The sequence below is a fragment of the Triticum urartu genome, chromosome 7A, assembly GCF_056163025.1.
Source record: "Triticum urartu cultivar PI428250 chromosome 7A, HENAU_Tu73, whole genome shotgun sequence".
In the NCBI taxonomy this organism is placed as follows: domain Eukaryota; kingdom Viridiplantae; phylum Streptophyta; class Magnoliopsida; order Poales; family Poaceae; genus Triticum; species Triticum urartu.
In genome coordinates, this window is record NC_141879.1 from 135,552,346 (window position 1) to 135,695,056 (window position 142,711).

General features: G+C 45.6%; 8 protein-coding genes, 2 long non-coding RNA genes and 4 pseudogenes across 17 annotated transcripts; 7 read left to right on the forward strand and 7 right to left on the reverse strand.

The window, feature by feature from the left end:
• Positions 1-7,493: 7,493 nt before the first annotated feature.
• On the reverse strand, positions 7,494-12,043 carry LOC125520856 (cysteine-rich receptor-like protein kinase 6). 2 transcript variants are annotated; one of them, XM_048685891.2, is made up of 7 exons: positions 11,129-12,038; positions 10,041-10,169; positions 9,644-9,774; positions 9,323-9,533; positions 8,974-9,211; positions 8,745-8,895; positions 7,494-8,472 (listed from the first exon to the last, which is right to left on the reverse strand). In XM_048685891.2, exons 1-7 carry the CDS (start codon positions 11,919-11,921, stop codon positions 8,128-8,130), a joined length of 1,998 nt encoding a protein of 665 aa, XP_048541848.1. In that variant the 5' UTR covers positions 11,922-12,038; the 3' UTR covers positions 7,494-8,127. The 2 variants fall into 2 exon arrangements, with proteins under 2 accessions (XP_048541848.1, XP_087392869.1); XM_087536743.1 differs by having other exon boundaries at positions 8,974-9,533; positions 11,129-12,043.
• Positions 12,044-18,447: 6,404 nt separating this feature from the next.
• On the forward strand, positions 18,448-20,969 carry LOC147958553 (uncharacterized; annotated as a pseudogene).
• Positions 20,970-22,386: 1,417 nt separating this feature from the next.
• LOC125520857 (cysteine-rich receptor-like protein kinase 6) lies at positions 22,387-26,935 on the forward strand. Its single transcript, XM_048685892.2, has 7 exons — positions 22,387-23,314; positions 25,067-25,192; positions 25,302-25,426; positions 25,618-25,828; positions 25,968-26,205; positions 26,290-26,440; positions 26,526-26,935. The coding sequence occupies exons 1-7, from the start codon at positions 22,510-22,512 to the stop codon at positions 26,835-26,837; spliced, it is 1,968 nt and encodes a 655-aa protein (XP_048541849.1). The 5' UTR covers positions 22,387-22,509; the 3' UTR covers positions 26,838-26,935.
• A 984-nt stretch (positions 26,936-27,919) lies between these two features.
• Positions 27,920-34,520, forward strand: LOC125518505 (disease resistance protein RGA4-like; annotated as a pseudogene). Its single transcript, XR_015609790.1, has 6 exons — positions 27,920-27,947; positions 28,079-29,579; positions 29,702-29,917; positions 30,894-31,084; positions 33,949-34,102; positions 34,231-34,520. The product of XR_015609790.1 is annotated as a disease resistance protein RGA4-like (transcript).
• Positions 34,521-37,659: 3,139 nt separating this feature from the next.
• On the reverse strand, positions 37,660-47,126 carry LOC125520956 (disease resistance protein Pikm1-TS). Its single transcript, XM_048685994.2, has 4 exons — positions 46,477-47,126; positions 45,593-46,042; positions 38,069-40,625; positions 37,660-37,989 (listed from the first exon to the last, which is right to left on the reverse strand). Exons 2-3 carry the CDS (start codon positions 45,595-45,597, stop codon positions 38,096-38,098), a joined length of 2,535 nt encoding a protein of 844 aa, XP_048541951.2. The 5' UTR covers positions 45,598-46,042; positions 46,477-47,126; the 3' UTR covers positions 37,660-37,989; positions 38,069-38,095.
• On the forward strand, positions 41,146-44,799 carry LOC125520954 (disease resistance protein Pik-2-like). Its single transcript, XM_048685993.2, has 2 exons — positions 41,146-42,158; positions 42,655-44,799. The coding sequence occupies exons 1-2, from the start codon at positions 41,161-41,163 to the stop codon at positions 44,774-44,776; spliced, it is 3,120 nt and encodes a 1,039-aa protein (XP_048541950.2). The 5' UTR covers positions 41,146-41,160; the 3' UTR covers positions 44,777-44,799.
• A 10,422-nt stretch (positions 47,127-57,548) lies between the features above and the next one.
• On the reverse strand, positions 57,549-58,048 carry LOC147958554 (phosphoenolpyruvate carboxylase kinase 2 pseudogene; annotated as a pseudogene).
• A 2,485-nt stretch (positions 58,049-60,533) lies between these two features.
• On the forward strand, positions 60,534-65,072 carry LOC147958555 (uncharacterized). The gene is made up of 3 exons (XM_087532190.1): positions 60,534-62,731; positions 63,614-64,567; positions 64,647-65,072. The coding sequence occupies exons 1-3, from the start codon at positions 60,851-60,853 to the stop codon at positions 65,070-65,072; spliced, it is 3,261 nt and encodes a 1,086-aa protein (XP_087388316.1). The 5' UTR covers positions 60,534-60,850.
• Positions 65,073-65,825: 753 nt separating this feature from the next.
• On the reverse strand, positions 65,826-67,028 carry LOC147958556 (uncharacterized). The gene is made up of 3 exons (XM_087537672.1): positions 66,966-67,028; positions 66,700-66,846; positions 65,826-66,350 (listed from the first exon to the last, which is right to left on the reverse strand). The coding sequence occupies exons 1-3, from the start codon at positions 67,026-67,028 to the stop codon at positions 65,826-65,828; spliced, it is 735 nt and encodes a 244-aa protein (XP_087393798.1).
• An 8,625-nt stretch (positions 67,029-75,653) lies between these two features.
• Positions 75,654-92,315, reverse strand: LOC125520957 (uncharacterized). Of its 3 annotated transcripts, none has more exons than XM_087537671.1 (5): positions 91,854-92,315; positions 91,473-91,761; positions 91,255-91,373; positions 91,060-91,159; positions 75,654-78,277 (listed from the first exon to the last, which is right to left on the reverse strand). In XM_087537671.1, the coding sequence occupies exon 5, from the start codon at positions 78,267-78,269 to the stop codon at positions 76,620-76,622; it is 1,650 nt and encodes a 549-aa protein (XP_087393797.1). In that variant the 5' UTR covers positions 78,270-78,277; positions 91,060-91,159; positions 91,255-91,373; positions 91,473-91,761; positions 91,854-92,315; the 3' UTR covers positions 75,654-76,619. The 3 variants fall into 3 exon arrangements, with proteins under 3 accessions (XP_087393797.1, XP_087393796.1, XP_048541952.2); XM_087537670.1 differs by having other exon boundaries at positions 91,255-91,379; XM_048685995.2 differs by lacking the exons at positions 91,060-91,159; positions 91,255-91,373; positions 91,473-91,761; positions 91,854-92,315 and adding an exon at positions 78,724-79,095 and having other exon boundaries at positions 75,656-78,277.
• Positions 87,681-89,559, forward strand: LOC147958557 (disease resistance protein RGA5-like; annotated as a pseudogene).
• Positions 92,316-114,748: 22,433 nt separating the features above from the next.
• LOC125523124 (uncharacterized) lies at positions 114,749-116,245 on the forward strand. 2 transcript variants are annotated; one of them, XR_015612198.1, is made up of 3 exons: positions 114,749-115,206; positions 115,327-115,517; positions 115,633-116,245. It is a non-coding gene; the product is annotated as an uncharacterized LOC125523124 (long non-coding RNA). The 2 variants fall into 2 exon arrangements; XR_015612197.1 differs by lacking the exon at positions 115,633-116,245 and having other exon boundaries at positions 115,327-115,551.
• Positions 116,246-116,384: 139 nt separating this feature from the next.
• LOC125528625 (disease resistance protein Pik-2) lies at positions 116,385-122,282 on the reverse strand. 3 transcript variants are annotated; one of them, XM_087537667.1, is made up of 4 exons: positions 122,158-122,282; positions 121,308-121,587; positions 119,830-120,910; positions 116,385-118,782 (listed from the first exon to the last, which is right to left on the reverse strand). In XM_087537667.1, the coding sequence occupies exons 3-4, from the start codon at positions 120,822-120,824 to the stop codon at positions 116,628-116,630; spliced, it is 3,150 nt and encodes a 1,049-aa protein (XP_087393793.1). In that variant the 5' UTR covers positions 120,825-120,910; positions 121,308-121,587; positions 122,158-122,282; the 3' UTR covers positions 116,385-116,627. The 3 variants fall into 3 exon arrangements, with proteins under 3 accessions (XP_087393793.1, XP_087393795.1, XP_087393794.1); XM_087537669.1 differs by having other exon boundaries at positions 121,308-121,519; positions 122,158-122,278; XM_087537668.1 differs by lacking the exon at positions 122,158-122,282 and having other exon boundaries at positions 121,269-121,812.
• A 13,563-nt stretch (positions 122,283-135,845) lies between these two features.
• LOC125520869 (uncharacterized) lies at positions 135,846-137,791 on the reverse strand. The gene is made up of 2 exons (XR_007288892.2): positions 136,881-137,791; positions 135,846-136,300 (listed from the first exon to the last, which is right to left on the reverse strand). It is a non-coding gene; the product is annotated as an uncharacterized LOC125520869 (long non-coding RNA).
• Between the last annotated feature and the right edge of the window lie 4,920 nt (positions 137,792-142,711).

The window sequence follows — 142,711 nt, forward strand, 5'->3', positions numbered from 1 at the left end:
GAGCACTCCCCGATGAGGGAGGCTGCAACAGGGCAATGTCCTCGAGGCAAGGCTTGTGCAGCCCAGGGTCTTACTGCGTGGAGACGAAAGAGCGGCTCAGTTGCCTGTGCCCCAGAGGGGACACCTATGTCGACGTGCAGCACAGGACAGCGGCTGCCGGAGTTCGACCCACGTAGCTGCTGCGGTGAGAACAGTGACTCCAACGAGTTCTCGCTCGCCGAGATGCCTAACACCACCTGGGAGATCTCGGTGTACCACAAGAAGTACCAGTTGGTCACGGAGGAGCAGTGCATGAACTACTACCTCAACCACTGCTACTGCGCGGCCGCGTGCGCCGAGGTGGGGGCGCTCACATACGGTCGGCAGGCGGACGATGTCGCTGTTAGAATTTATCTCTACTTTGTAATCTCAACTAACATATCTTTCTCTCTCTCGTAGCTATCGAGGATACCTCTTGTAACGATCATATCTTTCTCTCTCTCTCGTAGCTATCGAGGATGCCTCTTGTAACGATCTGAATCCAAAGCGATTGGTCTCTCCAACTTGTAAGCCAAGGCACGGCTGTCTTGCTTCATATCAATATAAACCAAACGCGGCTCCTCATCGAGGAGTAGGAACGCTTCCGATTCTTACATGGTATCAAAGCTACCTCTTTCTATACATCTACCACACAACAAAACCCTAAAACCACATCAACACCGCCTCCATGTCTTCATCTACGGCTGTCGCCCTCAACCTTGGTGCGCCACCATCCGAGAAGCTTGCACGGGGAAACTACATCCTCCGGAAGGCGCAGGTGCTTCCGGCTCTGTGAGGTGCGCAGGTGACCGGGCTCCTGGACAACACCGACGCCGCTCCACCCAAGACCGTGGAGATCACACAGGCAGATAAAACTACTGCCGCGGCGCCAAATCCCCTATATGGACCCTGGATCGCCAAAGATCAACGGGTTCTGTCATACTTACTAAACTCTATGTCTCCAGAAATCCTTGCATAGGTTGTGGGGAAGGAGTCCACCTTCGAGCTGTGGACTATGGTGACAATGCTCTTCGCCTCCCAATCGCAGTCCCGGATTACTAATCTGAGGATCGCGATCACCAACACCAAGAAGGGCAGCATGTCAAGCACTGCCTACATGGCGAAGATGAAAAGTCTTGGAGACGAACTAGCAGCTGCTGGTCGTCCGGTGTCAGACACTAAGATGGTAGATTACATCCTTGCGGGACTTGACCGTGACTATGATTCTGTAGTTGCAGCCATCGGCGCCGTCAAGAACATGATCACACCCGACGACCTCTTCGCCCAAATTTCTGCCTTTAACCAAAGGATAGAGATGTTGGGGGATTCTTCTTCAAGTGGCTTCCATACATCAGCAAACGCGGCCTACAGAGGTCGCCCTCAAGCTCGCGGGAAATCGTATCACGGGCGAGGTGGAAGGGGCCGTGGCCATGGAGATCGCCCCTCCTCTCCTGCTGGTGGTGGCGGTAGCTACAGAGGACGCCCTCGTCATCAACAACAGCAGCAACAGCGTGACCAGCAGCCGCGGCGTGATTACCCCGAGTGCCAGATTTGTCTCAAACATTATCCACGGGCGCGCGAGTATGCTGGTGGCGCTATGAAGATGGTGATCAGGAAGAAAAAGGAGCACATGCAGCAACCTATGGTGTGGATACCAATTGGTATGCTGACACCGGTGCCACAAATCATATCACCAGTGAGCTCGACAAGCCGACAATGCAAGAGAAGTACAATGGAGGCGACCAAATTCACACGGCAAGCGGATCTGGTATGGCAATTGCACATGTTGGTAGTTCAATCGTTAAAAACCCCATTAGAGATTTGCATCTGAAAAATATATTACATGTCCCTGAATCATCCATAAATCTTCTTTCCGTTCACCGATTCACTCTCGACAACCATGTTCTCATAGAGTTCTATCCTTATTTTTTCTTGGTTAAGGACTTGGCCACGAGGAGAATCATTCTTAGAGGACGGTGTGAGGAAGGTCTCTACCCACTCATATCATCATCACTGTCATCATGGTCCAATAAACAAGCACATGCTGTCACCAAGCCATCCTCAACAAAGTGGCATAGTCGCTTGGGTCATCCATCGTCTGTCATAGTTAGATATGTGCTCAGCAAGAATAAGCTCTCATATGAGCCTAGTGTTGAGTCGGTTTGTGATCCATGTCAATAAGCCAAAAGTCATCAATTGCCGTACCCTATCTCTACTAGTGTATCCACTGCACTAGCTCCCACATCAGTTGGCAGATTTTCTTACTATGTTAGCTTCATTGATGATTACAGTAAATTTACTTAGATTTACTTTCTAAAGAAAAGATCCGATGTATTCCAAGTTTTTATCAATTTCCAAAATCTTGTTGAACACAAACTTAGCTCCAAAATCATTGCTATGCAAACAGATTGGGGTGGTGAGTATGAGAAGCTCAATTTTTTCTTCCAAAAACATGGTATCTCTCATCATGTTTCTTGTCCCCATGCTCATAAGCAAAACGGATCTGCTGAAAGGAAGCATCGACACATTGTTGATGTAGGCCTTGCTTTGCTAGCAAATGCATCTATGTCACTCAAGTTCTGGGATGAAGCCTTCTTAACTGCCACCTATCTCATCAACTTGCTTCCTAGTAAGGTCATCAAGTTTGAAACACCCATCACACGTCTTCTTGGCATTATACCAAATTATACGTCTCTTCGTATCTTTGGTTGTGCTTGTTGGCCAAATCTCAGGCCTTATAACACGCTAAACTTGCGTTTCGTTTAAAGAGATGTGTGTTCTTAGGATATAGTCCAATGCATAGAGTAAAATGTTTAGATGTTCCTACGGGAAGAGTTTACATATCCAGGGATGTCGTTTTTGATGAGTCCATTTTCCCATTTGCATATCTTCATCCTAATGCCGGTGCCCTTCTTCGAAAGGAGATTCTTCTCCTTCCTCAAAATCTTAGGAGTTTTGATCATGGGGGCGACAATTGTACTAACCAAAATGCTGATAATTCTGCTGGTGCCAGCTCTGCTTTTATGCCTGTGCAGGTCGGTGAAAACGGTGAAGAAAATGGTGGACAAAATGATCAAAACCATGTGGTATTTCATGCACCGCAAGAGGACAAACTTGGCGCGGAAAACGGAGGCGATCTGGCGGCGCCCACAACTCCTGTGCGCCAATCAGCCTCGGATCGCAGGGCGAGATCCGCCTCGGATCATGTTCTGGACAGACGCGGGCGGGAGTCCTGCCCGATCCAGCCGCGCGTCGCCACGTCGCCATCAAGCGGGCCCGAATCTGCCTCGCGGTCCACCCGCATGCAGGTTACAGTGGATGTGGGATCGCCTGCAACTGCAGATTCTGTGGCCACCAATGCAACCTCCGCAGGATCGGCCACACAGGATTCTGCAGGATCATCTGCGCCGGCGCATGCAGCAGATCCATCTGGATCTTCTGTGAACAGCTCTCCTGTCTTCAGGCATACACAACCAACAACATCTACACGAGTGATGACACGGTTGCAAAAGGTATAAAGAATCCAAAAATCCATACTGATGGCACTATACGATATGGAATGTTGTGTATTCTAGGTGAACCGAGAACACTGAATGATGCACTAGATGATCCGAGGTGGAAGAAGGCAATGGATGAGGAATATTTTGCACTTATGAAGAACAAGACTTGGCATCTTGTGCCTGGTCAGAGAGGTAAAAACATTATTGATTGTAAATGGGTGTATAGAATAAAAAACAAGGCAGATGGATCTATTGACAGGTACAAGGCATGTCTAGTTGCAAGGGGCTTCAAACAACGCTATGGTATAGATTATGAAGATACCTTTAGCCCTGTTGTGAAAGCTGCAACTATAAGACTTGTTTTAGCTATTGTTGTATTCAGGGGCTGGAGTTTGAGACAGCTAGATGTACAGAATGTGTTCTTGCATGGCGTTCTGGAAGAGGAGGTCTACATGAGACAGCCACTAGGGTATGTAGACAAGAAAACTTCACATTATGTGTGCAAACTTGACAAGGCATTATATGGGTTGAAACAAGCACCTAGAGCATGGTATGCTAGGCTGAGTTCTCAGTTAAAGTGTCTTGGCTTCATTGCATCAAAGGCTGATACATCTTTGTTTATTTATAACAAGGCAAAGGTACTCATTTTTGTGCTCATATATGTTGGTGACATTATTGTTGCAAGCTCCTCACAGAATGCTACTAATGCACTTATGCATGACCTGAGCTCAGAATTTGCCTTGAAGAATCTAGGAGATTTGAATTTCTTCTTAGGCATTGAGGTCAAGAAAACTCAAGATGGCATAGTGTTGAATGAGGAAAAATATGCAAATGAACTTCTTGCTCGTATGGGAATGAAAAACTGCAAGCCTGCCTCCACACCGTTATCTTCCCCAGAAAAACTCTCAGCATATGAAGGAGAGCCTCTTCAGGAGGAAGAAAATACAATTTACAGAATTGTTGTGGGAGCACTGCAATATCTAACACTCACACGTCTAGATATATCCTTGCTGTTAACAAAGTTTGTCAGTATTTGCATGCTCTTACTACTGCTCATGGGACAACTGTCAAGAGGATTGTGAGATATGTAAAGCATACATTGGGATTGGGACTTAATTTCAGGTGTTCTAATTCTACACTTGTTAGTGCATTTTCGGATGCTGACTAGGCAGATTGCAGTGATGACAGGAAATCAAATGGAGGCTTTGCAGTATTTTTTGGTTCCAATCTTATTTCCTGTAGTGCAAGGAAACAAGCTACTATGTCCAGATCAAGCACAGAAGTTGAATATAAATCTCTAGCAAATGCTACTGCAGAAATCATTTGGTTAGAGTCACTACTTGAGGAATTGGGAATCAAACTAAATCGTATCTCATGCCTATGGTGTGATAACTTGAGAGCCACATATTTATCTGCAAATCCAGTCTTCTATGCAAGGACTAAACATATTGAAATTGATTTTCATTTTGTGCGAGAAAGGGTTGCAAAGAAGAAACTTGAGGTATGGTTCATCCCTTCGAAAGATCAAGTAGCAGATGGCTTCACCAAGGCATTACCAGCAAAACCATTTGAAGAGTTCAAGAGTAAACTAAACTTAGGATAGTTGAGATTAAGGGAATGTGTTAGAATTTATCTCTACTTTGTAATCTCAACCAACATATCTTTCTCTCTCGCTCTCTCTCTCTCGTAGCTATCCAGGATACCTCTTGTAACGACCTGAATCCAAAGTGATCGGTCTCTCCAACTTGTAAGCCAAGGCACGGCTGTTCTGCCTCATATCAATATAAACCAAACGCGGCTCCTCATCGAGGAGTAGGAACGCTTCCGATTCTTACCATCACGACGAAGACACTGATCAAAGTGCGGAATACTTCTTACACAGAAGACGGACCGTCGGTGAGAAGGAGAAAGACACTAAGTCCCTACAAGATCGTCACGGTTTGCATGTCCTGTCTCCTTTTGATCACCACCGGCGGCCTCGTGGCACAACATTACCTCGTCAGGAACAGTGGTAGCCAGCGGCTGTTGAACTCCGGTGTGAGAGTATTCAGCTGGAAGGAGCTCTACCAAGCCACCAATGGCTTCGAGAGTCTGCTGGGCAAAGGGAGCTTCGGGGAGGTCTACAAAGGGACCATAAGATTGCCGCAGCCGCATCTCATCACGGTGAAGAAGCTCACCGACTCCAATGGGTACAGCGAGCAGGAGTTCACAAACGAGGTGCAGTCCATCGGGCAGATCCACCACCGGAACCTGGTCCGTATGATCGGCTACTGCAAAGAGGGCAGACACCGAATGTTGGTCTTCGAGTTCATGACGGGCGGGTCGCTCCCAGAATTTCGAATTTCGTTTTGCAAAATTTACCGGGCCTGGGTGAAATGGGCGAAATTCGGTTTTTCGGATTTATCTCGGAAAATTCCGGACGAAAATGCCAAATCAAAATTTAAAATTTAAACAAAAATTGATAGAATTATGGCCAGATTTAAAATAAACCAGTGGAAAAACCATACAATCCACGCATCAAAACATTATAGACCAGATTTGAACAAGCTCTACGCCTAAGTGCATCCTCCATCTCATGTGGCCGGCCTCCATGGTGTTTCTGCCGTCAACAGCGTCGCCCCATCACAGTTGCGACATTGTGCCTCCATGGGAAAGAAGAACGGGGAGGAGAGCTTGAGGAGGAGCAGCGTTGGAGGAGGAGGCTATGCAGAGGTGGTTCGCCGGAGGAGAAGTAGGGTGGCCCGTGGTTGAGCGCTGGAGGAGGAGGATGCCGCCGCCGCAAAGTGGAGTCGAGGTGGGGAAAAGAACGAAGGTTAGGGTTAGGAGACGCTCGGTTGCAGCGTTTATACGGTTGGGGGGGGGGGGGGGGTATTTCCGGGCTATTTTGGACCATGGGCTGGCCCGAACATTCAAATGAGGCCGAATTTTCTGACCGGTTTGTACTCATACCGGGCCCAAACGAAACGGGCGAATTTTGGACGAAATTTCTTTTTATCGGACGAAATCCAAATCTCTGCTCGCTCCACACAGCGTTCTCTTCGCCGAGCAAGCGAAGCGGCCCCCGTGGTTCTGGCGTGTTGAGGCCGCCCTCGCCATCGCTTGGGTGCCGGCTCGAGTACCTCCACGACGGCTGCAGCACCCCTATCATCCACTGCGACATCAAGCCCGACAACATCCTGCTGGACGACCGTGGCATCCTGAGGATCACCGACTTCGGTATCTCCAAGCTGTTGGGGAGCCAGCAAGTGCACACCACGGTGACCAACGTCAGGAGCACCAGAGGGTACATCACGCCCGAGTGGCTCCGCAGCGATGCGCGTGTGGACACCAAGGCGGGCGTATACAGCTTCGGCGTCATGCTACTAGAGATGATTTGCTGCTGGAGGTGCCAGGAGCGGGTGGTGCATGACAGGTTGTCGGCAGGCGCGGGAGATGACGACGAGACAGTCATGCTGTTCGGTTGGGCGGCGCAGCTGGTGGTAGCACGGAGGACGGAGCTGATGTTGGATGGTGACCTGGACGTTGAGACCATGGTGGACAAGCAGAGGATGGAGCAGTTTGCGCGCGGCGCTCTGGTGCATGGAGCCGAACCCGCTGCTGCGGCCAACCATGCACCAAGTGGTGCAAATGCTGGAGACCAGGAATCGGACTCAGGTTCAGGCACTTCCTGACCCTCCGGACTGTTACATAGAGTCCTCACATTTGATTCCTCAGCTCAAGATTGAATGAGATGTGGATCAGAGTCCTTGCTAGTATTTTGATTGAACAATTTAGATTGATCTAAATTATGTTTCCACGTTGGATAGTAGTCATTGATCTAATTTTGTGTTCCCCACAAAAAAAAAGATCTATTTTTGTGTTACATGTGGATCGTGTATCCAAAGATGGCCAATTAATCCGAATAAGCTATCAGCACGTATGACAAACGAATCGGATAGCATCACAGCCAGTCACATGTATTTTTAAGCATATATCTGAAACAACACATGAATAGCTATTTTCCATTTCTCTTATTCTCTTTTGAACGAGTATTTGACAAAAAACTACCACATATTTAAGTTGTTGTTCCACTGAACTACAACTTTTTAAAAAATGACCAAAAACTACCACCTTTTCTAATACCCCGCACCACCCCTCAAGCGGCGGCAAAGGGAAGGGATAGATGTGCAGCGGCGACCTTGGTGGCTAGGGCTGGGTTCCGCCCCAGTCGTTCGAGTGGGTGAGCGACGTAGTGGCAGGCTGTTTGATGTTGGTCAGTCTCCCAGATATAGGATGCCATGTGGAATATGTACTTCTAACTTTCTGATCCAATGTGATGAAGGTGCGTGCACATGCAACTCTGCTAAACTCACTGACATACATATCTTATTTTTTATCACAGCTGACCAGCAGTATGAACTCTATGTTTGTTACTGAATTATTACCATACAATGCCCCTCTGGGCAGTCGAGAAGAGTGATCCATCTTACGGCTTGTACAAGTACATAAATAAGTTCAACCATACCAAATGCATACACAGAAATACCATTGTCTAACTCAATAGACGATGAAGATTTTTGTTTCCCTACAACAACAATAGGAAACTTGTTCTTGTTCATTATTTTGAAACTTATCTTGGTTCTGGATCTGTTATCGACATCTCATTCGGTGACATTGCATTCGACTTGGATGTTGAATCATTGACACCTCCTGGGTATGATCGGGAATACATGTCTGAGACAATGTCGCCACCCATCTCTACGTAGAATGCCGGCTTCAATGGAGGTTGAGATGGGACCGTGTTGCTATCCAGCATGATATTGATTGTTGATATAGTTGGCCTGTAAGCAGGGTCTTCCTGAACGCATGATAGTCCAATGTGAACACATCTCAAAATCTCGTCCTGCGAGGAATCGCCACTCATGTATGGGTCCATCATCTCCATAACTGATTTCATTGTCCAGTGTTCCCATATCTGCATCCATAAGAGTACTAGTTAATATCCTCCTGCATCTGATTGATATCGCTATAGTTTATAACTTTCCCTACTCATGTTAGCAAAATTGCTTATATTAATGGTGCAAAATTGGCACAATTCTTAGTGGTGTTTTGAAAACATATTTTGTACTACCATATTCACTGGAAAACTGTCAAAGTTAAATGGGATAAATTATTGAGCGTAAGGAGTATCGTTTACAGATTATCAACAGATTGGTCAGATATTCTATAAACTGTCTAAGCACTCACGAGACTCGGCAGATCAACAGATTGGTCAGAATTGTAGGAGTCACTATTTTTCCTTCCTGTGAGGATCTCCAACATCAACACACCAAAGCTATATATGTCCGACTTTATAGAATACTGCCCACGTAGAGCATATTCTGGTGCCATGTATCCACTGAAATATCATGGACAACTTTATAAGAATTGATGATGTTTCATGCAAAATCATACAATGAATATTAACAGTACTTACTATGTTCCAACAACTCGATTTGTGGTGTCTTGTGATTGATCCCCTCCAAAAAGCCTTGCCAAGCCAAAGTCCGAAATCTTTGGATTCATGTCTGCATCCAAGAGGATGTTACTTGCCTTTAGATCCCGGTGAACTATCTTCAACAGGGAATCTTCATGCAGATATTGCAATCCACGAGCAATTCCATTTATTATCGTGAATCTCTTCCCCCAATGTAACTCTTTGCGTTTCTCGGAATCTGTTTGTCCAGTGAGATAAAAAAAATTAGAGTTATGACCTTCGGATGGATACCATGATTTTTTCCCGCAAATATAGGAATATGGTCGAGTAATTGTATTTTGCACTGTACCGAAAAGAAAGGTGTCCAGACTTCTGTTCGGCATGCATTCATAGACAAGAAGCTTCTCGTCCTCCTGCAAGCAGACGCCAATAAGCCTCACGAGGTTTTTATGCTGAAGATTGGCAATTAAGACTAGCTCATTTTTTAGTTCCCCTATTCCCTGCCGAGAACTCTGAGAGAGGCGTTTCACTGCTATATCTTGACCATTAGGAAGGGAGCCCTGTGGAGTTTAACATGTCGGTAAATAAGTTAAAAAATGTTGGTAATTAAATTTAGTAATCGACAAAACAAGACATAGGAATCTGGATGGTACCACAAAAGTGTCAATACCTTGTAAACTGCACCAAATCCTCCTTCACCAAGCTTACGATTTTCGTGAAAGTTATCTGTGGCAGTTCGTATTGTTGGTAGATCAATAATAAGTGATTCAATACTATCAATGCCCTCCACATGAGATCCATCTGCCACAGAAGAGAAAACATTTCAACATGTCTGAACTACGAGTATGTACGTGAGGTATAAAACAACTGAAATTACTGTGGCTGTAATTAAGCAATGACAAGTAACTATAGGTACGCTGTAGTAAACGGTGGTGGTGCAGTGTCATTAATCACAACTGGGTGCACACAGGTGAAAAGTACTAATCAATCTCATATAGTCCATCCAGTGCCACAAATGACCTATGACAATATTTCAATCAGTGATTTAAGTCTTTTGGAGGACTTACATGCCAGTAAGTTTTTACTTTTTGTCCTCCTCCTCCAGCAACAAAAGCACGCCACAATGCTCACAAGTAGAGCTGCCACTGAAGGTAGCACAATTGCAAGAATTTTACCGGTTTCATTACTCTTCTTACCTGCAAATAGAAGCAAAATTCTCCTCATATCTGAGAGTCTCTGAAAATGTTACTTAATTACAAGCAAGCTAATAAAAATTGGAACCATTGCTTGTGAACATATTAACTTTTGTTCTCAAATGAAATAATATGTTAAAAGAGCGTCTTCTTGTAGATAAGGGTCATGAACATTTTTATGTCAAGGGTGGTTGCAATCAAGTTAAGGATATTGAGGTATGTATAATTATTGTATATTTATAGTTACCATTTTTTCGCACATGCAAATGTACACTTCTCAGCATGTTCTATCTTCTAACGCATTACCTTTACAGGACAAACTTCCCTTTTGACAAGCTTGTGGTTGGGAGAAAGAAAAACAAACAAGACTAGTTACTTAGGAAAACTACCATGAATTTCCCATGTCATCCATAAGAAACTGAATAGGCACATAATTTTGGTAATTTTTTGGGATAATTCCATGTAGTGAGCAGTTCAAGAGTAAGTTATATTAGAGTATTAGACACACGTATATCAATCAACAAAAATAGCCACTGACATGTTTTGTTCACAATTACTCAATATTAATACTTTTTTAAGGTATTCTTCCTAATTTCTCAATGAACCACTAAAAATATAATGAGAATAAATCAGGGGAATTGTTCACAGCAAACAGGTTTGTCTGTACTGAGCAATCATACAGTGCTACATTTCTCCGATAGTGACAACAATTTATGACACGAAAAATATTCATCTTCAGTAATTGATTCCATGGAAAATGTTGCATGTGCAAACAGAAGAGTTCTACTAAAAGCTACTACTAAGAAGTGAAAGTTATTCGTAGTGCAGCAAGAGAAAGATAAATGGTCACCCGCAAAAAAAAAAGATATATGGTCGACAACCAGTTATTTGTGCAAGTGGAGTATACATATTGCAAGTACAAAAAAGAAAAGGGAAATGCAAGATTGAGTGAGTTAACACACCAGCCGAGGTGCCCGGCAGCTGCAGCATGATGGCGCCGTTGTAGAACGGGTATACCTCATACCGCACGCTGCATCGCAGGCCGGTGATCCTGGCGCCCCGCGTATTCGGGATGAAGACGCGCGGCATCTCGGCAATGGTGGCGGCAAGGCAAGCGCGGCACTGCCCAGGCGTCAGGTCAGGCGTGCACCACACCATGCTGTAGATATTGGGGTAGGTATCGTCGAAGCCGATGGTCCCGGTGGCGAACTTCCTCGCCGAGTTTATGGTTTCGACGTACTCGGCCATGGAGCCGAGGAGCTTGTAGACGGTTGCGTTGAACTGGCTGACGTCGGAGGTGACGTTCTGGGCGTTGTAGAGCTGCACCTCCTGGTCGTCGGAGTTGGTGCGCGCGACGAGCAGGTCCCTGTCGGAGAAGCCGACGAGGCAGATGTCGTAGAAGATGGCGGCGCCCCTGTTGTAGGGGCAGAGCTTCTGCGCGTCCCTGAAGGTGGCGGCGATGCAGTCTTGGCAGGCGGAGGCGTTCTGATCGCCGCGGCATACCCCGATGGCGTACACCTTGTCCGGCGCGTCGCCGTTCACGGCGGTGGCGAAGAGGGCAGGGGACGTGGAGACGTTGGTGGGTAGGGCCGCGGCCACCAGGCCGAGGTTGTGCTGGTATCTGCTGTTGGCCGTGTAGTTAGCAGTTGCGTTGCCGCATGCCTCCCACGGTATGCCAGCCGCGAGCTCGAGGGTCGTCAGCAGGCCGGCAACCGCCAAGGCGACGGCGACGACATGGCCGCGCATGCACATCATCGTGCTCGCGCGCACGGCGCGCTAAGCTATGGGTACGGGCGGCAGTGCAGTAGGTACAGTTGAAGCGACGAAGCAGGAAGAAATGGGCGCGCGTGCTTGGACGAGGATGAGGTAGGGTATACTTGTATGGTGGTGGTGGGGAAGCAAGCCATGGGGATAGGGCGCCCCCTGCTTGAGGTAGGAGTAGGACGTGCATTGACTTGACTTGCTGGCTGGACAGCTGGTGGCTTAGCGGTCCTGTTGGGTTGAGTGAGAAAAAGGCAGCCTTCGCTGTTGTGGGCCATGGTATTGGAATCAACCGACCGGCTTCATGTGGACAGACAGCTCCATGGATGGCAACGTCCTATGACTGAGTCAGTGTAGTACAATGCAATTTATCTCAACAACACTGTAATTATTATTATTTCCAAGTTCTTCGTGGTACCATATATGACAGTAGATACTACGCTTGATCATACAGTTCGCAATATAAAAGAAGCCAGTTTAGCAATTTTGTGAGTTACTATGCATAATACTAAGATGGCAAGGGGATGGTTTAGCGAATAAAAGCAAGACAATTGAGCTCTAAAATAAATACCAATAACTTTTCATAGGCCTAACTAATGACTTATGGTAGCTTGTCAAAGTTTCAGAATGTTCCCCCGCAAAAAAGTACTCATCAGGTTTTTTGGTGCATCTGGAAGGAACGGAACACCTGCATCTTCAGGGATACGGAGCTACAAGTGGAGCAGGTTCTTGATCTATTGATCGATGAACCTAGGCAATGGGCGCTGGCCGGCGGCCGGCACCTTAACTGGGAGGAGTAGCATTTCGGCTCCCTTTTTCTTTTCTTCTTCTTTTGATCGCTGCTATGTTGCTTGCGGTCATCCCTGTACAGTTGGCTTCCAGCCGCCCTTCCGCTTAATGGAATCACAGTTCTCCTGTGCTCTTTCAAAAAAAGTACTCACCAGAGGTTTCGGAATGGTAGCTGGAGCAATATCCAAAAGTACTCGCCAGAGGTTTGCCAATTTGCACATGATGAAGCATTTAGCAAAAGCTTAAATTCTTAGCTATTTTTAAAACCATGTGATTATGCAACATGCCTTCAGCTGAAGACGAGCATGTCTAAACCATACTTAGGTGTTCCTCACAACAACAACAGCAACAACAACAACAACAACAACAACAACAACAACAACAACAACAACAACAACAACAACAACAACAACAACAACAACCAAAAACTAAGGTGTTTGTGTCACTACAATGAAGCCCACAGGTAGGCATGGCTGCATGGACAAGTAGCGCAAAGAATCGAAATCTTCTCATATGATATGAGTCAGTCCACATACAATGGAATGGCACCTTAACTTTCAAAAGTTTGGGCCACTTCCGTCATATCATCAGTTTAGTCATATTCTAGAACCGAAGAGAAACTATGCCCCTCCAATTGGTTGCTTTTTTGCACTCTTGCTCCCCTTTCACACCAGCCTTGTGCCTTGTGTCTGAGGTAATCTTACCACTGAAGCTAGTATTTGCACTTACCTTCTTTTCAAAAGATATTACTAACCAATATCATCGCAAATAATAAAAAAACCCAACATGTAGAAAAATGTGTTTAGTGCTGAGAGATCTCCGACACATATAACAACCTATAGGATCGGGCGCGAGCAATTCAACATGTGGACCCCGCTATGTCAAATCAACAAGGCTGGTCATAGTGGGAGTAATATAGGTAGTAACATAAATGCCACATAAGCAAAAATGATGAGGTGGCAAGCAGTTAATGAGGAGAGATGTAAATAAAGTAACATAATATGTTACCATCACATAGCGATTCCCAATGCAAAATGAGTCCACAAAATAATAAATAAAAACATCTATGTTACCACATATATGACACTACCCACTATGAAAGTAGTACCAAAAACTAGTAACATATGCATGTTACTAGTCTAAGTTACTCTCCACTATGACTAGCCTAACAGTCTAGTCCACCAAAATTGTAGGAAAAATCGTCGTGCGTACAATTGGCAGACTAATGCAGGGAAACGGCAAACGATGGTCACCACCAGGGAATAGTCTTTAGGGTGAACAGTGAACAATGGACTCATAAATACAAGAGGGACTAATAAGAAGTAGAAAATATATGCTCCATTGTCATGTCAGCTATCACCTGGTCAACAATTTTGACGGACTACCGGAAGATAATTGACATGCTGGCCAATGGCTGCTGCGTACTGTTTAGAAGCAGTCAAGGAAGGTTAATTACCGTGGGGCCACAATGTCGACAAAACCCATATTGACGGCCACATGCCCACATCGAGCTCCACGTGAACAGAAAAGTCTTTATTTATTTGGCTAAAGTCGACGCGTGCCCACATCGAGCTCCACGTGAACAGAAAGGATGTTCTAACTTAGTGAAAATTCTTAGCTAAATTACCAATATTTTTGTTATAGAGAAGTAAAGTTACAAAGTAACATGCACAAACTTACTAAAGGAGTAAGGCGTTTCGGTGCCCAGGCTCATCTGCACCTGGTTAGAAAAAAAAGTAAAAAAATTCAAAACAAATTCAAAAAATTACAATTTTTTTTGTGTGGTAGACAATTTGATGCGTGAGACCCACTCCAAATTTCATGTCATTTGGACATCTGAGCAGCTCTTAGCAAAAAAGACAAATCGGGTCAAAACAATACATGAACAGTAAACATTTTTACATAACCCCAATTTGTCTTTTTTGTTGAGAGCTGCTCAGGTGTCCAAATGACTTGATATTTGGAGCGGGTATCACGCATCAAATTGTCTACCATACAAAATAAATTTGGAATTTTTTGATTTTTTTCTAGTATTTGTTTTGATTTTTTTTGTCAGCACGGGTGCAGATGAGCTCGGGTGCAGAGATGGATTTTCGGTATTTTACGTCAAAAAGTAAACTTTTTAAGGCGATATATCTAAGGGAAAATACAACTCTCACCTTAACGGTACATTAGTCATCTTAGATTGTGCACCGCGACCAAAGTGGAGGAGAAAACTAGAAACTTAATTTTTATTTGTTAATTAATAGTATTGCATGCAATAAACTGACCGCTGCATGCCGTGCTAGATAGTCTCAAGTCATTGAAAGCTTGCACGCCACACATCTCTTATTGGTTTATTTTTTTATTCATGTCAAGAAACAAGAAACGAGGTGTGAATTAATGCACCGTGCCTAAGCGTTTTGTGAAATTTGGTGTTTATAATGTGCCTAAGGCTGGTCACAATGGGCAGGAACATAAGCTAGTAACCTACATAGTTTCCTAGACTATGTTACTACCTCCATAGTGGGTAGGAACATGTATATAATGTCATGCAGCGATGTATTTATTAGGATATAGACTCATTGTTTTTTGAGTGTGTGATGTTCCGGTAACTTAACTAGTTACCACAATCACCTCTCTCTTCATTAAATATGTGCCACATAAGCAAACTTGTATTGGAGTGTGTGATGTTATTCCTAAGTTCCTACCCATTGTGACCAGCGTACGAAGGGAGTATAATTGAACAGTTCATCAGCATTAATATTGGGAAATGGCTACACATACTCGAACAAAGAGAACCACAATAAATGCATGAGTAAGAATTAAGTACCTCTCTCCCTCTCTCTCTCTCTTTCTCTCTCCCTTCTTTTCCATGTGAGCTTCAATCGACGAATCATGCAACCCTAGTTCCCTTTACACCCACACTTTAATTAATCTTTCTATGGCAACAGGTGTGATAGGCTATCACTTGATCAACTATTTTCTTTAATCTTGCAATCTAGAGAACGCTGAATTACAAAAAAAACACCAATATTTATGTTGGAAAATAATGTTACTAGACAAATAGATTCCTAGCCCATTCTCAAATTCTTTGCTTGTTCTGCGGGCATCGGAAAATTGAAGGGGGTTCTTGCAGGATGTTTCCCACAAAATATTGTTAGTCATTGGGGCTTGAATGCATAGGCTGTGGCCAATCTCGGTTTGGATGAGTCTGTTCGAATGTGTGGTGGTCAGATAGGTTGATCATGATCTTCGTCTCATTGGCTTTGGCTTGGCACTCTTGTGCAAGCTCAGATGAGGTTCCTTGATGTCATGTTCCTCTGGTCACTATCCCCAAGTTCTAGTGTCTTCTTCGTTTTTGGCTTTTGTTCTTTGGGTTTCTCTTGATTTTTTATCGGGGTTTGTGGTTTTCAGCCGAGTTTTCTTATAAACTGGGCCACTCTATATTTCTTCCTTTTCTAACTTAATGAAACCGACAAAGCTCCTACCTTGCATTGTCTAGTAGTATCGTTTAGAAGGAAAACATGCAGGGTTAATTACATTGAGGGTACAATAATGACAAGATCAATATGGGCGGCCGCAGGACCATAGTGAGCTTCGCAATTGGAAGTCTTTGCCAAGACAATGCTTCATGGGGCCACTTGCAATATGGCTGCATAAGAGCATAGCTAATAATACCCAACTGTTGGCTCTGTCTCATGTCTATAGCCTATTTTAGAGCTACTTTCATCAAATCGTCAATCTTATCATATTCTACAATGATGAAGTGGTATGCTCATCCAATTCCTGACTTTTGGATTCCTACTTTCCTTCCCATAAGCCTTATCTCTTCAGAGGTACTGTTGCGATATATTCAAGTTTGCATCCCACTTACTCTATTTTATTCTTCTTTGGATCCAATTACTAAAATATGCCTGAAAACATGCCACTAGCCCGTAAGTAAACTGTAAGCTAAACAGCTGGAGATTTAGAGGGCAGATAATGATACTTACGCCGACTTACTAAGAGTATAAATCTAAAAACATGACTACACTTCTTGAATTTAACAATGTCTATTATTAAAATTATCGACAGGAATATATCTGTGTTGCTTGTTTTCAAGTGTCCATTATCATGTTTTCTATCAGTCGCTAAGAATTTTTGCCGAGAACTAATTTTTGCAGTCTAGAAAGAGTTGGGTTCTTTCTAACATCGACAAGAGAGAGATACAAAATAGTAATGTAATCATTGCTATTTTACAAATTACATTTGGAGAAAATTGACTTGAGTTGTTGGCTAGTGACTACGGCATTACTAGTGTACTATTTGGAAGGGAATCAAGCAAGGGTTAATTTCCATGTGGGGTCACAGAATCGACAAGCTATAGAGACAGCTAGGGACCATGGTATCTGTGAAAAAAATATCTTGGCCAAGTCAATGTCTCACATGCAAATTCTATGGTTCTTCCTGATCATGTCCTTTTTGAAGGCGGTGTTTTGGTGTATGTGGCCACATCTTATCCCGGTGTCGGGTAGATGGTTCGCTTGACGTAGGAAAAGTTTTTTGCTAGCTTGCGCGTGGTGGTTTGATTTGTCGGAGCTAGCCAAAGCTTTACATATTGTTTGCCGTTTTTATTTTATTCTTCGTAAACTGATGATGATTAGACTCAATTCCCTGGAACCCACTACTGAGTTCTATACTTCTTTAAGTGCCAGAAACACTTGACTTATGCCAAAAACAATCAACAAAGGTTTCGATGTGTGTTGTACTGGACAAACCATCATTTCGAGCTTTCCCAAAGTGTTTTTCTACACACTTGACAACGAGTATGTCGTATGTTTTTCCGGGCACTCAACACCGTTTGAGTTATATTATGGTGGATGTGTGCTGGTGGACAAAAATACCGTACCATTAAAAAAACATGGTTCATCAAGAAAATTATAAGAACCAATGTTTAAAGTGATGACCATTTTATTTAAGTTTTATTATTTTGCATATGTGACCTTAGGGCATCTCCATTGGCAACCCGTAAATTTTCTCCCGCATCCGGCCGTGGCTCGGGGTGGGGGGGGAGGGGGGGACCAGTCCGCCGACACAGATGCGAGGGGCCGCAATCCAACCGTGCCGCATACATCTCAAACTCTTTTTCAACAAACCGGATGAAATTCATGCGAAGACGGTCGGATTTCATATAAACATGACGGATTTCATATAAACATGACATATTTCATATAACTGGACGAAAATGTTAACATTTTGGACACATTTTTAACTAAAAACGATACCAGACTAAAGAATAAACTAGTCTACGGCCGTGCCGGCGGATATCCATTCCGAAGACATGGATACCCTTACTAGTCTACTGTCGGTCGCGGCGGGTCTCCATTGTCGTCCCCATGTGCGGCAGCTGTGAGCCCCGGAGGTATATGCTTCAGTGCAAAGGACGGCTTGCTTCTCCACTGCTCATCAGAGTGGAACCGCCGGCTGATACTTCAGCCGGAGGGGAAGGGTCCCCAAGCTGCATGGATGAAAGTTGGTTTTTGAGTTAGGGGACGGCGGTTGACTGCGAGAGGGCAAGACACCGTCTGTGTACGCCAGTGTCGCCTCAGCGGTGGCCTTCATGGGACCCAAGCGGCAGCGGCCTCCCGTGTTCTACTTCTCCTCGATGATAGCGGCGGGCGTGGACGCGTTGGCCGCAGACTCTTCGATCTTCGTGCAACGAACTTCTTTCTCTGCCGGCATGGCGCAGCTACACGAGCGTTGACGGCGGATGGCGCGGTCGCAGGCACGGTATGACACGGCGTCGCCCACGACAGCAACGATGCCCGTGCCGGCCTGGAGCAACTCGCCACTCCTCCGTGAGCTGGCTTGGAGCGGCGAGTTGCTGAACCACGCGCCGGCTTGGGGCGGCAACTTGCTCCGCCGGACTAGGCGAGGGAGACGGAGCGCCGAGCTGCCTCATTCGTATCCGGCGGGCCACCCAGCCGGCTTTTATGTCGAAGAACAGCTCTTTCTGCTTGTTGGATGCCATCGAAAGGGCGGATAAAATGGTGGAATGAGGAGATGGGGAGCGGTGGAGTGGTGCGATTCTTGCTGGGCGTCTGGCCTCCTTTAAATAGCGGGCGGACGGGAGGAGCTTGCCCGGTGTTGTGTTCAATGCCACCCGCTCATGAACAAAAGTGTGGCCGGAGTAGGTTTCTCGGCTTCCACGTGGCTTTAATGGAGGTGTCTGAAACACGGCGAGGAGGCGTGTTTAGCCGGGCGTATAGCGGTTGGCGCCCTCGGCCGATGCAACGTTTCAATGGCGGAGGTAGTGAGAGGTCGTGTCCGCTCTGAGTCGTCTTCAATGTGCACCGGCGCGCTCTGCAGCGGCATGAATGCGGGCAGCTGGCGCAGGGCGGGAACGCGCACGACCTAGGGAGAGGGGTTTTGGGTGGGCCAGTGTGATCAGAAGCGGGCTTGGGAGCGGTCCGGACGCCCGTAAAGTTTCCCACGTTTGTCTCTGGTTTGCGGGAGAAAACACGTCTAGAAGTGCTGCTGACCGATACGGGCCCGCGTTGGATGGCTTGCGTCGTCCGGACAGCGCGATCCGGACGTATGCGGGCGGTTTGCGGGTCGCCATTGGAAATGCCCTAAATTGGTGCCCACTAGCTGATTTTTCCACTACTTTCTTTTTGCAAAAAGAACAAATGCCATATATTAAGTAGCATAAACCTTTAAAAAACACCTTTACAGAATATTGAAAAATACATCCAATTTTGACTATGCTCAGTTATGCCCATAAACAGGTGCGGTACATGTCATGTCACTTGCAGGCGGGATCCATGACATGTCATGTCATTAAACCAAATTTGAGGTTTAATAATCGTTTTATCCTCAGATCGTTGAATCTTCTCCGCCACAAAGCCATATACTCAGTTCCCCGCAAAAAAAAAGGTTAACTTTTTAGTTGCATAGTATGCAATGACTGAGACAGCTAAAGTGGTAGGGTTTAGCCTACGGACCCAGGAACCATTGTGTATTTCGCTTAGCGGAGGGGAACATTTGGTTCCTGGGTATATATGTACCTTATATGCAAAAAGAAATAGTAATTCAGTAAAAAGTCAAAATTTCTAAAAATATTTTAGATAAAAGCTTGACTTTCTATTGTACTAGTTAGAAAAGTTAAAAAACATAAAATTCCTCTTTGACTTCTTTTAGAAAAAACAAAAATTTTCCTCAATATAGCGTGAATAGTGACCTATAATAGTAAATAAATTTTGTTTTTTTCACTATGAAGTCAACGTAGTTCTTTTTTATGAAAATTTATATACTAGTGTGCAAGTAAGTCAAGTTTATTTTAAAAATAGTTTGTTAACTATTTTGACTTTTTGTTTAACTATTAAAAGCAAATCCCCATATAGGGTACATATGTACTCAGAAACCATTGGATATTTTCCTTAGCCTACGGCCTATGTACACTTCCAAAGCTCCTTCGTCCGCTTACGTTTGACCGTCTTATGAATAGTATTGCCACAAAAAGCACCATGTAGGACTACGCTTCAGTCAATAGTTGCTCCATGCTTAGGGCATCTCAAACGTCATGCATCAAAACGTACGCTTCAAACGTCCGCGCATAGCGGGTAGGGGAGCGGCCATCCAACCATGTGCTTAAAATATCCATCCATATCCTCCTCCTTCAAGAAAGAAAGTTAGGGTTTCTGCCTCTCGCCGGCGCCGCCGCAGGTCCGCCTCGTCTCCGGTGGTCCTAGGGCCATGGGGGCGCGGTGGATCCTGCCAAGGGCCGGTGGGAGGGCTCGGAGGGCTCCGTTTCCAGTCGTTTTTTTCTGTCTTGTTAGCGTTTGTGTCATGCTCAGGAAGGCGAGACGGCGGTGGCTCCCTGAAGATGGAATAAAGGTCTCCCCGTCTAGCCCCCGTTCCGGCGGTGCATCTAGCATCGTTGGTGGGCGTGTGGAGGTGTGTCTCCGGCGGATCTATCTTTGGTGGATTTGCTCGGATCTCGTCGTTGTTCGTCTACGTTCGTGTGTCTTCGAGTTGAATCCTTCCGACCTACGTTATTCTTCATCGGCGGCGGTTGCTGTTCTGGTGCGCTGGTCCTATGGGGCCTTAACACGACGACTTCCCGACTGTCTACTACAACAAGTTGTGCCCAACTCCGGCGATGGAGGGGTGATGACGGCGGCGCGCCTTCGGCTCGCTTCAGTGCTTGTAGTCATCGCTAGGTGGTCTACGGATCTGGATGTAATTTTTATTTCTGGTGTTCGTTGTACTGCCATGATTGAAGATGAATAGATTGGAAGTTTTTTCGCAAAAAAATATCCATCCATATTTTAAATGGATATTTCACAAACAAACCAAATTTATGCAAACATGATTAAACTTAAGCAAGTTTCATATAGTACATGCAAATCAGACGCTATCTAACAAGTTCAACTAAAATTAAAAAACTAAATTAAATTACGCGAGTTACCTAGTGGTGACCTCGTAGGCATGGCCTGCGAGGCCGCTGGCACCTCCGTTGTCGTCGTCGATGTCGTTGCCGTCCTTCCAGCGTCGGATGGCCTCACAGGGTCGCGGCAGCCCTGATCGACCGCCGCTGTGTGCTCGTGGTGAAGCCTATCATAACCCTTGGATCAGATATTTTGAAACAAGATAAATGGATTTAGGTAGGACTCAATAATTTCTGAACAACTAAGCACCAAGAACTACTTTACAATAGATCAAGCACAAACGCATGTGTAGAACCAGATGAACCCCATGTTATGTGAGAACATGTTTCCTTTTTCCTAATTTGGTTTCAAGGAACTAGTCCCTCCATTCATAAATTTAAGTCTTTTTTAAAAATTCCAATAAAAGACTACATATAGAGCAAAATGAGTGAATCTACACTCTAAAATATGTCTATATACATCCGTATGTAGTTTGTATTGAAATCTCTAAAATGACTTATATTTCGAAAACGAAGGGAGTATTTGTTTTATTGTGTTCTAGATCGATCTATTATAAAAGTTAATCAAGAGTACACAACACCTCCCACGTAATAAAAGTTACATCGAGGGTTTTAGACCACCGAATGACCACTACGGCCGCCAAAACGAGCCGCTTCGTGCACGCGTCCGCAAGGACACGTGCCCTGGAGCTACAGACATTGTCATTCATTCCATGAATAGATATGAAGCAACCGATATGTCGCAGCACCTCTGAGGACTAAAACCCTAACATAAACTACTAGCCGAAGCAAAGGTACCGGGATCCCCTCCCCGCCATTGGCAGCCGGAGCGGCCGACAAAGGGGAGGTGAATCCATGGGCTCGCCAGCGAGGCTTGGATGGGAGAGTTTGCCCTAGCCACTGAGGGGTAGGGGAGAAAACGCTTGGAGAAAAAGTTCCAAGCAACAACTGTTTGAGCTTGCACTGTTATAAATACTCCCTCCATTGAAAAATAATTGTAGTTCTAGCTTTGATTTGGAATAAGTCAAACTTGTCTAAGTTTATGTTGTAAATTTTCCGCAAAAAAGGTTTATGTTTAGATGTTGATTTATTTATATATATAAATTTGGCCATATACATAGATTAAGATAAGAGCAAATAGGTCATCATCTGAGGTAGGAAAACCTCTTGTATCATGGGATATTTTTCCCCGGTGTCGCCTTCAAATGTCCTTCCAATGCGCGCACCCTCCACACACACAAGTCCACAAAACTTAATTGGCAGCTCTACAAATCGCCACCACCTCCTTCATTGCACAGACACCCGCCACTCCATACCTATCCGTCCACCTCTTCTTTGCCATCCCTTCGCTAGCTTCCCCGACTTAGATAGCACACGCCGACCATGCACGGCGGCGGCCGGACACTCGTTACCGTCCTGATCCTCGCCTTGTTCGCGCCACCGGCCGATGCCAGCCCTTGGCAGGTCTGCGGGAACAGCGGCACCTACACGACCGATAGCGCATACCAAGCCAGCCTCAACCGAATGGCCGACACTCTCCCGGACAACGCCTCCTCCTTGCCCACCCTCTTCGCCACCGGCGCCATGGGCGCCGGCCCCAACCAAACGGTGTACGCCCTCGCGCTCTGCCGCGGCGACTTTGACGCCAGCTTTGGCTGTCTCGTATGCCTCAAGTCGGGCTTCAAGGACGGGCAGGTGCTCTGTGATTCCGACATGGACGTCACCATGTTCTACGACAACTGCCACGTCCGTTATTCCAACCGGAACTTCCTCGCGTCCACCAACAACTCGCAGCAGCATGCCTTCTTCAGTAGCTCCCCCTCCCTTGCCTCCTCAGTCGCCGCCCGCTTCAAGACTTTCGTCACCAAGCTCCTCAACGCCACCGCTGATTACGCAGTGGTGGCCAACTCGACCAGAAAGTTCGCCACCGGTGAGATGGACGTTGACAGGGACTACTTCGGCGGACAATTCGACAAGATCTCTTCGTTGGCACAGTGCACGCCGGACCTGACGTCGGCGCAGTGCCGTGCATGCCTGGCGGCGGCCATGTCGGGGATGCCCCGGCTGGTATTCCCTTCCAACCGCACGGGAGCGAGGGTGGTTGGCGAGCGCTGCGGCTTGCGTTTCGACGTATTTCCCTTCTATGACGGCAAACCCATGGTGCGGTTGCAAGTTGGGGGACCAGGAGGTGAGTTGCACGTGCAACACTCATGTCTTGTTGTACCCATTTGTTGACTAATTTCGGTAAACGAAAAATTGGCTTTTCACTTGTTCGTAGATACACTTTTTTTTGGTTCGTAGATACACCGACATTCTAGAAAGTGTAAGTAGTACTCCCTCCATTCTAAAATAAAATAAGTATCGTGGTTTTAGTGGAGTATATACATATTTGAAGTGAATACTCTGTCACACCATTTTTTTTATGAATAATTAATGTTTTTCATGAAATATTTTCGAATTTTAGCATAATTTATATATACATGTGAAAGTAGGGCCTTGTCTAAAACACTATATGTATATGTGCACAGGTAGCTTTCTAGTTTTACTACTCCCTCCTTCCTAAAATATAAGGCGCGATTGACTTTTTACGGTCTTTGATGCATGACTTTGACCACTAATATATATCAAAGTATATGGATTGAACATGTATAAATGGCATCGTCGTATTTGTCTTGCAAAACAATTTTATTTCATATGTATGTATGTATACTATTTTATAGACATACAATATACATGAAAATCATAGTCAAAGTTGTGCAATGAAGACCCGAAAAGTCAAAGCACGCCTTATATTTTGGGAAGGAGGGAGTAGTAATCATGTAAGTGGGAAGTAGGTATGGTGCGCTTATTATAAATATATTTTTTATAATTATCATTTTTATAAAAATAACTCTACTGATATATAAACAAAGTACTGTGTGATTGCTATTTTAATTTCGTAAATGACATCTATATATGAAAGGAGGTGGCATAGAACATCTCACTTTTTTTTATTAGTATTCATGTACGCTGCACAAATTAAGGTCACAAGAAACGACTATAAATTCTCAAGAGAGAACTATATTGTATAAAAACAAATGAGATTCATCGTCAAATTTAGTACTCCCTCCGCTTGTGTTTATAAGACGGGCACTAGTATTTAGGTCTTTGGTTTAACTAGGGAAACATGTATTATGTATTTTATAAAAACAAATGAGATTCATCGTCAAATTTAGTTTCTAACAATAAATTTCTTGTGGCATATTATACATATTTTATTAGTCAAATAGAAGAACTTAAAATGGGTGCTTTATATATACTCCTGCTGTCCCTCAACTAATTATGTCCATTTACAACTAAAAAAATGTCCATTTACAAAACCTGTACCTAGGTTAAATTAATAGAAGCAGTAGCATAACTGCATGCCCTTTCACCGAAACTCAAAATGGTACCAAACCTGATACAAAAAATAGCAATCTTTAGGTTTACAAGCCTGATTGGTTTCTTCCAATATTTTCCATCCCAAAATTTCGACAGCCAAATAAAGTTGAGGCATGCGGAAGTACAGCCCCCTCCCCACTTCCACAAATTAAAAAGGGCAATTTTGTCTTTTACTCACAAATTTGACCATCATACCCTCCCAGTTGAAGGGGTACGTTTAATCTTCATCCTTGATTCACTTAGGGGGGTGTCGTGAAGCAGAAGTGAATAAAGTTCAGCATTCGACTGACTTATTCTTTAAATTTTGGTATTCCTACACTTCTGCTTGGAAATGAAATTGGGAGAAACTTTTAGTCACGAACCAAACAGTATCCAAAGTTCCTAGCCAAAATTACTTATTTTTTGCGGGAACCTAACCAAAATTACTGCCTGCACTGAATTTGGTGATACAAAGGCAAAGAACCAAACACGCACTATTTAGCGCATTATATTTACTTGGATCTCTTTTAATAAATTTCAGGAAAAACGAAGGCCACTCTAGCTGTCGTAATTGTACTTGCAATATTGGGTGGACTAGTCGTAGTCACACTAATTGGCCTTTTTTTCTGGCGGAAGAAGAGGTCACAAAGAAAAGCATCACTCTTTGGTAAGCCCATATGATGTAGCGACAATACAACCATAAATGTCTTATACTTATTATCATATCCTTTAAAAAAAATCTACTTGTGGTACTTATTGTTCTCTGATGGCTGCAGTAAATGTAGATGACATGGAAAGTTTTGAGTCCATCTTTATTAGTCTGTCCACACTACAATCGGCAACAAGCAACTTTGATGAAAAGAACAAACTTGGTGAAGGAGGATTTGGTGCTGTTTATAAGGTATAGTGTTCTTGTTTTTGAAAATTTTATAGGTTGTTCTGCTTGTATATATCTAACCAAACACGTGTTGAGATTGGAATTTTAATTTTAAAACTACAATCAAATATTGAACTTAATAAGCGGGGCAGCACTTGTGGTTGCTGGCCAAGTACAATGATCTTCTTGAGAACAGATTTTTGTTGCTTGCTCAGGGTGCCCTCCCAAATGGACAAGAAGTGGCAGTGAAGAAGCTTTGTCAGATCTCAAAACAAGGTGTAGGACAAATGAAGAATGAGCTAGCTTTAATAGCTAAGCTGCAGCACAAGAATCTAGTTAGGCTTGTCGGTGTATGCTTGGAAGGAGGAGAACATTTGCTTGTGTACGAGTACATGCCAAACAGAAGCCTAGATATCTTTTTGTTCGGTACTTCTCATCCTCTGCTTCGTTAGATATCAGAGTTAATTCTTGGGGCACAGCATAATTTACTTCCTGGAAAGTGAGTGGAGGGGAAGTCATTTAGAACTTCTTCTTAACTAAAATAAGTGTCCTTTTTTCATGCTAGATCCTGAAAGTGGCAAACAACTTGACTGGGGAGCACGATGCAGAATACTGAATGGTATTGCCAGAGGCCTGCAGTATCTCCATGAGCATTCCCAACTGAAGATAGTTCACCGGGATTTGAAAGCCAGCAACATTTTACTTGACGCAGATATGAAACCTAAGATCTCAGATTTTGGTTTGGCCAAGATCTTTACTGACGATGAAACTAGAAAAGTCACAAGCCGTGCCATCGGAACACTGTAAGATCCGAATATGCAAATTTAATATGTGCTACTATTATTATCGACGTGCCAAATGACTGAAAAATAATCTTGTCTCTGCAGTGGCTACATGTCTCCAGAGTATGCCATGCGCGGGCACTACTCTACCAAGCTAGATGTATTTAGCTTCGGCGTTCTAGTTCTGGAGATGGTAACGGGGCAAAGGAACAACTTCGCCGTCAACTCTGAGCGTTTTCAAGACCTCTTCTGTCTTGTAAGTACAATTAGCTTCGACAAGTTTCTTTTTCATCTTTTAGCTAGACTAGCTCATGCTGATGAGCGATATGAATTGCATGCAGGTTTGGAAGCACTGGGTGGAGGGAACTATCGCAGAAATAGCAGACCCCAGTTTAGGCAGGCACTACCCCAGGGGTGAGGTTCTGAAATGCATCAACATTGGGCTGCTGTGTGTCCAGCAGAAACCCACTGACCGGCCATCCATGTCATCGATCGTCGTCATGCTCGGCAGCGACACCGTCTCTCTAGAAGCTCCCTACAGGCCAGCCTATGTCTTGGATAGAAGCAGGAGCTACTCAGAGACTACTGAGCTAATCATTGAGCAGATGTCTTCGGAGACTCATTCCTCCATCACAGAGCTCGCACCAAGGTAGACATAAAGACTCGTGCGACTAGTTCACCTTGTAAAGAAACTATCTGCAAAGTACAGGCAGTCCAATAGGAACGAGTATAATACCAAATAATTACATCATATGCACAAGTGTACACCTTTCGCAGAAACAATCCTAGACCTACCACTATATTTGCTAAGTTTTGAGGGAACGCGGCAGAGCCCAGAATCAACTCGGCGATATGTTCGCCGAGTTATGTTCTCGGCTAACAGGACTCGGCTGGACACGGATCGCCAATCATTAAAACTGTTGACATCTTATTATCAGGAACTTGACGAACATTTAAGTACGTACTGCCAAGTTTTGACAGAAAGAGAACTCGGCAAACAACACCGTCAGACGAAACAGTCAGTTAACAAAGATACCACATGGCACATGGCTCTGCCGAGTTTTGGCTGATAAACTCAACAGGCGACGAATAAGACCTTGCCGCATGGCACTTCGTATTGCCAAGTCCCTTTTGTCGGCACTCGGCAAACCATTTGCCTAGTTAGAAACTTGGCAGAGTCCTATCGAATGGGAGACCGATGAGTGGCTCTACTGGTTGCCCACTTCCTACTGTCTGCCTACTTCGCGGATGCAGGTGTCCTTCGCTCAAAAGAAAAAAGAAGAATGGAGCGAACGTCTTGCGTCCTTCACTCGGGGCCGGGGGGTGCATGGAGCGAACGGTGCACCCATGGGGACTGCCTCGATGTCACTACGCTGAGATTCGAGCAAGGGATCAAACACATTACATGGTGTTCACGGTGTAAAAGTTGGTTGAAGCGTATGCTTTCGTAGGGACGCGTTGCGTGTATATATAGGGGAATAGATTACAAGGGAGGTAGTTTAGGTTGTTACCGGATTGATCCTCAAGCTAACGATCTATACAGATAAGGATCGATCTCAACAAACCGTAAACCACCTAGAGTACAACGCACACAACGCTAACCCAATCTATATGTGTACACAGTTTATACTTGCACCACGTACACGTTACATTGTCTAACACTCCCCCTCAATCATAACTCATCAAGTTGAGATTGCTCTTGAAGTCTTCCAATTTGCGCCATGATAAGTCCGCCATGCTTGAGTTGCCCTTCTTCCGATTATGTAGCGCAATTCGAGTATTGATCGATTGGGCTTGGGTTTGAGCGGTGAACGTGGATGGCCGCCCAGACCTCAGCTGGCTTCTGGAGGGTGACAACCTGAGCGAGGACTTCTCGGGAGAGGGACCCCATGAGATACCCTTGCAACTGTTGTTACCTTATTGTACGATGATGTTCCTCTACCCAGTAAAGTCCGTTGGCTCTCTCTACATAACAGAAGTGCTGCAAGCTTCAGAATTAACCCAAATGATATACCATTGACCGTTTTCTGACAATCTTCGGCAAGGCACACAAATCTGTCTTGAATTTTTCCAAGTATAAGTTGATGAGAGTTTTGAATCTAGAAGAGTGACATGAACACTTGGAGGACAAGCACCTCAAGGAGATATGCAGCAACCTGTTGCTACTCAGGTATCTAAGCCTCCAGGGTGCTTCTAAAATTACAGTTCTCCCTAAAGAGGTCAAGAAGCTTCAACTTTTGGTGACATTGGATGTAAGAGGAACGAATATAGAGATTCTGCCCACAAGAGTTATGCAGCTACCATGTTTACTTCATCTGTTTGGAAAGTTCAAGCTCCCACAAGGTGTCGGAGGCCAGAAAATGCGTAAGCTACAAGCTTGGTTGGAAGATGAACAGACCAGTAAACTACAAACGGCAGCAGGATTTGTTGTGGACCACAAGAGCCAAGGATTTGCACAGCTAATGGGTGAAATGAATAAACTGACAAAGGTAAAAATATGGTGCGAGTCTACCAGCAATGCCAGCAGCTACTTAAGTCGTGTCACAAAGACCATCAAGGGGTTCATCAGGAGGGGCGCCGATTCTTCTGAAAACATATGTTATCTCTCAGAGGCCATCAAGGAGTTCATCGAGAGATGCACCAATGAGAATAAAGCTCGTTCACTCTCACTGAATATGAATGACGCATGGTCTCAAGAGATCCTGAATTTCGACCTGGAAAATGCTTCATCCTGCTATCTTAGCTCGCTCAAGCTGCAAGGGAACAACATATCCAGCCTACCTCTCTTTGTCACCAAGATAGGTGGTCTCACTAAGCTTTGTCTTTCATTCTCTCATCTTCAGCTGAGCAGTGGCATTCTTGAAGCCCTGAACAGCGTGAGCGGCCTGAAGTACCTCAAGCTGAATGCAACTCGACTGGACAATCTCGTCATCGAAGAGGATGCACTCGGAAGCTTGAAACGCCTATGCATAGTGGTGGAACTCATCACTGGGCTGGTAATGAAGAGGGGGCTCTGCCGGACCTCGAGTCCCTCCAGCTTCTATGCAAGGATCTGGATGGCTTTAGCAGCACGAGGATCCAGTCCCTGCCACGTCTTACGGAGGTCGCCCTTCATGATGGAGTGAGCGAAGGAACAAAAGAGGAGTGGAAAGGAGCAACAAAGAACCACTCCAGACGTCCCAAGCTCTTGTTTGTCACGAAACAAATGGTCGACGATCATTTTAAACCGATGGGGACTGAGGTTGCTCCGGAAATTAGCCCTGAAGCAACAGCTGTTGACGCGATGGTTGTGGGAAGTGAGCCTATAGAGAATTCTGAGAGCTCTGGGGCACCACCTACTGACACCGCATTATTGGTTACAACGCAGCCCACCACTATGTCTACTCAAGAGTCTGGTAATAACTAATAACTGGCGTGCCTCTTATTTAGCTTAATTACTACTTTGGTTAATTCCTTCGTTGTGTTGAGTTGTACATACTCTCTCTTCATGCATGCATGTGACATTTTCTGTGTGCAGTACAAGTTGTTACTTCTGAGATGGTTGATGCCCAGGATCTGATGGGAACTGAGTCTGCAATGGAAACTAGTCCTGTGGCAACAAGTACTGATACGACCGAAAATATTGATGTGGAAAGTGAGCATGCGTTGAATTCTGAGAATCTATTGGCACCACCTACTGATATGATGTTGTCAATGACAATGCCACCCGATACCATTTCTACTGGAGAGTCTGGTAATTAAGTCTGCACATCTTTTTTTTTTTTCAAAAAGGGGGTGTACCCCAGCCTCTGCATCAGAGAGATGCATACGGCTCATATTATTAAAAAGATGATCCAGTAACAAAGTCTCGAAATGTCATAGTGCAAACATAAACAAAAGCTCAAAAGACGTAAGACCCAAAGCACAACCGGCTGGCAAAAAATAGGAGCACTACATGCCTATCCTATTACATGACCGCCATCCAAACCGGTTGAAAATATCCTGAGCTACCATCTCTCATCGGGTAGACGTAGTAACCAAACGCTCCCTGGCCTCCGTCGGAGTGAGTAGCGACCACATATGGATGAACGCCGCGGCCCTGAAGATAACCTGCAAAAAGTGAATGTTTGTTGATCTGTTAAAGACTAAATCATTTCTGCAGTTTCATACTGCCCACAATAAAGCACAAACGCCAACCCGAATGTGTCTTGCAGTATCAGAATCAACCCCATCAAGCCATGTTCCAAATAGCATATTGATAGAAGTGGGCTGATTAATATTAAACGCAATATGAATCGACCGCCACAAAATCTTAGCCAACGGACAATCAAGAAAGAGGTGTTTGATGTTTTCGTTATGATCGCATAAGCTACATCTAGACGAGCCCACCCAATTGCGTTTTACAAGGTTATCCTTAGTCAAAATGACTTGTTTATGCACATACCACATAAACACTTTGATTCGTAAGGGAACCCTAACTTTCCAAACGTGCAACGTGGTCGGGATGACGCTAGAGTTAATTACATCCAGATACATTGATTTGACCGAGAACACACCGTTCTTAGTAAGTTTCCAATGTAACAGATCTGGCTGCTGAGACAGCCGGACTTCCATTAAACGTCTGCACATCTTATTTTGCTTACTTGTACTTCTGTTAGTTATTGGTGTCGTTATGTTAAGTTATATATACTCCCTCTTCACGCACACATGTTACATTTTTTATTGTGCAGTACAACTTAGTGGTGGTTGCCAACGGATTGACGATGGGAAAGATCCGGATAACATTGAGGACCCAAAAGATTTTGCTACGGAAAATGGTCTGGGCACTCAGTTGATAGATCACATGAGCAAGGAAAGTTATAAAGTGGACATTGAAGGAGTGGCATGTTTAGAGGATCTGCATATGAAAGATGGCACCCAGGTAATTTACACATAACACTTGCTTTAAATTCTTCCAATTCTTCTCTTGGTGAGGTGATGTACACCCTCTATCCAGATATATAGGGCCTATTTCGTATTTCAAGATTTACTCTCCGACCATCGATAAGACCAATAATATATGAAACGTATGCTACAAAAATTATACCATCGGGAAATTCTTTTCAAATATGTGTTTTCATAGCTAGCAAAGAGAAGTCTGACAGTGATTAGAGATATTCAGGTTGTTCCTTTTTCTTTTTATGATTAATGTTTTTTTTCGACAAAGGGAATATATTAATATCGCGGAGATACCAATTACACCCGGCCTCTGCACCAATAAAATGTCCAAAAGACATCAAGAATGCACACAGCCAAAAGAAAAAAAAAGAAGAAAAAAGAGGGAAAAAAAGGCCCAGCCACAATGATCAATCACTCGCAGCAGCAACACTCCAACCACCGCCAAAGACAACACCCGAAAACATAAAAGGTTCTCCAAAAGCAACGCCTTCAAGAAGGTAACGGTGTACAAACGCCGTTGTCGCCCGATCAAAGATCTTAGGTTTTCACCTTGGAGAAAGTCTGAGCTTTACCGAAAAAGTCTTCCACCCCGCTTTATATATAAAGCACCAATCAACAAGCATCCAGTACAAACACACGCCACGCCACCGCAACACACGCACACACCCAGGGCAGGATACATAGGCGCTGAGCGCAGCAACACCACCCCTAGCACTACGATCACGTAGAGATGAAGCTACATATGACGAACCATGCGCTCCAAGGCGGCGCCTTCAGGAAGGGAACGACGTCGGAGCGCCGCCACCGCCTGATCCAAAGATCAGAGTTTCCTCCGAAGCCGCATGATGGGCAATGAGAACCGCGACGATGCCTTCAAGAAGGGAACGATCCTCGCCGCCGCTGGTCCGTTCAGAGATAGAGCAGGTTTTCACCTTGGCCAACACTCATCGCCACCGAACGCCACACCCCGGCAACCACGCCGCCCACACGGCCATGGTGACCGGGCAGCACCAAGGCACGGGCTCTGCCCACGAGCACCACGCTACCACCACCAGGGCCGCCGCCCCAGCATCCAAGACCACGACACCACCTCACCCGAGATCCGTCGCACCCCAACGAAAGAGACGAGCGGAAAGGTCCCACCTTTCACACCCCTGGGCGCCCCCAGCGTCGAGACCCGATAGGTCGGCCAAAACTGGCATCCACCGACCCGTCCTGATGTCCCGAGCGCGAGACGAGCTCAGTCCTGCAGCATCGATAGGGGGACGAGGTCAGTCCTGCTACACCGTGCGCGAGACGATCTCGGTCCGGCCGCATCGGGCGCAGGACGAGCTGGGTCCTGCAGCACCGGGACGCGAGACGAGCGGTGGACCGTAGCTGGGAGAGGACTAGCCCATTGATGGGAGTAGCGCCCGGGCACCGAAGAGATGGGGTGAAGGTCGAGACGGCCCGACCGCAGACAAGCCGACGCCGGAGAAGCGGCCGCTGCCGCGGACAGATCCGTCGAGCCATCGTGAAGCCGTCACGACACCGGGAGGTCACCACCGAGACCTCCCCACGACACGCCGCCATCCACGACCGGAGCAGCGGCCACGCCCGGCCGCTGCCCTACCCGCGTCGCCCGACGACCTCCAAGCACCGGAGCCTCCGGGCACGCACCACCGGAGCCACACGCTTTCAAAACAATGCCTTCAGGTCATTGCCAAGTAAAACCAATAAAGGCCAACCCTTAGGTTTTCACCTTGAAAGTCGAGACTCGGTACTTCGGGAGCACCACCAAAAATGAATTCCTCTAGTGCTGCTGCCCCCACTTGCCGAGGCCACTTCTGCAAGTCAACGAACACCAGGCTCACAAGTACTATGTGTTCGGAATGGCCAGGAACATTGCCCCGCATTCATGTCCGGACAGCGACCTGTGAAGCAAAATCTTCATCCCAACCAAGGCCACCTTTGCCATTCCTTTCAATCCTCAGATCGCAGCCATTATGACATTCTCTGCCTCTATCGACAACATGGAAATCGAGATATCAATATGTCCCATGGTGTCAACAGACAGCGGAGCTTCGCATCACGCCCTCATGAAGCCACTGGGCCAATTATATGGACGTGCACGACCGGATCTCACCCGATCCAGATATCCAGGGGCATCATGCGCCAATCCGTGAACATCTCCAGCGGAGAATTCCGGAACTCGTCGATGGCTAGATCGATGAAGGCCGAGATCAGCAGAATGACGCCTTGCGGGAGAAGAGCACTAGAGCCTCCTTAATCGAGTCCATGCCTGACGGTATAGGGGCCTGCAATCGCCGGATCTCGAGGTTCCAGATCAATGGAAACCGCGCCCTGCACCTTGCCGGCCGCCCCTGTTGCGCTGGCTTAGCACCTCCAGGCCTCCATCCCGCGATGCAGAATCCTCGCGCCCACCGCCTAGGCCGGATCGCATAGAATCTGCAGGATTCCATTGGGCGAAGAAGTTCAGCCGCCATTGTCGAGGCAGGGGACCGAGCCCTTCGAGCCCGTGTTCGGCAGCAGATGGGCGGCGCAAGAGAGCGCACAACAGGGGGCGAGCCCTGCGAGCCCGCGTCCGGCAGCAGAAGGCCCAGCGGCAGATCAAGCCGACACACAGATGCGGTGTCAGGCAATGGGATCTCGTGGTGGGGGAAGGGAAAAAGCAGGGAAATGGGGTTCCTCGCCGTTATGATTTATGCAGTTGGACTTGTGGAGTTCACTGGAGATGTTAGAAATTTGATGATTGTTAGAGCAGTTCTTTTAGTTTCGACCATATGTTTCCTACTACTACCATGGTTTTCAATTGTCAAATTTCTCATTACTTGGACTGCTTTGCAGAAACAAGGCCTAAAAAACAAACAGCGCCTGCACGCAATGTTGTTGTCGCTGGTGAAAATTGGTGTCTTTCGTCACACAAGTCGACAGGGGCGGTTGGTGCATCGGCTGGATTAATCTTGCTTGGGACAGGGCTGGGATGTGTTTCGAGTATCAGGTTGGCATTTTAAGTAGCTGGGCATTTTAAGTAGCTGTAGCTTCTGTTGCTTTGATAGCTAGGCTGTCTTATTGAGCCTTTGGATATTGTGTTATTAGTTTTCTGATGCGCTAATGGTGGATTCTCAGGTGCTGGGTGTGCCAGACAAGTATGGATACGGGAACTAGTCGCCCGAAGATTATGAAGTGCTTCTGATAAGTTTGTCCTTGAATGCACATGAGTTTGTGTTTATGAATTCAGATTTGGTGGCTTTCTGCTGTCCTGCGACAGAGTTCGCCATGTATGTTGTTGGACATATATTTCGTCCCGTTCGAGTTTGGCATCTACTTCGCAAAACTTAATCATCGTCCTTCACACCGACACAAGACCAGCTTCCCCTTTTATAATTTATTTCACATGTTAGTATACATTTGTTAGCATGAACAGTATCATCACTCATAAGTTACATGACTATTATCCTTGTTTTGTTTCGAGTGCTTCTGCATAAATAAACAACTTGATGATGTTTGTGTTCAATTTATGCGTGCTAATCTTAGCAAGAAAATAATAATAATAGAATGTTGCATTTTACTCCTAATACTTCGTTTGGTGTATACTCTTTGCGGATGATGTGGTGCTAGTTGATGATAGTCGGACAGGGGTAAATAGCAAGTTAGAGTTATGGAGACAAACCTTGCTCGTCTCCCTCCCTCCCTCTCTCCCCCGCCGCCACCCGCGAAGCGCCGGGGAGGGCCCCAAATCCCCGCCGCCGAACACCCCTCCGCCTCCCCTTCCTCCCTCGCCGCCGCCAAAGGGCGCGGCCGGGCTAAGCCCGGTCGTCGCTACCGACGGCGGTGCCTTCTCGTCCCCCGCGCGTGGGGGTTCGCGCGAACCCGATCCCGCGGGCGGGGCGCTGCGCTCGGTGTCAGGCGTGGCAGCACGGCGGCGCCCCGGAGCAGGCCGGCGATGGTGGCGTGGCGTCGGGCGGCGGATGGCATGGTGGCGGTGCGGGCTGGTGTGGCGACAGCGGCGGTGCTCCGGCAGCGCCTCGGCGTCGCGTCACGCGCTGCGGGTTGTGGCTGACCGGGTCACGGGCGACCTCTCGCCGTGGTCTCTGGTGGGGGGCGGCGCGGCAGCGGAGGTGGTGAGCTGCTCCCTCCCAGTCGGGCCCTCGCGGCTGGGTGGCGGCGCTCGACTTGGGCGGGTCCCCCTGGTGGCGTCTCTGGGCGGCGACGGCGACAGCTCGGCCACGCTCCCTCTCCGGCGTCTGGCGGCGGCCGATGCCTCCCGGTGCCTTAGGCCTTCGACGCGGGGGGCGGAACTCAGTTTCAGGGGGGGAGCTGGAGCCGGCAAGGCGTCGGTCGTGGCCATGAGCCACTTCTCCACCTTCCCCTTCCCCCGGTCGATGTATGCTCGCGGCCCCTCCCGTGGCAGCTGGCCGCCGGCGATTCTGGAGGTTGTTGGGGTTGCAATCTGAGCAAAGTCATGGCCTTTGGTTGCTACAGGGTGGTCTCATGGCGGGGCGGCGGCCCTGGCGGTGGGAGTCGTACGTTGGTCGTGGGCGGGCTGCGTGGCTCGAATGAGGGCAGGCATCCATGGCGGCTTGGGCGGCATGGCTGCGGGTGTTGGCGGACCGGGGCGACGGAAGTGATGAAGCACCGGGGTACATCATCTACCAAGTCTGTGTACTGGTAGACGGTGACGGCGTCCGTGGACGTCGTGTCCTCCTTGCAGGCTCCGTCGTGGTGCTTCTACCCCTTTCATCTTACTCCGGGTGAAAACTCGATCCTCGGATCGGACGGTGGCGGCATTCGTGGTCGTGCCCTTCCTGGAGGCACTGTCTTGGAGTCCTCGGTCCGGCATATCCGTTACACATCCTCCCGGACGATCGCCCCTCGGTGGTGTTCTCCGTCGGCTCTAAGCGGATTCGTTTTGCTCATCTTGTAGGTGCTTTGTAGTCATTGTTGTTGTGTGTCGGTGCCAGGCATTCATGTATCTTGCCTTGGGTGTGTGGTGTGCGTTTGTATCGGATGCTTTGTTGTTGTGGTTCGTGCTTTATAATATAAAGCAGGGGAAACCCTTTTTCATACAGGGCAAAATAAACAAATGCCGACAACAGCGGATCAACAAAAACGAAGAAGCCTCGCGATCGCTGCGCCCACCAGGATCTTCCACCAGGCTCCAAGACTCCGAAGCGCCGGTACCTATCAACACCTCCAAGAAGTATCGTGATGATGACGATGCTGCTGCCAAGGATTTCCCCTGGTACACGAAGAGGCGAGAGTAAGGGTAGCCCTCGACACCCTTCCGGAAGATCAGGTGGCACCCACAGGCGCCACCGCGTCGGTGTCGGCCATGCCGACAGGGGTTTTCCCCAATCCCAACCCGCACCTCGGGCGTTCCGGAGCCTGCCACCAAACCAACCACCACCCTGCGCCAACGTGGTCATGAGGCCCCCACGCCGTCTCACCACGACACTGCAAAGTGAGGACAACACGGCGAAGAATCAGAGCCGGGACTAGGGCATCGGCACCGTCGGCACGCGGGAGGGCCCCACCTCCACCGTCAGCGACGGTAGCCGTCTGGACGCAATAGTAGGAGCACACCAGGCCAGTGGGCCCACAGGCCCGGCCGAGCCCTCGTGGGCCCGTAAAGCTCCCGCCATCGCGCTACTGCCAGCACGCCATCGGCGCAGCTGCCCCATATCCGAGCCACTCCTCCTCCTCACCGCGCCGCAGACAACGATGCCACGCCGGGGGGCGGCCCGCTAGGACCCAGATGGGGCCAGCCGGGCCCAGATCTGGGTCGGGGGCGTGACGCCGGCCACCCAGCACCACCACGCCGCCCCGCCGCCAAGGAGCAGCGCCGACACCACGCCTGCCGCCGGCCGTCGGACCGCAGCCAAGCTGGGCTGCACCGTCACCGCCTCCTTGCCCCGGGAAGGGAGCACGCGCGCGCGGGGACGAGAAGGCCCGCCGCCGCTGGCACCACCCGAGCCAGCGCCGGGGGCGTCCGCCGGCGGCGGCGGGGGGAGACTGGGGAGAAGGGGGCCCACGGGTGAGGAGCTCGAGCTCCGCCCCGGCCACCTCCCGGAGAGGCGGCGGGAGACGGATCTGGATGGGGGAAGGGGGGAGGGCTGAAGGGAACGGAGGCGGGGCGCGAGGCCGGCGGCTGGCGGCGGCGGGAGGGAAGGAGGGGGAACCCTAGCTGCCTAGTCGCGGGAGAGGAGCGGGAGGGGGCAACCAACCTGTAATTCAACCTGCTTACGCTTATCAGTACATACACACCCCAGCTACTTAGTGATCTAAATGATCTTATATTTCTGAGTACCTACAAAATACTATTATAATATAATCTGTGCTTGAGCCAATCTATATATAATCTCTGCTTTCGATTACAAACGAAAAACAAAAAACATTACATTTATTTTTACATAATAATAACAAGAGAGTTTTGGTAGCAATTAAGTGCATGATAAAACCTAGTCTACTACTCCCTCCGTTCCAAAATAGATGACTCAATTTTATACTAACTTTAATACAAAGTTGGGTCATCTATTTTAGAACGGAGGGAGTAGATAAGAGGAGCAAATTGTTGGCTCCCTTCGAAGGGATTACAATTAAATTACATGACAATACCGGGCCGGGCCCTAATTCAAAGTGTTCCACGCTGCAAGGCAGACGCTCCTTTGAAGTGGCATACATATACAGATACATGTGGCTTTGAAGGGCCAACTCAACTTGGAAGCTTTTGTTGCATATGACAACGGAAATTAAACAACAGCTAGCATCAGATGGAGAAAGCCTGAAGAAGAAGAGCCATGCATAGATATATAGTTGAAGATGGTTGCAGATAGATTATATTGAGGCAGTCGTTAATTACGATGATGAAATAACCAGCCAGCCAACCTGCAAATTAGGAAGATATATAGTTAGCTAGTGGCCGTAATAAATGGAAAACAAGGAAATTAAGAGCCAAGAGTATTACCTCAGCAATACTCGTCAAGAAACCCAATCACGCTTCTTCCTGGATCTCGCCAGTCGTCCCACTGCCGGAAACCTTTCCGCTCTCGTTCCTTGGAAAAGTCTCTTCCTCCTCCTGGATCTCGCCCCTCCCACTATTTGGAGTGTCGTCGATCTTGCTTGTCCCGCTGCTGGAAGCCTGTGCGCTCTCCTTGATTGCTGCAAATTCCTCTTTCTCGCGGCCAGTGACAAGAAAGTAGATCTTGTTGGGATGCTCCTGGGCTTCTTTCCTGGCCATGTCAATCATGTCGCTCATGCACGGGCTCCTGCTCTCTGCTGCTCCTCCATACCATTCCTCGTTGCATCTAAATTCGACCCACCGGAGGCACCCAAGGTGCTTGATACCCAGCTGAGGGTCTACTTTATTTGCAGCTGGTGGTGGGCCACCGTAGAACTGGAACTCGAACACAAGCATATCCAGCATAGGCATCGCTCCTTCCTGGAAGGTGACAACCGGTGGCACGCGGCTGTCAACAACGAGTCCGTAGAGCCTTGGGAAACCTTCACCGCTGATGGTTATGGGATCTCTCGGGACGACCTCCAGCCTTAGCGTAAGGTCACCCAGGTGAGGCATCTCCCGCAGAATCTTGAGATCCTGCTCCTCCTCTAGTTTGCATATCCTGATATCCAAGGAGCGAAGGTCGTTGAAGTGATCCTTGATCCACTGGGGAATGTGCATGTGTTTTGTGCCAACAATTAGGCCCCCCGTATCACCTTCAAAACGAAGCATTTTAATGAACAGGATCTCCGTGGCTAGCACACAAGACACAAGATCACTATTCTTCCAAGCTTGGCGCACGCACTCGGGCACTCCCTCCAATTTTGAAAGCTGACCTGCTTCCCACGGTAGTACACCGATGGTCTCATTCGAATCCAAAATTTTCAGCTTCTTTAGCCCCCCGATTTCTCTTGGTAGCTTTACCACCCCTGTAGCACTCAAGAGCAGTCGTTCCAGATTCTGCAGATTCCCAATCTCACGAGGCAGCTCTGTGAGCCTGGGGCTGTAAATCAGGTCAAGAGTCTCCAAATTCTGGAGGTTACCGATCTCACTTGGCAGCTTTGTGATCCATGTCCAACATGCCTTCAGGGTTTTCAAATGCTGCAATTTCCCAATCTCCCGTGGTAGAGTGGTCATCCCTTCGCTACCACCAAGGTCCAGAGTCTCTAAATGCTGCAGGTCCCCGATCTCCCTGGGCAGCTCCCTGAGCCCTGGGCACATCACGTCTAGAGTCTTCAACTTCTTCAGTCTCCCGATGATCTCCCTAGGCAGCTCTGTGATATCTGTTCCACTCATGCACAATATCTCTAAATTCTGCAGGTCTCCGATCTCTATGGGCAACTCCGTGATCCTTGGGTGAAAACTCACATATAGATTCTTCAACTTCTTGAGTCTCCCAATCTCACGGGGTAGCTCTCTGATCCACATACCTCTTACGTTTAGAGTCTCGAGATAGTGCAGCCTCACTATTTCTAGTGGTAGCTCACTAATTCCCAATCCCTTTAGACCAAATAGGTGCTTCACACGGAGCAGTCCACAAATATCCTTCACATGATGATTCCCAAGAGCCTTTTCAAACTGAAGATCCAACACTCGCACGCGTTCCAACTTCTCAAAGGGGAGTCCCGGAGGAGCTTGAAAAACAACAAGAGATCGAATCTGAGACCAGTCCAATCCAGAGAAGGGTTCCACCCCCTCCAGTGCACCATCATCACCTGAATGCTTGTCAATACATAGCCGATGGATTCGACAGGGATATGAAGATGTGATGTCGGAACTGTAAGTAACGAAATTATCTTCATGTGATTTCCATCTAAGGAAATTTCGCATCATCGAATTCAATTGGTAGATACTGGCATGATTCTGCTGCATCAATAAACCTCTGTCGCAAAGCTCTTCAAAATATCCTTCTGCTTCATCCACTTTATAAGTAAATCCTTCAGCGACCCATCGCATCACCAGTTGATCCCTGTAAAATTGGTAATTCTCAGGGTATATACTACAGTATAGCAAGCAAGTCTTCAACATATGGTGAGGAAGATCGGCGTAGCCAAGCTGCAAACTCTCTACCAATGGTTCAAACCCTGGAGTGTTCTGAATTCCACTTCGCTTAACTTGCTTCTCAATCATATCTTGCACATCACATGCATTTACATGCACACCTAGCTGTTCTTGTTCCTCTCGGACTATTCTCATTGCTGAAAACATGCAAAGCAGTGCTAACGGCACACCACCACACATGTGCACAATAGGATGGTCACAGTCAAAACCTTCGCCAACCATGTGAAGCTTCATCCAAGCAGCAAGATCTTTCTCACCAAATGCGTAGAGCCATTTTCTGTTTCTGCGATTCCGTTCAGGATTCATTCTGATGTAGAGCTTGTTAGTAATGAAGTCATCTCTTGGTACAGAATGAATACGAGTTGTCATGACAATTCTGCTGCCCAGATTATTTTCTGGAAAAGACTTGCTGATGACATCCCATTCTCCACGATGCCATATGTCATCAATTATTACTATGTACCTACGCAAGTTGGTTGCACAAGAATACGATAGTTAGTAGACGTCAGACGCCGCATGAGGCTATAAATTTGTTCTTGATTAGTTCACATTCTACATCGTATATATATATAGTTGTGGCCAATCAATTGACTGCATGAGAACATGCGCACGTTAACATGCCACAGCCCCCCAGCTTCTTTGTAGTTATAGCAAGGCTGCCCGAGCCATGCTACGGAACGGAAAGGTCATCAATATAATGGCAATTGCATGGGTGTGTTGTTTCAGATATACTATATATTCACGATGGACATCGGCATCTGCCCCCACTTTCCCATTTTCGGTCAACTTTACTCTCTTGCTTGCTATCAATGATCTGTCCCGCACCCTTATCCTATATAGACATGTGGAGCCTTTTTCCTATTTAATTATTTTCGATGGTGACCGTACCCTTATCTATCTTTTTTCATCTTTCATAGAGCAACAACAACAGGGGACAGATTGTATTGGTGAAGTCTTGCACAGAAAAAAGAAGACCTTTATTGAAAGCAGAGGAGAAGATGGAGTTTGTAGTGGGTGCTTCGGAAGCCACCATGAGATCTCTCCTTGGCAAGCTGGGCGGCCTCCTTGCCCAAGAGTACACTTTGATCCGGGGTGTCCGCGGTGACATCCAGTACATCAACGACGAGCTCGCCTGCATGCAGGCCTTTCTTGGGGACCTCGGTTCTGCCCTGGACGACCATGATCGCCGGCTCAAGAACTGGATGAAGCAGATCCGTGACATGGCATATGACATGGAAGACTGCATCGATGATTTTGCTCATCGGCTCCCTCAAGACTCCCTCAGCGATGCAAGATGCTCTTTCATCGTGACGGCAATCTACGAGGTATGGACATTCTGGCCTCGCCGAGACATTGCTTCCAAGATTGCCGAGCTCAAGGTCTGGGCACAATACATTGCTGAGCGACGCAACAGATATGGAGTAAACAACCCAAACCCAAGAACAAGCTCTGGAGCCGGAGCAACCCATGCTGTTACGTATGGCATTGCTGAGCATTTGGTTGCAAGCCGTCAGCTCATCCGCACAGAGAACCCCGTGGGAGTGAAGGTGGACATGGAGAAGCTCGGGGGTTGGCTAACCAAACGTGATAAAGGCTCTCATCGAGCTGTTGTGTCCTTGATTGGATTCGGTGGTGTGGGAAAGACCACCATTGCCATGGCACTGTACCGAGATTTCAGGAATGAATTTGATTGCCGGGCGTCAGTCACGGTGTCTCAGAACTTCGATGAAGATGAAATCCTCCGGGATGTTCTTGGGCAAATCAAACCAGCAAACAGTCAAATTAAGCCAAAGGAGGAGGGGCAGGAGGGCAACAACATAGGGAAGTTGAAGAAGAAAAACCTACTGGTAGACATGAAAAGCTCAGTGAAGCAAGTTGTGCCACTGCTCTTTGGTCACAGGCCGCAAAGCAATGATGGCAGCATGCAGAGTAAGATAGAAACAATGAATCGTGACCAACTTATCGAAGAACTCAAAAAACGCCTTCTTGGAAGGAGGTACCTCAAAATCATTTCTTTTGTTTTTTTTCGAAATTACATATAGTAACGACTGTGCATATATGCATCAAGTGTCTGAATTGTAGTAAATCGGTGATAAAATTGTGTTGTTTACCACAGCAATTTCATTCTGAAGTTTGTACAATGGTGACTGAAAAATGTAGCTAGTGGAGCCTTGATAATTAAAGACCAAAAGATTAATAGTTAAAGCTGCACATGGAGGTTTCATCAAAGAAGTTGCACAAGGAATATTTGTGCAAATTTAATAACTGACCTCCAACTAGTTACAAATAGAAAATTTCGTACGACTATAAATTTATAAGTAAAATTTTCTAAAACGTACTAAAACTGGACCTACAATCTAGAAGCAAAAATATGAATACTTATGGGGTTACTCTTCGACTGTTCAGAGGATTACTTTTTTTCTCAGTGGCATGAATTTAAATAAGCTAGCACATTTCATCTCACTTGTACTTTGTTACCTTTTTCTTGGCAGGTATCTCATGTTGATTGATGATATATGGTCCGTAGAAACATGGGAGACCATTAGAAATTGGTTACCACATGATAATACAAATGGTAGTAGAGTAATAGTAACTACAAGATTTCAAGCTGTTGGTGCAGCGTGCTCAGAAAGAGATGGAACTGATTATGTCCATACAGTTAATGTTCTCAGTGATGCCGACTCCAAAAGCCTATTTCGTCAGAGTATTTCTGAATCCCCAAGCAGGAAAGAAGGTAAAGGAATGGATAAAATATCTCAAGTTGTTGGTACTGAGTCCTCCAAAGGAGATGGAACTGATCATTTGCGTTCAGCGGATGTTCCTACTTTTTCTAATCCACAAAGCAGGAAGGTTGGGGAGAAAGAAGAGGTCCATGAGGAGATATGGAAATACTGTGGGGGGCTGCCATTGGCCATAGTCACCATGGCTGGCCTTGTTGCCTGCAACCCCAAAAAAAAGAGTGATCATTGGAGTAAAGTTTGCAAGTCATTATTTCCAGAGCAAGTGGCTCCCCTTACATTGGAGGGGGTCACAAGGATACTTGATTATTGCTACAATGATTTGCCAGCAGATCTCAAGACCTGCTCATTGTACTTGAGCATATTCCCCAAGGGCTCAAAAATTAGTAAGAAGCGTCTGACCCGGAGGTGGATATCAGAATGTTTTGTTTCTGAGAAGGAAGGGCTGAGTGCAGAGGAAGTCGCAGAAACATACTTCAATCAGCTTGTAAGAAGGAAGATAATACGTCCTGTGGATCACAGCAGCAATGGAAAGGTCAAATCATTTAAAGTTAATGACATGATCCTGGAATATATCGTGTCCAAGTCAAGCGAAGAGAATTTTATTACTGTTGTTGGTGGACATTGGCTGATGCCAACTCCTAGCAACAAAGTCCGTCGACTCTCCATGCAAAGCAGTGGTTCCAAGCATGGGAATTCAACAAAAGGCATGAACTTGTCTCAAGTGCGGTCACTGACAGCATTTGGAAGCCAAAACCGACGACTCCCTTTCCATTCGTTCAATAATGGAATAATACAAGTGCTAGATCTTGAGGGCTGGAAGGGTTTGACAGATAAGCATCTGAATGACATATGTAAAATGCTTGTGCTGAAGTATTTGAGCCTCAGACGAACAGAGGTTTCTGAGATCCCATCAAAGATCGAGAAGCTCCAGTATCTAGAAACTCTTGACATAAGGGAGACAAATGTCGGTGTGCTGCCCAAAGCTTTTGGGCAGCTCAAACAACTCCGTAGCATGCTTGGAGTGAACAAAAACACAAAGAAGGCTTTGAAGTTGCCACATGAGAAGAACAAGGAGCCGATGAAGGCACTTCGTATCTTGTCAGGGATTGAGATCGATGAGGAATCATCAGCTGTAGCAAGCCTTCATCAGCTGACAGGGCTAAGGAAACTTGCCATTTACAAGCTCAATATAAGGGAGGGCGGTCAGACCTTCAAACAATTACGCTCCTCCATTGAGTACCTCTGTAGCTGCGGTCTGCAGACATTGGCAATCAATGACGAGAGCTCTAATTTTATCAACTCACTAGACACCATGACCACTCCTCCAAGATACATCATCGGCCTAGAGTTGTCTGGCAAGATGGAAAGGCCCCCACAGTGGATCAAAGAACTCAATAACCTCTATAAGCTGACCCTTTCTGTGACAGTTCTTCGGACTGATACTTTCAAGCTCATCCAGGACCTACCCAAATTGTTTACGCTCACCTTTACACTCAGTGCAGCCAAGGATGATTGGGACATAGTGGACATCCTTGAGGAAAATAAACAGCTTACCGACAGGGAGATCATTATTCCACCTGGAGGATTCAAGAGTCTAAAGCTGCTTCGCTTCTTTGCAACTCTGGTTCCAAGACTGAGCTTTGCAGTTACAGGAAAAGAGGTAATGCCAGCACTGGAGAGGATTGATATGCGGTTCGAAGCCTTTGAAGGGATTTACGGCATCGAGACTCTCAAAAGCCTCCAAGAGGTGCATCTCAGTGTTGGTAATCAAGCAGATGAAATAACCAAGTTCTTGGTAGATGATTTGAAGGACACACCCAATTACTTGGATCAAAAGTACGCCAGCAAGTGGCCAAAGATAATCACTGAGTGAAGAGATTGGAATATGTGACATTATCTTTCGGTTGACCAACAAATCATCTGGTATGTGTTGTATAATTAAGTGGGGGTTGTTTCATTAAGTCTGCGTCGCCTTCTCGGGGGCTAAATAAACAGACTGCATCCACTATTGATTCTTGTAATGCGTATGTATGTGGTACTGTTGAATCCGTCACTGATTCTTGTAATTTTTACTTCTATTGTAATGTTACTTCCATTATTGATCTTTTTTAACTTACCTCGTGTTCGGTTATGGTATTTATATATCCCACAGTATGTGTTTGACTGAGATTTCTGTACCCTATATTTAACTAAATAGCAGTCACATGGTTCAGTTGGTGTATGGAGGTCTCTTGCCCAAAGTGCTGGAGTTTTAGAAAGGTAGATTGCCTTCAAATGCATGCAGGCAATGTAGAGTTTGAGTTAACCTATTTCACCAGGAACTCCCGCTTTGTACATGTTTGGTTGTCTTAGGGAAGCAAAGAAGGAACCCCAGTTTTGTATATCAATGCTCGAAGATTTCTTCTTTGCGACCATACTGTAGCAAACTACGCCATGTTTCGTGTTTGGAAACAGCCAATTTTTGTGTTTGGACTTTGGCAAAAAAGTCATATATTTTATCATATGAATTCTCGAATGCATATAAGTTCAATACTACCAGTGACAATTTTTGAAATTTTGGCTGCTTATACATCCAAAATGTAAGGTTTCAGAGAGCTCAGGAGAGCAGATCCTACACATAGTCATTTATCACAGAAAAGGATGCTAATCTGAAAAACAAACCAGGAGCAGGGGGGAAAAAACAGGGTACCTCATCTAGTCATCTCGGCCGACAGAGCGAAAGAATGATGCAAAGTGTCAATATGATCTGCTGCCAAGAAACAGAGTAGTTACTACACCTCTTCAAATGTCCGTTTGTCAAGCTTGTTGATGCTTGAGCAGACCATTCTGAACTTCTCAGGAGGCACACCGCAGAACTCCAGCATGACATCAAGCAACTTTCTGTGATATAGTTCTATCATGCATGCCAATATCTAGCCTACCCAGCAATTCTGTCAGAACTCCATTGGCTCATATACTCCAGAGCAATGTCAAAGTCACACTGGTAGAATTCTCGGTGTCTTCCCTTTGATGGGTTATATATCTCCTGTATAGTTTTGCTATCTGGTACCTCCTCAGTGCATTATATATGTTATTCATGGCAAGATACCGCGCAAATGGAATGGTGAGATCATACCGCAGAGAGCAAAGCTCAGGCAGCCTGCAGGTTACTTGATGGTAAGATTTGAAAGTTCAAACATCTACTAGGAATGTGTATAATGCAACAAAAGGATTGACAGAGTTGCTGAATGCCGCGGTTCTAGGAGTTCCGGAATTAACCTTGTCTGAATAATAATTTATATGCAGAACCAGCACATGACAAATCACACAGAATTTAGGATGTTCAGCAAAACCAAACTCTTCAGTATCAAGTTCAACAGCACCGTGCATCTCAAATACACTTGTTATTATCAAAAGCGCACGCCGCCTTATGGCCATTTGATCTTCCCCAAAGACCAAAGTCACGTGTTCCGTAGTAGGAGTAAGGATAAACATTTATGCAGAGAATTGACTGGCTATTCGTTCAAAATGCTTCTGAAATCTACTGAATATAAGTAACAAAAAAACCGTGCGCAGTGGTTCATTGATTCATACCTTGGGAACTTTCGGCAATCTCCTCCTCGCTATTTGTTCAAGATAGCTTCCTTCACTTTATCAACAACCTCCAATTTGGGACACCGGTGAATGGGATCAAACAAGAGCGGCAGCTTTGTTTTCCCCAATCCGCAGCCACTGAAGAATCCACACGATTTATCCGATGAGCTGCTGCTGGCTGCGAGCTTCTCCCATAGCTCAGCGTCAGCAATGGTCCTCGCGCAGAGCCTCCACCGGGGGAAGCTCAGCTTGCACATCAAGTGCGCTGACCGCACGAGGCTTGTGGCCAGCCCCATCAAAGCCTCCTCCTCCTCCTTCCTCTTGCCGGTTTCAGCGGCAGCGGCGTCCCACTTCCTCAGCCTGACGGGAGCGTTGAGCTCGCCCAGCACATTCGCCATCACGGCCCGTGCAGGGAGGCGCCTCCTCCAGCTCCGGCAGCAAGATTGGAGGACCCGGTTAGGTCGGCGGCCACGCGGGCCTCGTCCTTGGCGGGCGTGGCGCAGCGCGCGGCCTCGCAGGAGAGCGGCACGGGAGACCAGGGCCGCGCAGTAGCCGAGGGCGGCGGCGGCGGCGGCGAGCGGTGGCGGCGGGGGGAGTCGCCATGGGAGTTCCGATGGGGGGCCATTCGCCTACAGTGCGTGGCACTTCACTAGGCCCAGCACCGCCTAATCTTCTTCTTTAATTACATTTTTTATTATCACTAGCAAAAGGGTCCGTGCGTTGCAACGAGTATGAAATATTTGTCTTTCTAGCCATCTCAAATGGACTACAACATACAGATGTATGTAGACATGTTTTAGAGTGTAGATTCATTCATTTTGATCCGTATGTAGTCATTTATTGAAATCTCTATAAAAACAATTATTTAGGAACGGAGGGAGTAATAAAAATATGGGCTGCAACCTTAAGATTGAGGAATTTCGAATTTTAGACTTGACATTGGTGCTCGTATTTTTCTGGATTTATTCCAGGCCTTTTGACAATGTGTGTTCAGTCGAAGCTAGAATTTCCATTGGCTACATAGGCGTCTATAGTGACTTCCTCAATTTTAAAAATGATGTGCCGGTTCAGTGTATCAAAAGTGCTCATAGCGATAGAATGTGCGTGCGTGCGTTCATAAGAACGAATATATGTTCATACATACGAGCGCTTGCGTTTGTACTATGTTTAAAAACGGAAATAATAAAAACGCGAACACATGTGCTTGCTAAAACCGTATATAGCACTACTATAGGCAATTATTTTTCACCTAATAAATAAAGAGTAGAGCAAAAATTGTCGAAGGACATCTAGAAGGTATGTCATCTCATTCATATTTCACACTACATGTTTTCTTTGATTTTCGTACACTACAACTTGTTGGAGAACGTTGCAGAAAACAAAAAATTTCCTACGGTTTCACCAAGATCCATCTATGAGTTCATTTAGCAACGAGTCATCGGATGCATCTACATACCTTTGTAGATCGCGAGCGGAAGCGTTCAAAGAACGGGGATGATGTAGTCGAACACGACGTGATCCAAATCACCGATGACCAAGCGCCGAACGGACGGCACCTCCGCGTTCAACACACGTACGGGACGGGAGACGTCTCCTCCTTCTTGATCCAGCAAGGGGAAAGGAGAGGTTGATGAAGATCCAGCAGCACGACGGCATGGTGGTGGATGCAGGGCGTCACAGTAGCAGGGTTTCGCCTATACTACGAGAGAGAGACGTAACGGGGAGAGAGGGAGGCGCCAGGGGCTGGTGTATGAAGTCCCTCCTCCCCCCCACTATATATAGGAGGGCCAAGGGGGGGTGGTGCGCCAGCCTAGGAGATCCAATCTCCTAGGTGCGGCAGCCAAGGGGAGGTTTCCCTCCCCCAAGGCACCTAGAGGTGCCTTCCACCATTGGGACTCTTCCCTTATGTGGAACCCTAGGCGCATGGGCTTTTGGGGCTGGTGCCCTTGGCCCATCTAGGCCAAGGCGCATCCCCTACAGCCCATGTGGCCCCCCGGGACAGGTGGCCCCACCCGGTGGGCCCCCGGGACCCCTTCGGTGGTCCCGGTACAATACCGATAACCCCAAAACTTGTCCCGGTGGCCGAAACAGCACTTCCTATATATAATTCTTTACCTCCGGACCATTCCGGAACTCCTCGTGACATCCGGGATCTCATCCGGGACTCCGAACAACATTGGGTTACTGCATATACATATCTTCACAACCCTAGCGTCATCGAACCTTAAGTGTGTAGACCCTACGGGTTCGGGAGACAAGCAGACATGACCGAGACGACTCTCCGGTCAATATCCAACAGCGGGATCTGGATACCCATGTTGGCTCCCACATGCTCCATGATGATTTCATCGGATGAACCACGATGTCGAGGATTCAATCAACCCCGTATGCAATTCCCTTTGTCAATCGATATGTTACTTGCCCGAGATTCGATCGTCGGTATCCCAATACCTCGTTCAATCTCGTTACCGGCAAGTCACTTTACTCGTACCGTAATGCATGATCCCGTGACCAGACACTTGGTCACTTTGAGCTCATTATGATGATGCATTACCGAGTGGGCCCAGTGATACCTCTCCGTCATACGGAGTGACAAATCACAGTCTCGATCCATGTCAACCCAACAGACACTTTCGGAGATACCTGTAATGCACCTTTATAGTCACCCAGTTACGTTGTGATGTTTGGTACACCCAAAGCACTCCTACGGTATCCGGGAGTTACACGATCTCATGGTCAAAGGAAAAGATACTTGACATTGGAAAAGCTCTAGCAAACGAACTACACGATCTTGTGCTATGCTTAGGATTGGGTCTTGTCCATCACATCATTCTTCTAATGATGTGATCCCGTTATCAATGACATCCAATGTCCATAGCCAGGAAACCATGACTATCTGTTGATCAACGAGCTAGTCAACTAGAGGCTTACTAGGGACATATTATAGTCTATGTATTCACACGTGTATTACGATTTCCGGATAATACAGTTATAGCATGAATAAAGACAATTATCATGAACAAAGAAATATAATAATAATACTTTTATTATTGCCTCTAGGGCATATTTCCAACAGTCTCCCACTTGCACTAGAGTCAATAATCTAGTTACATTGTGATGAATCAAACACCCATGGAATTTTGGTGTTGATCATGTTTTGCCCTAGGGAGAGGTTTAGTCAACGGATCTGCTATATTCAGGTCCGTATGCACTTTACAAATATCTATGTCTCCATCTTGAACATTTTCACGAATGGAGTTGAAGCGACGCTTGATGTGCCTTGTCTTCTTGTGAAACCTGGGCTCCTTAGCAAGTGCAATAGCTCCAGTGTTGTCACAGAAAAGTTTGATTGGCCCCGACGCATTGGGTATGACTCCTAGGTCGGTGATGAACTCCTTCACCCATATTGCTTCATGTGCTGCCTCTGAGGCTGCCATGTACTCCGCTTCACATGTAGATCCCGCCACGACGCTTTGCTTGCAGCTGCACCAGCTTACTGCTCCACCATTTGGTTTGTGACTTAGAGTCATCCAGATCTGTGTCGAAGCTAGCGTCGACGTAACCCTTTACGACGAGCTCTTCGTCACCTCCATAAACGAGAAACATTTCCTTAGTCCTTTTCAGGTACTTCAGGATATTCTTGACCGCTGTCTAGTGTTCCTTGCCGGGATTACTTTGGTACCTTCCTACCAAACTTACGGCAAGGTTTACATCAGGTCTGGTACACAGCATGACATACATAATAGAACCTATGGCTGAGGCATAGGGGATGACACTCATCTCTTCTATCTCTTCTGCCGTGGTCGGACATTGAGCTGAGCTCAATTTCATACCTTATAAAACAGGCAAGAACCCTTTCTTGGACTGATCCATTTTGAACTTCTTCAAAATCTTATCAAGGTATGTGCTTTGTGAAAGACCTATGAGGCGTCTCGATCTATCCCTATAGATCTTGATGCCTAATATATAAGCAGCTTCTCCAAGGTCCTTCATTGAAAAACTCTTATTCAAGTAGGCCTTGATGCTGTCCAAGAGTTCTATATCATTTCCCATCAAAAGTATGTCATCTACATATAGTATGAGAAATGCTAGAGCTCCCACTCACTTTCTTGTAAACGCAGACTTCTCCATAAGTCTGCGTAAACCCAAACGCTTTGATCATCTCATCAAAGCGAATGTTCCAACTCTGAGATGCTTGCACCAGCCCATAAATCGAGCGTTGGAGCTTGCACACTTTATCAGCATTCTTAGGATCGACAAAACCTTCCGGCTGCATCATATACAATTCTTCCTTAAGGAAACCATTAAGGAATGCCGTTTTGACGTCCATTTGCCATATTTCATAATCGTAGAATGCGGCAATTGCTAACATGATTCGGACGGACTTTAGCTTCTCTACCGGTGAGAAAGTCTCATCGTAGTCAACCCCTTGAACTTGTCGATAACCTTTAGCGACAAGCCGAGCTTTATAGATGGTCACATTACCATTCGCGTCTGTCTTCTTCTTAAAGATCCATTTGTTTTCTATGGCTCGCCGTTCAACGGGCAAGTCAGTCAAAGTCCGTACTTCATTTTCATACATGGATCCTATCTCGGATTTCATGGCTTCTAGCCATTTGTCGGAATCCGGGCCCGCCATCGCTTCTTCATAATTCGAAGGTTCACCGTTGTCTAACAACATGATTTCCAAGACAGGGTTGCCGTACCACTCTGGTGCGGAACGTGTCCTTGTGGACCTTCGAATTTCAGTAGGAGCTTGATCAGAAGTATCTTGATCATCATTAATAACTTCCTCTCTAGTCGGTGCAGGCACCTCAGGAACATTTTCTTGAGTTGCGCCATTTGCCGGTTCAAGAGGTAATACTTCATCAGTTCTACTTTCCTCCCACTTACTTCTTTCGAGAGAAACTCTTTCTCCAGAAAGATTCCGTTCTTGGCAACAAAGATCTTGCCATCGGATCTGAGGTAGAAGGTATACCCAATAGTTTCTTTAGGGTATCCTATGAAGACGCATTTTTCCGACTTGGGTTCGAGCTTCTCAGGTTGAAGTTTCTTGACATAAGCATCGCATCCCCAAACTTTTAGAAACGACAGCTTAGGTTTCTTCCCAAACCATAATTCATACGGTGTCGTCTCAACGGATTTCGACGGAGCCCTATTTAAAGTGAATGCGGCAGTCTCTAAAGCATAGCCCCAAAAAGATAGCGGTAAATTGGTAAGAGACATCATAGATCGCACCATATCTAATAGAGTGCGATTACGACGTTCGGACACACCATTACGCTGAGGTGTTCCAGGCGGCGTGAGTTGTGAAACTATTCCACATTTTCTTAAGTGTGTGCCAAATTCATGACTCAAGTATTCTCCTCCACGATCTGATCGCAGAAACTTGATTTTCCTGTCTCGTTGATTCTCAACCTCACTCTGAAATTCCTTGAACTTTTCAAAGGTTTCAGACTTGTGTTTCATTAAGTAGATATACCCATATCTACTTAAGTCATCAGTGAGGGTGAGAACATAACGATAGCCACCGCGAGCCTCAACACTCATTGGACCGCACACATCAGTATGTATGATTTCCAATAAGTTGGTTGCTCGCTCCATTGTTCCTGAGAACGGAGTCTTGGTCATTTTACCCATGAGGCATGGTTCGCACGTGTCAAATGATTCATAATCAAGAGACTCTAAAAGTCCATCTGCATGGAGCTTCTTCATGCGTTTGACACCTATGTGACCAAGGCGGCAGTGCCACAAGTATGTGGGACTATCATTATCAACCTTACATCTTTTGGTACTCACACTATGAATATGTGTAGCAATACGCTCGAGATTCATTAAGAATAAACCATTGACCATCGGAGCATGACCATAAAACATATCTCTCATATAAATAGAACAACCATTATTCTCGGATTTAAATGAGTAGCCATCTCGTATTAAACGAGATCCTGATATAATGTTCATGCTCAAACTTGGCACTAAATAACAATTATTGAGGTTTATAACTAATCCCGTAGGTAAATGTAGAGGTAGCGTGCCGACGACGATCACATCGACCTTGGAACCATTCCCGACGCGCATCGTCACCTCGTCCTTCGCCAGTCTCCGTTTATTCCGCAGCTCCTGTTGTGTGTTACAAATATGAGCAACGGCACCGGTATCAAATACCCAGGAGTTACTATGAGTACTGGTAAGGTACACATCAATTACGTATATATCAAATATACCTTTGGTGTTGCCGGCCTTCTTGTCCGCTAAGTATTTGGGGCAGTTCCGCTTCCAGTGACCCTTCCCTTTGCAATAAAAGCACTCTGTCTCAGGCTTGGGTCCATTCTTTGGCTTCTTCCCGGCAGCTTGCTTGCCGGGCGCGGCAACTTCCTTGCCGTCCTTCTTGAAGTTCTTTTTACCCTTGCCCTTCTTGAACTTAGTGGTTTTATTCACCATCAACACTTGATGTTCCTTCTTGACTTCTACCTCTGCTGATTTCAGCATAGCAAATACTTCAGGAATGGTCTTTACCATTCCCTGCATATTGAAGTTCATCACAAAGCTCTTGTAGCTTGGTGGAAGCGACTGGAGGATTCTGTCAATGACCGCGTCATCCGGGAGATTAACTCCCAGCTGAGTCAAGCGGTTATGTAACCCAGACATAGTGAGTATGTGCTCACTGACAGAACTATTTTCCTCCATCTTACAGCTGAAGAACTTATCGGAGACTTCATATCTCTCGATCCGGGCATGAGCTTGAAAAACCATTTTCAGCTCTTCGAACATCTCATATGCTCCATGTCTCTCAAAACACTTTTGGAGCCCCGGCTCTAAGCTGTAAAGCATGCCGCACTGAACGAGGGAGTAGTCATCAGTACGTGTCTGCCAAGCATTCATAGCGTCTTGGTTCTGTGGGACGGGTGGATCACCTAGCGGTGCTTGTAGGACATAATCTTTCTTGGCAGCTATGAGGATAATCCTCAGGTTCCGGACCCAGTCCGTATAGTTGCTGCCATCGTCTTTCAGCTTGGTTTTCTCTAGGAACGCGTTGAAATTGAATACAACGTTGGCCATTTGATCTACAAGACATATTGCAAAGATTTTAGACTAAGTTCATGATAATTAAGCTCATCTAATCAAATTATTAATGAACTCCCACTTAGATTAGACATCCCTCTAGTCATCTAAGTATTACATGATCCGAGTTAACTAGGCCGTGTCCGATCATCACGTGAGACGGACTAGTCAACGTCGGTGAACATCTTTATGTTGATCGTATCTTCTATACAACTCATGCTCGACCTTTCGGTCTTCTGTGTTCCGAGGCCATGTCTGTACATGCTAGGCTCGTCAAGTTAACCCTAAGTGTTTTGCATGTGTAAAACTGTCTTACACCCGTTGTATGTGAACGTAAGGATCTATCACACCCGATCATCACGGCGTGCTTCGAAACGACGAACTGTAGCAACGGTGCACAGTTAGGGGAGAACACTTCTTGAAATTTTAATGAGGGATCATCTTATTTACTACCGTCGTTTTAAGCAAATAAGATGTAAAACATGATAAACATCACATGCAATCAAACAATAAACATGACATGATATGGCCAATATCACATAGCTCCTTTGATCTCCATCTTGGGGCTCCATGATCATCTTGTCACCGGCTTGACACCATGATCTCCATCATCATGATCTCCATCATCGTGTCTCCATGAAGTTGCTTGCCAACTATTACTTCTACTACTATGGCTAACGCGTTTAGCAATAAAGTAAAGTAATTTACATGGCGTTTCACAATGACACGCAGGTCATATAAAAATAATGACAACTCCTATGGCTCCTGCCGGTTGTCATACTCATCGACATGCAAGTCGTGATTCCTATTACAATAGCATGAACATCTCATACATCACATATAGATCATTCATCATTTATCACAACTTTGGCCATATCATATCACAAACCACTTGCTGCAAAAACAAGTTAGACGTCCTCTAATTGTTGTTGCAAGTTTTACGTGGCTGAATTAGGGTTCTAGCAAGAACGTTTTCTTACCTACGTTATAGCCACAACGTGATTTGTCAACTTCTATTTACCCTTCATAAGGACCCTTTTCATCGAATCCGCTCCAACTAAAGTAGGAGAGACAGACACCCGCCAGCCACCTTATGCATCTAGTGCATGTTAGTCGGTGGAACCGGTCTCACGTAAGAATACGTGTAAGGTTGGTCCGGGCCGCTTCATCCCACAATACCGTTGAAGCAAGATAAGACTAGTAGCGGCAAGAAAGTTGACAACATCTACGCCCACAACAAATTGTGTTCTACTCGTGCAAGAAGAACTACGCATAGACCTAACTCTGATACCACTGTTGGAGAACGTTGCAGAAAACAAAAAATTTCCTACGGTTTCACCAAGATCCATCTATGAGTTCATCTAGCAACGAGTCATCGGATGCATCTACATACCTTTGTAGATCGCGAGCGGAAGCGTTCAAAGAACGGGGATGATGTAGTCGAACACGACGTGATCCAAATCACCGATGACCAAGCGCCGAACGGACGGCACCTCCGCGTTCAACACACGTACGGGACGGGAGACGTCTCCTCCTTCTTGATCCAGCAAGGGGAAAGGAGAGGTTGATGAAGATCCAGCAGCACGACGGCGTGGTGGTGGATGCAGGGCGTCACAGTAGCAGGGCTTCGCCTATACTACGAGAGAGAGACGTAACGGGGAGAGAGGGAGGCGCCAGGGGCTGGTGTATGAAGTCCCTCCTCTCCCCCACTATATATAGGAGGGCCAAGGGGGGGTGGTGCGCCAGCCTAGGAGATCCAATCTCCTAGGTGCGGCAGCCAAGGGGAGGTTTCCCTCCCCCCCAAGGCACCTAGAGGTGCCTTCCACCATTGGGACTCTTCCCTTATGTGGAACCCTAGGTGCATGGGCTTTTGGGGCTGGTGCCCTTGGCCCATCTAGGCCAAGGCACACCCCCTACAGCCCATGTGGCCCCCCGGGACAGGTGGCCCCACCCGGTGGGCCCCCGGGACCCCTCCGGTGGTCCCGGTACAATACCGATAACCCCGAAACTTGTCCCGATGGCCGAAACAGCACTTCCTATATATAATTCTTTACCTCCGGACCATTTCGGAACTCCTCGTGACATCTGGGATCTCATCCGAGACTCCGAACAACATTCGGGTTACTGCATATACATATCTTCACAACCCTAGCGTCACCGAACCTTAAGTGTGTAGACCCTACGGGTTCGGGAGACAAGCAGACATGACCGAGACGACTCTCCGGTCAATAACCAACAGCGGGATCTGGATACCCATGTTGGCTCCCACATGCTCCACGATGATTTCATCGGATGAACCACGATGTCGAGGATTCAATCAACCCCGTATGCAATTCCCTTTGTCAATCGATATGTTACTTGCCCGAGATTCGATCGTCGGTATCCCAATACCTCGTTCAATCTCGTTACCGGCAAGTCACTTTACTCGTACCGTAATGCATGATCCCGTGACCAGACACTTGGTCACTTTGAGCTCATTATGATGATGCATTACCGAGTGGGCCCAGTGATACCTCTCCGTCATACGGAGTGACAAATCCCAGTCTCGATCCATGTCAACCCAACAGACACTTTCGGAGATACCTGTAATGCACCTTTATAGTCACCCAGTTACGTTGTGATGTTTGGTACACCCAAAGCACTCCTACGGTATCCGGGAGTTACACGATCTCATGGTCAAAGGAAAAGATACTTGACATTGGAAAAGCTCTAGCAAACGAACTACACGATCTTGTGCTATGCTTAGGATTGGGTCTTGTCCATCACATCATTCTCCTAATGATGTGATCCCGTTATCAATGACATCCAATGTCCATAGCCAGGAAACCATGACTATCTGTTGATCAACGAGCTAGTCAACTAGAGGCTTACTAGGGACATATTATAGTCTATGTATTCACACGTGTATTACGATTTCCGGATAATACAGTTATAACATGAATAAAGACAATTATCATGAACAAAGAAATATAATAATAATACTTTTATTATTGCCTCTAGGGCATATTTCCAACACAACTAACTTTAACAATGAGTGTGCCCAGTACTATTATGTGAGAAACTATATTTGAATACTGCAGGCACTTCTATAGCATAGACATGAAAAAAAATCAAATCGAGCTATCGGCAAGGGAAAAGCCATATACATCGAATTTGTTTTGAGCAGCAACCAGCCAGCCAGGCAGGACAACCGGCTAGGCCATCGCACCTAAGGCCCAACCAACCCCATAACCCTAGCTCGCAGCCCGATCACCACTTCCTCACCTCCTGCCTCGATAATGATCTTCAAGTGCAAATGGCAGCTAAAGAGAGCAATGTGAAGCTAACATCTTCCAAATTAATGGAAACTAATCAGTACAACATGAAGCACCTACTAAACCTTATAAAAGAAACTTATGATTTTCTACAAAGATAAAATATGTGAATTGTAACCCTAGCTCATAGTGAGCTTAAGAACTTGTAGAACCTATAAAGATAAAATATGTGGATTGTAATAAAAACATATTGTAAAAAGTAATAACTACTTTGTTATTGTTATCTTTTCTTTTGAGAATGTGAATTTGTGCGTTCAAGAATGTGAATATTTCATGAAATGTTGAAGCCAACATCAGAAAATCTATTCTAATATAGAATTTGCGCAGGCGGTGTCACTTAGAATTTAATTCACTTAAGTTTAACTCTACAAGAAAACTAAATTGAGCGAGAGTTTGTGTGTAAAGCAACACATAAAATTAGGCCATTTCCAAGTTGTAAACATCATTGTTTTTAAGGCGTCCCGCCTTGGACGCTTGGGCGATAAGGCGCCCCCCCCCCCCCCCCCCAACGCCTTACAAATATGCCCGCCTTAGACGCTTAGGCGTCGCCTAGGCGATAAGGCGCCCCCAGCGCCTTAGGTCGCCTTACCGCCTTAAAAACAATGGTAAACATAAAGCCATATCCTCTTATTTCAGTTTCCAAGTTGAAGCCAATAGATTCTAGACTTTGATTCATACCATCCAATTGTGAAATTATTGACTTTGTAGCTGTCGCCACATCCTCTTATTTCGAGCATCTCTGTCGCTGTCTCGCTGTCGCCGCTGAGCTCCTCTGCGGAGCATCACCCCGGCGCTCCACACGTCCACCTTCTCGCCGTACTCCCTCCCGGCCACCACCTCGAGCGCCACGTAGTACGGCGTGCCGACGAGCCCGGTCATCGGCCGCCCGTCCCCGAACCACTCCACGGAACAGAAGTCGGCGAGCTTGAGCGCGCCGGTGGCGGCGTCGAAGAGGAGGTTGTCGGGCTTGACGTCGCGGTGCGCGATCCCGCGGCGGTGGCACGCGGCAAGCGCGGACGCTGCGCGGCCAGCCCCGCCGCCTCGCGCTCGGGGAGGCGGCCGCCACAGGCAGAGAGGAGCGAGAGGAGGTCCCCGCCGGCGCAGAGGTCGACGACGAGGTGCACGGCGTCCGTGTCGTCGAAGGCGGCGTGGAGCGCGACCGGGTGCAGGCTGCAGGGACTGGATTGCTTTTTTTAAGAAAAACTAGGGACCCGATTGCATTTTTAGCCCGCTTATATGTGTGGGGTCGGGTAGTCAGATTCGGGTTTAACCCAGACAAAGCGAGCAGTTTTCACACTTGGTAGTTTTTTGCCACGGATTAATAAAAAGGTGGTAGTTTTCGGGACAAAATCGTAAAGTGGTAGTTTTCTGTCACGTTTCCGCGAATTGTGGTAGTTTTTGGTTAAATACTCTCTTATTTCAATAATTGCTGGTACTTTGATCAAAATAAAAATTTGCCGGTACTTGACACCACCGGGCGAGCAAAAAATGCAGAAGAAAAAGTAAGAGCCATGGGGATTTGATCCCTCCACCTTAACGACGCGTTTGGTTGGAGCTCAGGTAATATATTCACTGTTGTAATGAGAATACACTGTAATAGATTGGGGCTACGTGATTACATGATGTGTTTGGTTCACGCAAAGGAATAGGAAGACCGTGGAGTACCGTCGCTAGCCTTGTAGACTATGCCGGAGGACCGGACGACGGACGGTGGCTGGGATGGCCCTTGATGGAAAATGAGATCACCAGCCGTTCAGAACAACGCCGCTGCTCACGGCAGCGAAGCGACATCAGCGGCGCTGCCCATGACATCGGCGAAGCGAGATCGGCGGCGGTACCCACGACGACCGTGGCGGCGAATGGAGATCAGCGGCGCCCACGGCAGAGGCAACTGGAGATCGCCGGCGCTTGGCGGTGGAGGCGACTGGAGATCGGCGGCGCTCAGCGGCGGAGGTGACTAGAGATCCGCGACGCTCAGCGGCGGTGAATTGATACGGTGATGGTACCGCAAGTCGCTGCTTCTTGGTCCTCACGCGGAAGAAAACGATCAGGACGAGCGTCGTTATTCCATACCAGGCTGTATCGGGTGTTTTCGATTTTGTGAAGGACGGTTTACGATTACACGGGCGCTGAAACCGACGCTGCCGAAACAAACGCTGGTAACGTAATCGTGATCCACTGTATTCGGGAGACAGCAAAAATGGCACGAACCAAACGCGTCGAGTATGTAGAACTGCTGTGCTAGCCATCTCAACTGAATGTGGACTTCATGCAAGAAGCGGGCTTCGGCTCCTTACAAAGAAAACATACAGCGCTCATCTGATGTGATGCCGGCGAGCAAACGCGGCGGCGACTACGGCTAGAAGACAGCGGCGGGCGTGCGGATTTTAGCATGGATGCGCGGGAGCAAGTGGCTGAGGCAAGGGTGCGAGCAAAGTGCTCGGGTGCGCGGGAACTCGAGGTCGAGCAGGAGGTCGTCTCGGGCACGCGGCAGCCAGGCACAGTGAGGCGGCGGCTTCTGCAGCAGAAGAGCAACGGCGGGCGTGCAGAAACGGGCCAGGGTGCGGCGCGCGAGTGCGATGTGGGCTCGGCTGGGAGAAAGCAGGAACCATGGCGAGGCAGAGCCGCCGCCCAACCTTCATGGCAGCCGCCGCTTGAACCTCGCAGGTCGCCGCACACGGAGCCGCTCGTCGCCGCAGCTCCTTCGGAATCGCCAGATCCACCCGCCTCCGCTCCATTCCTGGTGCCGGCCCTCGCGAGCCCTTCCCCTCGTCCTCCTGATCGAGCCGAGCCGCCATGGAGAGTTATTTACCCAAAACCACCACATTATGGGGCTAGGGTAACAGATCGGTACCACATTTCAGGCAGGTCACACAAAACCACCAACACTGGGTCTAATTTGTAACGCGGAGCACTGACGCTGTGTTTTAGCCCCGAAAACAGCGAATCCGACAGGTTGGTCCCGCATGTCGGGCTGACGTGGCGCGTGTTGACGAACGCCGTTAGACGGCGAGAGACGGCCGTTTCGGCGCGCCCGTCTACGAGGTCAAGCCGTTCCCTTCCCCCGCTCGATTCAATCCAGTCGATTCAGTCCTTCCCCGCTCCGCTCCGATGGCGACCAGCTCCGGCGGTGACGGCGCACACGGAGTCGACGGAAGCGGTGACGCCGCACTCAGCGGCGAGGGCCTTGGTACTACTTCAGGGCAGAAGCTGTTGCGCTCGCAATGCGGGGTCATCGGCCCCCACACCGATGGCGGCTGCGACCTAGATCCAGAGTCTGCCGCGGCGGCGGGCCTGTCGCCGGAGCATGGTACCGAGGAAGCAGCTTCGCAGATTGGTCCCGCGGATGTGCTCCCGTTCGTCCCATCTTCAGCTAGGTAATCTGAATCTTTCAAAATCTGTTCTTACTGCAGGATCATTTGGCCATGTTTATCGACTACAGGATCATCCCATCGTCACCGGGCTTCAATCTTTTCCTCCGTACTGCAGCATCTGTTTTAAACATTTATTTGTTAGTCATTTAGAAGTGATTGTAGTCCTGAATTTTTGTCGACTACCACATCTTTAGTTAGGGTTCAGTTATCTTAGTAGTACTGTATGGTTCTGAATTTTTGGAGAAAATCACACTGTAGTTTTCATTTATGGCATTGCTACACTACACTGCATTGTAATGCTTTACACTGCATTGTAACCAGTCTGAGCTATATTAGGCTTGTAGATATTGTCTTGTTAATATATGTCTATTTTAGGCCTGAATTGCTTACACTGCATTGTCATGTTACTGTAATTTAAAATTTTGCTTACACTGATAGTAATGTTAGTACTGATTTGCCAGTTACTATAATTTAAAATAGTTCATTATAATTGTCAGATATAATGGTCAGTTATGTTAATACAATTGACTTGTTAATATTCATTTGTATGTCTATTTTAGGCCTGAAGATTTATGGTCAATCTATTTCCAGTTTCCTGGAGAGAAGTATGCTCTTGTTAAGATGTCTGAAAGAGAAATCACTTATGGTAGTTTGGTCAATGTAATGGTCAGCAATGGATACTGTAAGGATGACAGTCTTTGCTACTTGAAAGATGAAAATATAGGGCTGCAAGGTGTTTGTGTGATTAAAGGCAACATTGAAGTAATTCACATGCTGAGACAATTTGAGAGCACCCAGACATTGTCACTGACAGTTAGAAAGGGAAAGGTAGTTATTGAACCAGCAGTTGGAGAAGATCAACATGCACAGCAAATAGAAGAAGAGGCACCTGTTGTTTTTGCTGTTGCTGAATCAGGTGTTGTGCACAAAACAGTTCCTCCTAACTGTCAGTTACATCTTGGGACACAGGAAAGTGTAAATTTTTTGCCACTCACATCAGTTCCTCCTAACTATCAGTTCCATTTTGGGACACAGCTTAACACTGAAGTAAGTGTCAATTATGCTGATTTTCAGTTTGATTCAGATGAGGAGGACAATGCAGTTAGTGAGGAAGCAATTCCTGTAGGCATGGACACTGATGAGGAGGACAATGCAGTTAGTGAGGAAGGTTCAAGCAGTGATGAAGATTTTGTAGTTGATGTTGACCACTTAGATGCAGGAGAAGAAGAAGATGACTCAGATTCAGTGCATTATGTAGAAGAACAAATTGCAAATAGGAGGACAGAGGAACCTGAGCTAGATGAAACTCTTTCTGAAATAAAGAGGAAGAGAGATGAATATATGTCAAGTACACACTGTGAGGGGGACACAGATCCTGAAGATATATATGACATGGAGGAGGAAGAAGATGATGAGGAGGCCCAAGAGATTCCAGTTCCTGAGCCTGTTAAGAAGAAGGTAAAGAGGCCAGGTCCTACTAGTAGGTCCCACTCTAGTGCTGGTCCAAGCATTAATCCTGATTGGTTTCCATCTTCAGAAGAGGAAGATACAGACTTTGAAGCAGATGATGATGGAAATGAACCAATGTCCTTTGTTATCAGCTCTGGCAGAAGGAGTAGGGCTAAGAAAAGACCACCTAGGGTCTGGTATGATGAGGACAGGATGCATCCAGAACAGCAATTCCAGCTAAAGCTCTGTTTCAAAGATGTTTACCAATTCAGAGAGGCCCTAGTCAATTTGCATGTGAAACAACTTAGAAGGTATAAATACCACAGAAACTGCAGTGATAGGGTAATTGTTTGCTGTGAGGGAGATGGTTGTCAGTTCTACATGGTAGCAGCACAGATAACAAATGAGCCCACTTTCTGCATTAAGAAGATGAGGTTGGAGCACACATGTCCCACCCAGTCTGAGAAAACTAGGATTAGTTCAAGGTGGCTTGGCAACAAAATGCTTGAGACCATCAGATCAGATCCCAACACTACTGTACCTGCTATTGTTGACAAGGCAAAGAGGCAATTTGGGCTTGAGATTCCTAGGATGATGGCATGGAGGGCTAAGAAGAAAGCAAAAGAGATTGTGCTTGGTGATCACAAGAAGCAATATAAGAGGCTGAGAGACTATTTGGAGACTGTGAAGCTTACAAATCCTGGATCTAGGTGCATTGTCACTACTGTTAGTGGAACCAGAGAAAATCCTACTGCTGGACCAAGGTTCCATGGTCTATTTTTCAGTTTGAATGCATGTTGTGAGGGCTTCTTGAATGGATGTAGGCCATTCATAGGTCTAGATGGCTGCTTCATCAAATTGACTAGTGGTGCACAGATACTAGCAGCTACTGGAAGGGATGCAAACAACAATATGTACCCCATTGCCTTTGGAATGGTTGGAGTTGAAGATACAGTTAACTGGTCCTGGTTCTTGACACAGCTAAAGTATGCTCTAGGGGGAAGTGAAGAGGGCAAGTTTGGAAAGTACACATTCATGTCTGATAGACAGAAGGTTAGTTCATTTGCTTGTTCATTTAGTTCATTTACTTGTTCATTTACATGTTCATTTAGTTCATTTACTTGTTCATGACTAGTTGGTAGGTGTCGAGTCGTAACCCTTCTTGTCGACACTTAGGCATAGATAGCCTAGGGTGACCCATGTGGTATCAAAGAACATATCCATCATCAAAGTGATGCCATCATGACTAGTTGGTAGGTGTCGAGTCGTAACCCTTCTTGTCGACACTTAGGCATAGATAGCCTAGGGTGACCCATGTGGTATCATATAACATATCCATCATCAAAGTGATGCCATCATGACTAGTTGGTAGGTGTCGAGTCGTAACCCTTCTTGTCGACACTTAGGCATAGATAGCCTAGGGTGACCCATGTGGTATCATATAACATATCCATCATCAAAGTGATGCCATCATGACTAGTTGGTAGGTGTCGAGTCGTAACCCTTCTTATCGAGACTTAGGCATAGATAGCCTAGGGTGACTAGGGTGACCCATATAAAATCATTTAAAATCTAATTAACTCATATAAAATCATTTAAAATCATATTAACTCATATAAAATCATATAAAATCATTTAAAATCATATTAACTCATATAAAATCATATAAAATCATTTAAAATCATATTAACTCATATAAAATCATATTAACTCATATAAAATCATATTAACCCATATAAAATCATATTAAATCATTTAAAATCATATTAACTCATATAAAATCATATTAACCCATATTAACTCATATAAAATCATTTTAAATCATATAAAATCATATTAACTCATATAAAATCATATAAAATCATATTAACTCATATAAAATCATATAAAATCATTTAAAATCATTTAAAATCATTTCAATTCACTTTCATGCAGGGTCTACTCAATGCAGTGACAGCAGTATTCCCAAACTGCCATCATAGGTACTGTTTGAGGCACATCTATGCAAACTTTCAGAGAGCAGGATTTGGAGGAGAGGATTTGAAGAGATGCATGGATGCAGCTGCCTATGCTTACACTGAACATGACTTCAATTTGGCCATGGAAAGCATGAAGGCTGAGTGCACTGCTGCTTGGGAGTGGATGTCAAGAATTCCTGCTAAAGCTTGGTCTAGGCATGCAATGGACACTAATTGCAAAACTGATTTAGTGGTGAATAACTTAAGTGAAGTTTTTAATAAGTACATTCTAGATGTAAGGAACAAGCCAATTGTCACAATGATCAATGGGATCAAGGACAAGTTGCTAGTGAGGTTCCACCAGAAGAGAGAGGGTGGAAAATGTGCTAGATGGGAGATTGCACCAACCTATGCAGAGAAGTTGGAGATGAACAAGAAGTATGCAAGGGATTGCAAAGCACTCATAGCTGGCCAAGGACTTTTCCAAGTCACTAGTGGAGACAAGACCTATGGTGTTGACACAAACATACAGACATGTGGGTGCAAGAAATGGGACATCACTGGAGTTCCTTGCAAACATGCTTGTTCTGCCATCTATAGGTCTAAACAGCTGCCAGAGGATCATATCAATGTGTTTTTCAAGAAATCTATGTACTTGGAGGCATATAAGCCAGTGATTTACCCTGTTCCTGGTCCAGATAGCTGGGTGAAAACTCCAACACCTGACATTGAACCACCACAGTTCAAAGATGACAAGAAGGGGCCAGCAGAAGAGAAAAGGAAAAAAGGAAAGTTTGAGCCACCTCAAGCAAAGCAGACATCTAGGATGGCTACTATAACATGTGGGAACTGCAAGCTGCAAGGACACAAGTACACAAGTTGTCCAAAGCCATTGAGGCCTGATCTGCAAATCAGGAAGAACAAGCACATGGTATTTTTATTTTGAAATCACTTGAATGTTCATTTCTATTGACTGATCATTATAAAGTTGTTTAATTTTTTGATTACAGGCAAACAGGACTGTACCAGAATGGCACCATGGTGCAGCTTCATCAGCTACTGGAAGTGCTAGGGGTGCACCATCGTCATCTACTACAAACTCCTCTCCTGCTGCTACTGGAAGGGGAGCAAGGTATGCTACTACTCCTGCTGCTGCTGGAAGGGGAGCAAGGTCTGCTACTACTCCTGCTGCTGCTGGAAGGGGAGCAAGGTCTGCTACTACTCCTGCTGCTGGAAGGGGTGCTAGTTCTTCTCCTACTGCTGCTGGTAGAGGTGCAAGATCTTCCACTGCTGTTGGAAGGGGTGCAAAAAGGTTCAAGCCTCCAAGAAGTTCTGCAGAAGCTTCTACTAGCCAGCCTGCAGGCAGTAGGCCAAAGAGGACAAAGTACATGAGAAAGAGGATGGAGGGGTACTTCTATGCCAATGGGAACTACTAAATGCTCAAATTTGAAGTCTGTGTGTGCTAAATCAGGCATTACATCACTTTATTTATGACATTATGAACCTATGTATGGCACTCAGAACCTATGTTTGTTAAAACCTATGTATGGAGTTGTGAACCTATGTATGGCACTTTGAAATTACCTATGTTTATCTCCTGCTGTTAAAATTCTATGCAAATAGATGTTCTGTGCAAATATATGTTATGTGTAAAATAAATTTTGAGCAAAAAAGATCTGTGCAATATATGTTCTGTGCAAATATATGTTGTGTGCAAAATAAATTTTGAGCAAAAAAGATCTGTGCAATATATGTTCCGTGCAAATATATGTTGTGTGCAAAATAAATTTTGAGCAAAAAAGATCTTTGCAATATATGTTCGGTGCAAAATAAATTTTGAGCAAAAAAGATCTGTGCAATATATGTTTTGTGCAAATATATGTTGTGTGCAAAATAAATTTTGAGCAAAAAAGATCTGTGCAATATATGTTCTGTGCAAATAGTATGGACAACTACAAACATTTCATTTGATACAAACAAAATACATTAATAAGTAGGCCATTGATCCAAGGATACATTGATAATAAGTAGAACATTAATTAGTTCTTGGGAGTACACAACACAAGTCTTCGGAGTACACAACACAAGTATTGGACATAAAGATACATAAAGCATCACAGCTTTGGAAGTGCATAAGAGCACATTCATATCAACTACAGTGCTACCCTAAACCACACCACAATACATACTTAAAAATCATCACATATGTCCTTCAACTTCTTGATCTTGTCCTTGTACCCATGTTTCTGTTTGAGCAGATCTGCAATCATGTACTCCAGTTTTTTCTTCTCTTGTTTTAGTTGGTCCCTCTCTGTCACAACTTGGTCTCTCTCTGCCACTAGCTGGTCCCTCTCTTTCTCTGCCTTTGCCCTAAGTACCTGATGAAGATTGGTACAACCATGGTCTACCAGCTTCTTCTTCTCCATCTCCTCTTTGAGATCACTTAGAACCAACCTAACATTGCCCAGCTCTGTGATAGCATCCTCCTTGTCAGCAACCATTTTTGCAAAGTCCAGTTTGAAAAACCTCAGATCTTCCTCCATCTTCCTCTTTTCTCCAACTAGTTTGTAATTTCTTTCACCAAGCTCAACATTTTCTTTCAGCCTGTCATCGATTTCTTTGTTATACATGCTCCACAATTCAGTGAGGGTGAACTGCATAGCCACTGACCACTCTGGGTCTATCCACTCCAGATAATTGCACTTTAGTTCTGCCTACAATTAAATAAATATGTTCTCAATAAGAAATTGTATGAAATGTGCACAAATTCTATAATACTCTGTACACTCTCTACTTTGTTCTATCCACTGAATTGTAGTTCAGTTATATCCACTGAATTTTAGTTTAGTTCTATCCACTGAATTATATTCTATGCATCAATTGGTGCCTAAATCAAATATTACATCACTCTTAATTAATAGATATATTGTCAAAATTGTATGCACAAATTATGGGCAGAACCAATTATAAAAGCATATATAATTTTTTCCATCTATAAGATTGTATATGCATAGATTATGGGCAACAACTATTACATCAACAGAAGCAACAGAAGCAACATACCTTCTCCTCAGCACACGCAAGAAAACGTCTGCCTGTGTCCACAGATTCAAATGCAACAAGCCTGACGCAAGGTGCTTGATGCAGACAACGAGACGACAGGTCGTGAGCAATGCCACTCCATTCATAGCAAGAGATAGTCCTAGGAAGCTAACCAGCACACAAATTGCACAAATCAGCGGCCTGGTAAAAAATCCCCAAATGATGAACCCTAACCCTAGCGGGATGAACCCTAATCCGTGGGGGAGGCGAGAGGCGAACACGCATACCTGGCTAGTGACTTCTTCGCCGTCCGAAGAAGAGCTCGAGGACTGGTCGCTCCAAGAAACCATGGCGGAGCGGCGAAAGGCGGCGAGTCGACAGTGGCGGCGCCGGCGGTGGTCGGGGTCGAGAGAGAGGACAGAGAGAGTGAGGAAATGGCTGGTCTGGTTCGAACACCGACCGGTACGGGCCACTTGAACGGGCGTGCCGAAACGGCCGTCTCTCGCCGTCTAACGACGTCCGTCAACAAGCGCCACGTCAGCCCGACAGGCGGGACCCACCTGTCGAATTCGCTGTTTTCTGGGCTAAAACGCAGCGTCAGTGCTCCGCGTTACAGATTAGCCCCATTGTTGGTGGTTTTGTGTGCCCTGCCTCAATTGTGGTACTGATTTGTTACCCTAGCCCATAATGTGGTGGTTGCTGGTAAATAACTCCGCCATGGACGGCCGCTGCGTCGGCGTTAACTCCGGGCGAGCGCGCGCGTCCGACGCATAGGGCCTCGCCTCCCCGCCGCGGCTGTAGCCGTCCGCCGGCAAGGGCGCCACCCCTCAACTTCTCCTGCCCGGCCCGCCCCTCTTCTTCCGCTCCGCCGCAGCTGGAAAAAGGAAACGGATGCGTCTGGATAAGAGGCGTGGGTCTTTTTTTTTAAACGAAATGTTTTTTGACATCTAGTAAAAGAGGGATTGCGGGTTCAAATACTGAAAAGCAAAAGGTTTTTTTTTTGAAAAAAGGCCACGACGGTGAACTCGGAGACTCAATCGTATATATATATCTAATAATAAAGCATGGATTGACTCCGTGGATTCACCGTCACAATACACTTCTTCCCGCGATTTTACGCTTTCAGTTTGAATTTAAAACATATTCGAGGTGATGCAGAGATGAGATTAAAAACGAATGCAAAGAGGAGTCCTGGTTTGAGGCAGAGAGTGGCGCTGCGCCGGTCGTACAGGAGGACGGGCGCCGGCGGCCGACGAACTCAGAGGCGGCGATGGTGTGACGACGTCCGTGGTGCTGGTGGCGGCGGCAGTGGCGAGGCTTCCCTGCTCGTCATGGCCAAGGGAAAAAAAGGAACTCAAAGGCATGGAAAGGATGAAGAGACGAAAAATGATAAGGGGGAGGAAGAAGGAGGCGCTCGAGGGAGACTCGGTAGTGGCCTCGATCCACATCTGCGGGGGAGGCCTTGAAGCAGCGGTGGCCGTTGAGGGACTGGAGTGCTGGACAGAGAGAAGGGAAGAGAATAGGAGAGAGGAGAGGAAAGGGAATCAGGAATGTGGGAAGAAGGAAGAGACAAGAAGACAGCGGTGCTTATGGTGTCAGACGACACGGACCGCCCGCGCGAGACGACTCGTGGAATCGTTGTTTACAAACGAATAAGTTTACTTGCACACCCGAGCGGGCTGGACACAGAGCACTCACCGAATAGGGATTAGATTAGCTCGGTAGATTAAAGAAAGAACAAATAACGAGGGACACGCTCTTTAACGGTTTTACCTATCAAATCGCTTGATTTTTGCTGTGCATTTTCTCCTCCGAATCCACATGCACACACTTGCCAGGTTTATTTATACATTTTTTCTTTTTCTTTTTGAAATTGGATTTACATCGGAGGAATGCGGCAACCACCTTATACATCATTTTGACACAAATATTGATGCTATGGAGAAACAAGAACAATTTCATCCAGGTAAAATTACTTTAGAAGTGTTGCATATACGACATTTTTATTGGCTGATGTTAGTGCAATGGTTAATCTGCTGGTGTGGTATGCTTCGTGACTAGGCATTGACAGACTGATCTACAATGTCGTTGTGAACTTAGACGGAAAACATGATGTATATAACAATGTTCTTGCTTTAATATCATTTTTCTGTAATCTAAATTGCTTCAAGGAATAAACATGATGCTCTAGCATGCAAACAACACATATATTTTGATGCTTATGTCCAGCGTAATTAGATTTATTTATAAGTAATTGCATATTTATTTAAGCAATCAGAACAAAAGAAAGCTAGAATAGAGCAAATTACAATTAACCGTGAATTGAGGCGCACCACACTAAGCAAAGATTCAATTACGATGTAGAATCCTGCATATATCGTGACGGAATAGGAAGTTATACATCTATATGACAAGGACTTCATGGTTACCACACACACAACATGCTTGGACACTAGGCGAAATATAGGACATTTTTATTGGGTGATACCAGTAACTCAACATAAGTGTTAAGATTATAATTTTTTTATCATCAGGACGATGGTTAATCTACTGGTGAGATATGTGTTGTCACTGTATATTGACGGTCTAATCTACAACATCATATTGAAGTCAGATGAAAAACATGATGTGTGCTCTTACTTCAAAAATCCTTTGAATTAGTAACTAAACTCTTGAAGAACGTGCTTCAAAGTCGAAAAAATGCACTCGACAGAAGTCTTCCGTGCACCACCCTCTCTCCAACCACTGCCCCTCCATCCCGTAGCATCGCACGGGCTCTTTTGCTAGTACTAGCAAAAGAGCCCGTGCGATGCTACGGGTATAAAGTAAATCTCAAAGTTCACGTGATATTGAGGAGTTTATCCGTCGTGGGGAAATATTGAGCTATATCTCTCAGTCCGTTAAATTCTTCATTGTCTTAATATGAATTCATATTTTATACTTGCCCACTTCAAAAATAAGATGGCCGGTTAGAAAATAAAGAGTTTACAATGATTGGTGCTCTTTTGTTAACATTGTCGTCAACAGTAGGAGCAAACCGACTGCATCAACGCAGCCATGCTTCCCTTGACACCAACATCACAGCCTCAAGGAAGACCAGATCGGGAAATAGATCCTCGCACGCCCCAAGCGGCTCGTCCTTTATGCCACTTCTCTTCACCACCATCGCTATCATGTTGTCCACCTATTCGAGGAATGTGATCAATCGCATCCTGCATTGACTTGTTGTTTCGTAAACTTGTAATCCCTTTTTTGTTGCCGACCCATCTGTACATGCAAACATACATGAGAATTTTCATTCTATTATCCTATATATATTTAATAAACATTTTACAACTATATAGTAATCAAACATAATAAATTTTATGCATTTTTAGTTTTAGCTTTTTATATTATTACTTCAAACATTTTACAACTAATCACATTAAAATATCTTCCAAAATATTTCCGCAACAACGTGCGGGGCAGCATCTAATAAGAACATCACCGCCGTTTGACATGTGCCCCCCCCCCCCAGCCCACAGGCCACACACACACACACACACACATACACACACACGACCATGAATGCATAAAGAGTGATATTAAAATTGAGAAAGAAAAAAAAACATCGCATCGTCTTCAAGTTCCTCCACCTTGGATTCCAATGTCACCCTGGCGGTGTCAGCGGCATTGATGACATCGAGGGCCTCTTTGAGCTTTCCGGCATGCTCCACTGCCTGGGCTTGGAGGGCCTCCCTATGCTTCTGCTCAAGCTCCTCGATGAGCCGACATAATGAATGAATGGATTATGTCATTCAACACTTTTAGGCGCATAAACGGCGTACCATGGGTGGAGCATAGACAGGCAAAGTTCTCGCGAAGTTAATGAGATGGATGCTTGAGGCGGTGCAATTCGTGCACAAGAACTTGCGATTCGGTTTGGGTTACAATTGAGGGAGACCATTTTATATGTGACTTCCGACTTTCAGAATAAGCAAAGAGTCCGTCAACCGGTAAGACTTGTGTAAAAATAAAAATGTACAAACTGGACTATTGTATCATGGAGGGAGAGTTGGTTGCAAATATAGGACTATTCTTTACTATTACTGAAGTAACCATAAGATTAAAGATGTCATGCATTACGCAAACCCTCTGCTATATAGCTTAGGTGGGCAGTCCATCGATGAACTTGCTAGTGAATATTGTGTATTAGAAACCTTTCAATCAACTTCTACTGGGAACTATGATAATGTTGATGCATGCATGAAGGAAATCATAAGTATACCAACAGTAATCTAGTAAGAAAGGAAATAATCATGACAAATACGATTAAGAAAATGTAATCACTTGTAATATTGATCACCGTCCGCAAAGAGCCAAAGACTGAGAACTACAGCCGAATCCAACAAAAAGAATCAATGGAACAATACCCCTTAGGACAGAAAAATACAGGCTTCAGTGAGTCTAGACAATATTAATTGGATAACTAAAAAACAAACATGATACCCTTGAGGGATATTTATGGACGGGAGGAGCAGGGTAACATGTTTTTGGAAAACCTACTAAAACAATGAGACTGAATTAGTGTAAAAACTTGTGAAACCAAATGACAACTTAATGTGAAGAACTGTCTGTCAATACTGTAAAAAGAAAGGGAATATTATACATCTCTTGTTTCAACTATGCAATAAGGCACACCCCCATGCTTGTCCTAGAAGAGGAACTTCATGTCAGCATATCATGACTAAGAATAATTGTCTGGAACACAAATGCTCAAAAATATAGTAAGAAAACATTAGTAGTTTACACTAATAAGTGGCACTCGAGGATAGCAGAGTTTTTCTGGACACTTGTAGCTGCTGCCGGCAACCTTGAGGTGGCCTGACAAAGATCCTAGTCTGCATGCTCTCTACTATTAGGAAATCCATTGGGAAAATCACCAACATATATCAAACAAAACATGATGAGACTAAGTACGTACCAGGAAGCAACGACACCTAGAGAATTAATTGGCACATGAGTACGTATGGGCAGTAATTTTTGGCACCACTGCTGCAAGCAGTGCGGTGCAGGCCATGCTAGGAAAGGAAATAACCTATCAGTTCTCTAGTTGTGTGTAGGAGAAGACTATCCATACAAATCAGAATTAGTACGTACTTAAGAAGCACCGCCTATATGTGCTAGAAGGTGCATTAGGAGTCTAGGACTATGATTTGGTGCCGCATCTGCCTAGTGCTATTTTTTGAAAAAGGGAAATCTGCCTAGTGCTATGGCCGTCCTAAGTGTGCAAAACGAAATCTTGGAGGAACTCCGGCACCATGTTAGCTGATCGCCTTCCCTCTCTGTATTCCTCAAGTACGCACTTGACGACGGCCACTCGTAGACGCGGGCTCGCGACACACCGGACGTGCCACACAATCTCTGCGATCGATTATGATCTCGTTGTCTTCTCCTCCGCCCTCTCTTTCCCAATCTCCTTCTGCTCGTTGTCTCCCCCGATCATAACCTCCAGCAGCCAACCATCCACGACAGCGGCCTGCAAGGCTGCAACACATGCACCGACGACACTGGTCGCAACAATGGTGGCGAGGAGAATGATGCCAGCGCGGAGGTGCCCACCACGGTTAGAGCAGCCCCAACGACCACGACGCGGGGTGGCGAGAAGAATGATGCCGGCGCGGCGGCGCCCACCACGGTTAGAGCAGCCCCAACGACGACGACGCGGGTGGCGAGAAGAATGATGCCGGCGCCCATCACGGTTAGCGACGCGGGGCCGCGCCCTACGTGAAGGTAGCCCTACTCCCGTGAGATTGTTCTTGTCGCTGATGTTGCCGTTGCCACCATAGCTGCGCAGCTTGTTCCCATTGCCGCAGTTGCTTCAACTTCGATCACGGCAGACGGCACGGATGTTGCTCCCGTCTTTGGCAACGATGTCGCTAAGTTTAGGGTTTCTTGCATCAAACCTGGAGACGGATTGAGTCGACATCGTTGGCTCTGTTTTTATTAGCGAGAGTTGTAAGTCAGCGTGGCTAATCGAGGATTCCGTAGCTTATACACATGACCTACACATGAAAAAAAGTTGGAAACCAACCAAGAAAACCAGAACGGGGGAGGAGTCCCAGCAGTGACAGTATCATGGCCCAGGCGGAGGCCCTAAACAGAAGCGAACCAATACCAGCCCAACATCACTACGTTCGGAAACAATTGTCACCCGCGAACAAAACGGTTTTAGTACCACCTCACGTATATGTTTTAAATTCAAATTGAAAGCTAAAATCACGGGAAGAAAGTGTATTGTGACGGTGAACCCACGGAGCCTATCCTTAATAATAAAGCACGGATTGACTCCGTGGGTTCACCGTCACAATACGCTTTCTTCCCGTAATTTTACGCTTTTAATTTGAATTTAAAACATATTCAAGGTGGTACTAAATTTTGGCTCTGCAATATTATCTACTCGACTGAGGGCCTGCAGGCGTTCCTACCGACTTGGGCCTGCAGGCTGGCTCGTTGGCCCAGCTTCAGGGTAACAAGGGAAGGAAAAAGGCCCAGCTTCAGGGTAACACGGGAAGGAAAAAAAAAGGTAACACAGGAAGGAAAAAAAACATGCGGCATGATCGAACTCGCGACCTTCCACCGCATAGGATGGACGCCAGCCAACTGAACTAGGCCAACCTACATTAATTAGTTGCGGTTAGTATTCTTATCAAATAGTACCACCTCGCCCTCTGAAAGGCACAACCATCAACTTATATACGTGTTCAAATTACCTATCATCAATCACCTTAATAAGCCGGCTCGAAAATTGGTGATCGGAGGGTGAGGAGTTTGATGCCCAAAAAAGAAGGAAAGGATTCTCGAGAAAAGGAAAGGATGGATTGTGTACGGAAGAAATATTTGAAGGAACTAAGGATTCTTGAGAAAGAAAGGAAAGGAATTGTGGGCCATCGGATGGGGGCAAAAAGGAATCAGTACTATTGACGCTTGCATGCGTGCTACATAATAAAAGGATTTCCAAGAAATATGGTGGGCAATTAAACGGGGAAAATTAAGAGAGATTTCAATACACGCTACATGCGCTCCGCATAATACGTGCAACAATGCTTGCACGTTGTAGATGGGGTGACATATCATCATGTTAATTTCCTAAGTAAACGGGGGATTCAGGCTATGTGGCGGGTAGGACTGCACCCATTGCCAATAAACAAATTTATTCATGGGATGCTAATACAAACTTAGATACGCTGGTTGAAACTGGCGCAACCAACTAGCGGTGCTATCTAGCAATCAAAATTAGCTGAGCAACTTTATTTTTATTCGGCTCTGCCCTCCACCAACGCCTCTACCCTCCACCTCCTCCTCCGCTTCTCGGCTCTGCCCTCCACCAACGCCTCTGCCCTCCACCTCCTCCCACCTCCTCCTCCGCTTCTCGGCTCTGCCCTCCCTCCTCCCACCTCCGCCTCTGCTTCTCACCTCTGCCCTCCCTCCTCCCACATCCGCCTTCGCTTCTCGCCTCTGCCCTCCACCTCCTCCCATATCCGCCTCCGCTTCTCGCCTCTGTAACAGCGGGCGTGGGAGACCGGGGCAAAGCAGCCGAGGGCGGCGGCAGCGGGGGGAGTCGCTAGTCTACTCTTCTTCTTTTATTACATTTTGTTTTGATTTTATATATTTTTTCGGGGTAAATAACACAAATATCACCTGTTTTAAAAATAAAATAATCATGTGCAAACCAATTTGTGGTTGTATGGTTAGGAGGATAGTGATATCCTCGGCCCATCAGAGTTCAAATCTCAGACTTGAACACTAGTGCTCGCATTTTTCTAATTTATTTCAGGCCTTTTGACAATGTATGTTCAATGGAGGAAGACATTTCCGTCAAGTACAAAGGCGTCCATGGCGACTTCATCAATCTCAAGATGATGAATCGACGCAGTCTCTCGAAAGTGCTCATAGGGGCAGGGTGGATGTGTGTGCGTTTATTGAGGTGAGTGTATGCTCGTGTATGTGAGGAACTTCGATTGTACTCTGTCAAAAACAAATATCCATGTATTTCGAAAAGTATTCACGAATAAAAAAATGTTGATGTCCTTTTGGGAAATTATTTTTGTACAACAACAAAGTTATCAAATTAAAAGTATGTATTCTTGTAGTTTACAAAAAATGTTCTCGTATGCCCAAAAAAATTCCATGAATGTAAAATATGTGTGTGTAATTTAAAAACAGTTATCCGTGATTTTCAAAATATATAACATTGTATGTAAAAATGTTCATAATATATCAAAAAAAACAATGTATATGTGAAAAAAAATCTCAATGCGTCTTTTAAAAATGTCATCGTGTGCTTAAAAAGGGTTCATACTAATTCATAAATATTAATCATGTATTTTATAAATATTCAAGGTGTATTATAAAATGCTCATCATGTACGTATAAAAGATTGACTGTGTATTAATAAATGTTCAACATTTATTTTAAAAATGTGCATGGTGTATCTAAAAAATGTTCATCACACATGAAAAATTATTCATTGTGCATGAAAAACTCTTTATTGTGTATTTATTGGTGTGTCAAGCTAGCAACACTGGATTGCTTGCTTGCTTGGTTTGTTAAGCTCCAGCTTGGTGTAGGTGGTGTTCATGATCGATCAAGCTGGGTCCTTTGTAATTAAATGGTTGCTTGTGCCGGGCTGTGCATCAGCCAAGATTTGTAAACCTTGCGTGGTGTGTGAGAGAGAGATTGATGAACCAAATGTAAACTGAGTTTGATTTGTGTTTGGCTGATGAGGCAATAAATGCTATACTGTCATGAGTGCTTTTTGTCTTTGTTAAATAGTCCCTCCATTTCAAAATAGATGACCCAACATTATACTAAACTTAGTACAAAGTTAGTATAAAGTTGGATCATCTATTTTGGAACGGAGGGAGTAGTAGATAGTAATTTGCGAATTTACCATATAGTTTGATTGGATACATAATCCTGTGCTGCTGCCATCTTAGTTGTACTACAGATATATTCTGCATACATGTTTCTGGCTTCCTCCTGTCATTTCAGGCGATCAGTAACATGTTGCTACTTGTCCCTCTTGTTGTTCTCGTGCCTGGTTGTGAGGCTTACCTAGAGGAGGAGATCCCTTGACGATGATGCCGTTAATTCGGTCTATCTCGTGGGCGCAGGGCATGCATTGCAAACTCGATGCTCCAGTGACTTCATCTTTGTGAAGGCAAAAGGCAGTGGACAATCAGAACTGATACAGACTGCAATTGTGCTTTCCTGTAGCTCTGCTCTGCTCTGCTTTGCTCTGCCTTCTGAAGTCTGAATATTTTCCTGTAATAGCTTCCTCTGGTTTTGCTCTGTTTTCTGGACTCTGAACATTTGGCTGTAGCTTGAGCTTTGAGCCCGCGTCAGGTCAACTCGATTTGGGGCGTGAAAGACAATGTTTCTCCTTCTGATCACTAATGGCGGATGGAGAAGCTGCCTCCCCCTCAAGATAGCTTGGTTGACAATCACAGTCAACCCTAGCTTGTAGCTACGGATCCAACACTTATAGACCAAGCTGCGAGAGTGCCTCCACACACTTATAGCTCAGGGACGGGGTGGCGCCATGGCAGCAACCTCAAGATATGGACCATTTTACTGTTCCGTTTCTGAAGAAAAACGCTTCGCGCCAACTCCAGCTTCGCTCCTGCTGTCAGATCTTCATCGAACGTCTGCATACTAACTGCTTCGCTGGAAGTGATGAGTCTCCGCTCAGTGGCGTACCCAGCAATGAAATGAAGGGTGTGCACACTCTAAAAAAAAATTCTACTAATCCAAGTGTCAGACAAAATATGGCAAAATAATAACATGAATAGCTCAATTCAAATTTCACAACAATTTAGTTCACAAAATATATCTCAAATATGCGAAATTACAATACGAATAGTCTTACACAAAAGAAGCACAAGTAGAAAATTACATCACTAGGTAACTCTACGTTTTTGCATTGCCATGAAAGCATCAACTATGTCATCTTCACTTACTTTCATGAACACATCTCGTTCAATAAATGTCACCAAGCAATCATTCAAGCGATCATCACTCATAGTAGTCCTCAACTTACTTTTCACTAGATTCATTGCTGAAAATACTCTTTCAACACTCGCCGTCGCCACCGGTAAAATCAATATCAATTTGATGAGTAAGTAGACCAAATCATAAAGAACATGCTTCTTTGTTGCAACAAGCATAATAGAGAGCTCACCAATATTACTTGCATTTCTAAACCTATCATCTTGTCTCATATCATCAATGAAAGTAGTAAGTTGAAATTCTAGCCTTATCAAATCTGTGCTTGACATGTCCATGGGATAGAATTCAGCAAGTCTCATTACCTTGAGTGCATCATAAGAAGCAAATGAGTTGATTGGATTCAAAGCCGACATGCAAATAAGCAACTCCGTATTAACCTCATCAAACCGATTGTCAAGCTCTTGAATGGTTTGATCAATGACACCAAGATATACCTCTCTTCTATAACGATCATCATTTGTTTGTACTTCATAATACCGACGTGATCTTCCATAATGCTCATAAGTATCCTCCCACAAAGGAACTTGAATGTCATGTTTGTTGCAAAATAAGGTTAGCTTTGCAAGAAATTCTTCCCAACCATGAGACCTCAAGTGCTGCATTCTACTCTTTGCCAAACTAACAAGTGCCATTGCATTAACAATATCTTGATCTCTCTTTTGCAAAGATTTGGACAACTCATTTGTATAGCCAAGAATAACAAGCATCAAGTGAAGATTGAAAACAAAGTCAAATGATTCAATGGCTTGAGCAACTCCACGTATTCTTGTCCACTCACGTTTTTGTGAAGGATCTTTTCCAATAGCATCAAGTACTTCCAAGGATTGTGGAATACATGCTAACAATGTGCATAATGGTTTTAAAATGAGAACCCTCACCATAATGTTATCAATTGATGGTTGGGGTGCCACAAATAAATTGTACTTCTCTTGAGCTTTGTTGTGAATGCTGTTAATACCACCCTCATGTTTGTCTAATGCATCAGGCTTATACCAATTTTTCCAACCACCTTTAACAAATGCATCACCCTTAGGCCCCCCATTCGATTTGCCTTTGAACAAATAACACACAAAGCAAAATGCAGCCTCATATTTGACACTATATTCTAGCCATTTGTAGTTCTCAAACCAAACAAAGTTGAAGTGTCGATTTTTACCATACATTTTCTTGACTTCAAAGTTGTGTGCATATGGTTGGACTGCATTCTTTGCAATGTACCGTCTCCGAACTTCGTCTTGATCATTAACATCATAATCTGAAATAGGAATCCTTTCCCCTGGATCAGGTGGAAGCCTTTGAATATTATAGGACCTTGCATGTGGATGTTGGGGTGATGGTTGCCATGGCGCTTCATCATCAATATCAATGTCAATCTCTGCATCGGAATAGACTGGAGGTGGATCAATATCAATGCCAATCTCTGAATCTGAATGGACTGGAGGTGGATCAATATCAGGTTCAGGTTGCTCTTCGGCTGCAACCTTTCTTGTTTTTGCCTCATAATTCCGGAAAAAAGACTTAATGTCCCCATTCCTCTTCATCTTCAGTTCTACAATTAGAACATAATGTCAGCAAGACAGCAAGACAACAGAACAAAAAATGGCACACGTCCCAGTTTTCAAACATACATTTGTTTCAGAAAAGCATCAGTTTGTATGCATACGATTCAGAGCAATAACAAGCATATGTTTCAGAGCAGCATCCGAAATACATCAGTTTGCAAACATATGATTTTCAGCAAGCATATGTTCAGACTTTAGAGCAGAAGCAAGCATCAGTTTGCTATATAAGATTTTCAACAAGCATATGTTCAGAGCAGAAGCAATCAAGCATCAGTTTGCTATATATGCAAGATTCAATTTGAGAGAGCTGTAGGGGAGGCCGCCGAGCGCACTATGCTAGTATGCTTGTTGTTCAGAGCGCACTATGCTTGTTGTTCAGACAAAAATTGAGCATATGTTCAGAGCTGTAGGGGAGGCCGCCGTCAAAACTCACCCACGAGGCCACGACCGGGGCAGGGAGCGGTGGAGCGGGAAGGTCCGGAGGAGCGGAGAGCGTCGGGAGGCGGGAGCAGATCCTCCGGAGACCGGAGCGGCGGCGGCCGTCTGGTCTGGGTCGGCTCGACGGCGCCTCGGCAGGGGAGGCGCGACGATCGATGGCCGCGACGGGAAGGACCGAAGGAGCTCCAGCGGCGGCCGCCACGCGCGAGAGCCCAGCGGCGGTGGCCGAGCGCGAGCGGGGAGCGACTGGGCGGAGGCGGGGAGCGGCGGCGGCGGCCGAGCGAGATGCGGTCGTGCGCCTGCGCCTGTGCCTCTCTCTCGCTCGCTCACAGTGGAGCCCGAGAAGATGAGGTGGGCCTGGCCGCCTGGGCTCAATAGTCAACAGCCAAAATTTCTATATATAAAAAAAATCCCAGATTTTCTGGGTGTGCCACGGCACACCCGGCACACCCTCTGGTTCCACCACTGTCTCCGCTTCTCCACACCGTCCTCTGCTCTGCTCTGCTCAGGAGAGGCAAACTGAGACGAAGATCTGATGCATAGTAGTTGCCACAGCCTGCCTTATGTATGTAATTGGCACCAATCATAGCGCGGATCACTTCTTCTTTAGTACAACCTCCCCTGAACACATTAACGGTCCAGATTAAAAGATACCCTTTCATGAAAATAAGTGAGTAGGGGTAGGATGGGAAATTTAGGTGGGGGAGGCATACCGCGGCGTAGCGAGGCGTGTGTCCGTACGGCCCGCTGTACGCCTGTACATGGGCGGTGTACGCCGCATGAGGAGGAGGGCGGGCCCACACGTACTAAACCCTAATCCATTAATTCGGCGCGGATTAGGCGAATCCATTAACACCGGCGCAGTGAGACGTCCCGTCGCCGGCGTCGGTCCGCGGGCGGCGTGGATTCACACGCCACAGCCTGCCGCGCGCCTGCGCACGCCACCGCTTGACCGCCCGCGCACGCCGCCTCCTCGCGTACCAGGCATTAATCGCCGACGCCGATTCACACGCCGCCGCCTGCCATTCTGCGCCCTTGACCGCCCGCTCGGCTGCCCCCGGGCATTGATCGCCGGCACCCCACCCACCCACCACTAAGCCCTATAAAGAGCGCCTCGCGCCCTCCGTCGGCTCGCACACCATTCTCGCCTCGCCTCTCCTTCTCCCCCTGTCGCCGGCGTCGCCCTCTTGCGCCCTTCCCCCCTCGCGCGCCGTACCTTTCCCTCTCGCCGGCGATGGCATGCCCCAACTTGACGCTTGAGGAGGCGGAGGAGCTCGCCCACTTCGTCATCCCCGGCGCGCCCGACGTGCGCCTGCCGGCGAGGTGGCGCCTGAGCGTCGACGGCATTCCTGTGGCGCCGGTGCCCGAGGTCGGCACCCACCTCTTCGCCCGCGCCGTCGGCCTGTACAGGGCTCGCCTGTCGCCGGAGGAGCTGGCCGACCCCCAGTACGCCCCCAACAACCCCGGCTGGGCGGACCGCCTCGCCGACGATCACCTGCGCCGCCTCCACGCCTACGCCGGCCCGCGCCCGCCCACGAAGCACAACCGCGCGCGGCGGCATCAGCTCTGGGATGGGCGCACCTTCGAGGAGGTGGTCGCGCCGTACCGCGCGCAGGCGGTCGCCGGCGCCGTGCCAGCTCCACCGGGGTATGGTTTGAGCTGTACCGCCGTGGTGAGGCGCGCTCGACCCGCGCCCGTGTCGACTTCGGCGCCATGCACCCGCCCGCGCCCCGCGGAGGCCCAGGCGGTGACTGCGACGATGTCCGCCTCGGCCCCGGCGATCGCCGTACGGCGAGCAGGAACGGCGCCGGGTCCAGCCGTACCACGGGCAGGAACGGCGCCGGGTCCAGCCGCGCCCCTCCGCCCGAGCCGCAGCAGCAGCCAGAGCCGGCATTGGTGGCGGAGTACAGGCGGCTGGCGGCGGAGGCCGGCGACCCGGAGGACATGCCGGGCTACCTGACGGCGCTCCGGGAGTCAGAGAACATGCCGCAGCCGCCGCCGCTCGTTCAGGAGTACATTCAGGTCGCCCCGGGCGCCGTCCACCCGGAGGACTTTCCCGGGTATCACGCCGCGCTCGAGGACTCGATGGCTGTGCCGGCCGTGCCTGTGGTGCCCCTCGGCGACAGCAGCAGCAGCGACGACAGTGACAATGGCGACGGGCTCTATGACGAGGCAGACTTCGGCGGCGTGGAGGACGAGTAGTTTAGGGTTACTTTTAAAATGTCGTTTAGTAATGTTTAATTATTTTCGTAATGTTCTTTAGTTAAGTTTTATTTCTAGTACTATGTAAAATATCTATGAAAACTATAATGAAATATCGAGTGTTTGAATGGATGGTTTTTAAATGTTGTTGAAGAATCAAGTGTTTGAATCGATACTGTTATTTTTAGTTTTAAAAAGAGTTGTATTGTAAAAAATAAAAAATTAGAAAAGAATTAAACTTGAATTGAAAAAAAAACCTATGAAAACTAGAAAAGTAAATATAAAACCAAACAATAAAAAATTGACATAATATTCGCAAAACAAGTTAGAAGATTTTTTTAAAAGAAAAATTGTATTGTAAAAAATAAAAAATCAGAAAAGAATTAAACTTGAATTGAAAAAAACCTATGAAAACTAGAAAAGTAAATATAAAACCAAACAATAAAAAATTGACATAATATTCGCAAAACAAGTTAGAAGATTTTTTTAAAAGAAAAATTGTATTGTAAAAAATAAAAAATCAGAAAAGAATTAAACTTGAATTGAAAAAAACCTATGAAAACTAGAAAAGTAAATATAAAACCAAACAATAAAAAATTGACATAATATTCGCAAAACAAGTTAGAAGATTTTTTTAAAAGAAAAATTGTATTGTAAAAAATAAAAAACAGAAAAGAATTAAATTTGAATTGAAAAAACCTATGAAAACTAGAAAAGTAAATATAAAACCAAACAATAAAAAATTGACATAATATTCGCAAAACAAGTTAGAAGATTTTTTTTAAAAAGAACGCCTCCCCGCAGTCGAGCGAGGCTTAGTAAGTCGCTCCTGATCAAGCCGATCGGCGAAAGGGAACGCTTTTCGGCCCTGCAAGGCCCACCGGCCCAACCAGGCGGCGTAGAAAGAAAGTAGGCGGTCTATTTCTTCGGATCACGTCGGTGTAGGGCGGGGCGCGCTATTTAAGCTGGTGCGGGCGAGCTCCGGCAGGCGAGGTGGGACTAAAGGTAGAGCTCGCCTGTCACGGTGCTGCGCGTGGACCGCCTAGGTGGGCCGATTTTCTGTGGGCCGCTGTAAGGCGCGCGTGCGAGCGGCCTCTCGCGGCGCTGCGTGTTGACTGGCAAGGTGGGCCGATTTCAGTAGGCCTAGTGGGCCGCTGGAAGGCGCGCCTGCAAGCGGTCGAGGGCGCAGGGGCGGGGGTTGGTACGATGGATGGTTTCGTTTAGTCTCACCTCGCCCGCCGAAGGACGCCCAGACCGGCTTATATAGGCGGATTCATGCACCCTAGCAGATAAGATAGATAATAATAATGTGATTTGACTTTGCACTGCCCGGGCAGCTCTGCCGCAGCTGCCCGGACAGTGTTACAATGTCCGGGCAGCTGTGGTAGTGCTGCTAGTGCATTGTAAACTCAGATCACATCATTATTATGTATCTTATTTTTGATAGTTTAGCACTTTACGCAAAGCTAGTGCATTGTAAACTCAGATCACATCATTATTATGTAACCCGACGTTTCATGGCTTTGCGAAAGGGAACACCTACTGAATGCATGTCACACCCCAAACCGATATCATCGGTTTGTACTGTGAGTACATGTCAACATGGACGAAACACAACCGACTTTTGCGTGCGCGTGTCAGTGACCCCCACGGTCTTCCACGCCAGATTACGATGGAATCGGAGTACGAACGGAAGTTGCGTCACGTCGGGAGACGTTTTCTGGGTATTTTCACGGAGAAAATCATAATAAATGCATCGAGTGTCCAAACGCACCCAAATTTTGCAGGCGTGCTTGTGTGCCATACTGTAGCATGTGAAAAAAAATCCCGACGTTTCATGACTTTGCGAAAGGGAACACCTACTGAATGCATGTCACACCCCAAACCGACACCTCAGGTTTGTACTGTGAGTGTGTCAACATAGACGAAACGCACCCAACTTTTGCGTGCGCGTGTTAGTGACCCCCACGGTCTTCCACGCCAGATTACGATGGAATCGGAGTACGAACGGAAGTTGCGTCACGTCGGGAGATGTTTTCTGGATATTTTCACGGAGAAAATCGTAGTAAATGCATCGAGTGTCCAAACGCATCCAAATTTTGCAGGCGTGCTTGTGTGCCATACTGTAGCGTGTGAAAAAAAATCCCGACGTTTCATGGCTTTGTGATACGTCTCCAACGTATCTATAATTTTTGATTGCTCCATGCTGTATTATCTACTGTTTTGGACTATATTGGGCTTTATTTTCCACTTTTATATTATTTTTGGGACTAACCTATTAACCGGAGGCCCAGCCCAGAATTGCTGTTTTTTTGCCTATTTCAGTGTTTCGAAGAAACGGAATATCAAACGGAGTCCAAACAGAAAAATCCTTTCTGGAACGTGATTTTCTTCCCGAATAAGACACAGGAGACTTGGACTCTACGTCAAGAAAGCTCTGAGGAGGGCACGAGGTAGGGGGGCGCGCCCTACACCCCCAGGCGCCCCCCCACCCTCGTGGGCCCACCGAAACTCCACCGACGTACTTCTTCCTCCTATATATACCCACGTACCCCCAAACGAACAGATACGGAGCCAAAAACTTAATTCCACCGCCGCAACTTTCTGTATCCACGAGATCCCATCTTGGGGCCTGTTCCGGAGCTCCGCCGGAGAGGGCCGTCATCACGGAGGGCTTCTACATCATCATAGCCTCTCCGATGAAGTGTGAGTAGTTTACCTCAGACCTTCGGGTCCATAGTTATTAGCTAGATGGCTTCTTCTCCCTTTTTGGATCTCAAAACAATGTTCTCCCCCTCTCTTGTGGAGATCTATTCGATGTAATCTTCTTCTTTTTGCGGTGTGTTTGTTGAGACCGATGAATTGTGGGTTTATGATCAAGTCTATCTGTGAACAATATTTGAATCTTCTCTGAATTCTTTTATGTATGATTGGTTATCTTTGCAAGTCTCTTTGAATTATCCGTTTGGTTTGGCCAACTAGATTGGTAGTTTTTGCCATGGGAGAAGTGCTTAGCTTTGGGTTCGATCTTGGTTATTCCACTAGCATACAGTTTTACATTCAACTAGTGTTTTTTTGCTGTGTTGCCCTGTCGTATCCCTAGCTCTTACACCATACTCCCTCCGTCCGGATTACATGTTGTCGAAATGGATAAAAAAGGATGTATCTAGAACTGAAATACACCTAGACCCATCCATTTTTTTCCGGATGGAGGGAATACATGTCAATATGTCATGTCTTTCTATTCTTCAGTGCCTATTTTATCTCTCTGATGTCGCATGTTTTATAATTAAAGCACTATTCTTCTATACAAGGCATGAAAGGGGAAGACGACTATGTTAGAATCTGAAGGGTTACAAACAAGGCCTTTGCAAAAGATCCAAACGTCAGGAGATAATAAACCAACTCCAGTTTTTATAGATACTGCTCCAGCACAGAGAAACCCAACTCCTACTGATAATAAGCAGATTCCAGTGGCCAAAGAACTAGTCTGCTCAGTCCAGCAAAAATATGTCAACTCAATTCTAAGAAGCGTGTGTGTATCCTTGCATCATGAAATTTTATAGCATGCTGATCATATTTTCTACATGTTTCTTACCCATCTTTCTTTTAGAAAATAAGCTTAACAGATAAAAGAATTTCTGCAATGGTATCGTTTATGAGGAAAGATTCTTGCAGGAATTCTCTGTGCTCCAATGTAGATGTAAGTACCTGTTGTATATCACTATATTTTTACATCAGCATGTATTTTGTTAATCGGCGTGAATCCAACCTTTATCTGATCTAAATTTAGTTGTAGCAAAATGTATGATTAAAGGCCACAATGTTGATTTTTGCAAAGAAAACTGCCTAGTAGTTTTGCATCCTGAGCTGCATGAGTGTACTATCTCATATCAGTGGGTTTGAATACTTTGGTTCTGCAGTGGGTTTTTCAGTTTTTTTTACTGTGTTGTCCTGTCGTATCCCTAGCTCTTACATCATACTCCCTCCGTCCGGATTAAATGTCGCAGAAATGGATAAAACTGGATGTATCTAGAACTGAAATACGCCTAGACCCGTCCATTTATTTCCGAATGGAGGGAATACATGTCAATATGTCATGCCTTTCTATTCTTCAGTACCTATTCCATCTCTGCTGTAGCATGTTTTATAACTGAATCACCATTCTTCTATATAAGGCACGCAAGGGGAAGACGGCTATGTTAGAATCTGAAGGGTTACAAACCAGGTCTTTGCAAAAGATCCAAACGCCAGGAGATAATAAACCAAATCCATTTTTCATAGATACTGCTCCAGCACAGAGAAACCCAACTCCCACTGATAATAAGCAGATTTCAGTGGCCAAAGAACTAGTCCGCTCCAGTCCAGCAAAAGAATGTCAACTCCATTCTAAGAAGCGTGTGCGTATCCTCGCATCATGAAATTTTATAGCATTCTGATCATATTTTTTACATGTTTCTTACCCATCTCTCTTTTAGAAAATAAGGTTAAACGATATAAGACTTCCTCCATTGGGATCGTATTCGAGGAAAATATCTTGCGGGAATTCTCTGTGCTCCAATGCTGATGTAAGTACTTATTGTATATCACTATATTTTTACATCAGCATGCATTTTTTGTTAATCGGCGTGAATCTAACCTTTATCTTATCTAAAATTAGTTGTAGCAAAATGTTAAAGGCGCCAATGTTGATTTTTGTAATGAAAACTGCCTGGTAGTTTTGCATACTGAGCTGCATGAATGTACTATCTCATATCACGCACATTACTGAATTGTAGTGCTTCTCTGGTTGCCCATTCATTCATTGTGTCAATGTTGCTTTCATATTACCTTACCTGGCTGATGATAGCTGTGCTATATTGTGTTAATTTGGTGTAGGCTAGTTGCCCAAACGTTCGTTGCGTCAATGTTGCTTTCCTATTATCTGACTTGGCCAATGATAGCAATGCTAGTGTGTTAATTTTGTGCAGGCTGCTGAAGATAAGAAGACAAACTCTGAAAACAGCAAGGCAACCCCATTGTTTCTTTCCAATAAATCTAGGCCAGGTAATATGGCAATAACTCATGATTAATCTGTTTGTTTTCCGTCCTAATTTATGTTATGATGCAGTGGTCGAGACACTCTCCACTATCAATAATACAAGCCTGCCAAAATCGCCATCTGAATCTGTTCAATATCCTCTGTCTCGAATGCAACGGAATAAATGTATGTTTGTGAACCAATTAATGGCTGAATTAATGATGAAGCAATGATGGATGAATCAGAGGTGCAGAGTCGTGCGACACAACAACTGATCAATGTTTTCAGGGACAGTGTAGCAAAGCAGCAAAACTTGCCCACATGCTTATGGGCGTCATCTGTGCTGAGGTTGCAGATTGTGACGTTGTAGATGGTTAGGTTCTGCTCATTTATTTGCACTGGCATCAATCTTTGATTGCCCAGTGAATGTAATTTCCTGTAATATATGCTGGATGTGCAACATTATTCCCTGTATGCCGTACATTTGCTTGATCGGTTTTGGTCCTGTGCATAATTGCTCGTCGTAATGGGCTCAAATTATCTAATTTGGCCTAAAGACATGAACGAACTTTAGTCGGCCCATTAAGTTAATGGGCCGTTACTAGGCCAAAAGTTAATGGTCGGCCCTCTTACCTCCCGTGTCGTTAACAGGCCGACATCGAAGCGGGCAACAGGTGGCCCCAATTTATTTCACGGGCCGTTAACAGGCCGTTACTAAGTTTGGGCTACATATGACCCAACTATACTGTAGGCCTTTAGTAGGCCGAAAGAGACAGCGGGCTTGTACTGGACCATGAAGAGCATGAGCCGCTAAGAGGCCGAAAGCCAGGTCGTATTGTAAACGGCCCAACTGTGTTATGGGCCTTTAGCAGGCCGAAAGAGAAACCGGGCTGGTATTGGACCATGAAGGGCATGGGCCGTTAAAAGGCCAAAACTAAGGTCCGACTACAAATGGCCCAACTCATTTATGGTCCGTTAACAGGCCAAAAGGCACACAGGGCCGGGAATTGGCCCAACACTTAAATGGGTCGCTAAAAGGCCAAAACTCAGGTCCGACTACAAATGGCCCAACTGATTTATGGGCTGTCAACAGGCTGAAAGTGACACCGGGCCAGAAATTGGCCCAACACTTAAATGGGCCGCTAAAAGGCCGAAACTCAGGTCCGACTACAAATGGCCCATCAGATTTATGGGCCGTCAACAGGCTGAAAGACACACCAGGCCGGAAATTAGCCCAACATTTAAATGGGTCGCTAAAAGGCCGAAAGATGTACATCCTGAAAATTGGCCCATCCATTAAATGGGCCGTTAACAGGTCGAAATCTCATCGGGCCGATATTGAGCCCAAATATATAGCGGGATGTTAACGGGCTCGAACTGACGATGGGCTGCAATGGTGTCAAATCTTTAACGGACCGTTGACGGGCCGAATTGGCACATCTCGTATGGGCCGTGGGCTTAAATGGACCTGACACAAGTAGGCCTTATATGGGCCGTCCTGCTAATTTTTACTGGGCCGACCTTTTTCACCGGAATGGGCCACTGTTGGGCCGTGCCACGTGTCGACCTATCATAGGCGCCTCCTGTCCAATGAGTAGATGGCATCTGTCCCAACTGTGAGGCAACACGTGTTTCCTGCGGCCAATGATGATTTTACACGTGGAAAATCCCCACTGGTCCGGGTTGTCAATGGGTTACCGGATTCAAAACGGGACCCGATAGCTTAACGGCATTCCGTTACGGTGGATGCCACGTGTCGGTCACCCTTGACAAAACCACGTATACTCAAAGTTGCCACAACGAGCAGTGAAGTATAGAAGATACAACCACTTTCTCCTTATCTATCCAAGGAGTTATTTCATAGAAGACTATCTTGTGATGAAATAGAATGGCCTAATCATCTGCCGACAGAGGTATACGATAAGATTTTACATAAATGTGGTGGTGTACCATTGGCTATAATCACAATAGCTAGTTTGCTTGTCGGTAAACCTGTGGAGTTTTGGTCTAAGGTATACACTTCAATTGGTTTTGGGCATGAAGAAAACGAAGACGTGGAGAACACGAGACAAATACTTTTATTTAGCTATTATGATCTACCTTGTCACCTAAAGACTTGCTTATTGTATCTAAGCATATACCCCGAAGATCATCTGATTGAAAAAGATAGTTTGATATGGAAGTGGGTCGCCGAAGGTTTTATCCACGAGGAACCAGGGGTAGGACTATTCGAGATTGGTGAGAGGTACTTCAACGAGTTGGTGAACAAAAGCATGATAATGCCGGTAGAGGGGTCCCTGTATCTTGGCATCAAAAGGCATGTTGGCATCATAACTAGATGTCGCATCCATGACATGATTTTGGATATGATATGCCTATTGTCAAATGAACAAAATTTTGTTACTGTATTAGATAATAATGAGCAATATACAACTTCACATTGCAATGCTCATAGGGTAGCCGTTCATCGTAGAGTCCAACCCTTGGCTAGCACATCTACATCACGAGCAAGGTCACTTAGTGCCATGTGCAACCCTGAGATGTTGCCATCACATTCATGCTTTGAAGTTTTGCGTGTCCTAGCTTTAGAAGGCCCCACTAATTCGTGCAACACCAATCATCTTGAGCATGTTGGAAAGCTAGTTCACTTGAGGCACCTGAAACTAGCAAGCATGGGCGTCTGTGAGGTCCCAAAGGAAATAGGATATCTGAAGTTCTTGGTGGTATTGGACTTGGGTCGAAATAGCATAATTGAACTTCCAGAGAGTATTGGTCGACTAAGTAAACTCAAGTGCTTGAACATCTGTGAAACAGACATTGAAGTGCCATATTGGATCACAAATCTGACTTCTCTGGAAGAGCTATGTCTATATAAAGTTGATGAGCAATCGAACTTTGTGACAGAGCTGGGCAAGTTGATAGAGTTGAGGAAGCTCCGCATTTCTAACACTTTAGAACTATGGAGTGACAGCGCAAGGAGTGCTTGGGCGGAGTCTATAGCTAAACTGAATAAGATCCAAGTCATCGACATTAATCTTATTGGTTCGTTTAGAGTTCCTGGTGATGAGAGCCCCTGGAAACGGTATGCCCTCTCTCCACAACTCCGTGTTCTACACATGGCCTATGGAGAACCTGGGCTAGTTGCAAGGATCAATCCACGGCTTCTTCCAAACCTCTCCCATTTGGAACTATTTGTATACACTTCGGAACTGGAGGTCTTTGGAAGTTTCCAAGAGCTTGTTACCCTCAAGCTATGCACGTGGTCAGCTCTCCACCATGACACCATGGGCGGTGCAGGTGCGTTCCCCAAGCTGAGGGTATTCAAGACAGAAGCAACGATTGGATCGTTTCTAGAGGGAGATATGCCCATCCTTGAATCTCTCCAGTTCCGCGTGGTTGCGCAGTCCTATGATGACGGCATCAGCTTTGACTTTGACTTTGATAGCCTAAGGAACCTCCCTTTGCTTCAGTCCGTCAGAGTCTTTTTATTTGCCCATCCCGCGGACCACAAGAAGGCTGGAGGAAATGGTGAGGCGTGCAATTGATATGCTTCCCAACCGTCCCAGCCATCGTATCCATTCATATGATATAATAATAAATAGGAGGTAAGTACAAGTATATCTCATTCAGGAGTGCTGATCTCCATGGAAAGCTAGCCGTGTATCTCACGAATCTCCGTTTTCATTTTTTCCAGCCAAACTGGTTGAGCTAAGCTGGCCGGGTATCTCCAACTTCGTGAATCCAGGTATGTATGTATGCTCCCTATCTGATACTACCTGTATTCCTATATATAAGACGCTGTGGCAGTTTAATTTGAACTGCCAAAACATCTTATATATAGGAACAGATGGAGTACTATTTGTCAGAACCTTGTCTTTCTTTTCTTTCTAGAGTAAATAATAGCATTTGCCGATCAACTGTAAAAACAACAGTTACCAATCTGAATGCATGGTACATACATCTTTCTCATCATTTTTGAATAACCATGCATATTCCACATGTATGTTTTATGAGAGTCACTTCATACATGTAGGCTGGAAGCATTAACAAATCACCATGGAGAAAGAAAAGTATTGGAAGGCTTACCTTTGCTTGCTCTATTTATTACTGTCTTTCGAAGCAAAGGTAAAAAACATATATTTGCTTTGTTTTCTTTTGTAGCAAATGAAAAAAAAACACAGAAAGCAAAAAAAAAAGTCTCTTTGCTATGTTTTCTTTTGTAGCAAATGAAAAAATCACAAAAACTTCTTTTTTCTCTATTTTGTAGTAAAGGAAAATGAAAATCACAAAACAAAAATGTCTACTTTGTGGAGTTTAGTAGTTTGTTACTTGGTTGTCCACTTAGGAAGAAAAAACTCCAAAAAAATTGTTGGGTTCTCATGCTGTTTAGTGTGTGTATGTGTCAAGTTTCTGTGTCCTTTTTGTTGTATTGGTTAAGAGGCAGGTGTGTGTTTATATGTGTTTCTCTTGTTTTCTGGGAAGGGTAGGGGGTGTAACTCCGCCTATGCTAATATCTTTGCATAGCCGGTCCCAAGCCCGGAAGAAGGAGGAGGGGCCAATCATAAAATCGTTAAATGTCAAACCATTAATGTTCTTACAATCTACCGTCTCTTGTATTTGTAGCTTAATTTTGCTCATTGTTTTCTTCATTTTTCTTGCTCATCAAGTGTATACCATCGTGGTTGACCATATATAGTTTCCTCCATTTTCTTGTTCATGTATATATTTTCATAGTTCAAAATATGGTGGTTCAAGTTTGGCTAGTTTGAACTTGGCAAGCTAATATAGCTGAAGATCCCATGGGACCTCCATTAAGAGTGATATCTTTACAAGGTTTCCGACACCATACCTAAGTCGGGCCTTTACAAGAGTAAACGGCTGACCAAGGTGCATTACCTAAGTCTGGCCTTTACGGGAGTACAACGGCCAGACAACCATACAAGTGTTCTTTTTTCCAGAGATTCAACAAGGCAGAGTTGTAGTAACCAATGGAAACAATGTGAAAAAGCTGGGCAATGTGCGAAATGGCGATTCAAAGCTCTCCGTTTTATTTTTGATAACACTAAAAGCAGATGCATGTACAATGATGCACATTGTTGTATGACTTACCTTGAGATCACAGACTGGGTAACACCACCATGATACAAAAATTCAGGCGCCTTCTTCTGCGACGTGAAGAAGAGTTAAGACTGAATATTCCCACGTTTGCCTGAAGAACAGTTGGAGTTACATAGTACTCCGTATTAGTCTACTAGCCATGAGGTTGGGGATCGAATAGTAAGCATGTTTCATCTTGATGGTTACCTTTCCTGGTGCATACACAAACACTAGACTGTAGTTATCAATTAGAGTGTTAATGTCCCTGATGAACTCTTGATGTGTATTAACTGATGGTTTCAGAGTCTTTGCAGATGCCATCAAAACTGTGACTTGCATTACAGAAAGGAAAAGAAAACATCAGCTTTCTCTTTAGCCGAGACGAACAGTTAAACCAAAGTAATGCAGACTTTGAAGGAAATTACCTGGTGATGAGAAGTTTGATGTGGCAAGTTTCAGATTCTCATAACTGAAAAGCCTACATGCTCTTGGACTTTGCATCACAATCTATGTGGCATGGAGCTTGGGGATCGGGGACGACGGGAGGTGGTTCGCTGTCTCTTTTTTCCCTTTGAAGGGCCCAGTCATTGTGCGTACATAAACACAAGACTGTAGTTATCCAAGTTAAATCCCCTTCCCATCAGGGAGACAATATTTTAATGTTGCAATCCAGTTACAGTCTCGGCAATGTTCATCCCTTCCCGGTCAACATGTCTGCATTAGACAAAGAAAATTAGCTTTTAAGTTCACTGAAAAAAGGAACAGTAATTCATACGGAAGTAATGCAGAATGTCAAAGGGAATTACCGATTGAAATTCATCTAGTAATAACCAAACAAAAGAGCCTACACACTGAAGAATATAAACTTGTACGGAAGAGATTGGCCTCAAGAAACTTGGACTTCCATCGCTTTTCCAGGATTTAATGCCTGGGTGGAAAGAACTATAACGTCTTCTTAAGCCGCATCGCCGATGCGCGCGGGACCTCCACATCCCTCCGCTCCCGCCGCGGCCGAGCTGCCGGTGCTCCTCTCCCCTCCCCTCCCCTCCCCTCGCCTCCACTGCTAACGGGGAGAGGAAACCCCACGCGAGAAGGGGAACGGAATAGGGCGGGGAGGCGCGAGTGGAGAATAATGGATAGAGCGGTGGCGGAGGTTCGTCGCCGGCGGCGTGGAGCTTGGGGATCGGGGTGGTCGAGGGCGATGGGTCTCTGTCTTTGTTTTTTTTCTTTCTTCGAGAGGGAGAGAGAGGGGCCATTTCGTTTTTTTAGCGGACATGACAACGTGCGTCTTCCTCTACACGAAGAAAATTGAAACGCAATGATATGCAAAGAATGAGAGGGAAGAGATACATCTCTTCTTCTATCTCCATTTCTTCATAGCAGTAGTGTTAAAAACGCTCTTATATTATGAGATGGATGGTGTAGCTGTTAGTATTACATTCCACTTTGCTTGCCTATGTCCAAAATAAAATTTACTTTGCTGAAATTCCACGCTGCCACGCATGCCCCCAGCAATGCTTCGCGCACTCCCGTCTTGATTTCCAGGCCAACCACCGGGTGGCCTTCAACGACTCGTCACTCGCCTAAAGAAGATCCTGCCGTGCCGGCTCAAATACAGCGAGTATACCCCTTGTCATGCCCCGAGGAGTGCTAACAAGTTTTCAAAGGCGGTGATGCAGTACAGGTAGCGGCACAGAAAGAAAAGACTTGTTCAGGTGCTCAATCCCTGTGCCTCCAAACTATAAGAAACCCTTCAAGTGGCCGCAGAGTCGGGACTGCACTTGGTATCACAACATCCCTCGTTGTATCAAGAAGGTTGTCCAGAACTGGATTTAGGTTGAGTGGGGCAGGTTTAGGTTTCCCGGTGGTGGTGGCACGATGTTCCCACATGGTGCTGATATATCGATGATATCGATGCCCTCATACCCTTAACTGACGGCAACATCAGGACTGCACTTCATACTGGATGTGGGGTGAGTTTGCTTGACAAATTTCTACTATGACATTGTGTGCTTTGTATAATGGTTGAATCACAAGTATTTTGGCTGTTGTTCAGGTGGCAAGTTGGGGTACTTTTCTACTTAGAGCGGGCAGTGCCCATGATTGGAGTGATCACGACCGAAAGAATCCCATATCCTGCTAGAGCATTTGACATAGCGCACTGCTCTAGATGTTTGATCCCATGGAACTAGCGTCCTGGTTGGGACCTCAGGTCTTAGATGTTAGGTTGGCTGCGAGGTCTGTTTGGTATTAGGCCCAGACTATCAGCGCCCCTTCATCAACTGGATAGAAGTAGCGACAGATGTTGCTTAGACGGTGGCTTTAGTCTTACTGTTGTATGACTTTATAAGGTCTTGTGTTAATAATTAATAATTAATAAAATGGATGTATGATTTTCATATTATCGTTACAGATTTGTAGTTACACTGCACTGAAGATATGTTCAATGAATGTATAAGTAGAGTTTGTGTTTTATGATTCTTACCGACAGATGGTTTACATCCAGTTGAAGTAGACACAGTTCTAAGACAAGGAGGCTACTGGATCCTGTTTGGGCCTCCAATCAATTGGAAGAGGCACTCCAAGGGGTGGCAAAGAACAGAAGAAAGACCTGCAGCAAAAGCAAGATGAGTTTGAGGGCTCAGCAAAGCACCTCTACTGGAAGAAAGTAGTAGAGAAAGATGATCTTGCTGTATGGCAGAAACCTATCAACCATATATATCCTGCTCTGTTATATTCCATAAAATAAATAAACCTTGATGTTGCGAAGGAAACCTTGAAACTCAATTTTTCTATGTGGAAATGTGGCTTGCTTGTGGAGTACAATATCTGAACTGAGGTTAATCTTACCAGTAGGGGTTGGAAAGGAAGAACAGAGTATATGGTGTGCAGTGTGCACCTTGTGCTTTCTGTGCTCTGTATTCTAAAGTGAGGTCAAGTGCTGCACGCTGATGGTCTAGATATGCAGCTGAGCTGTGAAGTTTACCTAGAGGAGGAGATCCCTTGACGATGATGCCGTTAATTCGGTCTATCTCGTGGGCGCAGGGCATGCATTGCAAACTCGATGCTCCAGTGACTTCATCTTTGTGGACCTCGGACTCCACTTTGGTTATCGGCGAGCTTTGTGAAGGCAGAATGCAGTGGACAAGAGGGACAATCAGAACTGATACAGACTGCGATTGTGCTTGCCTGTAGCTCTGCTCTGCTTTCTGAAGTCTGATTTTTTGCGTGTAGTTAGCTTCCTCTGCTTTTGCTCTGTTTTCTGGACTCTGAACATTTGGCTGCAGCTTGAGCTTTGAGCCCGCGTCAGGTCGCTCGACTTGGGGCCTGACGGACAATCTTTCTCCTTCCGACCATTAATGGCGGACGGAGATGCTGCCTGCCCCTCTCTTTCTTTTAACAAAAAGACGAGGATAATACGCACTAGACTGTGTGATACAGACCAAACACTTACCGATCAAGACGCGACAACTCCACTGCAGCTCGCGTCAGGCAACCTCCACCGCCACCGCCGCCTCTCCGGCACCACTCGCTGCCTCCAGGCTCCAGCTTGATCGATCGTGGACACCAGGTACACCAAGCTGGAGCTGGACAAACCAAGCAAGCAAGCAAGCTATCCAGTGCTGATTGGTTGACAATCACACACCAATCCAATCTGATCAATCTTTTAAGGGAATGATCTGTGTAGTTAGTTTCTAAAATTTACTGGAGAGGTAGGAAATTTGATGGCTGTCCTAGTTGCTGCTGTAGTTTGGAGTAATATGGATAGCTAGAAATGTTGTCTTGAAAAATATGTTTCCTACTGCTGCGGTGCTTGCATGGTTTTTCAGTTGTCATGTTGGTTATCGTGATATGGACAACAAAATATTTCTATCTTATCATAGAAAGTATCGAACACATATAAGTTTGATACAACCAGTGAAAGTTTTAAATTTTTTGGCTGTGTATACGTCCAAAATGTAAGGTTTTAGACAGCTTAGGGGAAATGGTGTTGAACTGAGGAACAGGCCAGGTGAAGGGGGGAGAGAACAGGGTACCTCATGTCAGCCGACAGAGCGAAAGAATGGTGCAAAGTGTCAACATGATCTGCTCCCAAGAACAGAACATAGTTGCTGCCACCGCGTGCATAGCGTGTCGACATGATCTGCTCGTACTGAAACATATACAACGCATCAGCTGTCTAATGTTCTGTATACACATTGATTGCTTCGGAAATTCAGCATAGGGCAAATAGTTGGAATCACCAAAAACAAAGAGAGCTTAGATGGTTAGAGCCGGCATTCCCTTGTCACAGTCGGCAGAGCTGACAGATACCTCATTGGATGTCTCCACAGTAAGTATAGAAGACTCAAAACAGTTCTTCCAAGTTTCTGCAAGACATATTGCAGCAGTGAAGACAATTCATTCATCACAGACCAAACTTTTCTTACTGTGTATGTATACTTGACATTGTTTTTTAGAGAAGACAGGTGTAGAAATTAAAGATAAATTATATTTTGTCAGCATAAAAATATAAATTAAAGACCGGTATTTTAAGCATATATCTGTCTTAACATTTGTACATCTTCTCTGGAGGGCTATAGTTAACATCTGCTCCACACATTTCTAAGATTTCTTCATCTCTAAGGGTTAGTTATTTAATCTCCGCTTGAGCGCCTAAGCCAATCCTTTCTTGGAAACTCTTCTTCCTGGCGAGCTATGATGTCCTTCAGCTTCATCGTCCTGTCCCTCATCTTGGACTCGCCGACCAACGCCATCCATGGGATGCCTGACTGCGTTGTTAACCTTATGTAGTCCTGCACCCTAGGCGTGACTTGAATTGTGCTTTTATCCCCGCGCTCCACAGCTCGCTCGCGATCTCGGAGGCCAACAAAAGGTCCTGCCCGAGAATCGACAGCTAAATAACCTCCATTTCGGTTGCACGTACCACCTGTGATTTGATAAGCCCAGTTCATTTTGGATATTGGTGCTACCGTAACTCAATAATGACAAGGGCATTGAGAAAGAAATACCCGATTCTTCTGTTTCTCCTGCATGATCGTGAAGACTCCTTCGATTCCAAGGTTGTTGACGCCAACAGCAGGGACTTCTTGCGAGGAACGATGCTGCCCACAAGGTTGTGGCAACGGCCACCAGCCGCAATGGACCCGACCTGTAGCGAAACAAATGAGTTAGCACAACATGAATCAACCCTGTGTTGAAGAAAGATGATTTGGTGTATGGTTTGAGATGACAAATAAAATGACAGATTTCAGGTACAAATCAATGCGCATTACATCAATAACAACGTACAATAGAAACGCTGATGCGGAGATATGTGAATAAGAAACTCCGACCTGTGTGGGTGTGCACCCTTGAACATAGTTTCATATATCACACCGGTATTTTGAGTAATCAAGGCTTAAATCAAAACTTATCCTTTCAATCGCATTTGCCTTTCCTTAGAGCAACTCTAGTAGACCCCGCATCCGTCCCTGACCCGCAAAATAACCGCCAAAATGCGGGTACGGGCCGCAAAGCCTGCTCGAGCAGACCACGCATCCCGCCCTGGCCCGCAAAATTTTTTAGGGGGCGCAGCAAATTCCCGACCACAACCCGGGAAAACGCGGGTTTCCCCCTCGCGGCTGCGATGCCCTGCATCACAGAGAAGCAGTTGGCGGGAGGGACATTTCAGCCCCGCGCTCTTTTCCCCCACTACTAGGAAAAGGGCTATAGATAGGATGGACACTAATGGCGCACTGTACATGTGGTGCGCCATTACTAAATACTAATGGCGCACCGTGCGTTGGTGCGCCATTAGTGTACAAATACTAATGGCGCACCACATCCCACTTAACACTGTCCACAGGTGCGCCATTACTAACAAATTTTTTTTATTTTTTTTCAAAACTACTAATGGCGCACTGTGGGTGTGGTGCGCCATTACTATGTCAAGTTAGTAATGGCACACCACTCCCACGGTGCGCCATTAGTATTTTTAACTAGTAATGGCCCGCCATTACTAAGTTTTTTTCAAAAAAAATTCATTTTTTTTTCCTTTTTTTCTTTTCAAAACTAGTAATGGCGCACCGTGGGTGTGGTGCGCCATTACTAGTTTAACTAGTAATGATGCGCCATTACTAACTTGGACCAAAAGTTCCCGAATGCACCTTCTCCCCCCGTGGACCGCCTTTTCAGTTTAATAAAAATAAAAGAAAATGATAAAAATATCAAAAAAATAAAAAAAAATAAGTTTCCCATGTGAAATGTGGTCCAGTTGTTGGGAAAATTTACAAATATGAATTTCGACTTTATTTGCAAAGTTACATCCGAATTTAACAGGGGAACCCCATTAAACATTTTCAAAATCCCCAAAAACCTAATCGAAAAAAAGTTACGGGGCTTTCAAGATCTAGAGGCAAAAAAATTCAAAAAAATTGGTTTTGAATTTTTTTTTGAATTGTTTTTCAAAAAATGATACGTAATATGACCGGGAAGTTTGAAGTATTTTTTAAAATTTCAACATAGTCATGAACATGAACAAAGTCCTAGACATCAACAAGGTATAATAGGATTGATATGCTAGATATATCAACAAGTGCCTGTGAAGTGAGCTGTTGCTGCGGTTGGATAGAACTCTGAAGTTAAGCGTGCTTTGGCTGGAGTAGTGTGAGGATGGGTGACCTTTCGGAAAGTTTGACCACGGAGTGTGATTTGACCTGAGATTAAGCATATTGACCCGAGATTAAGCCATATTGACCTGAGATTAAGAAAAAAATGAAAAAAAAATGAAAATTTTACCGGTGCGCCATTAGTAGCACGCCACTAGTATTTTTTACTAATGGCGCACTCCTTCCGCCGCCGCCCGCCCTTGCTTCCGCTCGCCCGCCGCCGGCGATTCTGGCCATATCTGCGGGCGGAATCGCTCCGCGGGGCCGCCCCACACCCTTCCGCGTCGAGCCGCTGCACCGCCCCTCCGGATCCGGCGAGAAGAGCTGCCCCCAGTCGCCGCCGCCGTTGGGATCGACCACCGCGGAGCGCACCACCCTCGTCGCCGCCCGGGATCACTCGCCGCCGGTTAGTCCCTTTTTGTGAATTTTTGCGAGCTGTGTAGTAGATTGACGCGCCGGTGTGCGTGTAGATGAAGTTGACCCCGTGCGAGAAGTTCTTGCTATCCGATGCGTCCGATTCGGACGACTCGGATGTGGAGACCATGCTTGCGACCTTTCGGCAGCAAACATTGGTCATGGCGCTTGCCGTGAAGGAGCATGAAGACAAGTACCGGAAGAGGAGGCGAGGATCTACTGTCGGGCGTCTGTGCATTCTGCGGAATCGCCATCTTGGGAACAAGATTGTAAAACGTAGGTTTTGGGGAACTGGCTCAACCCTCAAAGGGGTGGCCTATCACATATATATAATGATGACATACAAGTCCAATACCAATAAGGTATGGTTTACACAGTAGGGCTACAATACGAAGTCTAACACCCTCCCTCAATCTCAACTCACTCCTGAAGTATCCAGGAGGTTGAATTGCGCCTACAGACCTCAAACATGGGAGAAGGTAGAGGCTTGGTGAAGATGTCCGCAAATTGATCTTTTGAAGAGATACACCTGACTTGTAGTAGCTTCTGTGCAACACGTTCCCTCACAAAATGATAGTTAATCTCAATGTGTTCAGTCCATGCATGGAACACCGGGTTTGATGACAGAAACGTAGCACTGATGTTGTCACACCAAAAGACCGAAGGATGTGGCTGAGCAACTCCTAGCTCGCGAAGTAGGGACTCAATCCATATAAGTTCAGCAATTGCATTGGCAACTGACTTGTACTCAGCTTCTGTGCTGCTGCGGGAAACAGTGGCACTAGTAGAAAACAGGGCTATGGTCCAGGCCGGCTCAGCCCATTAGTCCCGGTTCAGTGTAGAACCGGGACTAATGTGGGCATTGGTCCCGGTTCGTGAGCCCAGGGGGGCGGCCGGGCCACGTGGGCCATTGGTCCCGGTTCGTCTGGACCTTTTGGTCCCGGTTGGTGGGACGAACCGGGACCAATGGGCCTCACTCCTGGCCCACCACCATTGGTCCCGGTTGGTGGCTTGAACCGAGACCAAAGGCTTCCCTTTAGTCCCGGTTCATGTCATCAACCGGGACCAATGAGGTGCCTATATATACCCCCTCGCGCAAGAGCAGAGCACAATGCTCTGTTTTTTCTGGCCGAGGGGGAGAGGGCTTTGTGGTGCTCTAGCTCACCTCCTATGCACATGAGGTGTTCGATGGATTGCCCGAGCCACACTACTTAAGCTTTCTCCTCTCGAAGCTCGACCTCCAAGCTCCATTTTCCTCGAGATTTGTCTAGATTTAGCGGTCCGTCACGCCCCGTCCCCGTCTTCACCGCCGTCGATCACCCGCGCCGATCTCATCACCGACACCACCGTGGTGAGCCTCTTGTTCTTATCTTCTTTCTGAAAGGAAAAATATTCTTACTTGTATGTTTAGATAGATACTTGTATCATTTTCTTACATTTATTATTGCATCTTATATAGTGCGATGGTTTTGGTATCCACCCCCGTCGGCCCTCGTCCTGTCTATGATTCAGATTTGGTATGTATATTATCTTTATAACTATTGGTTCATTTATTGTTTATGAAAATTATGCCGACCAACGTGACATAGATTTTATTTATCTAGGATGTATGTGAATCGGAAATGCCAACCGACCCTATTGTCGAGAGGTTAAATTTAGTTGAAGAAGAAAACAATTTGTTGAAGGAAAAAATAAAAAAAATTGAGGAGGAGAAGATGATATTGGAGTTGCATGTTGCGGATGTCGTCGATGATCACAAGATCAAGATGGATGCAATGCGCTTGAAGATTAGAAAGATTAGAAAATATGCCATTTATACCGAGGCTTGGTATCATTATGCCGTTGGATCAATTGTTACCTTGGTTGCGATTATGATCGCATTTGTTTTCGCATTGAAATGTTTTACATAGTTTCAATGTATGGTTTAATTAATTAGATGCTCTGGAGAGCTATATGTTGTTAGATGAGAACTATGTATGCACTTTGGTTTTAATGTGATGATGAACTTCTATTAATTTGGACACTTAATTATATATAATGCACGCAGATGAACCGGCAATGGATGTACGGTGACAGACACACCCGCGAGTACATTAAGGGCGTGCATGAGTTTCTCGATGCGGCTGAGGCAAACAAGCAGAATGGTTTTATGTGTTGTCCATGCACTGAATGTGGGAATACGAGGTCTTACTCTAACCGGAAAATCCTTCACTCCCACCTGCTTTACAAGGGTTTCATGCCACACTATAATGTTTGGACGAGGCACGGAGAAATAGGGGTTATGATGGAAGACGGCGAAGAAGAAGAGTACGATGACAACTATGTGCCCCCTGAATACGGTGATGCTGCAACGGGGGGAGCTGGTGAAGATCAAGAGGAACCAGACAATGTGCCCAATGATGCTGCCACGGGTGAAGCTGCTGAAGATCAAGAGGAACCAGACGATGTGCCCGATGATGATGATCTCCGCCGGGTCATTGTCGATGCAAGGACGCAATGCATTAGTCAAAAGGAGAAGCTGAAGTTCGATCGCATGTTAGAGGATCACAAAAAAGGGTTATACCCCAATTGCGAAGATGGCAACACAAAGCTCGGTACCATACTGGAATTGCTGCAGTGGAAGGCAGAGAATGCTGTGGCTGACAAAGGATTTGAGAAGCTACTGAAAATATTGAAGAAGAAGCTTCCAAACGATAACGAATTGCCCGACAGTACATACGCAGCAAAGAAGGTCGTATGCCCTCTAGGATTGGAGGTGGAGAAGATACATGCATGCCCTAATGACTGCATCCTCTACCGCGGTGCATACAAGGATCTGAACGCATGCCCGATATGCGGTGCGTTGCGGTATAAGATCGGACGAGATGACCCTGGTGATGTTGACGGCGAGCCCCTCAGGAAGAGGGTTCCTGCGAAGGTGATGTGGTATGCTCCTATAATACCACGGTTGAAACGTCTGTTCAGAAACGAAGAGCATGCCAAGTTGATGCGATGGCACAGTGAGAACCGAAAGAAAGATGGGAAGTTGAGAGCACCCGCTGACGGGTCGCAGTGGAGAAAAATCGAGAGAAAGTACTGGGATGAGTTTGCAAAGGACCCAAGGAATGTATGGTTTGCTTTAAGCGCGGATGGCATTAATCCTTTCGGGGAGCAGAGCAGCAATCACAACACCTGGCCCGTGACTCTATGTATGTATAACCTTCCTCCTTGGATGTGCATGAAGCGGAAGTTCATTATGATGCCAGTTCTCATCCAAGGCCCTAAGCAACCCGGCAACGAAATTGATGTGTACCTAAGGCCATTAGTTGAAGAACTTTTACAGCTGTGGAATGGAAACGGTGTACGTACGTGGGATGAGCACAGACAGGAGGAATTTAACCTTAAGGCGTTGCTGTTCGTGACCATCAACGATTGGCCCGCTCTCAGTAACCTTTCAGGACAGACAAACAAAGGATACCACGCATGCACGCACTATTTAGATGACACTGAAAGTATATACCTGGACAAATGCAGGAAGAATGTGTACCTGGGCCATCGTCGATTTCTTCCGACCAACCATCAATGTCGAAAGAAAGGCAAGCATTTCAAAGGCGAGGCAGATCACCGGAAGAAGCCCGCCATGCGCACCGGTGTTCACGTGCTTGCTATGGTCAATGATTTACACTACGTAATCTTTGGAAAGGGTCCCGGTGGACTAGCTGTTCCGAATGACGCTGAGGGACACGCACCCATGTGGACGAAGAAATCTATATTTTGGGACCTACCCTACTGGAAAGACCTAGAGGTCCGCTCCTCAATCGACGTGATGCACGTGACGAAGAACCTTTGCGTGAACCTGCTAGGCTTCTTGGGCGTGTATGGGAAGACAAAAGATACACCCGAGGCACGAGAGGACCTGCAACGTTTGCACGAAAAAGACGGCATGCCTCCGAAGCAGTATAAAGGTCCTGCCAGCTACGCTCTTACGAAAGAAGAGAAAGAAATCTTCTTTGAATGCCTGCTCAGTATGAAGGTCACGACTGGCTTCTCGTCGAATATAAAGGGAATAATAAATATGCCAGAGAAAAAGTTTCAGAACCTAAAGTCTCATGACTGCCACGTGATTATGACACAACTGCTTCCGGTTGCATTGAGGGGGCTTCTACCGGAAAACGTTCGATTAGCCATTGTGAAGCTATGTGCATTCCTCAATGGAATCTCTCAGAAGGTGATCGATCCAGAAATCGTACCAAGGCTAAGGAGTGATGTGGCGCAATGTCTTGTCAGTTTCGAGCTGGTGTTCCCACCATCCTTCTTCAATATCATGACGCACGTCCTAGTTCATCTAGTCGACGAGATTGTCATCCTGGGGCCCGTATTTCTACACAATATGTTCCCTTTTGAGAGGTTCATGGGAGTCCTAAAGAAATATGTCCGTAACCGCGCTAGGCCAGAAGGAAGCATCTCCATGGGCCATCAAACAGAGGATGTTATCGGGTTTTGTGTTGACTTCATTCCTGGCCTTAACAAGATAGGTCTCCCTAAATCGCGGTATGAGGGGAGACTGACTGGAAAAGGCACTCTGGGAAGAGACTCAATAATATGCAGGGACGGATATTCTTGGTCTCAAGCACACTACACAGTTCTACAGAACTCTACCTTGGTGACCCCGTATGTCGATGAACACAAGAACAGTCTGCGCTCCAAACACCCGGAGCAGTGCGACGACTGGATTACATGTGAACACATCAGGACTTTCAGCAGTTGGTTGGAAACACGTCTCAGAGGTGACAACACTGTTTGTGATGAGTTGTACTTGTTGTCCAGGGGACCATCTTTGACTGTATTGACTTACAAAGGATACGAGATAAATGGGAATACATTTTACACGATCGCCCAAGATCAAAAGAGCACCAACCAAAACAGCGGTGTCCGCTTTGATGCAGCAACCGAGAGCGGAAAGGACACATATTATGGTTACATAGTGGACATATGGGAACTTGACTACGGACCTGATTTTAAGGTCCCTTTGTTTAAGTGCAAATGGGTTAATCTGTTAGGTGGCGGGCTACAGGTAGACCCACAGTACGGAATGACAACAGTGGATCTGAAAAATCTTGGGTACACTGACGAACCGTTCGTCCTAGCCAATGATGTGGCACAGGTTATCTATGTGAAGGACATGTCTACCAAACCGAGAAAAAGAAAAGATAAGGAAGCGAATACATCATACGATGAGCCAAAGCGCCACATAGTTCTTTCAGGAAAAAGGGACATCCTGGGAGTGGACGGCAAGACAGACATGTCTGAAGATTATGAAAAGTTTCATGAAATTCCTCCCTTCAATGTCAAGGCTGACCCAAGCATCCTGATAAACAATGAAGATTATCCATGGTTACGGCGCAATAAGCAAATGACACAAGCGAAGAAAAAGTGAAGACTTTCTCCCCAATAAGCAAATGCTATGTGGGTGAAATTATGATACCATCCCAACTTTCAACTTTTTTAGAGTTCATTTGAAATGCTTTCATGTCTTATGGTTCGAAACTTTGATACTTCGAAAGTGATTGTCCATTTTGTACACGAAGTGCATCAAGTTTTTGTTGTAACCCTCTCTACTTTTTGGAACATGCTATGTGGGTGAAATGATGAGACCATGCCAACTTTCAACCTTTTCAGAGTTCATTTTGAAATGCTTTCCAATTTCAGAGTCATTTAGCTCAAAGAATGAATTAATAGCAAACAGAATGAACTACAAAACTTTTATGAAAATAAAAACAATCAATTAAAATATTATGTTATGATCAACTAAAATAAAACTATAATATTCTTCAATAGCAAAAAGAATATAATTTGTGTGACCTAAAATCAAACTATAAGTATTTAATTGTAAGTATAAATAAAAAATAAATAGCAAAGAAGAAAAAATTCTTTCTTTATAGTAAAGTTATTCATAAACTAGTTATTCACACAAATTTTTAAAAATTCAAATTTAAACTATTTAAAATTTAAAACTAATGGCACTAACAGAAAGTTTATAATTTTTGTGACCTAAAAGCAAAAAGAAATCACTAAAAAACTGTAAGTATTTAGTTGTAAGTAGAAATAAAAAATAAATAGAAAAAAATTCTATTTTTATAGTAAAGTTATTCATAAACTAGTGATTCACACAAATTTTTAAAAATTCAAATTTAAACTATTTAAAATTTAAAACTAATGGCACTAACAGAAAGTTTATAATTTTTGTGACCTAAAAGCAAAAAGAAATCACTAAAAACTGTAAGTATTTAGTTTTAAGTAGAAATAAAAAAATAAAAAACCAAAAAAATATAGAAATAAAAAAGAAAAAACCAAAAAAATGCCTCCTACTGGGCCTCCACGGCCTGAATACGACTAGAAACCCTAAATGGGCCAGGATTCAGGCCCGCAGAAGGCCCAATAGGCCCACAGGCAGTAGCAAGTTTAGGTCCGAAAGCCTGCATTAGAGAGGAGCTCGAATCGGTAGGAACACCAGCGCTTATAAACCAGTGCCGGCGCCCTTCAGCTAGCGATGTGGGACTAAACTTTTGGGCTCGGGGCAGCAAAGGCCATTGGTCCCGGTTGGTGGCACCAACCGGGACTAAAGGTGGCATTGGTCACGGTTCGTGGCACCAACCGGGACTAAAGGTGGCATTGGTCACGGTTCGTGGCACCAACCGTGACCAATGCCCCCCTTTAGTCCCGGTTGGTGCCACCAACCGGGACCAATGGGCTTCGCTTCCCGCCCTTTGGGCTGCTGAAAATTGGCCTTTGGTCCCGGTTCGTGGCACCAACCGGGACTAAAGGGTGGCATTGGTCCCGGTTGGTGCCACGAACCGGGACCAATGCCCTTGCTATATAACCAGGACTTGTGAAAATTTCACATCTCCCTCGCCTCCCTAGCCAGTTGCCCCCGCCGCCAGGCTGCCCAAATCGCTCGCGCGCTCCTCGTCGCCGTCGCCGCCGCCGGCCGCCATCCCCGTGCCCCTGCCCCGCGCCCGAGCCCACGCCGGCCGCCGCCCCGTGCCCCTGCCCCGTCCCCGAGCACGCACGGCCGCGCCCCTGCGCCCCGGCCCGCCCCCACCATTGTCGTCGTCGCCGGCGCCCGCCCCCACTGCCGCCCCTGCCTCGACGCCGCCCCTCCTCCCCGTTCGGTCCGGCTCCGGCGACCCCCTTTCCTCCCTGTCCCCTCGATCCTCTTCATATAATTTTTTTTCATATAATTTTTTTTCATATGCATATGTTGATTATATGGATGGATGGATGATGTATATGTTCATTATATGGATGGATGGATGATGTATGCTTTTTTTCATATAATTTTTTTAGGCAGATTTTTAGATTTTTTAGGCAGATTTTTAGAATTTTTTGTGTATGTATGTTATGTTTATATGTATGTATGTATGTTCATATGTATGTATGTTTATATGCAAAGCATATGCAAAGAAAATGTATGAATGGTCATATGCAAAGAAAAATGTATGTATGGTCATATGCAAAGAAAATGTATGTATGTATGTTCATATGAAAGAAAAATGTATGTATGTATGTTCATATGCATATGCAAAGAAAATGTATGTTCATATATATGATGATATGTTCATATAAAAAGGAAAATAAGAAGAGGAAGAAAGGAGAAGAAGAGGAGAGGAAAAAGAGGAGAAATAAATAAGAAGATAGATTTTTAGAAAAAATAGTATTTTTTTCTTCTTTTTTTTCTTCGACACGTGGGGGGGGGGTCGAGAACGCCGGACATTCATGAGAGAGGCGAGGAAGAAGGGGAAGAAGAGGGAGAAGAAGAGGAGAGGAAGAAGAGGAAGTCTTCTCCTCTATTCTTTCTTCTCTTCTTTTTTCTTCTTCTTATTTATTTCTCCTCTTCTTTTCGGTAGAGGAAACCCTAAATAGCTAGCAAGTATCGTGGGTGTGAGATACATGTGGCCTTCGGTGTCGGACACTACATCCACGTCCCACAAGTGACGTGGGCGTCGAAGCCCGCGCCACTTGTAGGATGTGGATGTAGTGTCCGACACCGACGGTACATGTATCTCACACCGACGATTTTCTCTTCTTCTCCACTATTCCTTTCTTCTTCTCCTCTTTTTTTTCTTCTTTTCTTCTTCTTCTTCTTCTTCTTCTTCTTATTAGCCGGAAGTAGAGAGAGGTTTCCTAGTGTCAAAGTATTGAAGAAATCCATGCCTTCATCATTAGCCGGAAGTAACCAGGGCATGTTGGTACGAAGTTCTGCAAAGTTGTTTTGGAATGGAGTCCCGGATAGAATAATCCGCCTTTTGGTACCAATTCAGCAAAGGCCTTCCAAATAGCGATATTCGGAAGGCTCTTGCTGAACTTTGTACCAAAAAGCGAATTATCCTATCTGGGACTCCGTTCCAGAACAACTTTGAAGAGCTTCGTACCATCATGCACATGTTACTTTCGCCTAATGATGAAGACATGGTTTTGTTGAATCCTTTGACACTAGGCAACCTCCCGACCCCTCGGCGATCCTCTCGAACATGATGTAGTGTCGTCGTTGTCGATATATACCCCCTCCCGATAGCTTACTATGATTAGGTAGCTAGTTCTACGTTTGGCACTAATATATACATCTGTCATGTTTGAATAATAATTGCCATGTTGTAAATATTTGTAGAAACTATGGACACCGCCCTAGACGAAGCAACAAAAGAAGCGTTGTTGAGGGACATAATCGCAGAAGGAAGTGATGCCATCTCGTTGTTTCTCAACGAAACCGATGGTCTGGAAGGAGAGGGTGAACAAGCTGGCTACGGTGACCTAATGCCGGTGCAAGAAGAAGAACATGAGGACGGCTCCGGTGACCCAATGCCGGTGCAAGAAGGAGACCGTGATGACGGCTCCGGTGACCGAACCGAGTCCGGCCAGGTATATATATTAGTTAAGCCTATGCTGACTAGCTGATTGATGCATTCATTGTTTTGGTATGTACACATATTAATTAAGTCTTTATTCTTTTTTCTAGCCTTCCGAATCGAGCACAACTTCGGTAAAGAGACGAGGCCCGAAGAAAAAGTTGAGCTCGGATGAAAAGTTTGAGATCATAGCAATCGCGCCCGACGGCCAACCTATTGAACCCCTCCGAACAAAGAGCGCATTTGTTGCTCAGTGCGGGGTTCTGGTTAGGGACAAGATCCCGATAAGCATCCAGCAATGGTTTAAGCCAGCTACAGAAGACCCTGAGGTGTCTTATGTCAATGATATGCAGAAAAATGATCTTTGGACTGAGCTGAAGTCAAATTTCACCCTACCGCCTGAGGATAATCCAGAGAACCCAGTTAAAGAGAAATTAATCAAGTCTTTTGCTCTGAAGAGGATGGCAGAACTATTCAGGAGGTGGAAGAAAGAGCTGAATAAGTTTGTCGAAAATAATGAGACACCAGAATTCAAGGGCAGATATGAGAAGATCAGAGATCACTGGCCCGCATTTGTGGCCCACAAGACATCAGAAAAGAGTAAGAAGATGTCGGCGACAAACAAGCAAAATGCTGCGAAGAAGAAGCTTCACCATCGCACGGGGTCAGGTGGCTACCTCGTAGCCCGGCCTAAGTGGTCCAAGAGTGAGAATGATCTGGTTCATAAAGGGATCGAACCAGAGACAAATAACTGGCCAGACCGTTGCCGGACTTGGTTCTTCGGGGCTGGCGGAACCCTGGACCCTGAAACAGGGAAGTGCATTTGGACGAACGATCAAATGGACATACCAGTCAGTAAGCTTAAGCAGCATATCGAAGCAGCGCATGAAGGGACGTTCTTTCCAGACAGAGAGAACGACGAGCTCACAATGGCCCTCGGGAATCCTGAGCACCCTGGACAGACACGAGGCACGCCAGGCTCCGTTCCGTGGAAGGTTGGGTTTCCGGACGCAGGCGGTTACAAATCCCATGACAGGAGGAAAAAAGTGCAGCAGACCCAAATGCAGGCACTGAAAGCAAGGGTGGACGCGATAGAGGAACGAGAAGCAAATCGCAGCAAACGTACTGCCGAAGCCTCCCCCGAAGCTACCCCGCCATCTCAGTGCAGAAGCAACGTGGCTTCCACCGAGCTGCTTCAGCCGGAGCATGCCTTGACGGCTCCTGCCAGCTATCCCGTGGATGCTATAACGGAGTCTCAAAATTGCCACCTTATGACGCAATGGATGAATCTGAAGGTCAAGGCGGCTGTTGGCTCTGTTTTTCCTACTGAACCCGGCGCAACTTTTCACTGCCGGCCGATTCCAGAAGGATATGCTAGGGTGATGGTGGATGAGATAACGGAGGGATTTGAGGACCTCCAGCTTGACCACCCTACCGGTGAAGGGGAGACTCGGCTGGGGTCTGCTTTGAAGACTCCATGCCTATGGCGGAAGGATCTCATCAACCTTCCGAACTGGACGCCACCGCCTCCTCCTCCTCCTTCGGCGAGTCAGGGCACTCCGCCTCCACCGCCTCCTCCTCCGGCGAGTGACAGGGCCCTCGGCCGGCTCCTTCTCCGGCGCGCGGCGGCACTCCGCCTCCTTCTCCGCCTCGTCAGCAAAGGGCGGAAGAGACCTGCCGCCGCTCCAGCTGCTCCGGCGCGTCGTAGTCCTTCTCCTCCACCTCTTAAGCAAGTAAAGAAGACAACCGCTACGTCTGCTCGGTCGGCGTCTAGCAGTACAACCAGAGGCGGGAGGACATACAGATTCGGTCCTTCTCTGAAGACTTCAGAGAAGTTACCATACGAGAGGACCCAGGAGGAGAACGCCGAGATCGCGCGAGAAGAAGTGAAGAAATTCTTTGAAGGGGTGAAAGCAAAGAAACATCCACCTCCGGAGGAGAAGGTAGATCGGGTGAAAGTGAAGCGCACTCTGGCTGCCCTGACAAAACCACCGAAGTCTGATTCGCCGAAAGGAAACTATGACCGCATTATTGGAAAGGAATTTGCTGAAGCGGAGCGGTCGGGAAGTACTGTCAGTGATCAAAGGCTGAAAGAACGACGAGCTGGGAAACAAATTGCCCAGCTCGGCGAACAAGCGAAGCAATCGTGCCCCCCGCTCAAGGTGCCTAGCCACAACGTCGCTAATGATCCGAGGATGGTGCCCGGTTATAGCAATCTTGCAGATTACCTGCCCGACGAAGTACATTATGAACCCATGGAGATGCAGATACAAAGATACGAGTACGGGAAGCCTCTCGTCAAAGATGAAAGATCTCTATCAACGATGATGCGAAGATTGCATGATTGGTACTTGAAAATCTGCAGAGACTCTGGGGGGAGGAGTACTTTGTATTTGAAAGTTAAAAAGGAGCATGACCTCGTTGGAATTGATCTGTTGCCTGTTCCATTTGAGGAGTTCTATCAGTTTTTCAATAAATTGGCCCTCGATAAAGCAACGGTCACCTGCTACTGTCTGTAAGTACTACTACTTCTGTCATTAAGTCTCTCCATATAGCTCAGCTCTTTCATTGCATGTATTTATAATCATCCTCACTATATTATGCAGATTGAAGATCGTCGAATTGAAGAAAAGACAAGTCGGTGATATTGGGTTCATTAACACATATCTCATAGATGCAACTCAGGTTAAATTTCATGCCGCAGAAACCGAGGCCAGCATGCTAGAATCGTTGATAATAAATCAAAACAAAGATATAATACTCTTTCCTTACAACTTCAAGTGAGTGTTACTGTCTTGTGCGTATTCGGTTTCCCTTATATATTAGTCAAGGTTATAGTAATGTAATTGATGAGTTATGCATGCGTGTGCAGTTTCCACTATATTCTCCTACATATTAAGCTTGAGCAGGGACTAGTAACCGTTTTAGACTCAAGACGAAAAGATCCCAAGGACTATGCCGACATGACTCAAATACTCGAGAAGTAAGTTAAATCGATCATTATCCACCATATTAGCAACTTTGTTCATTTCCTGATATATCAAGTAATTGTTTTCTTTGTCCGGCAGGGTTTGGAGAAAATTCACCAGAAAAGCTCCGGGACTACCGAAGGAGCTGCAATTTAGACACCCGAAAGTAAGTACTAGCTATAGTAGCATTTTAAGCGCATCTACTAGTCATTCAAGCGCTAGTTTCATCAATACCATTTGGCATTCTTGCTTATCAGTTTGATTAACCTCTATTTCTTGTAAAGTGGTTGTGGCAGGAACAAGGGAATGATTTCTGTGGATACTATGTTTGCGAGTCCATCCGCCACACGACCTGTGAGCGGGGCTACACTGACGAACAATATAAAGTACGTAAATAACAACATTCACAATTTTATTTTATTACCATCATTTGTGTTGAGTTTCATTCATTCATATATATATATATATATATATGTATTGACCCCCTTCTTTAAATTAGATGTTTCGGAAGCGGGATGAACTCCTAGCAATAGCTCGCATGAGGAATTCAAGAGGAATTGGCGGCATTCTTTCTTGACCACGTGATCCCTGAAGACGGAGAATTCTATGTGGACCCTGAGTCTGTATGATTATATTTGTAAGAGATAATTATTGTATATATGTAGCCCGTAGTGTCAGATAGATATACGAGAACTTGTTGTTCGACCAATCTCTCGGAGAAGGAGAGGTGGTCCATATCACTTCTCTCTGTATATATGCATATATGTTCATGACGATCTTTCTATTTCCTTCGTTTGCTTAATTACTAGCTAGCTAGCGTGTCTAGTCCTCTCTATATACGTATGTATAGTACGTAGCGTCGACCAAGCACGGACATAAGAGAGGACACTTCTCTCTATTAATTATAACTAGCTAACACAATATATGAAACACCTAAATTAACCCCCAAAACCCCCAAACCCCCCCCCTTTCAAAAAAAAACAAAAACCCCAGCCACAGAAGTGCTGACGCGTGGATGCCTATTGGTCCCGGTTGGTGCCACCAACCGGGACCAAAGGGTCTCCTGGCTGGGCTCTGCGCACTGCCCACGTGGAGGGCCTTTAGTCCCGGTTCTGGATTGAACCGGGACTAAAGGGGGGAGGTATTAGTACCGACACTTTAGTCCCGGTTCCTGAACCGGGACTAAAGGCCCTTACGAACCGGGACTATAGGCCCTTTTTCTACCAGTGTGGCTTGCTTGCGTGCACTCCAGATGATCAGATTAGGACCCAAGAACACAGCATGTCCCCCCGTGGATCGCCTGTCATCTTGACACCCAGCCCAATCAGCATCAAAGAATGCAGAAAAAACTCTGGAGGAACTGGGGCGCAGGTGAAGACCAAAGGAGACAGTGAGACACACATAACGTAGTATGTGCTTCACAGCAGACCAATGTACATCCGTGGGAGCATGAAGATACTGGCACACCCTGTTAACCGCAAAGGAGAGATCAGGACGCGTGATCGTCAGATACTGCAGGCCACCAACAATACTCCTGTACTCAGTAGCATCCTCAGGAGAGAGAAGAGCACTATTAGCAGCAGAAAGGGTGTCAGTGGAGGACATGAGCGTAGGCGATGGCTTGCACTTGAGCATACCAGCACGGCGCAAGAGATCAAGAGAGTACTTCTTCTGGGTGAGAGCCAAACTGCCACGAGACTGATGAGCGACCTCAATACCCAGGAAGAAATCAAGCTGTCCCAAATCCTTAACTGCAAAATCACGACCAAGTGTAGTCACAAGAGCATCAGCAGCCGTCGGAGATGAGCTCGCCAGGACAATATCACCCGCATACACAAGGAGGTACATGGTCACACTCGGTCGCTGAAACAAGAACAGTGAAGTATCAGTCGTCGAAGGAATGAACCCATGAGTGCATAGAGCTGAAGCCTGGCGAGCATGCCAGGCACGGGGAGTCTCCTTCAGTCAATATATGGCCTTCGTCAGATAAGAGAGATGATGAGGTTGAGTGTGATCAACAAATCCAGGTGGCTGCCGCATGTAAACCTCTTCTTCAAGCAATCCATGAAAAAAAGCGTTCTGCACATCAAGCTGGCGGAGAGACCATCTGCGAGAAACTGCCAGAGACAAAAGAAGTTGAATAGTGGTAGGCTTGACAACCGGGCTGAATGTATCCTCATAGTCCAGGCCCTGACACTGTTTAAAGCCCTTAGCCACGAGACGCGCTTTGTAGCGCTCAATGGAACCATCTGCATGTTTCTTCACCTTCAACACCCACTTCGAATCAATGATGTTGACGCGAGATAGAGGGGGAACAAGTGTCCAGGTCTTATTCTTCATAAGAGCATGATATTCTTGTTCCATAGCAGCCCTCCAGTATGGAATACTCATAGCGGCTTGATAACTGCGTGGTTCAACGGTTGGATCATCCACAGCATGAGCCAGGCAAGCAGCAAGATAGGTGACCGTGCCATCGGTGCGCTCCTTGGGACGAATAATGCCACTGCGGCTGCGAGTGTGTGGACGCTGCGGGGGAGCAAACACCGGGGCCAGTGGGATGTCCGGAGCAGGTGAGGCTGGTCCAGGGGACTCCGCGAAGAAGGACCGGGTGACGTCTGGCCGGGCGACGGCGGACTAGGCGACAACAGGCCATGCGACGTAGGCCCCGGCAGCGTGTGAGCCGCTGCAGACCTGGGTGAAGTATGCACCAAGGATGCCCGCGCGGATGGCGAGGGCGATGACGGAGGGGAGTCCGGGCGAGGAGGTGGCGACGGAGACTGCTCAGAGGAGGCCGTCGCAGGCTCTGCCCCGGTCGCAGTAGCCAGCATGGGCTCCGGCCCAGGCGCGGTTGGAGACGGGGCGCCCGGTGCGGGGTCGAGGGAGGGAGGTGGTGCATGCACCGGCCGATCGACGTGCACCACGGGCGACATAGCGGGTCCGTCAGGGGGAGTTCCAGGCGAGCTCCACGTCCAATTCCTGCACCATGATTAGGTAACAACACAGGCGAATATGCAACATCTTCAAATTGGCCAGGCATAAGAGGAGATGAATGCATAGAAGGTGTTGTGGTGGATGATTGAGGCATGGCAGAAAAGGGGAACACGGTCTCATAAAAAACAACACCCCGAGATATGTAGACTCGATTGGTTGGGACATGGATACACTTGTAGCCTTTATGGAGAGAACTATACCCTAAAAACACACACTTTTTGGAGCGAACTCAAGTTTGCGATCATTATAAGGACGAAGATGAGGCCAGCAGGCACACCCGAACACCTTAAAAAAGGTATAGTCAGGAGTTTCACCTAAGAGAAGCTCGATCGGAGTTTTCATACTAAGAACACGCGTAGGTAATCTGTTAATGAGAAAACACGCGGTAGCAAAAGCATCACTCCAAAAACGAAAGGGTACAAAAGCATGAGCACAAAGTGTGAGGCCGGTCTCAACTATATGGCGATGTTTGCGCTCAACAGCGCCATTCTGCTGATGTGTATGCGGGCATGATAAACGATGAGAGATCCCAAACTTATTAAAGAAGGTGTTGAGGTTGCGATATTCGCCCCCCCCCCCCAATCTGATTGAACATGGATAATTTTATGCTTGAGTAGACGTTCAACATGCAATTGAAACTCTATGAATATATCAAACACATCAGATTTGCGCTTAAGAAGATAAAACCAAGTGAAGCCACTATAGGCATCAACAAAACTAACATAATAGTTGTGACCACTAACAGATGTTTGTGCCGGACTCCACACATCAGAAAACAGAATTTCAAGAGGGTTCTTTCTTCTCTAGTAGATGAAACAAAAGGTAGCTGATGACTCTTGCCTTGCTGACAGGCATCACACACGGATATTTCTTTATTGCTAGACACTAATGGCAGCTCATGACGGTGGATTATGTGGCGAACGATGGGTGTGGCGGGGTGACCAAAGCGAGAGTGCCACTGGGAAGGCGACACATGAACAACGTTGAATTTTTTCCTTATAAAAAGTACTGGAACAGTTTACCCGCTTATTTATTATAAAATATTTTTTTTGAAAAATACATATTTTCATGTTGGCCATTCTACAAATACACTATGATTATTTCTAGAATACATGATGAATTTTTAAAATACAAGATTGACGTTTTTTAATTACCAATTGATATTTTTTAATTCATGTTGAACATTTCATTTTACAAGATGAATATTTATTTATTTATAAATATACAATGGATTGTGTTTTCATGCTAGACGAACATTTTTAACATAATGGTGAGCACTTTTTTAAGTACACAGTCAATCTTTTATACATACCAGATGACCTTTTTACAATACACCTTGAATATTTTTAAAATACATGATTAACATATGAATTACTCCCTCCGTTCCTAAATATTTATCTTTCTATAGATTTCAAATGGTTACCACATATGAATGTATATAGACATTTTTTAGAGTGTAGATTCACTCATTTTGCTTCGTATGTAGTCACTTGTTAAAACCTCTAGAAAGACAAATATTTAGAAACGGAAGGAGTACATGATTAACCTTTTTAAGCACATGATGACATTTTTAAGACATTGAATACTTACACATACACATTGATCGTTAAAATATATGATGAACATTTTTACAAACAATGTTATATATTTTGAAAATCAACGAGAACTTTTGTAAATAAAACATACATGTTTTGATATTCACAGACATGTTTTGGGCATATGAGAACATTGTTTCGAAAATAGAAGAATATATCTTTTTGGTATGATACCCTTTTTGTAGAAGATTAGGCATTGCTGGGCCTATCGCTGTACCATGCCCCCATCAGAACTCCCATGGCGACTCCCCCCGCCGCCGCCGCCGCATCCAACCGCGACGAAGCCGACCTCGCCGCCGCCATCGGCTGCTGCGCGCTGCGCCGAGGACGAGGCCCACGTCGCCCGCCGATCTTACTGCCGGAGGCGCCTCCGCGCCGGGCGCGTTCGCCAAGATACCCGCCGTGCACGGGCCTTTTCGTGCGGCGGCGCAAGACCTCCACGCGAATGGCTGGGCGAGCTCAACGCTCCCGTCAGTGTGGAAGAATCCTCGCGTGGATTCTGCAGTGGTTACGGATTGGGGAACCAAAGCTGTCGCTCTTGTTTGATCCCACGTGGCACGTGCCCCAAATCGGAGTCCCTTATGGATAAAGTGAAGGAAGCCATGGGGAGGAGTGAATTAGCGAGGAGGAGATTAGATTGCCTAAAGTTCCCAAGGTATGAATCAATGAACCACTGCGCACGGTTTTTTTGTTACTTATTCAGTAGATTTCAGAAGCATTTTGAACGAATAGCCAGTCAATTCTCTGCATAAATGTTTATCCTTACTCCTGCTAGGGAACACGTACGTGACTTTTGGGGGAGATCAAATGGCCATAAGGCGGCGTGCGCTTTTGATAATAGCATGTGTATTTGAGATGCACGGTGCTGTTGAACTCGATACTGAAGAGTTTGGTGTTGCTGAACATCCTAAATTCTGTGTGATTTGTCATGGGCTTCTTCTGTATATAAATTGTTATTCAGACAAGGTTAATCCCGGAACTATTAGAACCACGTCATTCAGCAACTCTGTCAATCCTTTATTGCATTATATACATACCTAGATGTTTCAACTTTGAAATCTTACCATCAAGTAACCTGCAGGCTGCCTGAGCTTTGCTCTCTGCGGTATGATCTGGCCATTTCCACTCACTCGATATCTTGCAATGAGGAGGTACCAGATAGCAAAACTATACAGGAGATATATAACCCATCAAAGGGAAGATACCAAGAATTCTACCAGTGACTTTGACATTGCTGGACTATATGAGCCAATGGAATGCTGACAGAATTGCTGGATAGGCTAGATATTAGCACGTGTGATAAACCTAAATCACAGTAAGTTGCTTCATGTCATGCTGGAGATCTGCAGTGTGCCTCCTGACAAGTTCAGAATGGTCTGCTCAACCATCGACAAGCTTGACAAACTGACATTCCAAGAGGTGTAGTAACTACTCTGTTTCTTGGCAGCAGATCATATTGACACTTTGCATATTCTTTCACTCTGTCGGCCGAGATGAGGTACCCTGTTCTCTCCCCCTGCTTCTGGTTTTTTCTTCAGATTAGCATCCTTTTCTGTGATAAATGACTGTACAAGACGGGGGTTTCGTCTTTGCTTCGCTAAGACAATCAAACACATACAAAGCGGGAGTTCCTGGTAAAATAGGTTAACAAAAACTCTACATTGCCTGCGTGCATTTGAAGGCAATCTACCTTCCTAAAACTCCAGCACTTTGGGCAAGAGACCTCCATACACCAACTGAACCATGTGACTGCTATTTAGTTAAATATAGGGTACAAAAATCTCAATCAAACCTGTACTGTGGGATATATACATATCATAACCGAACACGAGGTAAGTTCAAAAAGATCAATAATGGAAGTAACATTACAATAGAAGTACAAATTACAAGAATGAGTGACGGTTTCAGCAGTACCACATACATATGCATTACAATATTCAATAATGGATGCAGTCTGTTTATTTAGCCCTCGAGAAGGCGACGCAGACTTGGTGAAACAACCCCCACTTAATTAAACAACACGTACCAGATGATTTGTTGGTCAACCGAAAGATAATGTGACATATTCCAGTCTCTTCACTCGGTGATTATCTTTGGCCACTTGTTGGCGTACTTTTCGTCCAAGTACTTGGGGGTGTCCTTCAAATCTTGTACCAAGAACTTGGTTATTTCATCCGCTTGATTACCAACACTGAGATGCACCTCTTGGAGGCTTTTAAGAGTCTCGATGCCATAAATCCCTTCAAAGGCTTCGACTCGCATATCAATCCTCTCCAGTGCTGGCATTACCTCTTTTCCTGTAACCGCAAAGCTCAGCCGTGGCACTAGAGTTGCAAAGAAGCGAAGCAGGTTTAGACTCTTGAATCCTCCAGGTGGAACAATGATCTCCCTATCAGTAAGCTGTTTATTTTCCTCAAGGATGTCCACTATGTCCCTATCATCCTTGGCTACACTGAGCGTAAAGGTGAGCGTAAACAATTTGGGTAGGTCCTGGATGAGCTTGAAAGTATCAGTCCGAAGAACCGTCACAGAAAGGGTCAGCTTATAGAGGTTATTGAGTTCTTTGATCCACTGTGGGGGCCTTTCCATCTTGCCAGACAACTCTAGGCCGATGATGTATCTTGGAGGAGTGGTCATGGTGTCTAGTGAGTTGATAAAATTAGAGCTCTCATCATTGATTGCCAATGTCTGCAGACCGCAGCTACAGAGGTACTCAATGGAGGAGCGTAATTGTTTGAAGGTCTGACCGCCCTCCCTTATATTGAGCTTGTAAATGGCAAGTTTCCTTAGCCCTGTCAGCTGATGAAGGCTTGCTACAGCTGATGAGTCCTCATCGATCTCAATCCCTGACAAGATACGAAGTGCTTTCATCGGCTCCTTGTTCTTCTCATGTGGCAACTTCAAAGCCTTCTTTGTGTTTTTGTTCCCTCCAAGCATGCTACGGAGCTGTTTGAGCTGCCCAAAAGCTTTGGGCAGCACACCGACATTTGTCTCCCTTATGTCAAGAGTTTCTAGATACTGGAGCTTCTCGATCTTTGATGGGATCTCAGAAACCTCTGTCCGTCTGAGGCTCAAATACTTCAGCACAAGCATTTTACATATGTCATTCAAATGCTTATCTGTCAAACCTTTCCAGCCCTCAAGATCAAGCACTTGTATTATTCCATTATTGAACGAATGGAATGGGAGTCGTCGGTTTTGGCTTCCAAATGCTGTCAGTGACCGCACTTGAGACAAGTTCATGCCTTTTGTTGAATTCCCATGCTTGGAACCACTGCTTTGCATGGAAAGTCGACGAACTTTGTTGCTAGGAGTTGGCATCAGCCAATGTCCACCAACAACAGTAATAAAGTTCTCTTCGCTTGACTTGGACACGATATATTCGAGGATCATGTCATGAACTTTAAATGATTTGACCTTTCCATTGCTGCTGTGATCCACAGGACGTATTATCTTCCTTCTTACAAGCTGATTGAAGTATGTTTCTGCCACTTCCTCTGCACTCAGCCCTTGCTTCTCAGCAACAAAACATTCTGATATCCACCGCCGGGTCAGACGCTTCTTACTAATTTTCGAGCCCTTGGGGAATATGCTCAAGTACAATGAGCAGGTCTTGAGATCTGCTGGCAAATCATTATAGCAATAATCAAGTATCCTTGTGACCCCCTCCAATGTAAGGGGAGCCACCTGCTCCGGAAATAATGACTTGCAAACTTTACTCCAATGACCATTGTTTTTTGTTGGGTTGCAAGCCACAAGGCCAGCCATGGTGACTATGGCCAAAGGCAGGCCCCCGCAGTATTTCCATATCTCCTCATGGACCGCTTCTTTCTCCCGATCTTTACTGCCTTGTGGATCAGAAACACGATCATTGAGCCGATCTTTTGCATCGGCATCCCTAGGAACATCAGCTGAATGCAGACGATCACTTCCATATCCTTCGGAGGACTCGGTATCAACAACTTGAGATCTTGTATCCATTCTTTCGCTTTCTTTGCTGCTTGGGGATTCAGAAACACCCTGTTGATATAGACTTTTGGAGTCAGCATCACTTAGAACATTAACAGTGTGCAGATAATCAGTTCCATCTCTTTCTGAGCACGCCGCACCAACAGCTTGAAATCTTGTAGTTACTATCACTCTACTATCTTTTGTATTATCATGTGGAAACCAATTTCTAATGGTCTCCCATGTTTCTACAGACCATATATCATCAACCAAGAGGAAATACCTGCCAAGAAAAAGGAAACAAAGTACAAGTGAGAAGAAATGTGCAACTCACTTAAGTTCATACAAGTGAGAAAGAATGCATCACATCAATGTGGTGATCACCTAGATCTTCCCAATTTGATGTTTATTTATGCATTAGTGATACAATACATAGTTCCTCGCATATTTTTTTTCAAAAACTAAGATGATATTTACCTAGAAATGTTAATTTTAGCTATATCTCATTGGTGTAACGGGCTAGAAATCCATGTATTAAAATGTTAAAAGATAGGGAAAAAACATATGAGCTAGAGATGAGAGTGGTGGCAGGCGATTGTACTATCGCTCAGGCTTTCTGGTTGTTCGCCCTTTGTGCTGGGCTTTTGCTTAACTGCTCTTACTATAATCATTCGATGCACGCTTTTGTGCCGTTAGTGAAAATGTTCAGGCCACCCGTACTGGACTTTTTCACAACAACAAAAAAACCTCTCAACAGTCCAAGAGTAAACCTATATGTATTCAAATTCAACACAAACACAACAATTACGAACTGACCTATGTCCAAATTGCCATCTATTTATGAATTGGAGGGATATAGTTCATTTTTTACTTCTAATTTTTTTGGGTCCAATTTAGTATGTCACTTGCTGCCTTTTTCTCTATGTTGCAGAAATTCAAATTTATAGTAAAATTTGTTTGGTCTGGCATAGCTTGTGCAACGCACCCAAGTTAAGTACTAGACTGGGTAATATATTTTTTCTGAAAGAAATGTTGTTTATATTAATTTGAAATGCAATCTAGCTAGATTCTATATATATGCAGCGGTACTAAATTTGCTATTGGTAACAAGTTAAAGTTCAGTTATAAAAATTGCACAAATATTCCTTGTGCAACTTCAACAAAATTAATATTTTAGTGTTTAGTAAGCAAGGCACCACTACATATATAACTTTGTATTTATTCTTTCTTAAAAACTCCCATTTTTCAGTCTCCATTGTACATACTTAAGATAAAATTGTTACGCTAAACAGCTATATATAGAAAAAGCAAAGCTATGATTTGGAGGTACCTCCTTCCATCCAACCGCTTTTTGAGTTCTTCTATAAGTTGGTCATGGTTCATTGTTTCTATCTTACTCTGAGTGCTGCCATCATTGCTTTGCGGCCTGTGACCAGAGAGCATTGACACAACTCGCTTCACCGAGCTTTTAATGTCTTCCACTAGGCTTTTCTTCTCCAACTTCCCTGTGTTGCTGCCCTCCTTCTCCTCCTTTGGCTTGATTTGACTATCTTTTGGCTTGATTTGACCAAGAATATCCCTGAGGACTTCATCTTCATCAAAGTTCTGAGATACCGTGACCGATGCCCGGCAGTCAAATTCATTCCTGAAATCTTGGTACAGTGCCATGGCAATGGTGGTCTTTCCCACACCACCGAATCCAATCAAGGACACAACAGCTCGATGAGAGCCTTTATCACGTTTGGTTAGCCAACCCCCGAGCTTCTCCATGTCCACCTCCACTCCCACGGGGTTCTCTGTGCGGATGAGCTGACGGCTTGCAACCAAATGCTCAGCAATGCCATACGTAACAGCATGGGTTGCTCCGGCTCCAGAGCTTGTTCTTGGGTTGGGATTGTTCACTCCATATCTGTTGCGTCGCTCAGCAATGTATTGTGCCCGGACCTTGAGCTCGGCAATCTTGGAAGCAATGTCGCGGCGAGGCCAGAATGTCCATACCTCATAGATTGCCGTCACAATGAAAGAGCATCTTGCATCGCTGAGGGAGTCTTGAGGGAGCCGATGAGCAAAATCATCAATGCAATCTTCCATGTCATATGCCATGTCACGGATCTGCTTCATCCAGTTCTTGAGCCGGTGATCATGGTCGTCCAGGGCAGAGCCCAGGTCACCAAGAAAGGCCTGCATGATGGCGAGCTCGTCGTTGATGTACTGGATGTCACCGCGGACACCACGGATCAAAGTGTATTCTTGGGCAAGGAGGCCGCCCAACTTGCCTAGGAGAGATCTCATGGTGGCTTCCGAAGCACCCACTACAAACTCCATCTTCTCCTTCTCTGCTGTTTAATAAAGGTCTTCTTTTTTTCTGTGCAAGACTTCACTAGTACAATCTGTCCCCTGATGTTGTTGATCTATGAAAGAAATGAAAAAAGAGAGATAAGGGTACGGTCACCATCGAAAACAGCTAAATAGAAAAAGGCTCCACATGTATAATCAGATCATGAAACAATTCTTGTGAATATCAAATTGTCCTAGTCAAGGAACCTATGTAAACTTAAGTTTTACCTATCACCGCTAAACAACAGACCCAAATTTTTATCCATATATCACGGCTTACAGAATTAGTAACCACAAACATATGTCAACACAACTATGTTATCCCCTGACCAAAATGAAATGGAAACAAACAATACCTAAAGTTTCTCATCCCATGTCTATGCTTGCATATGATGCTGAGGAAATTGCCATGGCAAGGGAACAAAAAACTACCAGAGAACAGAAAATGGAGATGGGGAGCATAGGAGGCACCTGCAAACTGGACAATAAGCTAGTTACTAAGGAATCTTGATCAGTCACTGGCCAGGGCATCCACCCTCGAATGCGTCAGGTGCACAGGCGGACACACACCCTCGAAGGCCGCCAACCCTGCTTGCCAAAAGGAGTCTTCATGGTTGTTCGTAATGACCCACCACAAACTTCATCTTCTTCTCCGTTGTTGCAAGCGCAGCAAAGTATGAGTTCTGCAGAAAGTTCAGATCAAGAATAGACAGAGTTCACTTCCCTTCCCACCTCCTCAGCAGTTGTCAATCTATAAAAGAAATGGCAAAATATCGTACAGGCTGTCATCATTCCATGGTGAGAAATTAATTCAGGAAACGCTAGACCCATATAGACAAGTCAGCTTGGTATTCAGAATACCCAGGCTTCAGAAAAAAATACAGTCCAGTGAACATGAAACAATTCTTGTGAGTACTCAATCGTCCCCAACCAAATAACCTTTAAAAACATGGCAATTGGTACTGTTTGTTGTGATGAAATTTTACTCACTGATAGATGCTAGATCTTCTAGTCTTTACTGTATTATGACTAGAAGAGCTGGCCGGCTAACCACAATATGAACTTCATTTTGTTATCCCGCAAACTGACACGAAAAATCAACAAAATTCACATGTAGCATCTTTTGTCCGTGCTCACAGAGAGCTGTGAAATCAATGTTGACGAAATTCTAGAAATTAGATAGTTCAACAATTCCAGTTGATTGGCAGATTCAACTTTTTGGCAACAAACAAGAAGCTATGCTCTTGATTAATTCAATCATCCCTCCCTCAAAAAAAGGTGAGAGAGAAAAACAAGAAGGGCAAGGACCAGAGATGGGCACCTGCGACGCTGGCCACTGAGTAGGCACTAGCAGTCAGTGGCCGCCGTCAAAGGCAGCAGCGGCAGAGGCCTATGGATGGCGTGGTGTCTCCCGGGCAGGCAGATGGATGAACTGGTGGAAACAAGAAGACACTGGGAGTGACTCAAAGGAGCTCGCCAATCACGGCAAAGAAGGCGGTGGAGAAATTAGGAGGTCCGGTTCAGTTGGTAGCAGCAGCTAATAGTACCAGTATACCAATATCTGTGCGCTAATGGCCAAAGATAACTACTTAATTAATTATACTGTGCTTAATTACTACTCCCTCCGTCCAACAATATAAGAACGTTTTTGACACTATTGTAGTGTCAAAAACGTTCTTATATTGTGAGACGGAGGGAGTACTTAAGACACATATATCCATTCTCCTGGCTATGCATATAAAGGTAAAAGGTTGGGGCTGTTCAAGGCACATTCTTTTCTGATTTAACTTTGACCACGTAACTAAAACACTTGCTAGGAAGAGGGAGAAATTATGATTCAAAGGATTTGTTCAGAGATATTGGAGGACTGAAATCATTAGATTTTTTCCGACATGGCTTGCCACGTCCTCCTTCCACCTTCCGTCGCCGCTTGATGTCCACCCCGACTTTGTCATTGTGCAATGTCGTCATTTGGCAGGCACAACATTTTTCTGTATGATTGAGAATACAACTCTCCTGACCTCTGTACCACAAGAATCACAGCAATCGCAGATGTACTCTATATCAACTAGATATAATCCGAGAACATATGTAGGAGTAGCACTATAACCAAGATCCATGATTTCATAATTGTCGACAGTAACACCATGATTGCAACCACCCGGCACACATATAGATAGCCTGCAAAAAAAGAAAAAGATACATTGATTCAGTCAAAGATCGTATCATTACGGCATAACCAGAGGGAGGGAGGTATAATGCGGCGCCTTCTTTCATTGTGCCTTTGTCTTTCGCTTTGGTCATGTCGCCCATAAAAATAAACACGGGTATCATCATTCGAGTTGGAGGCGAAGAAGGCTGCTGCCCTCTCTGCTTTGGCTGATGCATACATGGAGTAGCTTTGTTTGCTTGTCAAGGAAAAACATCTATTATTTATTTTTGGAGTATATACGTTCGTTGCCTAATCTTAACCTCAGGCAAACTCGATGGGTCGAAATGATTCAAGAGTATAATCCGAGTATTGAGTACACTCCAGGCAAGGCTAATGTGATTGCTGACGCTTTGAGCAGAAAGACTTACTGCAACAGTCTGATTCTCAAGCCTTATCAACCCGAACTTTGTGAAGCTTTCCACAAACTTAACCTGCAAGTTGTTCCTCAAGGTTTCCTCGCCAATCTTCAAGTCTCTCCTACCTTAGAAGACCAGATTCGCTAAGCCCAGCTTCTTGATGCTATGGTAAAAAAGGTGAAGATTGGGATTGCCAAGAGTCAGTCCAAGTACAAGTGCTACCGCCTTGATGACAAGGACACTTTCTTCTTCGAGGATCGTATTGTTGTGCCCAAAGGTGACCTCCGTAAAGTGATCATGAACGAGGCTCACAATTCTCTCCTCTCCATCCACCCTGGGAGCACGAAGATGTATCAGGACCTTAAGCAAGCTTATTGGTGGACTCGAATGATGCGCGAGATCGCTCAATTCGTGAATGAATGTGATGTCTGCAGAAGAGTGAAGGCAGAAAACCAAAAGCCAGCAGGTCTCCTTCAACCTCTTGCCATTACAGAATGGAAGTTTGACCACATTGAGATGGACTTCGTGACTGGGTTTCCAAAGTCCAAGCGTGGCATCGATAAACTCACCAAAGTGGCTCATTTTCTGCCAATCAAAGAGTCGATCACTGCAGCTCAATTGGCGGAACTCTATACCTCTCGCATTGTCTCTCTGCACGGTATTCCTCAAGTGATCTCTTCAGACCGTGGCAGCATCTTTACCTCGAAGTTTTGGGATTTTTTTCAGAAGGCCATGGGCACGAACATCCGCTTCAACACAGCTTTTCACCCTCAAACAAGCGGTCAAGTTGAGCGTGTCAACCAGATTCTTGAAGATATGCTCAGGGCTTGTGTGATCTCCTTCGGCATGAAGTGGGAGGATTGTCTTCCTTATGCTGAATTCTCCTACAACAACAGTTTTCAAGCAAGTTCGGGCAAGGCCCCTTTTGAAATTTTGTATGGCAGGAAGTGCCGTACCCCTCTCAACTGGTCTGAAACCGGTGAACGTCAGCTTTTGGGTAATGACTTAATCACAGAAGCAGAAGAAATGTGCAAAGTCATTCGCAATAACCTTAAAGCAGCCCAATCCCGCCAGAAGAGCTACTATGATAGTAAGCACCGTGATTTGGCTTTCGAGATCGGAGATCATGTTTACCTCCGTGTCTCTCCTATGAAAGGTACTCGTCGCTTCGGTATCAAAGGGAAGCTTGCCCCTAGATACGTGGGACCTTTCAAGATTGTCAGCAAGAGAGGCGACCTCGCTTATCAACTCGAGCTTCCTTCAAACTTTGCAAATGTTCATGACGTGTTCCATGTCTCTCAGCTTCGAAAGTGCTTCAAGACTCCTGACCGCACCGTCGACTTCGAGGACATTGAGCTCTAAGAAGATCTCTCTTATCGTGAGCACCCAGTTGCTACTCATGAAGAGACGGAAGCAAGACTCGCAACAAGTCAACAAAATTTCTCAAAGTCAAGTGGTCACACCATTCCGACCGTGAAGCTACCTGGGAACGCGAGGATCACCTCCGTTCTGAGTACCCGGCGTTCTTTCAGTCCTAAATCTCGGGACGAGATCCTTTCGTAGTGGTGGAGTGTTGTAACACTCCGGATGTAACTTTCCCTATTTGGACTCCAACTCTTGCCGTTTCCAGCGTTAAGTTAATTTATTTCCTCGGGTTCGGGTTTTGTCTCCGTGTGTTGTTATCGTTGTCATGCATCTCATATCATGTCATCATGTGCATTGCAATTGCATACGTGTTCGTCTCCTGCATTCGAGCATTTTTCCCGTTGTCCGTTTTGCATTCCGGCGCTTCGTTCTCCTCCGGTGGTCATTTCTAGCTTTCTTTCGTGTGTGGGGATTAAACATTTCCGGATTGGACCGAGACTTGCCAAGCGGCCTTGGTTTACTACCGGTAGACCGCCTGTCAAGTTTCGTACCATTTGGACTTCGTTTGGTACCCCAACGGTTAACCGAGGGACCGAAAAGGCCTCGTGTGTGTTGCAGCCCAACACCCCTCCAATTTGGCCCAAAACCCACCAAACTCTGCTCCATAACCTAGAGCGTTCGATCACGATCGCGTGGCCGAAAACCGCACCTCATTTGGACTCTCCTAGCCCCCTCTACCTATAAATATGTGTTCCCCTCCCGAAATTCACGGATGAACCCTAGCCATCTTCCTCCTCGCGCCACCGGACGTGTCCATCCCGCCGCTGGACGTGTCCACCGCCGCCGCCACATCACCCCGACGAATCAGGGTCCGCCACATCAGCCGCGCCACCGCTCCGGCCCAATCGGACGCTGCCACCTCATCCCAGCCGCCTCCTCTCTCTCCTCCCCACCGCGCCGGCCCGCGGGGCCCGAGGCAGGCCCACGCGGGCCCAGATCCGCCGTCGCCCGGCCGAGCTGCCCGAGCCGCCCGGCTCCGCTCGCCTTGCCGGATCTTCGCCGTCGCCGGCGACCAGCTCCGGCGACCGGAGCACGCCGCCGCCCGTCCTCCGCCTCGCCAGCCTCCCGGCCTCGCGCCTCCGCCGCCCGCCGCCAAGGCCAAGCTCGCCGGTGCCGGCCGCCGCCTCCATGCCGGCCCCGCCGCCCCGGCCATCGCCGGCCACAGGCGACGCCGGCCGCCGCCTCCTCCCTCCACTCGCCGGCTGCTGCTTGCTTCTTCCCCGACGAACAGCTACAGTGCCGCCGCCTCGGTTTTTGTGTAAACCCTAAATCTGGGGTTGTTTTTTTCTCTAAGTCCTTAAATTTCCAGTCCATATGCCCCTGTTCGCGGCCCCGTAACTTTGCATCCGTAGCTCCGATTTGGACGTATAGCATATCAAAATGTTCATCTTAGAGAGTACATCATTTCATTCCATTGCATCATTTTCATTTGAGTTCATCTTGATGCCCGAAATGCTGTTAGAAGAGGGCTTCGTGAGTTAATTGTCAGATCTGCTACTTCATCTTAGACTTTTGTCATTTTTGTCATGATTATTGTGTGCATGCTATGCCCGTGAGTTCTTCATATGTTTTGTTAAGGGTTTTGCCATCTTTCCAGAGGTGCAACCCATGTATTTTTAGGATGTGTGTGGTGACTTGTGCAAGCTTGCAAAGTGGTGCACTTGCTAATTCTGTTTTCAGGGACTTAGTGATTTCACTAAGTCCTGGGATTGTTTAGTTCATGATGCCATATGTTCTTATTGTTTCCTAGTGATCCGTGCCTCTTTTGAGGATGATCAGTAAGGGAGTTTTGTTAATCTTGTAGTGCTTTATCCATCCATGTCTTTGTTTGCAATTATGGAGCACCCTAGCTTGAGTCAATCGAGCTCTACTTTTGCTTCGTTGTGAATCTGGGCAGATCGTCAACTTGTTTGCGATTTTGCCGATGTTATTGTAGTTGATCCGTGCATGCTATGCTATTATTCTTGCCATGTCTAGCTTGTATTTTGTGCCTTCTTGAGGGATGTATGCTTGTCTTGCCATGACTTGCACCGTAGTGAGTGCATCGAGCTCGTAAACATGCTTTCGTGAGTTATGTTTCAGCATGTCCCAGTTTTCACTAAGTCTGAAAACTGGTTATGTTTTTGCTATGTTCGTGTGCTTGGTAGAATATTTTGTGATCCCTTGTGGCTCAAGGTCACTAAGGGACTTTTGTTAAGCTTGTTGAGTAGCTCCATGTCATGTCTTTCTTTGTCATGTTCAGGTCCTGTAGCATGTTGTTTTGTTGCTTCGAAGAGGGCTATATGATCTGAAATTCCAGACAAGTGTTAATTTCACTAAGTCTGAGATCTGTCTTACCATTTGCGTTTTCGCCATGCTTGTTTAAACCTGTTATTGGATGAATTGGCCGTAGCTCAGTGTTAGACTTTTGTTAAGCATCTTGTGTGCATCCCTGCCATGTATTTTGTTGTCATGTTTGGGTGCTGTAGCATGTTCATCTCATTGCATTTAGATGCCTACTTGCTGTAAATCGCAGACCGGTGTCATTTTTGAATCGCTTGTCATTTCCAAACCGTAACTCCGATTCCGGCATTCTTTATATCGTTTTCAAGCGTTTTCATCTCATCTTTTCAGTGGCACATTTGGAATTCCAAGTTGAGGCAGGTTCATGCATTTCCTGTCATATCTTGCATTTTGCATCCCGCATCGCATCCCGCATAGCATATCATCTTTCCATCGTGTTGTCTGAGTTTGCACGTGGTTGATTGTGTCCTTGTTGCTTGTTTGTCTTGTTTGGGTAGAGCCAGGAGACGAGTTCGCTAACGAGGAGCCCGTTGAGTTTGCTTTTGAGGATCCAGTCAACTCTGACAACTGTGCAGGCAAGATGATCATACCCTCGAAATCACTACTATCTTTGTTATGCTAGTTTGCTCGCTCTTTTGCTATGCCATTGCTACGGTGCCTACCACTTGCTTGCAAGCCTTCGAAATTGCCATGTCAAACCTCTAACCCAACATTGTCTTAGCAAACCGTTGATTAGCAAACCGCTTTGCTCAGCCCCCTCTTATAGCGTTGCTAGTTGCAGGTGAAGATTGGAGGCCGTTCCTTGTTGGAACATCTTTTATTTACTTGTTGGGATATCATTATATTGCCATGTTATCTTAATGCATCTATATACTTGGTAAATGGTGGAAGGCTCGGCCTCTCGCCTAGTGTTTTGTTCCACTCTTGCCGCCCTAGTTTCCGTCATGTCGGTGTTATGTTCTCGGATTTTGCGTTTCTTACACGGTTGGGTTATAATGGGAACCCCTTGATATTTCGCCTTGTTTAAAGCTTTTCCAGCAATGCCCAACCTTGGTTTTACCATTTGCCACCTAGCATTTTCTTTCCCTTGGGTTCTGCAGACTCAAGGGTCATCTTATTTCACCCCCCGGGCCAGTGCTCCTCTGAGTGTTGGTCCCACTGAGCAATGTCCGGGGGCTACCAGGGGCAACTCTGGGCTGGCCTACCCGATGTCTTGCTCATCTAAGTGTGCCCTGAGAAAGAGATATGTGCAGCTCCTATCGGGATTTGTCGACACATTCGGGCGGTGTTGCTGGTCTTGTTTTAACCTGTCGAAGTGTCTTGAGTTACCGAGATACCGAGTCTGATCGGAACGTCTTGTGAGGAGGTCTATTCCTTCGTTGACCGTGAGAGCTTGTTATGGGCTAAGTTGGGACTCCCTTGCAGGGATTGAACTTTTGAAAGCCGTGCCCGCGGTTATGGGCAGATGGGAATTTGTTAATGTCCGGTTGTAGATAACTTGAATCTTAACTTAATTAAAATGAATCAACTGAGTGTGTTACCGTGATGGCCTCTTCTCGGCGGAGTCCGGGAAGTGGACACGGTGTTGGAGTAATGTTTGCGCAGGTTGCTCTGTAGTTTCTCGCTCGCGCTTTGCCTCCTCTTCTCGCTCTCTTTTGCGAATAAGTTAGCCACCATACTTGCTAGTCGCTTGCTGCAGCTCCACTCATATTTTACCTTGCCACTCCTATAAGCTTAAATAGTCTTGATCGCGAGGGTGCGAGATTGCTGAGTCCCTGTGGCTCACAGATTACTATTACACCAGATGCAGGGCCTGATGATTCCGCTCCAGGAGACGCGTACGAGCTCAAGTGGGAGTTCGACGAAGACTCTCAACGTTACTATGTTTCCTTTCCCGATAATCAGTAGTGGTGCCCAGTTGGGGGTGATTGGGACCGTGTCGCATGTTGGGTTCTATTTTATTTTGGCGCCGTAGTCGGGCCATGAGTGTTTGGATGATGTAGTGTTATTTATGTACTTGATTGACGTGGCGAGTGTAAGCCAACTATGTTATCTCCCTTTTTATTATCTTATTACATGGGATGTTGTGAAGATTGCCTAACTTGCGACATATGCCTTCAATGCGATTATGTCTCTAAGTCGTGCCTCGACACGTGGGAGCTATAGTTGCATCGAGGGTGTTACAAGTTAATAGTCTCCCTATATGGAATTACACAATCTCGGATTGGCTAGCAATTAATGACTTTGTCTTTGGAGAAGGAGTATGTAGCTTATTACCACATGTTTTTCCCCATTCTTACATGTTTTGTATATGACAACAAATGTAACAGATATATCATGTGACCATGAGGTAGTGAAACAAAAGATCGATTATTAGTTGCTTTGAATAACGTGATGTTTTTGTTGTTAGTAGTTGCAATAGTTTCGTGGTCTGTACTTGAGCAGACTCTAGAATATTTAAGTAACTAGTAATTGCTTTTGTTCCTCGTGTATGGTAGATTGTAATAAACTTATTTTGTTTTTCCCTATAAGACAACCACCCGCCTCTCCTCCAAATATCTCATGATCATCCATAGACAGTAACTTAGCGTTGCAGGTTTACATCACACACTACCTGGAATTACTAACAAACTATTACTTTCTAAATGGGTATGCTGAATGTCCGGTTTAAATGCTTAGCTGTGAATGTACCCTCATATATTTTTCTTCAAACATGTGTAGATATTGTACCGAGGATCATCTTATTGCATATAAGAACATCACATGTTCCAACATTAGAGTTGTGCAATGAACAATGATCGAGTCCTAATGTGTGTAGTATACACATGTCATTCTTGAAGGTCTATTGTTAATTGTGGGTTTAGCACTTTATCATGATTGTTTGCATCAATCTTTCATCTGGAAAACATGGTATAAATGCATGAGGGCGTAATGAACTGCATGTCATGATAGATCAAATCACCTTTGTGTGCTCATCTATTGTAAGATGGGATACCCTCAAGCTCCACATTCATGAAATGGTCTATCAACAACTTAATCTTTTCCTCTACCTTTCACACTTCTCCAATACCATAATGGAGAAAAATTATCATTAGTCCTAATTGACTAATGTAATATAAAACACTAGTAAGTATGCACGTGCAACGCATGTCTATATTGAACTCGTCTAATCTTCTCTCAGTAAGAGGTTTAGTAAACCCATCCGCAAGTTGATCCCCTGTGGGGATAAATCGAATTTCAAGCAGCTTTCGAGCTACTCTCTCTCTGACAAATGAAAATCAACTTTAATATGTTTAGTCCGTGCATGGAAAAGAGGATTTGCTGAGAGATAGGTTGCACCAATATTGTCACACCATAATCTTGCAGCCTATGGAGCTTTAATTCCAAGCTCATAAAGTAATGTTTGTATCCACATCACTTCAGCTATTGCATTTGCCAAAGATTTATATTCAGCCTCTGTACTTGACCTTGAGATAGTAGCTTGCTTTCTTGCGCTCCATGACACAAGATTTGATCCCAGAAACACAACAAAACCACCAGTAGATCTCCTATCATCAGCACACCCTGCCCAGTCTGCATCAAAATATGCAATAACAAGCAAGGAAGAAGACTTGACAATCTGAAGTCCAAGCCCTTGAGAATACTGGAGATACCTTAGAATTCTTTTAACTGCTGTCCAATGAGTAGTTCTAGGAGCATGTAAATATTGACATACCTTGTTCACTGAATAAGAGATATCAGGATGTGTAAGTGTCAGATACTGTAAAGCACCTACAATGCTCTTGTAATTTGTTGCATCCTCTGGGCCAAGAACTTCTCCACTGTCAACTATAAGTTTTTCTGAGGTGGAGATTGGCATGCTTACTGGTTTGCAATTCTCCAATCCCACTCTCTTTAGAACATCAGCTGTATATTTCTCTTGTGAAAGAAGTATGCCATCTTTGATTTGCTTTACCTCTATGCCAAGAAAATAGTGAAGATCACCTAGATCCTTGAGAGCAGATTCAAGTTTTAAATCCTTAAGCAAACAAGCAGTGGCCTCTTGACTTGAACTAGCAACAATTATATCATCAACATAAACAAGCACAAAAATAGTGATATTGCCTTTGCTATAAAAGAACAAGGATGTATCTGCCTTGGATGATGTAAACCCAAGATGTTGTAGCTGCATGCTCAACCTAGAATACCATGCTCTTGGAGCCTGCTTTAGACCATATAAGGCTTTATCCAACTTACATACATAATGTGGTGTGTTGTGATTTTCATAACCTGGTGGTTGCCGCATGAACACTTATTCCTCAAGAACACCATGAAGAAACACGTTCTGAACATCTAGCTGTCTTAAGCTTCAACCTCTGGAAATAACAATGGACAAAACAAGACGAATAGTAGTTGCTTTAACAACAGGGCTAAAGGTATCATCATAATCAATTCCAAACCTTTGCTTAAAACCCTTTGCAACCAACCTTGCCTTATACTTGTCTATACTTCCATCAGATTTTCTTTTAATCTTGTATACCCACTTACAATCAATCACGTTAGCACCATGTTGCGGTGGTACTAGATGACAAGTCTGATTTTTTTATAAGTGCATTATATTCATTATCCATGGCTTCCTTCCAATCCTTGTTAGCGAGAGCATCATGCAGATTAATAGGTTCACCAGTAGTGGCAAGAAAAGCACGCCTAGTTGGATTATACTTTATTGTACCATCACTGTATTGTTTTTCCTTGACAATACCTGACCGAGACCTTGTGTGTCGATGAAGAGGTGAAGAAGACATAGGAACAACTACAGTTGACTGTGGCACATAAGATCCTGTTGCAACGTTGCCCACAGAAGATCTAGGCTGATGAGGCTCCTAATCCGAGGAAGATTGGAGCTGCTCCACATCCGACGTGCAGCCACGATCGACTGGCGAGTCGGAACCAACAGGTGGGTCCCGCATTGTCGCGACACGGTCGGCTGCTAGGCCCCCTGGCGACGTGGCAACCGGGAGCTCGCTCCGCCCAGCGCCTCGCTCGATGGGCGTCTCGGGGCGTACAGGCGCTGGTTGGCGCGACACGCCTGGACTGGTGAGGTCCGCCTGTTCTGCGGCGCTGTCGGCCACCGGGGTGCGCGCGTGGTAGTAGCGAATCAGCGCAAGATCGCGCGCCGCCCAGCGCTGCAGTCTGTCGCGAATCTATCTGGGATCGCGCGCTGTCAGCCGAATCAGCACCGGAGGCCGTGCCTGTTTTGTCTGTTGTGCACATAAAATGACGACTGGAATCTGCACAAAAGGCATTAGAAACACAATTTTCTTCGGATTTTTGCACATGATCATGGTCAGATAATTCACCCTCGTAATCAGGAAGTGTAGCATAGTCTGGTAGAAGTGCTATTTCTGCACGAAGCAAAGCTCCTACATTGGGATGAAGTTTGGAAAAAGGAAAGAGTGTCTCATCAAAGATAACATCACGAGATATATAAATGCGTCTAGTAGATATTTCAAGACACTTGTATCCTTTATGAAGATTACTGTACCAATAAAGACACATTGTGTGGAACGAAACTCAAGCTTATGATGATTGTATGGACGTAAATTGGGATAACAAGCACACCCAATTTTTTTGAGGTAATTGTAATCTGGCTTTTGATGATACAAGCGTTTTAAAGGAGTGAAGTTGCCAATAACCTTACTGGGAAGGCGGTTGATGAGATATGTAGATGTGATAAAGGCCTCGTCCCAATACTTGAGGGGCATGGACGCATGAGCTAAATGAGAGAGACCAACTTCAACGATATGACAGTGTTTGCACTTAGCAGAGCCATTCCGCTGTTGAGCATGAGGGCAAGACACATGGTGGGCAATCCCAATGCTACGGAAAAATGAGTTAAGTTTCTCATACTCCCCTCCCCAGTCACTTTGGACTGATAAAATTTTTCTATCAAAGTGTCTCTCAACAAGTTTCTGAAATTCTTGAAAGATGGAGAAAACTTCAGATTTATAATTAAGCAAATAAATCCATGTAAACTTGCTCTAATCATCAATGAAACTAACATAGTATTTTTTTTCCCAAAAGAATCTCTGGCATGACCCCATACATCACTGAAAATAAGTTCTAAGGGAGCATGAGACACACTAGTTGACTTAGGATAAGGAAGCTGATGGCTCTTGACACATTGACAGACTCGCTATTTGAACTATGTGACAAAGGAAGATTGTCTTTATTGACTACTTGCCTAACTATGACTGATGAGGGATGTCCTAATCTTTGATGCCACCTTGCCAAAGAGGGCTTGATGATGGAGTAGACTTGACGACGCTTGCGGCTAAGTGCTCCGGATGAGATGGGGTAGAGTCCTCCAATGCATCTACCGTGGTAGAGAAGTGCCCTCGTTGCTCGCTCCTTGATGAAAAATAACGAGGGTGAGTTTCAAAGAAGACATTGCTATCGGTGGCTAAACAAGACATACAGGCAAGATTTTTGTCAGCTTGTGGAACATGGAGAACATCCCTAAGAACTAAATCACGTTGAAGATTAGGGGAATTAAGTGAAGCTTGACCAATGTGACAAATATCCATACCTCTACCGCTGGCGGTGTGGATCTGGTCGTTGCCGTGATACGTCTCGCAAAGGGCAAGTTGCTCTAGCTCATTGGTGACGTGGTCCGTAGCACCAGAGTCGACATACCAGACTCCATCCCCTCCTTGATCGCGCATAGCAGCTGCAACCAAACGAGCATCTGGGACATAATTTTCATCAAACCTATGCCAGCAATCAATGACCTCATGGCGGCCTTCTTGCAGAGTTGACAACGAGGGCGGCCACGTGATGAAGAGTTGCGGCGGCCATTGTTGGAGTTGAAGCCACCACCCCCGTTGTTGGTGCCGTAGCCGCCACCCTCGTTGTTGTTGCCGTAGCCACCACCAGAGCGGGCACCATCGCCCGACGAAGCGCCAGGTCTGCCGCCACCACCACGGTTGGCGCCCTGGTGACCACGGCCACGACCGCGACCCCATGAAGCGGAGTATGCAGAAGATTTCCGTAGATCGCCGCCATGGAGGAGGGTGAGGCGGACATCAAAGCTGAGCAGCTGGCTATGCAGCTCCGAAACCGTGATGGGTTCCACCCGTGCAGCAAGGGCAGAGACGACTGGATTGTAATCCATGTCGAGTCCAGCAAGGATCTTGGAGACGATCTCCGAATCAGAGAGCGCCGCAGCGGTGCAGGCGACTTCATCGGTGAGGCTCTTGATTTTGCCAAGGTACTCTGCCATGGCCATGTTACCTTTTTTAGGTTGGTGAGCTCGATGCGGGTGTTGATCGTCTGCGCTTGGCTCTGAGCAGCGAACATGTCGTTGATGGTGCGCCACACCTCGACCGGCGTCTGGAGCGTGGCGACCTGTGAGAGGATCTCGCGGGGAAAGGAACCCATCAAGTATCCTTGAAGTTGTTGCTGCTGTGCATACCAGAGAGTTCGTGCAAAGTTGACGACTTGCTCTTCTTTGCCATCCTTGGTGATGGTGAGAGTGGCCGGCGGTGGCGGGCTCTTCTCGTTGAGGTAGTGCTCCATCTGTGCACCCTTGATTTGGGGCAGCATGATGGCCTTCCATAGCAGGAAGTTCCCCCTCGTCAGCTTCTCCTGTGGTGGCGATCCGTGGAAGGTATGTGTGGCTGTGGATGAGGAGGCAGAGGTGGAGGAGGAGGTGGTGGTGATCGCGCCCACGGTGCTGGGCGACATGGCGATGGAGGTGGTAGACATGATCTCGGTCGCAAGGGTAGCTAGATGTGATCTCTTTCAATCTAACGAGGAAGAGGCTCTGTTACCATGTGAAAGTAGTTTGGGAAGCACAGAACCCTTTGTCTCAGGCCGCATTGTATATATTGGGCAAAAGCCTTGGTACACAAGTTACAGAGAGAGATTGACCATAGGGGTCGTTACAGAGAGATACGGGAGAAGAGGAGATAGAATTTAGGTACAAGTTAAACATCCTCTCCTAACCTTATACATCTCCTATATAGTTATTCTAACAATTTTAGAATAGGTTTATAGTCCGGTCTTGTTGAAATATGTCTAAATGTATTGAATTTTCTCCGGTTTAGATGAAAAGCATCTGGTTTTATGTAAAAGAATCCAAGTATGAATGAATATCATCCGATTTGTTTGAGTCTGAATCAAATTTAATCAACTTCATTAAAATTCATTTGAAATGTAACCAGCCATGCATGGCTAGTTTATAGTCCCCTTGTCCGCGAACAAATGCGGTGTCCGGATTGGGGGTCGATGTTAGAGATGCCTTCGACTTATACGAAGAAACGGAAAGAACCGTGTGGTGCATGTACCGTCTTGTCCTTGATACTCTTTGCTCTTTGGCCAAAAGACCCAAATGAATATAGGGTTGGCTTGACTCCTGACTACCTCGCCTTGAAAAAAAATGAAGTTTTCAATATTTACAGTCTTCAATGTAATATTGACTAGTAATTTATATTGTAAGCTTATGATGTGTATTACCGAGAGGGCCCAGAGATACCTCTCTGATACTCGGAGTGACAAATCTTAATCTCGATCTATGCCAACTCAATAAACACCTTCGGAGATACCTGTAGAGCATCTTTATAATCACCCATTTAGATTGTGATATTTGATAGTGTAAAAACCGTAAAAAAATAATATAATAAATAAATTAGATAACGATAATTTCAATGGCGTTGCTATTACAGCAAATAGCATTTAGTCATGCAAAACAAATTCTTCTCCAAACCTCCATATATTTTATAGACCCTTGTCTCATTTCTTTCACATAAAGTAAATGCCAATTAATGTCCAGCCAAGCAAATTACACCTGTCCATAGTACAGCCCACAAGAGACACAGCATGCATGCAAGACTAACCACGCATGCATGCCAGATGTAATGTGTCTTCAAACCTACATAGCTATTCACCCCGCTATAAATAGGAGCCATCCCTTTCACTGGACCATTCTACCTCACACACACATACGCTGGAGTACCCCCACCACTTGCCTTTTCACCTTCTGCCACACTGCTGTCCTTCACTGCGGTGAAGATCTTTGGGTTACATGCGCCACCAGGTACTAATCAAGTTCCTTGTTGTGTTAGCCCTTCTTGCTTGATTTCTTATCTATCTCCAGCTCGGTTTGAATCAGTCCATGAGCATCTATTTACCTTGATCTCTTTACCTTACTGTAAAAAGAACAAAATGTTTGCGTAAACACCCAAGTTAGTCAAAGTAATTAGATCAATTGCAAAAGCTTGTAAAAGTTTCTGTGAATGACATCCGTGGCTTGTACTAGATATAACATGCCAAGAATCAAATCCTAGGTACTAGTAACTTGCTAAGACATGTATGTATGTATCCAAAAGATCAACCTTCCTGTGTATACTACCTTGTCCTAATTATTAATCCCTGCCAATCTGTAGCAAACACTGAGAGATTGATGTTTATAATCTACTCACAAGTAATTATTTTTGGAGATTCACTGCCACTGTTTACTTCTATATGGTGTTCAAGGATGAGTAGCACTAGTTAGGAACAGCATTTAGATCTAATCAGTAGCAATACCATGACCACACCATAGATTAAATCTTGATTAATTTCTTGGCCTTGAGATAAACAAAGAGAAAGAAGGCAATATGGCTGAGTGGGGAATAGTAGGGCCTGGGATAAAATGAACAACATATGCACACCCACGTTCACATATAGCAGGCACTTGTTGTGAAATTTGGAGCACTTCATGGAGAAGGAATCAGGATTGGCACTTACCAGTAGTAGCAGTAGGATGTGGTTAGTCCACACCGCTAGCAGCAGAGCCATGGCGACCGAGCAGCGCCGGTGAAGCCGCACGCGCCCGACGCCCGTGGCTGCACGCCTCGTGCGTGTGGCTGCGCTGGGGGAGGATGTAGGCATGGAGACGTCGTTGCCGCTGCAGCCGGTGGCAAGCCCACCAGACCTGGATCAGGCGGCGCTAGGATTGAGTGGTGGCGGCGATTTTGGCGGCGGCGGATCAAATAAATGGGGGGATATGGTAGAGGGAGTCGAGGGGATTTCGTGGGTGTCCGCGGTGTCGCCGGAGATGGCCGGAAGTGGCAGATCGAGCCGGCGGCGGCCTGCTCTGTAGTTAGGGAGAGAGAGAGATGAGTTGGTTCTGTTCGGCTGAGCATACCAGTGACAGTGAGAGAGAGCAAGAGAGCTGGGGAAGATGACTAGTTGGATAAAAAAAATGATATTTCTGCCGGGGTTGGGTTCAACCAGCTAAACACGTTTTTCTTTTTGAGCTTGCTTGCTTGCTCTTTGTGATGTGCACGTGCGTACTACTTCTTGATGTGCTGTATGCATTTTGCTTCTAATTACACACTAGCACGTATCATTACCTCTTTAATTAAAATGGATTGCACCGTATGGAAGTGTTGCTTGATGCTTGGATCTTGATTAGGGAAAATATAAACTTCTTTGTGAAATAATTATCAGGAGTCGATCTCGGACCCATAGGACCCACTTCTGGTGGTTCTGAGTTGGTCGGAGCGCTACCCGGCAAGTCGTCATCTCCTTGACCATGTCTTGATAAATGTTTTCCAGACTATGGGTCATTTCCAAAATTTTGCATAAGAATTAAAAATAAATATTTTCCGTAAACAAAATGAAATTTGGATCAAGCTGATCCACTGATTTGGCAGTTGGACCAGACCAGGTGAAGTATCTATATTAAGTAGTTGTGACCCGGGCAGGGTTACTAGATAAATAAATATTTGGTGGGTAGGGAGCTCATGTTGGTGAAAGCCACCCAGGTAGGGGCGGCTTGGATGGCGGGCTCCTCTACATAGGGTATCACATTAGGACATAACCAACTGGCGCTTACTTCAAAAGCGGCGCAAACCGTACTGACCATAGACCTGGAATGGGACGGGCTGAACCGACTACCCTTGCCAAGTAACCGCCTCTGCATGGGTGAGAAGGTGGCTGTAGCCGGGTAGGTACAGTCACCCTAGGGTGGGACCGCCGGTCAGGGGTCTCGACCCGCGGGCCTTTAGTAAGGCAAGGTGGAAAAGCAGAGGTAGTGTACGGACTGGTCAAAGGTTCTGGTTCCTTGGTCTAGTTGTGCGCACGGGTAGCGCATGGACGACTTGGACCAAGTGATGCTATGGGCAAAGCAGTACACCTCTGATCAGAGTAAATGTGATATCACTCCCAGCTTCCGGGATTGGAAGTGCGTCGTGTGGGTTTTCCTCTAACACAGGATGTAAGATCCCACGTCGCTCTGTCGCCAGTAGTTTTTATGAATAAAAAAATTGGTTTTCAACAAAATGGAGTAAGGGAAAATATTTTTACCTACATAGTATTTTGAGATAATGGCTCGGTGGTGGTAGCCATGGCCGATAAAGTTTTTCCTCTTAAAAAAAACTCATGCATCCACTTTTCCCAGTGACTTGCGGAGTACGTATTTTATACGTACTCAGCTGCACTTATGTTGTTTTTCAGAGCAAGTGAGTTATGAGAACTCCAAGGCGATAGAGAATGGTACTTATGATGAGTATGGTTATCTTGATGACTTCGGTTATTCTGAAGTGGAGTATGATTATGAGGAAGTCGACAATCAAGGCTATGAAGAGTAGATGCCCTTCATGGTTGGTCTAAAAGGCTCGTACTAGAGGCGGGTGACGATTTATTGTCATGGTCGCTTAGGCTTAGTCGACACTTGAGGTGTCTATGTAATAAAAGCTTGCCTACTCATGGCAGCCGCTCCGTCTTGTACATGATACTGTTCTCCTTAATTGATCCTGGCGCAACTCTGAAGTGACGGCTTCCGTTACGCCTGACTCTGTTGGACGTAACGGGGTGTCACAGATAGCACACAAGGTATTCCTCCGATATCTGAGAGTTGCATAATCTCATAGTCGAAGGAATATGTATTTGACATGAGGAAAGCAATAGCAACAAACTGAACGATCATTGTGCTAAGCTAATGGATGGGTCTTGTCCATCACATCATTCTCTTAATGATGTGACCCCGTTATCAAATGACAACATATGTTCATGGTAAGGAAACCTTAACCATCTTTGATCAACGAGCTAGTCTAGTAGATACTCACTACAGACATGGTATTTGTTTATGTATTCATACATGTATTTAAGTTTCTGGTTAATACAATTCTAACATGAATAATAAACCTTTACCATAAATAAGGAAATATAAAATATCCACTTTATTATTGCCCGTAGGGCATATTTCTTTCAGTTAGTGCGAAATTTAATCAATGGTAGAAGAAGTGTCTTACCAATTGGATCAACCATTTCCCATGGTAACAAAATGAGAGGTCTGTTTAGTGGAGAAATTATGCCAACATGTGCTTATACAAGGAAATGTAGTTGTAAGTCATAGTCTGATTTTTCCAGGTGAATAATGTATTACTCAACTCAAGAAGTTCATACAATCAATCGTAGCAAGCTCCATACCAGCCGTAGGACCCGAACCGATCCAAGTCATGGTTCTGCCTTCTAAACAAGCAAATCTAGCTGCTATCACTAAATTTATTTTGGATATGATTAACATGAGTAATACACAAATGACGAATAGACATGAAAAATCTAATCTCCTTAATGAGTGATAAATAAACTGATCTATCCACCTCCTTCATCTGGATCAACTTTACTGCAACAATCGAATCCATCTCAATCTCGATAGGAAGCTCACTTCTCTGGATCGAAAACGACAACCCTTCCATGCATGCAGATAATTCCGCTTCATGAGCATCTCGACATGAAAAGGTTTCTACAAGAGGAAAATATAGTCACCCTTGTCATCTCTCAACACCATGCTAGCGCCTGCTGAGTCATCTTCTGCATAAGAACCATTAGAACTAAGTTAACCCGGTTTTCTTTAAACCCGTTTACAATTGATTATTACAATGAAGGATGCTCATATATTTTTGAATGCACCCAGAATTTAAAGGAATTGTCGTTAGAAAGAAGAAATACCCATATTTGAAGGAAACATTCTACATCTGCCTACATATAGTAATCCTTTTCACTGACCATGTGATGAAGTATTTTCATTTCACTTGATCATTGCATTTGGCTGAAGTACCTAAGGCCAACTCCAGTGCACGACCCCAAACAGACGTCCGTTTAGCTCGGATTCTGTCCGTCTGGGGCGGCTAACGGGGTCGTGTCCGGGCCTTTTCTGGGATGCGGTGGCCATGCGCCCAACGCGCGTACACATCCTTTAGCCGCATCATATGTTCGCCTCCTTTTTCAAACGCTAGTTCATGCCAGCGGCCCTAGTTCACGCCGGCAACACAGCCAGCCTACACGACCTCGTTGACAACACAGCCAGCCTACACGACCTCGCCGGCAACACAACCAACCTACACGACCTCGCCGGCAACACAGCCAGCGGCTGGCATCACAGCCAGCCTACAAAATGAATAGTTTTGTCGCCGGCGAGAGTTCCGACCACAGCTTCCTCAGACCGTTGGCCGCCTTCTTCTTCACCTTTCCTGACGCCCGCCCGCCGAAATTCGGCGGGTCATCGGCCATGGCGGGAGGGTAGTGGGTGTAGGGGAGGTCGCGGGACGTGGGAGGGTTTTGGGGGGAAATGGCGCGAAATGGGGCGTCGGGCGGGTGCTTTGTGCCACCAACGGGCGGGCCAGGGGAGGACAAGCGCGCGCATCCCGTCCGTCCGCGCGCTGTCCGTTTCATCTCAAAAGCGGCCCAAACTTGGGCCAGAGATGGGTCAAAAGCGGACATAAAACGGACAAAAAATCGTTTGCGCCCGCGCGCTGGGCTGTCTGGCATGTCCGTTTTGTCCCAAACGGACGCACCTGGACAGGATGGGATTGCGCGCTGGAGTTGGCTTAATAAATAATAAGAACAAAATGAGACAGGGTTATTCAATAAAATCAGTTTTCATGTTTGTTGAGAATCACTGTTTGAGCAATCTTGCTAATAAAATGTGATATCCTTTAGCAGCATACCCTCGCAGCTTGCATGACCTAAATGCTTATGTAATACAAGTGACACGCATGTAAACAAACTTGTTTGTCATCCCTTTGGACTTCCAGCTATGGCTATGATCCTTGTGGCATGGGCAAGAAGGCAGTGCACTTTAGTAGTTCAAGTTTTGCAGGTACAGACTAATCTGTGAACACGCATTTTTTTTTTCAGTACAAGACTTTTGTGGGAATTTCCTCATTGCTCCGCGTCAATACGTCGGTTGAGCCATCTAACGAGTTATTTGTAGTACTCTCTTTTTGCGGTAAAATTATTTCAGCACTTTGCATCCAGTGATATGAATTACTTTTAATACTTTACATTCTATTGATATGAAGTCGTGAACTTTCCATGTTACTTTCTCTTGAGCGGCTGCCAGTTGTCTGATGTGCTGCGTGTTGTTTATGCCTCTTGCCGGTTTGGCCTATCATCCATGTGGGCTGGCTTATATTTTTACTACAGTGTGTGACACTTCTTGACAAACTAAAATGAGGTGATCACCGATCATATGTTTAGCAGCCATACTGTTGCCTGCTATCCTGCTTCACACTTGAAACACAGATCCACGAACAAAATCGTGCTCACTCTACCCAATTTATAGAACGTCCAACAAGGCAATCACATGAACACTACAGTAAAGGAACAGGTGAGTGATTTTCTGCTTAGTTTCAAATTAAAAGATGGTGCTAATAAATCATATTTCCGTACCGAATGTCATAGCCGCACAAGATTGGACATGTTGTTCTGTAGTCAGTGATTGGTGTTCCACCGGTGAAGCGAACTTCTCGGTACATTGACTCCTTTTCATACTAACTGTTCGCTCCTAGATGTCTCCTACTCCTATATTCTCAAGGTAGCATTGCTCCATTCTTTGCATTGTTTTGTTGCTAACAACTGGTGACGGGAGAACCACTGTGAACCTCCTCGACCAGGGAGCCAGAGAACATACACACTCGACTGGTCCTCCATCATATATGTGCACGAAGGGTCAAAGTGTTAAATAATGTATCTTGTGGTCACTAGGAATCAGTTTCATGAGGTATTTCACAAGGACGGTCTATATAAATATTGCTCAGTTATAATGCCATACAGCAAGAGCACGTGCTATATATATCTTTTTATGTATCGACTGGTCGGGAACCTTTCACCCCCCTCCCCACCCCGCACCCCCCCCCCCCCCCCCCCCCCCACACACACACACTTAATATGGCGAAATGGAAAGAATCGCATGTACCATGTTGGCCCCGATACCGTAAATACTGTTTTTCCATCAAAAGATACAAATAGATATTGGATTAGCTTTACTCCTGACTACTCCCTCTTTTTTTTGTCCATACGCCTCCCAACTGAGAGCCGGGTTCATACAAAAATTAACCGAGAAAGAAGGAACTAGAGAAAAAAATAACCGAGAGAGAAGAAACTAGAGAAAAAACCAGAAGCATCTGAGGACGCAAACAGGATAACCTGGGAACACAAAGGATCGCCAACCAACAGATAAAATGCTGGTAGGAAGCAGAACTACCTAAAACTGTCAACCGACACAACACACAGACTCGGGAGAGCACCACAATCATCAGGAATACTTATTACAATACTTTGTAGTTTTC

Coding starts and splice junctions, on each gene's coding strand:
- LOC125520856 (XM_087536743.1), bottom strand. CDS start 11,921: ATGATGTGCATGCGCGGCCATGTCGTCGCCGTCGCCTTGGCGGTTGCC. Junction 10,170..11,128: donor GCTGCCGGGCACCTCGGCTG/GTGTGTTAACTC, acceptor TTCTATTTGCAG/GTAAGAAGAGTAATGAAACC. Junction 8,473..8,744: donor CTGTTGATCTGCCGAGTCTC/GTGAGTGCTTAG, acceptor TTATGGATGCAG/ATATGGGAACACTGGACAAT.
- LOC125520857 (XM_048685892.2), top strand. CDS start 22,510: ATGCACGGCGGCGGCCGGACACTCGTTACCGTCCTGATCCTCGCCTTG. Junction 25,193..25,301: donor AAGAAAAGCATCACTCTTTG/GTAAGCCCATAT, acceptor TGATGGCTGCAG/TAAATGTAGATGACATGGAA. Junction 25,829..25,967: donor CCTAGATATCTTTTTGTTCG/GTACTTCTCATC, acceptor TTTTCATGCTAG/ATCCTGAAAGTGGCAAACAA.
- LOC125520954 (XM_048685993.2), top strand. CDS start 41,161: ATGGAGTTTGTAGTGGGTGCTTCGGAAGCCACCATGAGATCTCTCCTT. Junction 42,159..42,654: donor AAACGCCTTCTTGGAAGGAG/GTACCTCAAAAT, acceptor TTTTCTTGGCAG/GTATCTCATGTTGATTGATG.
- LOC147958555 (XM_087532190.1), top strand. CDS start 60,851: ATGTCTGAAAGAGAAATCACTTATGGTAGTTTGGTCAATGTAATGGTC. Junction 62,732..63,613: donor TCATGTCTGATAGACAGAAG/GTTAGTTCATTT, acceptor ACTTTCATGCAG/GGTCTACTCAATGCAGTGAC. Junction 64,568..64,646: donor TCAGGAAGAACAAGCACATG/GTATTTTTATTT, acceptor TTTTGATTACAG/GCAAACAGGACTGTACCAGA.
- LOC147958556 (XM_087537672.1), bottom strand. CDS start 67,028: ATGGTTTCTTGGAGCGACCAGTCCTCGAGCTCTTCTTCGGACGGCGAA. Junction 66,847..66,965: donor GCGAAGAAGTCACTAGCCAG/GTATGCGTGTTC, acceptor TGTGCTGGTTAG/CTTCCTAGGACTATCTCTTG. Junction 66,351..66,699: donor TTGCGTGTGCTGAGGAGAAG/GTATGTTGCTTC, acceptor ATTTAATTGTAG/GCAGAACTAAAGTGCAATTA.
- LOC125520957 (XM_087537671.1), bottom strand. CDS start 78,269: ATGAAGAGGAATGGGGACATTAAGTCTTTTTTCCGGAATTATGAGGCA.
- LOC125528625 (XM_087537667.1), bottom strand. CDS start 120,824: ATGGAGTTTGTAGTGGGTGCTTCGGAAGCCACCATGAGATCTCTCCTA. Junction 118,783..119,829: donor AAGCGGTTGGATGGAAGGAG/GTACCTCCAAAT, acceptor TTTTCTTGGCAG/GTATTTCCTCTTGGTTGATG.